The sequence below is a fragment of the Ruditapes philippinarum genome, unplaced genomic scaffold (assembly GCF_026571515.1).
Source record: "Ruditapes philippinarum isolate M1 unplaced genomic scaffold, ASM2657151v2 ctg315_1_1_1_1, whole genome shotgun sequence".
NCBI classification, from domain to species: Eukaryota; Metazoa; Mollusca; class Bivalvia; order Venerida; family Veneridae; genus Ruditapes; species Ruditapes philippinarum.
Window position 1 is genome coordinate 32,268 of NW_026854342.1, and position 121,896 is coordinate 154,163.

The 121,896-nt window shown below is 31.4% G+C and overlaps 7 protein-coding genes across 8 annotated transcripts; 2 read left to right on the plus strand and 5 right to left on the minus strand.

The window, feature by feature from the left end:
- Positions 1–25,021: 25,021 nt before the first annotated feature.
- LOC132739866 (5'-AMP-activated protein kinase catalytic subunit alpha-1-like) lies at positions 25,022–28,420 on the plus strand. Its single transcript, XM_060727676.1, has 2 exons — positions 25,022–25,756; positions 27,659–28,420. Exons 1-2 carry the CDS (start codon positions 25,282–25,284, stop codon positions 28,036–28,038), a joined length of 855 nt encoding a protein of 284 aa, XP_060583659.1. The 5' UTR covers positions 25,022–25,281; the 3' UTR covers positions 28,039–28,420.
- Positions 28,421–50,597: 22,177 nt separating this feature from the next.
- On the minus strand, positions 50,598–63,781 carry LOC132739860 (uncharacterized). Its single transcript, XM_060727670.1, has 5 exons — positions 63,624–63,781; positions 60,774–61,037; positions 58,160–58,247; positions 52,307–52,434; positions 50,598–51,195 (listed from the first exon to the last, which is right to left on the minus strand). The coding sequence occupies exons 1-5, from the start codon at positions 63,685–63,687 to the stop codon at positions 50,951–50,953; spliced, it is 789 nt and encodes a 262-aa protein (XP_060583653.1). The 5' UTR covers positions 63,688–63,781; the 3' UTR covers positions 50,598–50,950.
- A 16,454-nt stretch (positions 63,782–80,235) lies between these two features.
- Positions 80,236–80,808, minus strand: LOC132739864 (lysophosphatidic acid receptor 3-like). The gene has a single exon (XM_060727675.1). It carries the CDS (start codon positions 80,806–80,808, stop codon positions 80,236–80,238), a length of 573 nt encoding a protein of 190 aa, XP_060583658.1.
- An 8,327-nt stretch (positions 80,809–89,135) lies between these two features.
- LOC132739861 (nucleolar protein 58-like) lies at positions 89,136–92,215 on the plus strand. Of its 2 annotated transcripts, XM_060727672.1 has the most exons (3): positions 89,136–89,508; positions 90,990–91,367; positions 92,029–92,215. In XM_060727672.1, the coding sequence occupies exons 1-2, from the start codon at positions 89,230–89,232 to the stop codon at positions 91,332–91,334; spliced, it is 624 nt and encodes a 207-aa protein (XP_060583655.1). In that variant the 5' UTR covers positions 89,136–89,229; the 3' UTR covers positions 91,335–91,367; positions 92,029–92,215. The 2 variants fall into 2 exon arrangements, with proteins under 2 accessions (XP_060583655.1, XP_060583654.1); XM_060727671.1 differs by lacking the exon at positions 92,029–92,215 and having other exon boundaries at positions 89,137–89,508; positions 90,990–91,484.
- Positions 92,216–95,303: 3,088 nt separating this feature from the next.
- On the minus strand, positions 95,304–96,478 carry LOC132739862 (complement C1q-like protein 3). Its single transcript, XM_060727673.1, has 2 exons — positions 96,285–96,478; positions 95,304–95,818 (listed from the first exon to the last, which is right to left on the minus strand). The coding sequence occupies exons 1-2, from the start codon at positions 96,430–96,432 to the stop codon at positions 95,364–95,366; spliced, it is 603 nt and encodes a 200-aa protein (XP_060583656.1). The 5' UTR covers positions 96,433–96,478; the 3' UTR covers positions 95,304–95,363.
- Positions 96,479–99,543: 3,065 nt separating this feature from the next.
- On the minus strand, positions 99,544–116,151 carry LOC132739867 (mitogen-activated protein kinase kinase kinase 7-interacting protein 3 homolog). Its single transcript, XM_060727677.1, has 9 exons — positions 116,034–116,151; positions 108,276–108,627; positions 107,638–107,709; positions 106,274–106,846; positions 105,515–106,045; positions 104,839–104,925; positions 103,999–104,128; positions 103,401–103,506; positions 99,544–102,147 (listed from the first exon to the last, which is right to left on the minus strand). Exons 1-9 carry the CDS (start codon positions 116,087–116,089, stop codon positions 102,012–102,014), a joined length of 2,043 nt encoding a protein of 680 aa, XP_060583660.1. The 5' UTR covers positions 116,090–116,151; the 3' UTR covers positions 99,544–102,011.
- Positions 116,152–119,026: 2,875 nt separating this feature from the next.
- On the minus strand, positions 119,027–120,066 carry LOC132739863 (multiple epidermal growth factor-like domains protein 11). The gene is made up of 2 exons (XM_060727674.1): positions 119,941–120,066; positions 119,027–119,726 (listed from the first exon to the last, which is right to left on the minus strand). The coding sequence occupies exons 1-2, from the start codon at positions 119,978–119,980 to the stop codon at positions 119,113–119,115; spliced, it is 654 nt and encodes a 217-aa protein (XP_060583657.1). The 5' UTR covers positions 119,981–120,066; the 3' UTR covers positions 119,027–119,112.
- Positions 120,067–121,896: the final 1,830 nt, after the last annotated feature.

Genomic DNA, 121,896 nt, shown 5'->3' on the forward strand with positions numbered 1-121,896 from the left:
AAACTTCAAACTAGTTAAAACAGGACTCCAAGATAATAAGTAGTCATACACATCACATTGACATAATCTTTAAATATGTATCATATAAAATTGTTGTTTATTTCCATTGTTTAAGAATCATGATGATGATAAATTTTTTTCCGATGTAATATTTTTAAGATTTGTTTCATTTTATTGGAATACATTTATGACAAGTGTTTATTTTCATGGTAAGTAAACCGCCTCCGTGGTCGATGGGTTAGAGTCGATGACTTCTAATCCAGTTACCTCTCTGGCGTGGGTTCGATCCCCGGGAGATGCTTTGGTAGTTTAGCGCGGGGAAAGGTAGTCTTGTACTGGTGTAACTCTCCAGGAACGATGGTTAGGAAACTACCCGCCTATATGACTGAATTACTGTTGGGAAAAGGCGTAAAATGAAATAAACAAACAAACAATCATGGTAAGTCAATTATATTTCTTACTTATTTTCATTATAATTATAATATAACTACGAATTTTTATAACAATAGGTACCTAGCTTAAGGTATGTCGATCTTGTTAAATACATCTGATAAATGATACAAGTTGCATTTAAAAAGAAAGGAAACGATTTTAGCAGATTGAAGAATGTTGCAGATGCACTATGCAGTCATTGTTCCATTTAATACGATTGAGTTCGAGCAAATTACACAGAAGTTGCACCGGGCTGAAAAAGTAATTATCGGTATTATATTAGATATTGCGGAAATACATTTTACCTCTACAAGTGTTAACAAACGCAAACATTCTAGTTGAAGCATAATGCTATATTTAGCTGTCACTTTAGTATGTGTATTAAGTTAATGCAGCAACTAGTTTAGTGTACACTATTTGTACGTAAAAATACTGTTATTTTTTATTTCGAAATATTCATTGTGTCCGTAGAGACCGTCACCTGCAAGCGTTGTCTCTTTCTGTTCGAATGGATTGGTGCTAGATTGGGGTCTTGCAACCACATGGAAATATGAGTTATTGGTGTTAAACATAAAACCCACCAGAGCACTTGTTGCGTTGGTTTTTGCGATTGGTTTTATAACACTTCGAAAAAAGATATAAACCTTTATGACTTTGCACCATATTCCCCAAATAACATACAATTAGTTGAAATAAATATGTTCACTGGTTTGTAAAAAGGAGCAGAATATAGTAATTCTATTAAGAGGATAATAGAAAAGTTATTCATTTTTTCTTATTTTTTCTATTATTTCATTGGACTTGATTGGCCCATCTATGTTGGTTTTATCAAGCTCACGTAAATGATTGTTTATGTAGAAATAACAAAAAATGGAGAAAAATGCGAATCACAGGAAAAACTAGTAAATTATAGTGTTTAAGCACATATACCTTGCATATTTCTGCATTTCCGAAAAGTGTATCGCTTGCAAAATCAAACGCATTCGATTGCAGACAATTGCACAATGACAGATTGTATGGTACTACTGTCATATTTTCTAGGATCTATTTACCGCAACTGTCAGAACTGTTTTTTTTCTCTATTTATCAAGATATAATATGTACGAGGGCAGAATTATCCGAAATATTTTATAAGCCTGATAATTCTTTTTTGTTGTAATCATCATATTTAAGTCCAAAGTAAAATTCAATGCTTTATCTATTTAATCGTAAAATATTATTTATTATTATTCGTCCAGTATTGTTTTAGTTCGCCTTTATTAACCATAGTTACGCGACACTGTGCAACTTATAAAACGTACCGTACCATTTATTTGTACTAAAGTATGCCTGATAAAACATTGATCTTGTGAAAAATTTGAGGGAACCGAAACAATGTCAAACATTTGTCAACAATTCAGAAAATCTACTAATATTTAAACTTTTAAAATGATAAAAGAAACAACACACAAAAATCTAGTTATTTAAAAATAAAGTTTCCAAGTAGTACGGACTTTTTTCAGAAAGTTGGACTACTTTCAATATGATCTCGGTAGTTTATGGGATAGAAAATGCCAATAGGTTATATTTTACCGATGTTGAGGTGCTTGAAACAAGACCTTCCGTGTAAAGACTAGCCGAAATGTTCATAAGGTTTTGTTTCACAAATTCTAATTGTATATTATGCATGAATATTGTTTGTTATATAAACTTTAGATAAATATTATTGATTCTAATCTGGAAACATAGTAATTCAAGGCTTAGTTCCGGGTAAATCTGAATTAATCCTCGCATATGAAAAATTGTGACAAAAATGTATCATTGTATACCGCCCCCGCTCCTTTTACATTATTTTCGCATGTTCTTCTGCACCCATCATGAGACTCAACTGTGATAAATTCAAGATTTTTCTACGTTTAGGTTTTCGTAAATTCCATATTGTAAATAAGGTTTTCAACGTTTATTAAGAGAACCATCTGATAAGTTCAAGCCTGTCGCTTAAGATTAGACCACAATGTCAGTACAGCTGCTAGAAATCGGATCTTAGCGGAGGTATTAATGATCCAGAGCATATGTTTATAGAACAAGTTATTCCATATCCTAGTTATCAATGTTCTTTATTTTGACAAAAGCAAAATGTAGATTAGTTAGAGTATGTTTTGCATCATCTGAATAAAGATCATTATTCACTGGTTTTTATCGTAAAAGAAATGTTAGTAGAAGATAGTTTAAAATAGCATTTGCCAAATGAAACATCTAAATCATTTTATACTTGGTTGTGTTTTTCTTTCTTTTCCATTTAAGACATTTTTGCAAAAATATGTCAGTCAGACCTTGTTAAAAAGTCATTTGTAAGATATATATTTTTTCCAAATGATATGTTTATTGTGTATTTTCATTGCCATTTAATTTGTTTAGACAGTTTCATTCATCATACTTATTACCATGCTCTTGCTATATCTGATTCTTATTACGTTCGGCAGTTTCGTCAGATTTGATTTTACCAACTCAACCGTAAGAAGTTAAATGTTATGCATTTCAAAACCTAAACATATATTTCACAGTAGTTTAGTATTATTATCAAAATGAGTTTATAACTTTATATTGATTCTTGTTTATAATTTTCATTTCTTCTGCAGTAAACAAACTACTCTCATGTCAAATTTTGTAAATACACTTTGACCCACTAATTTAGATATGTAAACACTCTTTCATATCTTTTATCATTTTTTCCTATTCATTCTTAAATGAATAAATGCGTAAATAACGAAACTCATTTGCAATTAACACTTGATAAATGGCTTGATACAATGTAATTAAGCGTGCAATATTGTAAACTTATCCAGAAATCAATATATTTCTTCACATTCCCCAATAGTACGTAACGTTTACTTATTACGTTAACTTAGTCAGGGTACTGTGCCCAGTCTCTACTATAAAGAAATTAAGGGTGCATGGATAGAAAATCTGATTTTTAACAAAACATCGGTATACATCATTGTTCTTAACAGCCACTTACTTATACGGTAATATTCCATCTCTCTAATTAGGGAGAAAGAAACCATATTATGTTAAATGGCAGAATTCTGAGATAATGTAGCATTTTTTACATCGGCTGTACGTGAAATAAATGTTACGTCTGATTAAAACTATCGATTGATATAGATGATATAAACTGACAGATAAGAGGTCGTTCACTTTCAGATATACACCGTTTCCGTACAAAATGTGCTACATTTCGGATGTATTTTTACCTGACTAAATGACACAAATAGATGATGCAGACGATGCCTGTCACTTGTACATCAAAACTGATGCGATCCATAGCTAGACTGATTATCTACAGACAGGAGGAATTATTCAGTTTGCAATACTGTTACACTACATATCTTTTGTTTATTTCCGTTTTAAATTGCTACGTTTGATATGTGTATCTTAATTAAAACAGTAAAAGAAAATTGTACAAAATATGAAAAACAAGGTCAACGAGGAAGGCCGGAATTCAATGAACGCATCCGTCCAAGACAACACAAAAGAGACCAGCAGGACACCAAGCAGGACAAGGCACACAGGAAAAAACAACGGACGGGATGCCATCACAAACCGCCCAAAACAGGAAACCAGAGAAACTTACAAGGTAAAGAAATGACTTACAAAAGAACAAAGGTGTAGGGGGAGGGGGCAGACACATGGTGTAGGGCTAAAAATGAAAATAATCTAGAAGGACTTGCACTATTTACCTCATACATTTCTACATATATAATAGAGATATATATCCGAGAAAAAATTTTTGTTAAGAATAATTTCATATCATATTTGAATAAAAATATATAGATACATTTTATTTTGCAATGTCATATTTTACGTCGCTATTATACAGTACATATTATATTTACAAATAATTTATCTCTGTCTACAGTAAGTAAAATAGTTTGATAACATGAATTGTAAAAAATAACAAATCAAAGTCTTTTTATATTTTCTTCTCTTTTTTAAGTGTGTGCTCAAATTTTCTTATGGTTATTATCTTTATTAATATATATATAGCACACATCATTGCAGTAGTAATATTATCTTTCACATTATGAACACACAATTCACCGCAAAATTCACCGCATATGATACAAAAAATTGTTAATAGCTATTCATTGTAAAATCATGATACAGCATGGTACATTTGTTTCACATATGTTCTGTATCTCTGCCACAGACAATTCAGAGATAAGAGCTTTTCTGCAAAATTTTGTTTATATCACTTTATTGAATTAGTTGATCAATATTGCATTGTTTCAAAGATAATTCTTAGTCATTAGAATATGAAGTCATTTCACATCATGTTTTATAAAGTAATTCGAAAACGTGGGGATTTTTTTTTGCTACATCAGATCTGTTGATTAACGTTTGTAACACCCGAGTAAAACCAAAAACATCTTTCCTGTTTCGGCGCCATATGACCTAAACTTTTAGGTAAAACAAAACACAACAAACTAAAACAAATACATTAAATGAGCGTCTCAAGTATTAATCTTACTGGTGTTTTTTTTCTTTTCAAAATGACATAATTAAACACCAGAAAAGAAAGGGTCTCCTTAGCCAATCAACAAAACTAAAATTATTTCATCGTGCAAAAACAGAATTGTTTTGACATCAGGAATGGTTTTGTAGCATAAAGTTTGATGATTCTATCAGTGCATTTATGTCGTGCATTCATAAAATATTTTTGTCTGTATGTACAGCAGCTGTCGATGTTAAAAAAAACCAATAACTCTTGATTATTTTCATTACTTTGAAATTGTTTTGATTTTATCATACAATCTTTCTCTTTATTTACCACTTTCCAGTTTTATTACCCCCCAAACAGGACATTTTTTTTATTTCCACAAAGGCCGAAGCCAAAAACAAAAAAAACACTACAAGTACTTTGTTTACATTATTATGTATGTACGTAAATGGATACACAACTTAATGCACATCCACAACAAAATATTCGATTAATGGGCTGTTATGCAGAATAGAATTTCTGAATTAAGAGAGTCCATCGAATGAATCATTGAAAATCTTGAAAATTGGATTCGTAATCTCGACACATAAAACATTGCCTTCCTTTGGTTTACAACAGAAAATTATAGAGAAATAAAGAATCCCGAAAGAATATCCAAAAACTGCAAAACTGCAAATGTTTCAGGTTTGGTAGATTGAGTCTGTTCATGGGTGATACTGCAAGCTACTGTCCACGCACATAATATCGGCTTAAGTAGAATTTAAGAATTAACAAATTCAATAAAGTTTTCGACTAGTTATCTTTCTTCTTATAATTATACAATACATAAGATAAATCATACATACACAAATATATTGGTTAAACTTGGCCTCTTATAACAGTTTCCCCCTTTACTAATCTGATTTCCATTTTGTTATTTTTAGAAAACATTAACCTGTTGAATTTTAATAGATTTGGCCACGATATTTTTGGCAGATACTAGATTTTTAACTTAAAATTATTTTACACAAAATTAAGACCTTAGAGGAAGAGATAATACTAAAAGCCATCTTCTTTTGCTGAATCATTTCCCTTTGTTAACTTTTTCTCAAAATAGATTAATCTCTAAAAAAGTCCAAAGCGGTAAAATTGAAAATGTCGCAGGCTCAGTTTGATTGAGCCTGTTCGTTCATGAACAGTACTGCCAAATGCACCTCAAACTGTCGTCCACTAAAGGTATTCAATTTAAGCTTAAAATATTTGTTGACTATCAAGAGCAGATATGCCTGCAGAATAATGTCCCCCTTCCTGTCGTTTTAAACTTACCAGCACTGAGGAAAATGGAGCTCGCTGGCCGCGGACAAGTCCTGTTTTATTTTACACATAATTGAAAAGAAATCTATCTTAATTTGCATATTAAATGAACGAGTATAATGATTTAATTTTAATATAAAATATTGATATAATTATACTATCATATAATGGCATTTCCCAATGTCAAGGTGAAAATCTTTATAAGTGCATCTATTAACACAAACAAGACGTAAATACAAAACGGCACATTGCATAATAGCTAAATATAATTTAACTATCACAATCTGTAAAATGCGATACGTTCGAATCTGTTAACGTCATACGCCAATCATGATGTCTTATTTATGTGTTTCTTTTGATAGCATCTAGGCGGGTTCGACTAAAATTGACAATTTAATTACCTAGAACGTGGCGAATTGTTCCGTTTTACTATTACTGACATATAAACCTTATTTCTTCTACCGATAGATATGCCAAGGTGTTGAAATATTGCTATACCTATTTTCTAATTTTGGACTACGCTTATTTCTATATTATCATATAAAACTATGTTTTACATATAATAACCTGTAATATTATAATGTATATTTTAATAATATTTTATAGGTTTTGTATACAATTGGTGAACGTTGTTTTATACATAAAAAGTTGTAGTAATATTTTATAAAAACATAATTTTATATTTACTGTGGATGATCCCGAGAAAAGTGATGTTATAGATTACACAAACAAGTACATGTTTAAACACTATTCATATAAGCAATTACAAGAATTAAGACGGATACAAAAATAAAACATCAAAATCTACACAGACTTTTTAAAACAAGAAAAAGAACATTTGCTATTGATTTTATCATTATTATTATTATTATTATTATTATTATTATCATTATTATTATTATTATTATTATTATTATTATTATAAGAAACATAGTGTACGAGTAATTAAGGTTGTTCAAACTACTTGGTCTTTACCGCTGCGGGTCCATATCCCGCCAGTTACTCTGAATTTTATATGTAAGGACGCTATAAAGCTAGCTTGCAGAACGTCTGTGGTTCTACTCAGTTGTTTGAATGCATGGATGTTCACCTAAGGCCTTCCTCCATCAGTAAAGCCGAAAAGTCGGCATATGGTATCTTCTGTATTGGTGCGACGCTAACTAACCAGATAAAAGACAAACAATTTTATCAAGTGTGTTTCTTGTTCGATATTAATCTCTTTTCTTTTTAAAGATTGCATCACTATTTTAAAAGGAAACTTATCGATCGTCTTTCAAACTCCAATTCTATTTAGTGGAATAGATTAGTAACAAATTTTCAACGCTTTGAATGACTGATAAAAACTTATAGATGACTGGTTCAAGATTTTTTTCAGAATCTAGATGAAATTAGTTGTAATACTTATGAATATGAATTTTAAAAGCTGGTCTTCCTAAATACATGTTGATTTTACAAATGTATATGCAAAACACATTTTACGGATGACATGATATATTTCTCCTGAAGTTCAATTCATTTAAGATGTATACTTGTCATTCGCATCTTAATACAGATCGGCTAAAATGAAATTAGACTTGAAATTTTAAGAGCCTAATTAATATCTTATTCACTTTTCTTCGTATAAGCTGTCATCTTTATGACGTATTAAGATAGAGCAGACTAACCAAATGTAGGAACCTTATGTTTAATAATATATTTCATATGTCTATATTTCACCATGATATCTATTTGCAAAGCTTTTAATGGTATTCAATCAAAATTGAAATTCTTTACTTCATTTTTTTTATTTAATACGTTTTATATACTCATTAGTTTATTCGTTGAGATAATTTGGTGGCTGTTTTCACCAGTTCCTTTGAATCCAGTCAGCTCATTATGTTAAGAACAGGACATAATTCATAGATATGTAAAGGAAATAGGGAAACAAATGTTGTTAGATAAGATATACCACCAGACGCTAAGAAAGTAAAATATAGCCATATGTTTTACTGCAAGAAAAGTTGGCCTGGTTTAAAACCAACACGTATTTTCCATTTTTCTATACCAGTTTCGATTTACATAATCAGTGTTATTGGCGTAGGACTGTATATCCTTCTTCTAATTGGAAATCAGAAAAATAATTCTTTGAGTCTTGTAATAATATTTTCTTAAAATTTCTAAAACTTAGTATTAATACTAACTGTTTTATTATCGATGCATGAGTAAACAATTATAAAAAAAATCTCAAAATATACTTTCTTTTAAGTAGCCTGCACGTGCTTCACTAATTTAAGTAAAGCAACACAAAAACCAAGTAATAGTACCTCTGTTTTACACATTAATATTGATGTCTTCATTATGGCATTTATTGTATAATAACTTCAAAAATGCACTACGTTTTTCAATTATTTATTTGCTTTTGAATCGCTATCGTTCGAGTATCTTACTGCTGTCATTGAAAAGCAATGAAAAAAAACGCTTTCACAATTTCCCCATGACACATTAATATATAGAGGATATTTGTTTGTTTGTGTGTAAGATGAAATTTTATTTCATCGAGTGAGCTTTAAAAACAGTATTCTCACGAGTGGCGTAGCCACGAGTGAGAATACTGTTTTTAAAGTTCACGAGATGAAATAAAATTACATCTTACACAACAAACAGACAAATTTTCTTTTTATTTTATGCTTAAAAACAAGTTAAAACGAAATTTCCATAATTTTAACGTTATTATTAAAATCTGTTTCCCCCATTGAGAGCCCCATTTAGACGGAATTTCTCATTTAAAACAAGAAGTCTTGAGCTGAAAAATAAGTCCGCCAATCAAGGTTAAATGACGGTGATATTTATTCATTTTATTAAAAAAATATGAATGATCGCTTGTTTTAATCATAAAAACAAACAATTCTTGCAGGAGAAAATTCCAACCATCCATCCATATTTCTGTTACTTACTGCGAATTTATATTAGACCTGCCTTTCTAAAATGTAAACGGCAGCCTTTTTTTAAAGTTGTGTATTTCATGGGAGGAAAATAATTGTGTAAGATTCAGAAGGATATAATTTGGATTTGTTAGTCATACACCTTTTTAAAAGAAAGAAAACTTATTTGAGGATTGTAACAGACAAAAAATAAGTGTTGACAGAAGTGAAAACATTCAGAAAAGGAGCTAGGAAAAAGGAAAAATTGGAAGCTTGCTGAAGGAACGCTGGGTTGTTTTAACTTATTTTACGAGTGATGGCTGTCAATGCTTTTCAATTTTTCATAAAGCATACGGCAGTTATTGCTCGTAGGATACTTTAATATGCCCAAATGTCATCAAGAGCCCGTTTTGCATGGGGAAGGAATGTATTTTTCAGACTGTAAAAACGAAACAAAAAAAATTTAGAGACAAAATTTGGTGATTGGAATTTGAAGGAATAGAAGTAAGTTTTCTCTCTGTGTTACTTTTGACATTTAAGTTATTTATCAATTTCAGCTTTGCTATTTCTTTTAACAGCCTGACATTGTCAGAATTGTCGGTAAAAATAAAATTGAGGTACCACATGGAGAAAATCTTAAAAAAGTAGTTTCGTCATTAAAAAAGTGAAATTATATTTTGATAATTTTCACTGTGAAATTATCAAATATAATTTTCACGGATAAATCAGTAATCCACTGAAAAGCATAAAATAACATATTCCATTTTCTTCTTTCTTTCTGATTTTATACCTACGTTTTAAGTCATGGAAGTAGTTATCAATACTTTATCGATGTCTTAGTTTGACTTGCAAATTAGTTTTTTTTTCGGAAACAAGCACTGACATTTACGGTTTGGCAGCATTCTGTTTTATTTTGTATATTAATTATGTGATAATGTTTTAATATAGATGATTATCGGAAATGAAAGAGTATCTTTGTTAGCAAAATGTAAAGTGCTTATAACTTTTCAGTGTATTTATAACAAAACAAGAGTTATCATTTTTATTGTAATAAGCATTTTCTATATTTCTTCAAAAAAATTGTTCAAACTGGCGACCTAGTAGTTAAGACTTATGATTAGTTTCTTGCTGACATCCATGCAAGTTCTGAAATTTTTAGGAGTTCATTCCGTTAATGACTTAACGTTTGCCGATCTAAGGTTAAACTAAAATACATATAACTTGATTTACCACTGCAAATAAATTATTTTATAGGGTTAACGCACGTTTTTCCGTGTTATAACGTCTGCAGAGTCCCGAGGAACGGTTGGTGCCCGAGCCCGGTAGGGCGAGGGCTCCAACAGTTCCGAGGGACTCTGCAGACTTTATAACACGAAATAAACGTGCGTTGACGCTATTATAGCATAAAATTTTCAAACAAATTCGTGATGTATAGTTTATACAAAACACAATTACATTAAATTCTTGTGCTTGGACGGTATTTATCCAATTCTATGTTTTACGTATCCGTTTCATTTTTCCGGGGCCAACAACTTGGAAAATTCTCGGAACCAAACGAAATTTTGAATTTTAATTGATTTAACAAAGCTTGGCCTTTGGAGATTTATTATCTCAAGAAAAAAATAAAACGTTACGTTACTCTACCCTCTACCCAAGACAAAACATGACCCTCAGAAATTCTTAGAATGATTTCAGATTGACGGTAGAAAAAAGATCAGTGACATCAGAATCGGGTTTTTTTTCAAGCAAACAAGTTTATAAAAAAATCAGGCACTAAGCATTATTCTCTTAAAGAAATATAATGAGCATTTATCAACATTAACATAAATAAAAAACAGTTTCTCATATTAATTTTGTGTTATCTAGTTTTGTAAGTTAATCGGAGTGTTAAACTGAATGACAGGTAGATTCTACTGTATTTGTTTACATTGACAACTGTCCGTTTCTTAGAAAGGGCGACAACCAAGATTAGCACCTATGTCTATACGCCGTTTTTCCGGCATAGTTACTTGAATATGCGACTGAGGCCCTCGAATCAATAAATTTCAATATAACAAGAGCGCATGACTCTTTGGCAAACAGGCCAAATCGTCATTTTTGTTTGTTTGTTTACTGGGCCCTGTATGTATTGCGCATAGATGAAACCGGGCTATAACAAGAGCGCGTGACTATGTTAACACATGGTTTTGGTCCCGTTATAACATGGGCAAAAGAGGGGAAAATAGCCGATTTTATGCTATAATAAAGTATAAGTAAATATTGTCCAAATTGTAATTAAGTGCATACCATGGCAATTATATATAAATTATAAAAGGAGTTTTTGCAGAAGTATACATCTTGTTTAAATATCTGTGTGGAGACATCATTGACAGCTTATAATTTCTAACACGTTATTTGAACACATTTTGATTTTATGCTGTCAAAGTAAAAAAACACACAAGTAATTACCGTTCTCATCAGTTTGCAATGATCTGCAATATCAACACTTTTAAATTGTATTACAGTACATGTTAATGCATTACAAGTGATTCAATATTTTCTAGATTGTCTTTCTTAATGATTTTTGATGAAGTTACTTATTTCCAAATACAATTTCATTTAATCAGAATGTTCAAAGAAAATTGTTAAAGAAAGATATTCTCATAAATTTTATATTGTTATGTCTATTCCGACTTTCTCTGTATTTGATGTTATCGTATGTTGTTTACTCAATTCTTTACTTGCTTAGTAAAAATAGATATTCAGCTGATTTTTTTTCGATAACCTTCCAAGTTTAACGTAACCTGCTTCATCAGATTTCGGTTATTGAGTAAGATACCGATAATAATCTGATATCATTCCTGAAACAGCCTCAAAGCGAGTCTGAATTGTAGCAACCGGGTTACAGCGTTTAATAATCCCTGTATTTTGACACCTGTATTACGAAAATAACATGATAAGCTAATAGATGGTCATCAAGAAATGAGGAAACATTTCTGAGGAAAAATAAATCATTCGATCGTTAGATTCGAGTGATATTGTCTCTCATGTACTCTTAGTCTATAAAATTACAATAACATACAGGCCCATTAAGTGTCAGTTCGTGTTTGTTAATTGTTGTTGTTGTTGTTGTTGTTGTTATTTTGCTGATTTTCTGTAAATACAGTTCCCATAACGTTACTTATTTGCCATGTATCTGAGGAGCCAACTTTGCATCTTTTGCATTTTAGCAATACGTTTAGCCGTAATGATCTGGTAATTTGCATGAAAGACAATAAGCCTTTTAGTTTACATATTGCTTCCTTCATCACAAATAATTTCACATTCAGGTGATTAGAATATTATATGTTTTAAATCCGTTATAATAACATTATGGAACACAAGTTTTCCTCTCTTCAGAAGGAAAAAACATCATCATATCTGAAGCTTCGTGTGTGTGCCTTAAAATGCCTAAAATATAATCTAATTTGAGACAAGACTGTCGTACAAAATCCTCCCAAGAAGCAACACAACTTTTTTGTTATTTATTTTTTAAGAAGATTGTAATCATTGTTTTTAATCACACTTATTAAGAATACGGTAAAGCAACACCTTTCATTAACTAACTAATCGAGTTCAAGAAAACATTTACACCCTTTAAACGTGAACATGATCAAAGATATATCATCAGGTGAATACAAATTCAATTATGCACTACAGTGAGTTCTACTCTTTGCACCATAAATTGTTCAATTAATATGATAAACAGCCAAGAACGAACAAAAGTAAATCATAGCATTTCTAAAGGCTATACATTATTTTTGTGTTCATTTTATAATTATTCAATAAATTGAATAAATAGTTTTCATACGTTAAGACATTTCTTTTTCACACTGAATTTAGAAATAGTTGCATGCACTGTTATTTAATCGTAAAACAAAGTTCCTCATTATGTAAAGTATTTAAAAGACAAAAAGGTTTATTATTTCTGGTGCATTCATGATTTATAAGACAATAAAGGGGTTCCTGTATTTTCATATATTCTTCATAAATACATTTTTTGGGCTATGAGAAGAATTAAATGTTTGTCTGTTTGGTAAATCTTAGTTCTTACAAGTTGACTTTTTTCATTCAAAATGTCTGTTAAGCCATATTTTACAAGTTATTTTTCTTTATAAAGGTAAAGATACACTATAAATGCTTAACAAAAAATATGTATACGGTGATTATTTTGGAAAATAAATAAGAAGTTAAAACTGGCATGCTATAAAATCTATTATTTAATCGAAAATATGAAAACATACATCACAAATACATAACGTACAAGTTGTAATCTGGTAATGATACCGTGTCCTTATACATGTTCCATGTCTGCCTTCAATTATAAAATTGGTTATCACTGGTAACTGCAATGAAACATTAAACGAAATAGGTCCAACACAAATCAATGGACATTACGAACGACAGAAGGTTTGGTTAATTTCAAACGCAGCATGATAGGAAAAACTGCTATTACCAATGTAAAATTGTCTCAATATGACTTGACTCATAAACTATTTCGGCAAATACAGTTCTTTTTGATATTACAAAAACAACAGACTAAAAACTTAACAAATAATTTGAGCTCTCGTTATTAAAGATATTATTCTTAAATTAAGAATTTAGCTATATTTTACTTGCTATAGAAAAATTAACGTGATTCAACCAAGCATCGCAACTGACAGCTGCTTAATTATATAACAGTGTGGGACTTTTTAAACATATAATACTATTTTGTAACTTATTTGTATAGGTAGTTTAACTCACTAGTAATTAGTGCAATGTTCGTAGGAACTTCTTCTCTGTAGTTTGATAACTCGTCTAGAGTGTCCGCGTCAGTGAGTCAGTGGGTCCCGTGTCTGGTTTTATAATTTTCACAGCACATTGTTGCCTGGCAAGGTATTTAATTGATCTGATTGACATCTACACTGTATGGAATAGTAATAAACAGGTAAAAAAATATTTCATGTTAAAGTGATAAAAAGTTACGACGCAATTAATCAATAATGACGCCACCATTGTGAGAATATTTAACTATACTACCTATTTATATTACAAACGGTAGACTAATTGTCAAAATTATTATGTTCATGGTGCTAAAAAATATTTTTCACAATATAAAAAAAGAAACAAAGAAGGCAACGTTGTTGCAATATGTTATGGTATCACGTTAAAGACATTTGCTTGATTACTAATATATAGAGAACAGTCAATTTGCTTTAGAATAAACAGGATCAAAGAAGTTTCGTCAGATGCATACAAATTCAATTATGCGCTAGTTTTCAGTTACATAATTTTGCAAAGAGAAACAATTAATGTGATAAAGAGCCTATGGTGAGATTATATCTACACCTGAAAACCCGACGGATTCAGAAATAACAACATTAACTTTAGTTATCAGTATTTATAAATCATGTATACAGCAAATTACCTAAGATATAGCAAATTACTTAAGTCAAATGTTAGTTTAATAGCATTTAATAAATATCTTTGATTTATGACCGAAATAGGTTTTTATGTTTGGATGTATAATAAAGTGAAAAAACGGATGCAAAGAGCGCAGCCGAAATTTACCAGTGAAAATTTTCATAGGAATAACTTTAAAAATACTAGAAAAACACACCGACATTTTAAACATAATGTAATGAATAGATATTTATGACAAAGTTCTTTAAATATATGTCACTTTAAAAACGTACTAGGCTTGTTCGACGAAACTTTACAATTTAATTACCTAGAACGTGGCAAACTATTAATATATTTTCACATTAAAGACATATTAACCCTTTATATGCCAATGTGTTAAAATATTGCTATGCCTATTATATAATTTTGAACGACGCTTATTGAAGGTTGGATTTATATTATAACATAAAACAATGATGTTTATATATAATAACATGTAATATTATAATGTCTACACGTACCACGTTAGTATAATAATGTTTTATAGGTTTTTGTTGAACACCATGCAATTGCTGCAAAACACAATGCGCTCTCCTTAATGATGTTATCAAATCAAGTCGTCAAAATGGTCATGTTAAGTTTTTCAAATTTATTACAATTAAACAATTAGATATGTCAATATTTAATGTATATTCACAGTAAATATGTACATAAAAGAATGAAATTATATATTTCTCCTTAAATTTCCATTCATTTATTATATTCTTGTCGTTCGCATCTTAATACAGATCGGCTAAAATGAAATTATGCTTTCATAACTTTAAGATTCTACTTAACTCTTCATATAATCTATCATATCTGTGTCATATTATAATTGAGCAGACTAATCGAAAGTAGGAATCTGTTTTCATTATGTTTTTATTATGTCTATATTTTACCATCATATCTATTCTCAAATCTTTTAATGGTATTCAATCAAAAATGAAATTCTTTATTTTATCTTTGTTATTTTATTCAATATATTCGTTAAATAATGCGTGGAGATAAATTGGAGGCAGTTTCACTAGTTTCTTTGAATACAGTCAGCTTATTATGATAAGAACATAATTCATAGATATGTACAGGAAATAGTTAAACAAATGTTGTAAGATAAGATATACCACCAGGCGCAAATAATGTATGTTTTACAGCCAGACAAGTTGGCCTAGTTTAACAAATATTTTCCATTTTCTATATTAGTTTGGTCAACTTTTGATTTATATAATCAGTGTTTTGGCGTAGGACTGTACATACGTCTTCTAAATGGAGTCTTTTAAAAACTATTTTCAACTCGTTGATTCCTGAGAGAAATTTCTGAAATATGTATAAATTCTAACTGTTTTATTATCGATGCTTGAGTTTAACAATTATAAAAGAATATTAAAAAAATATATAAAGTAGCCCGCACGTGCTAGACCTATTTACGTAAAACAACACAAAAACCAAATATATTTTCAAAATTATTCCTCTGTTTTGCACATTACTATTGATGTCTTGATTGTGGCATTTATTGTATAATAACATCAAAAATATGTTTTTCAATTACTTATTTGCTCTTGAATCGGTATCGCTCGAGTATCTTCTGGTCTCATTGAAAAGCAATAAAAAAGAAAAAAAGAACGCTATCTCAATTTCCCGTGACACATTAATATCATATTCCTTTTTTTTCTTATATTTTTATATACCTTCTTTTTTATAAAAGTTATTAACTCTAATTATCAATGCTTGATCGATGTATAAGTTTCATTTGCAAATTAGATTTTTTTTCCAAAGCAAGCACCGACGACAGTTATGGATTGTGTACCTTCTGTTCCTATATATTAATTTGTATATCAATTATGTGATTATGATTTAAGATAGATTATTGTCGGAAGTGAAAGAGTATCTTTGGAGCAAAATTTAATGTGCTAATAACTTTTCAGTGTATATATAACGAATCAAGAGTTATCTTTTGTTATTATGAGTAGCATTTTCTTTAATTCTTCCGAAAATTAGTTCAAACTCAGGCATTCTGGCGACCTAGTAGTTAAGACTTATGAAAGTTTCTTGCTGACTTCTATGCAAGTTCTGAAATTTTTAGGAGTTCACTCCGTTAATGACTTAACGTTTGCCGAAAAGGTTAACTAAAATACATTTAACTTGATTTACCACTGCAATAAACGATTTCAAAGTATAAGTAAATATTGTCCAAATTGTGATTCAGTGCATACCATGGCAATTATATATAAATTATAAAAAGGAGCTTTTGCAGAAGTATACATCTTGTTTCAATAAATATCTGTGTGGAGACATCATTGACAGCTTATGATTTCTTACACGTTATTCGAACTCATTTGATGTTATGCTGTCTAAGTAAAATGAATCAAATAATTACCGTTCTAGTCAGTTTGCAATCATCTGCAATATCAACACTTTTAATTGTATTTACATGTTAATACATTGCAAGTGATTCGATATTTTCTAGATCGTCTTTCTTATTGATTTTTGATGGAGTTTCTTAATCAAAAATACAGTTATTTCACTTTATCAGAATGTACAAAGAAAAATTGTGAAAGAAAGATATTCTCATGAGTTTTATTTATAGTGTCATTTCTATTCTGATTTTTTTTGTATTTGATGCTATTTTGTGCTGTTTATGCAATTCTCTACTTTCTTGGTAAAAATAGATATTCAACTGATTTTTCTTTTGATAACCTTTCAAGTTTGACGTTACCTGCTTCATCAGATTTCGATTATTGAGTAAGATACCGATAATAATCTGATTTCATTCCTGAAGCAGCCTCAAAGCTAGTCTTAATTGTAACAACCGGGTTTCAGCGTTAAGTAATCTGATCTCTTTATTTTGACACCTGTATTACGAAGCAAACATGATAACTAAGCTAATAGATGGGCATCCAAAAATAAAAACGTAAACAATCCTGAACAAAAATATATCTAGTGATCGAAAGATATAAGTGATATTATTCCATATTTACTCTATAAAATTACAATAACATACAAATAATGATATGAAAACACCACTTGTTACTTATAGGCCCATTAAGTTTCTGCTTTTTTGTATTGGTTTTTAATTTTTTGGTCGTGGTTGTGGTGGTTGTGGTGGTTTTACTTAGCTGATGTACAGTAAATGCAGTTTCCAAACGTTACTTATTTGCAGTGTAGTTGAGCCATCTTTTGCATTCTGGCAATAAGTTAAGTCGTAATGATTTAGTTATTTACATTGAAGTCAATATACTACATTTACTTTGTTTTCATTTTGCTTCCTTCATCTTCATCAAATGATTTCATGTTCAGCGCTATTTTTCCTACATGTTCTAAATCCATTATCATAACAATATAAAACACACTTTTGCCCGATCGGAAAAACACCATTATATTTTTAAAACCTCGTGTATCTGCCTAAAATTCATAAGATATATCATATAGTATTGAAGAATATATTTAGATATAAAACGATTTGTAATTTATCTATTTCTCATTGGCATGTCCTCGAACTTTGCTTATCATATGATTTTAATCTAAATAATATGCACCTCGCAGATATATAAAAGAAACATTTGTCTTTACGTTAATAGTTATATTGGCATTAATAAATGATGATAACGGGCTAAGCAGTCTACCCATTTCAAAAATATAACAGTCAACGTGTCACTTTGCTCATTTTTTGTTGACTTCATAATATCAATCTTTATATTGCTTTTCTCGTCTTTGCAGATTTGTGTTACTTAAAAATTGAATATAAATCATAAATGATAAACATTACAAAATAAAAAAGGTTTATTTACTTATCATCATAAAGTTTATCTAATTTGGGACATGACTGACGTACAAAATCCTCCCATGAAGCAAGTCACACATTATTTTGAGTTCAAGAAACATATTTTGTATTTTTCGCTTTTTTTTCATAATCTTAGTGCATCAAAATATATAAACATTACATTCAATAACAAACATTTTTGGTATTTTTTCAAGAATATTGTAATCCTTGTTTTAATCACACTTATTAAGTATACGGTAAAACAACATCTTTCGTTAACAAACTAATAGAGTTCAAGAAAACATTTAAGCTCATTAAACGTGAACATGATCAAAGATATATCATCAGGTGCATACAAATTCAATTATGCACTACAGTGAGTTCTATCCATTTTACCATAAATTGTTCAATTAATATAATAAACAGCCAAGAACGAACAAAAATAAATCATAGTATTTCTAAAGGCTATGCATTTTTTTTTTGTTCATTTTATAATTATTCATTAAATTGACTAAATAGGACATTTTCTTCAACTTTCTTTTTCATACTGAATTTAGAAATAGTTGCATGCACAGTAATTTAATCGTAAAACATAGTTCCTTATTAAGTAAAGAAAATGTTTGAATGTATTTACAAGACAAAATGTTTATTATTTCTGATGTAATAATGATTTATAAGACAATAAAGGGGTTCCTGTATTTTCATATATTCTTCATAAAAAAACATTATTATCTCGACACAGGAGTTCATCTCAATTTCTTGTGCTCATAGAAGAATTAAATGTTTGTCTGTTTGGTAAATCTTATTTCTAACAAGTCAACTTTTTTCATTCAAAATGTCTGCTAAGCGGTAAGTTAACGCTTTTTATAAAGGTAAATATGTATACGCTATATATATATATATGTATATGTTTTTTTGTGTGTGTTTTTTTGTTGTTGTTTTTTTTTTAAATAAATTATAAGTTAAAATTGACTTGCTATAAAATCTATTATTTGATCTAAAATTTGAAACAGACATGTTCATCACGAATGCATAACGTAGAAGTTGTAATCTGATATTAACTTATTATTAGTTCTGTTGCTGCCAACATTATGACATAATCTCGAATCGCTGATATGCTGATACCGTGTTCTTATACTTCTAATGTTCCATGTCTGCACTCAGTAAAAATTTTTTGTATCAATGTTAACTGCAATAATACATTGAACGAAATAGATCCAAAATAATGCCAATGGACCTTACGGACGACAGAAGGTTGGGTCAATTTTAAACGCAGCAAGAATGACAACACCCTCTATGTGACAAACTGCTATTACCAATGTAAAAATGTTTCGATATGACTTGGCGCATAAAGTATATTACAAATTTTACTTGCTATAGAATAATTAAACAAAGCGTCACAATTGACAGCATGTACAACATCATTGGTTGTTTAAACAATTAATGCTGTTTTGTAGCTATTTTATATAAGTTGTTTAACTGACATAATATGGCTCAATAGTAATTAGTGCAATGTTCGTAGTTGAACTTCTTTTCTGTAGTTTGATAACTCGTCTAGAGTGTCTGCGTCAGTGAGCCAGTGGGTCCCGTGTCTGGTTTTATAATTTTCACAGCACATTGTTGTCTGGCAAGGTATTTAATTGATCTGATTGACATCTACACTGTATGGAGTAGTAATAAACCGGTAAAGAGAAAAAGTTCATGTTACAATAATATAAATATTAAGAAATACACAGTTAAGATATAAATCCGGGCTTAGGTATGGTCAATGTTTTTAAAACTATAGCAGAGGTTTTGACTAGATTTAATAGAAGATTGCTGTTCCTTATCTATTGTATCTTATTGGCATGTTTTTATACTTGACAGCGGATAGCAAACTTGTTGGCCTTTCTTTTCTAATTGTCCATATCAAATACTAAAATAACCTACTGTATACTGAATGCTCAATTCCATTTTGTATTGATGCTTTCTTTCCTCTATCACACTACAGAGTAAAAAATGTTAACCTCACATCTAATAAGAATCCGATTGTAACCACACTCGAAAATGTACTGGTCAAATTGTCTGTTTTTATTTTGCATATCAATAATATGTTCATCACTCCAATTATTTTTTCTAAAAGGATTATCTTTTTATGATTCATTCACAATAAGCATAGTTTGTTGACATAAAGTAAAAGTTCTTAATTCAAATGTTCAACGAATTTCTATGTTTGAATACTTAATGGTTCGTGTGCAGGCCTAGGTTCGTATAAGTTTACTTAATAAAACTACTTTTATGAACTTTTATGTCTTTATGATTTACAGTGACTAGTTTTGATTCCCGAAATAAAAAAAACATTTCGTTAAGATAAATTATATATTTTAATGTGTCGTTTAACTTGATATTATTTTAATACTTTTTTATTCGTATGACCTTATCACAAACATATTTTGCATTTGTCTTGTGTGGCATTGTCATTATTTTGTAAAAGAACTACAAATTATTTCACATACAATTATTCCATATATTGTAAAATAACAATGTGTTACATCAAGGAATAAGCATTGAAAAACAAACAGTGAGAGCAAACCATTTACAATCTATATAGATTAGACATGTAAAGTGTTCTAAATCCGTGATTTAATTGTGATGTTACAAAAAAAATTACAAAAGTTAAAGCATTGTTAAAGATTAAAGAGTAAAGTGTGTAAAATTGATCCTAAAAAACGATTCTGTACATTCACGAATTGAACATTGGCATACCAATAAACGTTTTAATCTTATTCAATGTATAAAGTATACACACCATCTGCTATCCTCTATACAGTCTTTTAACATGATAGACAGGTACATAACTGATTAAGCGTTGATTACCTAGCTTGAAGCCATATACCTGATTAGAATGTTATAATTGAGAGAGAAAAAGATGATGAAAATTGTTATTCTGAGCTTTTAGAGTCTTATAAAAACTTTTCAAAATCAACAAAATCAACAAATTTCATTAATTATTGGTTATTTCATCTCTTTATTCTGTTTTGACAGGTGTATTTCAAAAATACCACAAACCTAAATTAAGCTATAAAACGTGATACTTTGTGTTTTAGAAAAATAGGGAAAAAGTAATTAAAGTGCATTTATAAAATATCATCAACTTTTAAGATCATTAACGGCAAATTATTTTCACTGAAAAAAAAAGAAAAAATGTTTCTTTCCTGACGATCATATTTAATTAATATATTACACTTCCTTTAATGTTTCAGAAAATATTAATGCAATAAAAAATGTCTTTCACCGAAATGTACTCAATAATGAGGCCACCATTGTGAGAACATGAAATTGTAATACCTATTTATATCACAAACGGTAGACTTATTGTCCAAATTATTATGTTCATGATGCTGAAAAATGCTTTTTTGTAATTGTAATATTAAAAAGAAAAAAGAAGACACCGTTGTTGCATTATGTTATGGTATCAAGTCTAAAGACATTAGCTTGATTACTAATATATAGAGAACATTCAATTTGCTTTAGAATAAACAGGATCAAAGAAGTTTCGTCAGGTGCATACAAATTCAATTATGCGCTAGTTTTCAATAACACAATTTTGCAAAGAGAAACAATTAATGTGATAAAGAGCCTGTGGTGAGATTATATCTACACCTGAACACCCGACGGATTCAGAAATAACAACCTTAACTTTAGTTATCAGTAGTTATAAATCATGTCTATAGCAAATGACTTGAGAAATATGGTAATAGAATAATAGCATTTTATAAATATATTTGATTTGTGCCCGAAAAAGGTTTAAATGTTTTGGTGTATAATAAGAATCATATTCACTTAATCCGTCCATCATAAAGAATATGACATAACTAATAATAAATGAGCCGCGCCTTGACAAAACCGTTTGCGACCAGCATGGATCTAGACCAGCCTGCGCATCCGCGCACTCTGATCAGGATCCATGCTGTTCGCTTACAAACCCTATTTTAAGTAGAGAAACTGAAAGCTAAAAGCATGGATCCTGATCAGACTGAGCGGATGCGCAGGCTTGCCTGGATCCATGCTGGTCGCAAACGCACTATGTTGGTTTTGTCATGGCGCTGCTCATGTCATATTACTGGGAATTAAACTTTAACTAAAATAATGCTGCACGAAGAATATGAGATATCATTTTGAACGGGTATAATAAATACAAAGTGCGTAAACGAAGGCAAAGTGCGAAAATGAAAATTACAAGTGACAATTCTTCTATGAATAACGTCCATTGTAATTCTACTAGAAAAAGAAACAACAAACAAACGACATTTAAAACATGATGTTATGAATTGATTTATGATATATTTCTTTAAATATATGTCACATTAAATAGGTAGGACTTAATGTGAAAGTGACGTTATTTTTGGTACTGTGATTGGTTTTATTTGCCCTTATAGTAAGTTACTCGTTTATATGCGTAATTTCCGTAAATTCAAATTTGCGTATAAAATCGTTTTTACTTTGCCCTAATATTGAAAAAAACCCCCCCTTTTCTATAAAAAATGAAAAAGCTCAAAAAAAAAAAACAATTTAACTTTTAATAATTTCACAATGGGGTAAATGAAATTAATTTTTTATTACAAAAAGGGAAAGTTTATATTTTAAAGTTTTGGTAATAGGGCCCTTTAAATTTAAGGGAAATTTTATGATTAATTTTTTGCCCCCCATAAGTGACGTTATTTCCTGGTGACTTGTCGTTCATTGGTTTTGATTTGCCAAAATTATGACGTAATATATACTCGTTGATATGCTGATAATCTTTTCCAGTACATACAAACTTTAGCTGTATAGTCTGTTTGTGCTATTGTACCGCCATAGACTTCATTGAAAACGCAACACTTTAACATATAAGAAATAGAATAAGCATGGCAAAAGAAAGGCAATGTAAGCTTAACTACGTTATCTACAATAGGGTGGTATAATAAAAATGAATGATACTATCTAGGCAAAAATGTAAGCATTTATATTTGACTATTTGTTATGGTATATAAGGCGCCGTTAAATTTAAGAAATTATATTGATATAATTTTATGCACAAAACTTTGCTTTACATCTTTCTTATGGACAAAACGTGTGTCTAAGCTTTTAACATCTTTAACATTTGGAAACATCTGAATTTACACACTACTGTACATTGCATTTGACATTAACACCATCTATAACATCCTTATAGCTTTCTTTCATAAATGTTTAGGATATTAGTAGCTTAAGTAGCGTTATTCCTGGTAATCATGTTCAGTGACGTCAGTTTAACATTAAATTAATATAGTTCAAAATCTATTGGCATTTAGCAAAAACATTAACCTTTAGCCATTTACAAATATACCATTGTGGTAAAGACAATACATAATAATATATCAATATTTTACTTTATTTATATAATATTATATCGTAAATTCGCAACTGACAGAAAACGGTTCTCCTGTATTGAGTTCAATGTCCGTTATTGAACTTCCACGTAATTTGATGAGTCGTTAAGAATGTTTGCGTCAGTGAACCAGTGGGTCCCCTTGTCTGGTTTTATAATTTTCACAGCATATTGTTGTCTGGTAAGGTATTTAATGATCTGATTGACATCTACACTGTATGAAATAGTTATAAACAGGTAAAGATTATTTAACGTTTCACAAGTATATTATGATGTTAAGATATAAAGAGTCTATTTAACATTGTCGTTGAATGTTCATACATTCTATGAAAATGATTATAATATGTTTGACGTTGTTGTTTATTATCCGCAGCTGATTGTATACCTTAGATAGAGTTACCTGTATAATTTACCAATACGGCCTCGAGTACCTTTACATTCACTGATTTCTTTGATTGTTATTATATGAAAGGTATCGAACGGCCAAATACTGCACTATATGCACTTAAATAGTTGAGAATATATAAATGGTAAAATGTGTTAGTGCATTTTTGGAATTAATCATAGCTAGTGAATTTCTATTGCAAATGCTTACAAATTAATTTAAGCAAAACTTAATTTTAATCGTGATTTTTGTAGTTAATTATTGTAAAATATGAATATATATGTTGTTTAATAAGTCTATTAACATTGTTATAACAATTTGAAGTAACATTGATAAGTCAACATTAAAGATACGTTAATAAAATAAAACTGTAATAATAATAATGTTGCGTTAGAAAATTTAATGAGGAAAACGTTTATTTGGACCATTATTTTATCAAGTACGCACACGTTATACTCTTATATGCTTCCTTTTGTTGGAAATGATCACAAAATGATATAATGCTCTACAGCGTAAGTGTGTAAATGTCGTCATTTGTAACCATGTTAACGAATAAAAAAAAATTATATTCTAAATTGTTTATTATATTAAAAGTAAAAAGATAACATATCTAGTTGCTTTCAAATTGATTGATGATCATTTTTAGAACAAATATAATTTATTTCAAAATGAGCGATGATAAGCGCAAGTTATGGTTTCGCTTATAAGTTTTCTCTTGGTATTGTGAAAGGGAAACAGACATGATTAGATAAAACATTGTCTGCAGCAGACGATAACAAATAATATTGCACTACTATAATAATCACATAATAATTTGCCAACCGCGTTGTTAAAGCCAGCGTCTGTGAGAGAGAAAGACGCTTTATGATCTATTTTCACGCATAAAATCAAATTGAACGTAAATCTAAGTTCTACCATCTCGTTAGACATTGTACTGCCAGAACCAATGTCTGATACCTGTGATTGGAGAGTAGATATTTTGGCAAACCACGTGATAACTTGGAGAGCACGTGCCATGAGACTGCTGAGAATATTTTGGCAATATTTTCATTTAATGCATAACTATGGAACAAATCGCAGGGCAATATACCAACATTTTTAAATGTGTAACTTGGTGATTGTTTTAACAACTGTTTGAATCGGATAAGAACTGTAATTAAAAATATCTGAATTCTAAAGACGAATTTTTACAAAACATTTAAAATGGAAATCGAAAAAAGTTGTGATGATTATGAAGTTATTGATATGATTGACTACGGAAGTTTTGGAGATATTTTAAAAGTTAAAAGTGAAACAGACAAAAACATATACGCGATGAAACAAATACGATTCCGGGGAAATTTTCAGGATGATCCCTACATTATTAGTGAAATTTATTGTCTAACAAGACTGAAACATAAAAACATAATACGTTTGCATGAGATTATTGTTGACGTTGGTGAGATAGAGATCATCATGGAGTATGCAGAGAAGGAAAACATTGAGAGATACATGTGTACAAACAAAAACCTCGAATTCCATCACAGATATAAAATATATTCACAAATACTTGAAGGTGTAAAGTTTTGCCATGCTATGGATGTCGCGCACCGAGATTTGACTCCGGCTAATATATTGTTGACAGAAGATCTTGTTGTTAAGATAACAGACTTCGGGTTAGCAGTCAAATGTTTTGATGGTAAGAAACGAGCAAGAATATCAAGAATATCTTTAAAATTTAATTGTTAAACTGAATTTATTCTTACTGTACAAGGCATCCACAAGAATTATATGTATGAAGACTCTCGAAAAAGTTGAAACATAGAATGTTCCCGTTTTTTTATAAACATAAATATTATATCAAAACAGAATATCTAATATTCCGGCTATTATTTTAAGTAGGATTTGAACCATTTAACAATGATTTCGTGCATGTGTCATTTCCTCTTTAGTGAAAATTTTAAATTGTTTCTTTCTTACAGGTAATTTTGAATTATTCTTTGCCAAAAAGAAAACAAAACAGTTGAAACTCCAGACTGCAAATGTATAGCTTTATACACTTTAAACATGATATGTCCATTTTTATTGATTTTACCTGTGTTAATTTCTTAGTTGTTACCTTTAACCAACTACATCATTAAGCAAAAAAAAATCATTTTGTATACATTTTGAAATAATTTTTATACATTTTAAAAATTTCTATAAAAATTGGTGAATTATCTCGTATTACTTGAAATAGAATTAGGATATTTAAGTGTTGTGATTAAATATATCAAACTGAGAAGTGAAGAAATTGCAAATTATATTCAGGAGCGCCGTGCAAGAGTGAAAATGATGACAATTTCTTATTTTGACAATTTACGAAAACTTATAAATTTCTTTTTCTAATGCCTTAAATTAAAAAAAAATATTTCTTTACTTTTCTTCATTTTTTCATTGAATTGTTGGAAATAGACACAAATGACGTCAGATGTTAAACGACTGCGCGAACGTTATGCACGCAAACAAAAAATATGGATTTTAATTTAACTTATAAAACTCAGTATTTAACTGGTTAGCATAAATTTAGTGACGCATTTAAACTATTTCATGAAAAAGATTTTTTTGTTGGTACAAAATATAATAAATAAATATTCAGTGGATGTAAAAATTTAGATCTATCGTACGTTTTATAAGTTGCACTCAGAATTAACTAATACAAGGTGTGTTTTTTTAAATTGTCAAACGACATAAGTCGCAAAATGTCTTCATTACTTTCTTCCTTCTATATGTATCTAAACCCTCTCAAATACTATAGTATTTTCTAGACTTAACCGCAAGAAATAAAAACTTGTAAAACTATCAGGATTCGGCAATAAATTACTCAGTTTTTATCATTTCATCAGAACCATCATATAAAATAAAGTGTTACTAGATAAATTATTTCCCAGGTTTTGTCGATCTTCCACAGAGATAGCGTTTTCTATCTACCAATAGGTTTATAATTGGATCGTTTAAGCAGTATCAAAGTTTGATTGTAGTATTTGTAACTATTTAGAGATTCCAATAACTTTAATTTCATTCGACTATATTGCTTATGTTTGCATTTACCAATCCACTGTTCTTTCTAGAAAAAAATATGTTGTTTTTTTTCTAATTAATTTCCGAATCATTACAGTTTCATGATTGCATCATTTTTACGCACTTAGATCTAGACGTAAAATGATAAACGTAAAGTAATAAAGTAAAGTACTTATGCAAATTGTAATAAACAAATGTATGTTCATAACGTTAACTGTTTTTTAATCATATAACAATATAAACACTTTTATTTAAACAACAACTGTAACAAAACAACAATTGACCCACCTGTTGTTCCTTGTGGTTTGCTTCTAAAGTTTCATTAATTGTACAAATGTAAGCGATAAAACTCTCATATAGTTAGGCGTATATTTATTATTAATATGGTTTAAGAATAACACATAATCTAATTTGATAACATCTTTAATACTTGATCTAAATTATAATCAAGATTCTAAATATGTACATAGAACATTAGTAATATAGTAATACGTGTATATGTTTATAGGAAATCTGCCAATGGTCTATGCATGTTTTTCAGAGGAAGACAAACCACTACTGTGCACAGATTTTCTTGGACGACCGTCCTATCTTCCTCCAGAAGTATTGTCACAAAAGCCATTCCTTCCGAAACCAGCGGACATCTGGAGTCTTGGTGTCACATTATTGTTTATTCTCTTTCAAACTATTCCATTCAGCGGGTTCCATCAAGATGTCCTACAGGAACAGACGAACAACTCTTGGGAAATATTTGTACATAAACAAGCTGAAATGTTAAACGCAACAATCAATTCAGAAATCCTTGATATGTTGAAAGCTCATTTGCAGATAGAATCGAAATCAAGAAAAGATATATGTGAACTTATTCGTATTTGGCACGACGTCGGTCCAGAAAATATGTTTGAAAGTGATGTAAAATGAGGGATAATTTACAAAAGAACGTTATTTTTTTCTAAAGTAACAAGAATGAGACAGTAACAGTTGAAGAACAGTTTGCATTATGTATGTTGTGCCAACAAATCGTCAAGAAAAGAGTTTGCAATAAGCAAGCTGAGGTGTGAAGAATAAAAAGAAGTAGGGTTTTATATTTGATGTTATTGTAAATGATAGAATTGTTAATATGATAACGATGTCATCTTCATGATACTGCACGTTTGTAACGTCGCTTTTCATTGGATAGTCGTGACGGTTATATAAACTTTATGCACGGCTGCTGTCAGTTTATGAAATTATTTCATGTTTCTTTTCAAATATAGGAAGGTTGATGTATAAAAAATTCGTTATATAGATTTTTGACAGATAATATGGCCATGAAAAACGGTTGCTTGCAATATAACCCTCGTCAGACGACCCGATAACAAATATTTATATAGGCTTATATAACCTGTCATATAACTAATGATATATCGTTATCTCCAACCAATACTACATGGAGTGATTTTACAACATGCATTTAATTGAATTATATTTAACGATCACTTATTTCAAATGACAATGATTTTACTCCAGTGTATAGATAAACTATTAAGTGGTTTTATTTTATTTATTTTTTCATTTTATTTTATACATTTTGTTTGAAATATACTACAATAATTCCACAGGCCTTTCATTTCATTATCACTACTATATGGAGTCCTGTAAAAGTATTTTGCAAATAATTGTTCATAAACAATTGTTTTCTCTAAAAACCTTTTTGCATACTTTTCTCTTCTTCAAAATCTGTTTGCAAATAGTTTTTTACATATTTGTTACATAGGTTTATTTTTAGTATGTATAAAAAAGATAAATACAAAGGATATGGTCATATTTTTTCTTAAATATGAAAACATACGTTATAATACGTAACCTCTGTTCAGATTAAATAATTTTTATTTGTATTTTTTAGTGTTTTCATATTAAACAATTTAATTCATATATTTCTTCAGTATCCAGCATGAATTTGCCAATATTCCGGACACGGGATTTTATTGTCACCAAGAAATTGTTATGAACTGCGCGTTAAATTGTTTTTTGTTGTTTTTTTTAAATCATAAAGACAGAGTTTTTAACAAAGATTCTCTTCTCTTATCGCTTTAAATGAAAACTCAAGTTTATTATGAAAGCTCAATGTTTTTTGTAACTATTTATTACTTTGTGGTCTTGAAAGAAAACTATATTTAAACTGATAAGCATGAATTTTAATATATATTACAATTAAGTCACCTGTTAAATTGCACTGTTATTTATTTAAATATATTTCAGACTCTGATAGGGCAGCATATTTTACTGATGATTTATTTTTGAAAATAAATTATTAATTTCAACAATTGTTTATTTATTTTCCGAAATGTTATGTCAAAACATAGCCAAAAGTTGTAAATACCTGACAGCATGGTTTAAATTTTGAATCCTTAGACAACATGACGTAGTCAGCCAAACTGGAAAATCAACCAGCAATTACCAATCGTTTTGCAAGTGACCGACAACTTACCTAATTTGAACAGTTGTTAGAGACAACTTACCATAAAGAGCATCGAACCAGCATCGAACCAGCGACTTCTGGATCACAAGTCTGGTGTTCTCCTTACTGCACTAAGCGAACTGACTTTATAAGTATGTCAACAATATATGCTTGTTAAACATATTACTCAAGTCTTTAAAATGACATATAAAAGCATAAATTGTTGACTGCACCATTATCGAACTTAACAAATATTCCATAAAAAGATAATGTTGAAAATAATATGTATAATGACCGATAGGATTGGGTCCAATGGCGTACATCACATGGCACAAACGGTATAATTCATTCGTTATATCTTATAAGATGTAAGAAAAAACAGTATATACTTTCACTTATTGTCAATGACAGAATAACTTGAAACGTCTATATAATATTTACAATTTACAATATCACCTTTATGGTCTTAAACACATTTGAAAAACTACGCACAGCTTTTTTAAATAAAATAAAAACTGAAACAAAGTGGTTCCTGGGCATTACTGTACTCACTATGGTAATGCATGCTTTCAGGTTAAAACTGTATTATGGTTTAGTAAGCAGATATATTGATAAAGTAGATATGATTTTATTATTGCTGAAAGCATTAGTAGAAATTGATCTTTGCATAAAAACAAAACATGTTTTGACTCTTGTATGAACCTTACATTGTAGAAACCGTAGGTCAGATATGTCGAAATCAGTTTCATTAAAAGTGTATTACATGCTTTATCAATTGTAGCTAATTCCTCGTACTTGTGTATATCTGGATGTGTACCTAAATTATTACAGGCACAAGCAAAAGAAAATGGCTTGACATATTTATTTTAAGATATACATACAAAAGAGCTGCTTCTTCTAAATTCCTTATTTATACATTTACTTTTAGCCTGCTGGCAGCAACTTGGTTTACCCATGCGACCAGTGAAGACCAAGATCAGCCCAAACACACATGCCGTCTGATAAGGGTCTACACTGGTCACTATTGAGTGACTTCAGCACTAATTCTGTAATTATCCCTAAACTTGGTGAATGTTTTATTTGTCTAGATTAAAAAATGGACAATTTCTTTTATTTAAAACAATTTCGTAAATGTTATTGTGATAATTGTATACTTTGGTTTACATTTTTAGCTAATCCTAGGTGATGTGATGTTTCTTTTTATTGTGAGTGTTGAGATATCGATGATTAAACAGATCTGGCTATTTGACCAAAATGAAATCATTATTTTAACATTAGTAATGAGTTAAGAAATTCATGGTTACAACACGTAGCCAAAAATTTACTTATCTCATCTGATTAGTTAAATATAAATTTTACAACAAAGCAAGACATATGCTTACATAATTATTTTGTTGAAAAAATAAAAAAATATGGCTTATAAAAGTTGATAAAATCAAAACAAAATACCAAATTCTTATTGTAAAAATATGGATAACTACAGGTTATTGCAAAAGCAAGTGATAAAACAGGAAAGAATCATCTGTTAATCTTCTTAATTGAATTTATGAGGCGAAAGCACTCAGATTGTTCACAGGATGTCGTTACATAATATATATTTTATTTCTTTGTAATTATGATAATAAGCTGTTTTCCTGATTTATCTAATTGAATTTGAGTTTATTGGGTATAATTAGGGTTAATACGTCGTGAAAATTAGAGAAACTCTAAAATTCGGTTATGCTTTTTACATAAAACAGTATTTCGATTAGCAAGGAGAAAAGTACAGTTATATTTAATAATAATATTTTAACATTCTTTGTTTGTAAAATCACTTTTCAAAGAAAAAAGGTCGAAGTATTATCATGACCCACTCGTCGGTGTTGGCGTTGGTTAACCTTCCTGCTAAGTTTTTGTTTATGGTTATTACCTTGATTACAAACAATTGCTATACACTTGAATTGCAATATGTAAATACAACTTGATGATTTCTACTTGACGGTTAAAGGTCAAAGGTCTAGGTCACTGTTACCTGTAATAGGTTAATGTCTATTTATCCAGAAACTTCTAACGCTGTCCACTTCATACTTGTATAAAAAGTGATGCCAAGGACAGATAGCCCTTTAGCTAGATCTTTCAAAGTTATTCTTCTTTTTGAGATAGCTTTTTTACCCTGGTTAACAACCTTTTGTGATAAGGTAAATGTCTCAAAGATAGTCACTTAATTATAAAATCATTCTTAACAGGTCATCCTGAAAGACCTTTTTGCTTAATAAACTCCCTTTTTATATCTTTGTTAATTTCTAAAAACTATTTCTAAAAGATAATCGCTTCAAATAAGTAATAATTGTTGACGATCAAAGGCAAATAATTCTGCAGTTTTTCAAAATAATGTCCCCTTTTTTACTTTGCTTTTATCGAACTAAAGTTGAACGCGCTGCTCCTCGGACTGCTCTTCTTTACGTTTTGGGTTTAGTTCATTAACTTTTAATTTCAAAATGATTGCGACGCATAATTGAACTAACAGATGTGCTGATGTTAGTCCATGCATCTAAATGAAGCTCGAACCTACAATCCTTGGTTCACAAACTTAATTCTTTTATATCAACTCCAATCATTGGTTATTGTTTCATAGGTGCGATAAAAATTCTTTACAGCTTTGCATGTCCGTTTTACACTCAAAAGTACAAATATCATCTACAAAACAATTTATAATCTTCACAGTGATATCACGTTTAGTGATATATCATAATTAGGTTTGATTGGTACAGATAATTGGCAAACGCTTCCTGTAGAACGAGTTCTCAATCGTTTGAATCCGTTGTTGTTATCAATCCCGAGGTAAACAAAACATAGCATTTGAACTGTATTTGAACTTTCTAAGATTCGAATTATCTTCCATAACATTGCTATGACTTGTTGAACATATATCATAAAATTCACTAGTAAGTTATTTACCGAGTTGTACTAATTGTTAATTAATACAAACATTTAGAGGTTTTATACCTATTAGCATGTTTGAGGTTAAACGATAAGTATTTCAAGACAATAATATTAATTGGCACTTAATATAATGTATTCAAACGATCTTAAGATAACAATATTCAATGGTTTCAAACAAGAATTATTTATTGAACTTTAGCAACGAATATTCACTTTTGTTAAAAATAAAAATTGCTAAAAATTAAAAAGTGTACGAGTACATGTACTTTTAAAATACCACGAAAAAAACATTTTTCCATATATTTAAGCAATGTATCTTGTATAATCGTGCTAACTATTAATATTAATAAATGTTATGAATGATTGGTGATGACCCCAAACCCCTCATTCCTATTAAGGTGTTGTTAACTTGGGTAACCAAGGTATGACTTGATAAAATAGTAACAACTTAATATACTGAAAAAAATGAGTTTTAAAGTGCTAAATTATAAAACTTAAATTAGTTTGCTACGGTTTTCTATTAGGATTTATTCAAAATTTGTTTAAATAATCATCGTATCATATTAAGAAATTACGTAAGTAATTTTTTTTTATTTTTATGCGATTTGCATTTCAAACAACTAACAAAAGCTCCTATCTCCTATTTAACAATAAATAAATATGCGATATCAGACACTGATTTATTGTCCACAATATTATTTTAGTGACCCTGGAATAGATCACTAAAAACTAGCAAGTTAAATGCTTATTTCAAATATAAAGACACATATTAATTATGATAATCTGTTGAATAATCAAGTTTTTGGGGGAACATATGAAAAACAGACTAACATATATCGTTTCAGGGTTGGCTTGACACATAAGTGACAAGTAAGATTTTATTTTGGGTTCGATCTGATAAATTTTATTTTTTATAGTCACATTCCTGTGCAGCTTTTGTGACTCATAGAAAGAATAAAGGCGTAAGCTAGGGTTACATTTAGTCATATAGCAGAATGGAAACTGTATGGTAGATATGACATTGCTTTTTTAATTCTCTGTATTCAATCTGAATGAAGGAAACACAACTATTTAATGAATTTCTATGAAATATTGCACTATAACCATGGATAAAATTAAAAACATAAACCAATAGTAAAGGCAATGTTTGAAAGACTTGTTTATAAGCTATTTGATCTTAGAATAACATGAAAGAACACAGAAATCAAATTCAAGGAAAGATAAAGCGAAACTGAGACCGGTGACCTCCATTTTCGCTTAAATTGTTTCTGTTATCATGTTCAAAAGACCATGCCAAGTTTAAATAAATTCTATTTCACAGTTTTCATTCAAATATATGACTATGTATAACCCCCTCATAATATGCCTTGTAAAATGAAAAAGTAATGGTTAAAGTTAATCTAGTAGCATTTTGATCCCTTTGATTGCAGTATGTTGTGCTACTGAAGGTGCTGTTACATCTATATCATGTTTATACGCAGCTTGTCACTTATAAAAAATATTCTAATTGCCTGGTTTCTTTGATTTATGTTTATGTCAAACAAAGTAACACATAATTAATGTTTTGTAAACATATTTTGAACAAAACGATGACTTGTTTGACATAAGTCAGACTTATGACTAGGTATATGAATTTACATCTGTTTTGATAATTACTATGTTCTATGATAAGTCATGAAATCTCTTCAAATTTGTCCCCGAAAATAATAAATACTTATCCTTGTTGTTTTTTTGTTGTTTTTTTAAATGTTGAAAAATTATTTATTTCAACAAAATTGATTTGATTTTTTTTCTGGGAATTTAGGTTGAAGAACATTCATTGCATTAATGTAAAATCTCAAGAAAAATCCCATAACTGAAATGTTGTTAGCAATTACAGAAGTAAAGAGAATGGTTTCATTTTCATATTTCAAAGTGTTGTTGACTTGGAGTTACTTATATGAACTGTATATTTTTTTTTGTTAAACACAAAATCTTTATTTTGATACAAAACAAAAAAACTATGTGCACTAAAGGCCTAATAGGAAATGCATGGAAATATTTCTAGGCATTTAAGTGAAAGAAACATTGCTATATATAACATTCAAAAGGTAATCTTATACATTTATTATAATAACTAAATTATGATAATAAGGTAGATTAGGTCAGATAGAAATGAGTTTTTATTATTTGTTTTTGTACAGAATAAATATATTTATAATCCATCAAATGTTGTGGAGTAAAAACATTTGGATGCAAGAGCAATAATATCACATTTATCGGCCATGTTTAAGTTTGATGTAAAGAATATAGAAAAATTTTAGGGTTTTTTTTTCAAAATTTTCCCCTATTAAATGATTTTCTAAATAAATTAATTAAAAAAGCACACGAATTTTTTTTATGAAAAAAAAGGGTTTGTGGGAATTTTTGTCATCAAGGATTTTTAATTTCCCTACCTTTACTCCCATTTTAGAAAGGGTACAAAAAAGATGAATTTTTGAAGTAAAAAAATCTGAAAAATTAAAACTTTCCCTCGAGTAAATTTTTATTTCTCAGCAATAGAATTTTTATTTTTTAAAATTAAAATTTTCTAGTTTAATTAATTTTCATGTTTTAAAATTTCAACATTTCAATTTGAAAAAATTTTGATCGTCGGATTTCAGTTAAATATTGCATTACCCTAATTTTTGCCCGATTCAAAGGGGTTCTTTTACATTAAATTTATTAATGGTCTATGGTTTACATTTGTGCACTTTAACAGAAGCTTAAGAGAAAGCATACAGTATATATCCGGTGCAAACATAATCGAAGAATTAATTCGGATATTCTTTTATTGTAAAATGTCTTTCTAAACTATTAAATGATTTTTACAAAGTTCTCATAGTGCGGTTGTAAATCAAAAATATATATTATTGCACTCGTACAGAAATAATTCGGATGTATTTTAAGGATATAAAAACACCATCAGACCATAGGAAATAATATTAATAGTTACCATGAAACAAAATGAATTAAATAAGGCTTACCTGTTGGATTCTAGAGTATTAATGCTTTGTGAAGATCACGTTGTAAAAGAGAGAAGAAATTCAACGAAAACATATTTAATTACATTTGTTTAGAACAAAATTGTATATAATGGGGCTCAAGTGATTGCTCATGATGTTCCATCAAGAAATTTCGGAAGACGGACCAATTTATTTAATGCATACACTCATGTTATATGACAATCATTCGTACCGTCTTATCAATTTACATTTTGCATTCAGGTAAATCGAAAAGATTAATTCTGTACCTGATAAGGCACGCACAAGTTTCGTTTGTAAACACATTCTAAATCTATATCAATCCAATCAACTGTGTCGAGTTTTTGGCGAGGTATCAGTCAAGGAAATGAACTTTGCTTTTAACGAATATTAATAATTGTGTTATTCTCCGGCGTTAAATGTTCATGCGCCGTCTAGGAGATATGCATTTGTCCGTATAGCAATGGGGAAAATATTAGACTTGATTTTGTGCATCTTTTTTTGTTTTAACAAAATCAAATTATTTTCAAATTTTCTAATATAAATAGCTTTTCTGATGTACAACATGTCACAGAGCTTTAAAGGATTAAAATAAACGTTTAACTGAAGTGATAGTGTAATGTTTGCACAGCATATATTCTTTTTATAATTATCTTATTTTATCTACCTAATAAATAACGTGCCAATGAGCCAGCCTATAGTCGATCGTTCTAAAACCCGTTGAGACCGTCTATAATCTAATGACGGGCAGGGAACAAGAGGTATCACTAAAATATGCAACGGAGATTATTTTTGCGCTACGGACACAGCGGAAATAATTTTTGCAAAACAGGCAAAAAACCACATGTTTGCGGCATGTTATTCATTTAAATAATTAACATTTACGTTACAAAACAGATTAACTGAGTGATAAAGTACGCTTATTTTAAAGCGTATAACAAATATTTGCAATAGGTTATTATGAAGGATTCTGTGACCGACGATTGTTCTTTTTTGCCTAGATTGTTTATAACATTTTGTGGTCCATTACCTAGATTCTAGGCGAATATGCAATCTTTTGTTTATTTAAGTAGTTTAATCTTTTTAAATAAGTAAACAATACGTAACAAAGAATTGATTATATATATATTATATATATTTATTTGTAAAATAACAGACAATTCGTCCTCAAAAGTATTCGAACATTATGTAATTCGCACCAATATTTAAATGGACATATTCTCGGCACATATTGTCTTGAATTTATTTTTAATTTACCAATAATTTCAATTTAACTTGTTATCCAATTTATTTTGCTTCGACCAGATGTTTCCATCTTTGTCGCAACAGACAAACATTTCAGAATCTCAGACACATACCAAGAGTATGGAGAAAAATTGATAAGTGCTTCGGATATTCAACTGTAATAGAGAACGATTTTCAATACTGATTTTGTACATTACCTGTGACTGTTCACATAATTTTGCGGCGTCTTTGATGTGCAGCATCAACATTTTACTTGTTCTTTATATAATATCTAGTTAGACTGTTAAGTTCACTACATCTAACAATTTGTTTTCAATAATTGTAATTTGTGAAGATATCAAAAACAAGTAGATGCATAAAACTCATAGTTATTTTGTAATGTTTGTTATTTGTTATTAACGATTTAAGTAAACTAATATTATAAGAGTTTGAATCAGTCCCTTAAAATAAATACATCTGAAAATAGTCTCTTTTTAATTTAGAAAATGTTCTTATTCGATAAGATAAGATGTATGTCATAATGAGAGAAAATAGTTTTATACAGCGTTTAAAAGTTTAAAAGTTATTGGCGAAAAAGTATGTATAGCTGAAAATGATGACAGAAAATGATGATGATAATGATTATGATGATGATGATGATTGGGAAAAGAGAAGTGTGTTATGTCTGATAATGTTTTTTCCCAATAAAACATTAAAAACGGGTGAACTTCACATAGCATTGATATAAATTATTATTTATTTGTTTCAGCGATACATACATGAAATTGTCCACGACATTACTGTAGCACCGTTATATGTTTATACATTTTTTATTAATTTGAGTGATCTTTTAGTGACTTTACAAAGTCTCATAGATCAATGCATGTGTTAATTAAAAATGCCATAATGCTCGATACTATAAGCACTTTTTAAAATTACCAATAAAACAAAATATAACGTGAAACAATATGTATTGGTGTAGACTTACATGATGCTATTTTTAGTATCAATGTGTTATGAAGATCTTATTGGTAATGAGGGTAAAAAATAAATGCAATTACATTTTAATCTCACTCACCTGTAGTAAACCCGTATAATAGAGATTTTATATATTGAATGAGTGCAGGTTTCTTCAATTCATTATATTTCTAATGATAAAAAGGAAACACGTTGGGTACAAAGTCTGGTGAAACGATTCCTATAAGATTTAATCTAAAGATATTTCAAATATCATGAATAGCAAGTGAATTTATTTCATTTTTAAATTTATCAATAAGTCAAAAAGCGAACGTAAATATGAGTATTCTCGCACACCTTACAGCATATAAGTGTTGATCTTTGTTCCTTTATTGATTTAGTTTACATTATAAAATGTAACATAAAATATTCACTTTAACCTTTCCCTTATATAAGCGTGTTTCGACGGCTTTTTGCCCCCCTTTTTTTGAGGCCTTAAACAGTGAAAAAATGCCCTATTTAGGCCCCGAATACTGTTTTTCGTTTGAGAAATGTTGTTAAAAAAAGTGACCGTCCCCCATCCAAATATTACATCAGGGGGTTGCCAGAAGGGGGATGTGCCCCCTTCTGTTTAGGGGGTTTGAAGGGGGCCGAATTCCCCCTCATCTCCAAGAAAATTTTGGACATGTGACAGGCTAAAAATGGCCTCAGTTCGATCTTAGGGTAACTAGTAACCGACGCTGAAAAGCCTTTTACTCTATCTCAATTCATTGAGAAGTTGCAGCACTTTGAAATCAGTTTTAATGGAAAAAAAAACAATGCAAAATAGTGATTTTTGGCAATTTTGAGACGTCCCCCCGTTGCCATGGTAACAGGAAATTAACCATTGAGCATGCTGTTATGGTAACAGGAAATTTACCATTGAGCATGCTGTTACAGAGGCTATGGTGTAGTCAACATTTGTGCCAAGTTTCATTAGTATTGAAGCATTTTTCACAGTTTCATAGCAGTTTGAACTTGTAACAGGAGGCTTTTCAATGAAAACGGCCATTTTTCGCAATATGCTCATGGGGTAAAAGGTTAAAGCCTTAGTTTTTATCGATTGTAATAAATTATTCTGTTTGTTTTTTCTTCTTAGTTTATTGCAATATGATAACAGTAAAATAAATATCATAATTCATCTAACTGAAACCCCAAATTGCTGTTGTTCTTAATGATTTTACTAGCTCCAAAGACAAATGTAAATATAGCTAAATGAATTGTTGTTGTTGTTGTTGGTATATTTTTCGTCAAAAGTTTGTATACAAAAATCTAAGGTGCATCTTCATAGAGAAAACAACTTATTCAGTGCATCACAACATATTTACAGATGTGTTATTGCAGACTAATTATTTCACCCAGCATACAGCAGATACTTCAATGTTTATCTGACAATTTATCTTACAATTACAAGGTACCAGCTGATACATGCTAATTACTTTCACATCATTAAACATGCACTTTAATGAATAATTACATCAAGTGTAAAATGTGAATTTGCTTGTAGTTGATGTAATAATAAACAACGTTCGTATAATCGGTAAAGAACACTCAGTACTTGTTCAAAAACGTCGATTATACAAAAAAATCTTCAATTTATCCTGTTATAAACATTATTTGAAAAGCTGTTATAATTTATACATGTGTATCGGGAAAGTTGATTTCATTGTTAAACACGCCTTGTCCAAAACTCAGAGATTCATGTGAGAGAAAATAACCATACATTTTCTTTTTGTAAAAGGAAGCAGTATGCCACAATATTTTTTATAATATCTTTGTTGTTTCTGTATGTGTTTATAATGTCTTTTTTGTTTTCCCTCATATAATAATTAATAATATTAATCACAGCAGATTATGACGCTCTTGTTAAAAATTAAATGACAATGTTTGCTTTATCTGAAAATGTTACTATTAGAATATTCTATGATGGGATAACATTAACATCCTTCGGTTGAGTATGTACATAGTATAATTTGCTGATATGTTTGGTATGTGTGTAAATGATTTCTTAGTGATTGTATTAAACTCGCTTTAGCATAAGTGCTTTATCATTCTAGAATCATTGTTAAAATCATTCATGATTGAATTTCAATAAAACTTGTGTTTTAAGTCTTACATAAAGTTGGCCGGTGTTATATTATTCCCCATTGTTGGCGTCAAGAGCACCATGCTTTATGACTAAAGTCTTGTAAAAGACTAATGATGTTTCGTTATTCGGGTATAGACAAATTGGAAGAACAAACTTAGGTGATTTATTACAAATTAAAATATTTAAGGAAAAAATACTTAAAAGCCACAAAACAAGTGGTATAACAAGTAAACGTAAGAACTGTTTCTGTTTATTTTCAAAAGTGAACCTTTGAGGTGAAAACACAAAGAAAGATCGCACGGATTTGTAGTGTTTTTTCATTGTCTTGAAATTAGGATAATTTGTTATTTTACTGATTTATTGAATGTTATTTAAAGGTTATTGGTTATTTATCATCGAGATTTATTACGTCTTGAAAAAAAAACAATATAATATTATTTTAAGTTGCACGTTATTTATATCATGTAAAAACGATATAAATTAATGGTTCGTTTAGTAACTGTTATGTATAGTTAAAGCTATCTCTTACTTAAAAGTGTTTATGAAGACCTTAAGCTTTGTATTCTTTGATGAATACTCTTAGCTGAAGCATTGCTTTTTTATTATTTACTCGGTTTTTTTTTTTAAATTATTTTACGTATAAATTCAAAAGGGTTACAATATTTTATTGATATCTGATTAATTAATATCACAAGAAAGGTAAGAAAAAATATAAGTGTAAATAAAGATTATAAATATTTACAAGCCTTTCATCACGTTTTCTTACAGCAAATAAATAAAAGTATCAAATTCTGTCCTGACCCATTTACGGTATTTAACGTGGAATTGGTAATATTTTTTACTTAACAATGTCATTAGCGGCATACTACTTGAAAGTATTCGTATATCATGATTAGGTTGGATTGGTACATATAGATGGCAAACGCTCAACGTAACTGGTTCTCAAATGCTTTTATCATAATTCTTATCAATACTAACAGCGAAACATATTCCCTGAACTTTATTTGAACTTTCACAAGACGTGCATTAACCCGCCTTACATTTTCTAACATCACATCCACTTATACATTTCTATTTTAGTTTCTCTTTAAAGCATCAAAAGATCATTACATTAATTTCAAAAAAGGAACCTTGAGTTCATATTGTTAGCTGTTAGAGTGCCATGTTTATATATTATGTACGGTAAATAAAAAACAAACATAATTTCTTCTATGGCATTTGAAAATGATTCATTTGATTAGAGCCATAATTACAATAACGAAAAAGCAATATGTGCAACTTTTTTAACTCTGATATGTTATAAGAAGTATCTTCCACAGTGGTTTTCCAAAACCCAATTCTATTAACAACTTTACCTGGTGCTAATATAGATGTTTATTTACATTTCCACTGTCAATTGCATTCACCTTGTCCTGTGCCGCTCTCATGAAAAATTGTTAGAAAAATATACCCCTAAACTACAGTATACTAATGGGAATATAAAAAAACAAATCACAATTTTTATTTTTGTTGTCGTCATGTATAATTATTGGTAGTACTTTTCCTTGCTGTATGTGCATGTCGATATTTGTTGTTAAAGTTTTCTTTTGTAATCTTATGAATAACGTTTTGTGTCAGTTTGTCTAAGTTTGTCGAATGTATGTCATGTCATATTTTAGTTTAAGATAATACTTATGAAAGCTAACATTAGCTTAACAAATACCGGTGGTGTTATTGGCGTCCGCGCCGAAGCGCGACGCCACTTATGGAATGAGAAAGGACAGCAGCAACTTCTCGGGCCATTTCGTCGGTCATAATAGCCGATCATTCCGATTGGTATGAGGGTATTTGATTATCAAAAATGAAATGTCGCGAACAATGAAAAGCGAACTGGAGAATTTTGCAATGCGAAATTATCTTATCCGTCAATTAATCGCGCTCTTCGGTTTTTTTTATTTTAATCATTTTGTAGTATACACAGTGGGTTATTGTGTATTGCTTTACCTATAAATAGAATGATGACCTTAACATTGTGAAAGTCCGAAAATATATTTATAGAAGTAGTTTTAGTTTAAGGAAACGGTCATTCGTGTCGAGCTATGGTTATAAATAACGAACTGGAGAATTTTGCAGGAAATGAAATATGAAAAATGAAACATATTCTAACAACTAATTGCACTTTGGATATTATAGACCTGTATATTTTGGATATTATCGTTAATATTGATAGAATTTCAAGTGCCTGTAGAAAAAATAATATTCTAATCTCTAGCATGCCTACCAAATTTCATGATGAACAATTTCTGTCGTCCGCCCATTCATAAATATTATACAATTCTGGTAAAAAAACAATTAACCATTGAAAAGTTTATAAGAATATCTGGTCATCAGATGTCTACTGGTTCATCTTCACTTGCTGTTTTTCTTGCATGGACGCCCTTTGATGCTTTGCATCAATGCTTTTCTTGTATATAGTGATATAAAGTGTGTGATACACATTTAACTAAGATTATTTTATAAGAAACATCAGTTATATTACACGAAAATATATATGAAGACTTGATTGTGTTTGTAACCCTTATCCTTCTGAACTAATGTAATGGATTTAGTATAAAGCCTGCTCAGACACCTGCAGTATGGTGCCTTATCGTTGACAAAGACTTTTCGGTTCCAATTGGTGGAAGGTTAAATAAAAAGACAATGTGTCTACATATCAACTACCTCATCCTAATAAATTCCATCTTGACGATTTATTAATTTTACATACTAGGTAACTTAAAACGTTAAATACTTTTAGACATATACAATGTACTTCTTCATCAATATAGTTATCGCACCAGGGGAGTTAAATATGTATAATAGCATATTGTAAGCATTTACAGCTTTAAATATGTTTTCTGGAAGATTATTGTTTTTTTTTTTAAAAATACAATAATTGTTATTTGACGACATTATGGAATATGTTTAACATGTGTAACAAACAATATACGCATGTCTTGAAAATATCATCTCATATCAAAATACGCTATTGTTATAACATTATATATGATAATAGATGTTAAAAATATTTCAGATAAAGATGCATTTTCAAAATAAATTTAACGTTTTAAATATTGTATGGATATGTAGGATTTTTTTCAAGGAATTTAAAAGAACGATAGGATATTTATGGCATTTTCAAACTAAATTTGTATCTCTCTAACATATGCCAGAAAGAGAATCTTTACATTAAATCGTGATGATCTTGAAGGAATAAGCAGGTAATTGTTTATCCATGGCAAAAATCAAATATCAAAGCCATTGCCCGTCCGTATAGATTTATGGTTTATGTCAAACATTGTTCATGTAATAAATTGTTTGTAAACAAATATCACAGAAATGATGACATGTTTTGGTTGATTAAGAGAAAAAGCTGTAATCTCTGTAGAAAATAGTTCTCGCTTCATGGGTTGCTTTGATTGACGTCTTATATCAAAAACTTTCGGTGGATAAATGTTTTGTAAACATGTTTTGATTTGACAAAAGTCAAATAAATGTATATTACAAGAATAAGGAAACAGCTGCTCTAAAGATTCTTCTATATAGCGATTACCTTACCTGATGAAATTGAATTTATATCTATTTCGGTATGATTGCAATATTGAATAAATAAACAGATACCAATTTATTATTTATCCAATTTGATATTAATACAATTAAATCACACAGTTAATAACTAACAGACAACAATTATAAAAGTGTAATGAATGTTTCTTTAAGTAATTGAATAATCTAAGAAAAAATAACTTCTGATTACCTATATGTCATCAATTATGAATATCATCTTAAGCATTCTCTAGGATATTATGTTTTGTTAAAAAGGAAAAAATAAACTAAACAGACATATTGTATGTACATGGCATATTTTTAGTAATTTCAAAATGATAAAAAAACTTGAAGTCGGAAGGAGAAGTGTATCACCAAATATACCCTTTACAGTACTATACAATTTCATTATTCAAATACATTTATTAATAACCGTAATCAGTTCTCACAGAAAAATATTTTTCTAACTCTTTCAGACAGTGTCTGCATCTAATAAATATGACAAATAAATACAATCGCGTATTTGATCAACAATTTTGAAAAAAAACAACATCGTAAGGTCATATTTATTCTTCCGTCGGTTCCAACGACTGAGCTTCTAACTGTAGACAATAATATAAGGACTGTTGAAAGAAATTGCTTTTGTTTATTTTTCAAAATCCACCGTTTCTAGAGAATAACATATCGTTTCTTCTAAATTTACATTTTTATTGAAATTTTATTATGTATACAAAATAGTAGTTCTTGTTACAGTTTTAAAAAGTTTATTGTGTAAACATATTTCTATGGACTCGTTAGGTAGGTATTTAATACAATATCGTACTTTGTTGTACAAAAAAACTTCCAGTTTTCCTTATTAAAAAACATCTTCATTTTCAATCATGCATTGGCAAAATAAAAGAAGTTTTACACCCATGAAAGTACGATTAGCGTCCATTAACAAAGTACGCCAGTATAACGACCAGTATTGAAAATGATCTTTATGTGCCCATGTATTTGCACTATATTGTCAGTGGACATCATGGTAAAAGCTGTTTGTTTACTTCGCACATTTTTATCATTTTTGTGCCAGAAACAATCCTTCATAGATTTATGTGGATAGAATTATTTTACGTAACGTCTGTTTCAATATAAAACAAGAAAATATTTTTTTACATAAAAGATGGCGAGTTAATTGGACAGTTAACTATATAATTAGTTTGAGAGGCGCTAAATACAACAAGAAATATTAGATATTCAAGTAGGCTCAAAGGTAATTTAGAGCTTTTTTGTGTATAGAACACACAGTATTTAGCGAAAGTACAGATTATACTACAAAAGACATTTTGAATAAAATTCTTCATTGGTTACTGAAATCTCTTCAAGGATTTTCATATTGTAGATGTTATATTACTCAAACTATAATTTACTAAACGTCTTAGATTTACGATGCATTTTTACCTTTTAGAAGGCGCTAAATCAAATACAAGAAACATTAGGCATCCAAGTAGGCTAAACGGTAATTTAAAGAATTAATTTTATTTATTTTTATGTGTTAACGAAGGTGAGATTATTATACAAAAGACATATTGATTACATTTAAATCTGTTTTACCTACAGAAACATATCACTAATGCTGGAGTCCTAAATATGTTATATATTTAACGTTAGATAGGAAATCAGGTAACACCCAGTGGAATACTAAATTGAGAAAATAGTTTCTACAGCTGCTGTAGTAATAATTTTATAAAATGTTTTTATTTTATCACAGTGCATTCACTTATCAGAGTAATATCGATAATATAACAATATATACCTGATTAAACAATTTGAGATAAACGCGAACGTAACAGGATATAAATAGGCGAGTACTGCCATTAAAGATGATAACAATTAGAAAGCACCAAAATGTACATGCATGCTAATTACTTTATTGTCACTGACAAAGATTAAATGAATGAAGTACGTTTGCTCTGTCTTAACCACTAAATGTGTTTATCCGAAGTAAAATGTAATTGAACCTCACAAAGAGTGATCGACATGAAGTCTAATATTCATTTAACGTCCTTATCTCGAGTAGTTAGTACATTTTTATAACCATTTATTTGTTTATCTTGTCAAAATACCAATTACTCTGTGGTTAGCTTCAATAATATAATTATTAATAATATGACGTTTTTTGCCAATGATTTTCGTGACGCGCATCACAAACGCCTTTTGGGATTCAAATTAATAGGTTTTTTTTTTCAGAATCATATTCATTTTTAGTAATTATAATTCACGTGTTTAGTATCGATATTAAATATTTTTAAATTATCGTTTACAAAATTAGCAGTACTTTGATCTTATAAAAGAGTAAAAAGTCATATATTTGCTGTTTGTTATTTGTAAAATTATTTATTATTTTGTGATTAAAATGATTATAATATACGTAGAATAAAAGCAATTTCTCCGTATTGCAAGACTGTGTGGCATATTGAGATAGTGAACACGTGAAATCACCACCAAACCTAAATAAAATAGCTGCGAAACATATTGTTCCGAAGCATATATGTAATATTATACATTTATAATATTCATATTTTTAATTACAGAGACTACTTATGTTACTAATCCTTCAAGTAAGGAAAAAAGAGATGAGAAAACAACATTATCTTACTGTTTTTATTTTTTATGAAATATTTCATAACAATATGGCTTTATACCCTTTAATGTTAAGATATTAATCATTTTCAGTTAAGTAATATCGGTATCTTATAAAATAACATATTATGTTCAGAAGCATCCAATTATTACAAACCATCTCAAATTATGGAAACCCAATCAGGGACAAGTCGTTGTGTCCTTAAGAAAGACATTTTACACTCACTGCATGGTACTGGAACTGATTCGAAAATATGTCTATATTACTTTTAACTTCCTGCAATCGAACTAAAATACAATAACATAAACTAAATTATGACTATACGATGGTGTTTATTGTTGTTGTTGTTGTTGCCGATGTTGTTTGTTTGGTTTTTTTGGGGTTTTTTTTTAAGACTACCAAATGCAATTTCTTTAAAAGAGAAGGTCAAAATCATGTCCAAAAAGATTATCAAAGCCCTTGATTACCATGGTAACTGTAGGGGAAGGGCAACTTTTGCTTCTCTATCTGATAATGTCCTGTTGTGAGTTACTAAAAATAAATGAAAAATAACATATAAAACCTTGGTCTGTTTATTAGGCAAAACGATGGCATTGAATGACCTTAGGGACAATTACTATACAATATGACATATATAGATAAAAGACTTATTTTGAATACAAAGCCATATATACATTACATCCACTTATACATTTCTATTTTAGTTTCTCTTTAGAGCATCAAAACATCATTACATTACTTTCAAAAAACTGTGTTCCATGTTTATAAATAAAAATATGCTGTGATTGCAATATTGAATAATTAAACAGATACCGATTTAATATTAATTCAATTTAATCAAACAGCTAATAACTAACAGACAATAATTATGAAAGTGTAATGAATGTTTCTTTAAGTAATTGAATAATCTTCTGATCAATTATGACTTACAATTAAAGCATTCTCTATGATATTATGTTTTGTTAAAAAAGGAAAAAAAGGAAAAAAATAAACTAAACAGACATATTGTATGTACATGGCATATTTTTAGTAATTTCAAAATGATAAAAAAAACTTGAAGTCGGCAGTAGAAGTGTATCACCAAATATATCCTTTACAGTACTATTATTTAAATACATTTATAACCGTAATCAGTTCTCACAGAAAAATATTTTCCTAACTCTTTCAGACAGTGTCTGCATCTTATAAATATGACAAATAAATACAATCGCGTATTTAATCAACAATTTTGAAAAAATACAAAGTAAGGTCTGAAAATAGAGATTGCGTTCATAATTATATTTAATCTACCTTTTCTAATGAATAAACCTCTAAATATAGACACTAATATAAGGACTGTTGAAAGAAATTACTTTTGTATTTTGTTTATTTTCAAACACCGTTTCACGGTTTCTAGAGAATAATATATCGTTTCTCTAATATTCACATTTTTATTGAAATTTTATAATGTATACAAAATATTAGTTCTAGTTACAGTTTTAAAAAGTTATTGAGTAAACAACTTCTTTCACCGCTATGGACCCGTTGGGTAGGTATTTAATACAATATCGTACTTTGTTGTACAAAAAAACTTCCAGCTTTCCTTATATCAAAACATCTTCATTTGCAAAAATGCATTGGCAACAAAAGGATGTTTTACACCCATGAAGGTACGATTAGTGTCCATTAACACAGTACGCAAGTATGACGACCAGTATTGAAAATGATCTTTATGTGCCCATGTATTTGCATTATGTTGTCAGTGGACATCATGGTAAAAGCTGTTTGTTTACTTCGCGCATTTTTATAATTTTTGTGTCAGAAACAATCCTTCATACAGTGTGGATACAATTATTTTACCTAACGTCTGTTTTAATATAAAACAAGAAAATATTTTTTACATAAAAGATGGCGAGTTAATTGGACAGTTAACTATATAAGTAGTTTGAGTGGCGCTAAATACAACAAGAAAAATTAGATATTCAAGTAGGTTCAAAGGTAATTTAAAAGTTTTTTGTTGTGTAAAGAACACACAGTATTTAGCGAAAGTACAGCTACACTGCAAAAGACATTTTGAATAAAAGTCTTCATTGGTAACCGAAATCTCTCTAAGTACATGTATTTTCATTTTGTAGATGTTATATTACTCAAACTTTAATTTACTAAACGTCTTAGATTTACGATGCATATTAAGCTTTTGGAAGGCGCTAAATCAAATACAAAAAACTAGACATCCAAGTGGGCTAAACAGTAATTTAAAGAATTAATTTTATTTATTTCTATGTGAACATTTCGCCGTCTTAACGAAAGTTGAGATTATAGTACAAAATACATATTGATTACATTTAAATCTATTCTACCTACAGAAACCTATTACTACTGCTGGAGTCTTAAATGTGTTCTATATTTAACATTAGATAGGAAATCCGGTAACACCCAGTAGAATACTTAATTGAGAAAATAGTTTCTATATTTTTTATAATATGTTTTAATATTATCACAGTGCCTTCACTTATCAGAGTTATATCGATAATATAACAATATATACCTGATTAAACAATTTGAGATAAACACGAACGTAAAAAGTAACTAAAACACTTTCAGCGGTTTTATATACTTGCTATCATTTGTTCGGGATAATTTGTTTGAATTAAAATCGTTATTTACTTAAAAATCATATGTTTGAACAATTTACTCTTAACAAGTACAGTCATAAAAAACAACTATATTGAAATCAAATACAACTAGTTTCCAATTGTCTTTGACATACAAAACCTCCCAGGTCTCTTTCATATCGCTAACAAATAAAAATTATCACGTGACTGATACGTTATGTTTACGTACTGTATACGCAAGATAGCTGGCAAATTTGACATGGCATTTATTTTCAAAGATCAAGTACTGGCTTTTGCAATATAGGCCAGACAAACGCACAAATCCATACCAATCTGCGACGCTTTTGGTGCTCTTCGCCTACTTTTGATATTTCAAATTATTTGTCAGTTATTTTCTGTCGGAAGCTACACTTAGCTATCTCTGTAACCTAAATCAACAAAGGTGTATCAACAATTTCTATTCAAATTTATATCTGATGTAAAGATGCAATGTTCTTTACAATTTGAACTTAATCGGTTCATTGTTACGTATACACAGACGTCATCGTGTGAAAGAATTGTTTTGATTATTATTGAATAATTTTTCTACGATAAAGGATGTAAATAGGCGAGTACTGCCATTAAAGATGATAACAATTAGAAAGCACCAAAATGTGCATGCATGCTAATTACTTTATTGTCACTGACAAAGATTAAATGAATGAAGTAGTTTGCTCTGTCTTAACCACTAAATGTGTTTATCCGAAGTAAAATGTAATTGAACCTCACAAAGAGTGATTAACATGAAGTCTTATATTCAGTTTACGTCCTGATCTCGAGTAGTTAGTACATTTTTATAACCATTTATTTGTTTATCTTGTCAAAATACCAATTACCCTGTGGTTAGCTTCAATAATATAATTATTAATGAAATGATCTCTTTTTCCCAATGATTTTCGTGACGCGCATCTCAAACGTCTTTAAGGATTCAAATTACCAGATTCTTTTATTCAGAATTATATAAAAAAAATTGTAAATATATTTCACGTGTTAAGTATCGATATTATTTTTTAGAATTATTATTACATGTTGCATTTTAGTATCTGTAAGTTATGAAGATCCTGTTGTTAATGAGGGTAAAGATTATTTAATAGCACTGGTCTATGGTAAATCTGTATAATAGGGCAAAAATATATCGAGTGGGTGCAGGTTTCTTCAATTTATTCTATTTCTAGTGATAAATAGGAAACACGTTACCGCCCTTTGGGATACACATTCAGATCGTAATAATGCGAGTGAATTATCTTTATTATTTTAATTTGTTTGATACGGTTAAAAAACGATCATATCATATTAGTATTCCACTCCATACTACTTGAAGCAGATAGGTGGGAATCCTATAGCTAGTTACTTCATTGATTTTTTTCACCGTTATTAATTACGATAAAAGAGTTGATTTATTTACTATAAAGCTCTAATTTGTATAGTTTCTAATCAATGAGTTGTCTTTTTTTACTTAATTTATTGTATGTAAAAAAATAATGACAGTAAAATAAATGGAGCAATTCATTTATATGAAAGGCTAAATTTTCTGTTTCTATATTACACAAATTCATATTTATTCGTTTTGTGAAGTTGTCTCAACATCTGATGCTTAACGCATCTTTAAAATAGAGAAAAAGCCTTATTAAAGCATGTTCTATTGGAAACACTTGAGGCAAACAAATTAATTCCCAAAATACATAAAGTCCAACATTACAGTAACTCAAAATCTTATACTCAAATAATTAATTGCCGTTAATAATACAATCAATGTTAATAGACATACAATGTACAAGCAGAAAACTGTTATTTTTTACTATGAAAACATCATTTGAAATAAAGTCAAATCACATTTAAATATATTTAAATTGATTTTTGCTTAACAGGTTTTTTCCAAGTAAAAAATCAATTCCATACTAGAAATGCAATGTATCTGAGCAAAGTGTAAAGAACAAATTAAGGCCAAGGTCAAAGTCAATTAAAATATTCTTTAATTTCTTGTCCCAATGATTTTTGTGCACAAATAACGTCAATGGGAACGACATCCTAACATTTGCAATACTTCGAAAAAGTCGAGCTATAAATTATAATTTACAAAGATTTGAAAGTGTTTTACATCTAAAAAAAGAAATATTTTATTACTTAAACTTATTTACACAGCAGTGGCCTTATCAATAAGTAGGCATACTTTCCAAGAAATAAAGATGAAATGTTAATGAAACTATTTTGGACGTTGTTCACATTCTTTCTCCGTTATTTCAAGTAAATTATCCTTTAATAATATTAGTGTTTAAAGTCATTCATGGTCCAGGATTAATAGTTTTTCATTAATAGATTCAGATTCAACAATAACATTACTCAAATTTTCTCACAAATATAGTAATATGTGTATGAACACGGCAGCTTTGACCAGAGATAATCATCTGCTGCCCAAAGGGCGACGCAATGGTTTGTTTCTGGATTTAATAGTGACCCCGGTGACCAATATTGCCCAGCTGATGAAAGGGGCACGCCAGTAGATGTCACCCACTCTTCGGTGTTGTTGAAGTTAGTAGCGTTAGCATTGCTCCCGTCTATCCAGTAATCGCCACTATAGACAAAACCTAGAAAAATATCAATAATGATAACGATTATAATAATGAAGACATTTAAGAGATATATTTTTCTATTATACGAATACTTCCAGGATTTAAACAAAACAAGAGCATCGCAAAGACGGGGCAATATACCCCCGAATATAAATTTCTTTTAGTAATAAAATAAACTTTCAATAAGGGAACTTATGTAGGGATTTTAATAACGCTCGTAGCAATACAATAGAAGGCTTAAAAATTACCCAATCATGAAATTTGTCTGAAAAATGTTTTACCTTTATAACCTTATGAAACTATATGACTTCACTTTCAAGGCATGTGTGTGTGTGTGTATGGGGGCATTTTTACCCTAGGTGCATGATTCATTCAACTTTTTCTAGAGGTATACTGGGCAATTCTATATGCCAAATTTAGAGCCATAGTAATTATCCACAGAAAGATGTGTTTTCCTATACCTTACATAAAGCAAATGACGCCCGGGCCAACAAGTCTATGCTACATGTCAAAGCTACAAGCTCTAGACAAAAAAAGACTTAAATGTGCTGTCCTATACAAAACACTATTAACTATGTGACCCCCTAGGCGGGTTAAGGCATGATTAATACCAGGAATTATATTGAGATCCACAATGTGGTATTACACATCAAATGTCTAAGCTGTGGGCATTGCAGTTTCACACAATAAACTCAGATGTGTTATTCCTTAATAAGTTTATATCTATATAAATCAAGTGACCCCCCTTGGGCGGGCCCAATATTGAACCAAGGGACATCAGTTTGGTAAAGGTCAATAAGGCAAGGCTACATGCTAAATATCTAAGCTCTAGACATTGTATAAGCTAGCAACAATACGAAATGGCGATAACAATAGAGGTTGTGTTATCGCTATCAACAACGCAACGCGCAATGTATCAAATCAGCCACCATACACATACGACCGCATCGGTTAGACAAATGTGCCCCGAGACAAATGTGCTCATGTACAGCTTCCTTCTCTGTTTACGTTCCTAAGCACTTACAATATTTCAACCCGAAGCAGTGAAAGGCTTTTTAAAATTAGTGGCCGCTATCACTCGTACAAAGAGGCCCGTAAATATGAATGAATGCAATACAACATTTACCAACACATGAGGTGAATATATGGATCAATAATTTCATTTTTGTTGACGTCAGGACCCGAACCAGCACGGCATTCTCGGCAGCACATGCCGCAGCAGCAGTGGGCTTATCAGCAAGTTGCCATACTATCCTGGAATTAAAGATGAAATGTTTATTAGAATACTTCGAACGCTGGTAACCTTCTCGATTATTTAATATACGATTCGCTTATTGTTGATCCGCTGTTAATGAAAGAGCCTATTTCTACAGTCGCGTTTAAGAGTGCCTTACTGTACTCGGATATATTTGAACTTCGGTGAACCCCTGCACCCGACAATTCTTAACATATGTACACACGTGGCAAAAGACAAATAAATACCATACACATGAAAGAACAGTTCATATGGAGTCTCCGTGTGAAAAAAACATTAGCCTTGTATATGCTAATATTTTATTAAAACTGTTTTCTTTCATTATAATCGATATTGTAACTCTTTTGAATAACAAAATATCAAATATAGCTCTGAAAAGTATGTCTATAGAACGCAACAGTCAAAATAATTTGTCTTCAATACAAATAGATAAAAACCTGACATGGTTCTAACTAAAACAAATAGTTGACCTTATACCTTGTTAATTTCCACAGAATAATAAAACCTGACACCGTTAGGCTCCCACGTTTACACATTTTTTTAACGTTTACACAATTGTAAAAAAACGAAATGATTAGTGCTAGCAATATCACGTGACATTGACGTCATTTTCGGCATCATTTCCAAGACAAATATTGCTCGATTCGAAAAAGAAAATAGCCGTTAGTATTTTATTGCTTTTCCAATTTCTTTTGGACATGCACCAGTCAAGGGGGGGATATATAAGCTTGTCACAGAATATTGGATCTTCTTCAGAAAATAAGCCGTTTTATCAAACGCTTTGTATATCCTTGGAAGTTGTTTGTATAGGAGCGGACTTCAGTTGCAAGCTATTTCGTTTTCTTGCATTATCTGATCTTCACCTTAATTAAAAAAGTCAAGTTTACATCAACCGGGAGTACGGACGGCAAAATCCTACCTTAAAATGTTTAAATTGTTTTTTCAATTCCGTAAATCTTATCCTTTTCTTCGATTGTCAATTCTGGCACTAGTTCCAAGTCGAAAAATTCGGACTACAGTTTAAAACAGATTTATGAATTGATTGCAAATGCGAAGCAACATACGTGCTCTCTATAATTATGTTAAACATGAAAAAAACATTTTTATTTACTATACGATGCACATATCTATTCAAAAACGCATGCACAAATGAGTTTGGCACCTGCACTCTAAGTGATTTTTAAATTGCTGTATGTATTTGTAAAGAATTGTTTTTGCTCTTTTATTATTTTCTTTCACAGTAATGATTGTGAAACAATCTGTTGTGTCATGAAGCAAAATAACAATCGTGGACTTCAAAATAGAGAGAAAAACAGAATCCCTAAATAACTCCCAAAACGGCAAAATTGAAAATGTTGCAGGGTCTGTTTAACTGAGCCTATTCATGGACGGTACTGAAAAATGCAAGCTACCATCAGTGCCATATGGACCACAATCCTAGTTCGTGCCGGTGTTGATATTACCGATGTTAATCGTTTTAAAAACTCATCGATAATCATTTTGCTTTCCGCCTTTTTTGTATGTTTTGTTGTGATTGATGGCTATGGTTTTGTAAAATCATTATAAGACGCCGCGTGCACGTGGCGTGTAGTAGATATGCATTTGTCTATACAGCAATTGGGAAATTTTTTTGACTTGATTTTGTGGGTTTTTCTTTGTTTTGTTTTTTTAACAAAATCACACTGTTTTCAAATTTTCTAATAAAAATAGCTTTTCTGATGTACAACATGTCACAGAGCTTTAACCCTTTCGCTGCCAGAGGGTTATTGTTTTATTGTTCACCTATTTGCCAGAGGATTTTCTAAGAAATTACGATATTATTAATTAATATAATTATTATTATTTGTTATAAGTATTATAATAATTATGTATGTTTCCAAATCTGTTAGTATAATAATAATTATTGTCGATGGTATAATTTTCTTTATATTTATTATTATCTTTATTATTATTATTATTAATATATTATTATTACTATTATTATTATAGAAACGGCTAAAGCCGTCTATATGGCAAATACGCCGAAAATAACAGGGACGGCTTAAGCCGTCCCTATGGCAGTGAAAGGGTTAAGGGATTAGAATAAACGTTTAACTGAAGTGATAGTGCCATGTTTGAATATCATATTCTTTTTATCATTATCTAATTTTATCTACATAATAAATAAAGTGCCAATGAGCCAGTCTATAGTCGATCGTTCTAAAACTTAACCTTTGAGAGAGGTAACGACTGAGGCAGTGTCACTCACTTCATTTTCTCCGCCTCTGTGAAAGTTCGCCAAAGTTTAATATGATGCTCCGTATGCTAGCATTTTGTCTTCGTTGACGGGGCGGAAGGGAACCAGGACAACTTTGATCAATATCACTTGTCGAATCATTAAATAACAAGATACAAAGCCTAAACCCCGCCCACTTTCAGAGAGGCGGTTATTCCTCAACCGTTAAGAAAGTACGCCCAACTCTGCGCACCGGTTAAATAGACATATTCTCGGAACATATTGTCTTGAATTTATTTTAAAGTGACATTATGCTCATATTTTCATAGTCAAGTTGAGCTGAATTGACTTTTAATTTCAAAAGATTGCCTGTTAAAATGGTGTTTGACCAACAGTTTATTTTGGAAAATGTTTAAGGTAAAATGTAAAATCTGCCTAAAATATAAAAAGACTGCCCCACTCTCTTTATAAACTAAACGTTTCAGGTTAGTTCTAATTGATATTTACAGAAATTCCGTTTCTTTTAGGGAGTTATATATTGTTTATATGAAGTAAATAATTAAATTAAAAGGAATTATGGCTATATAAAACTTATTTTGACTGTCACCTGTTCACTCACTGTATACCCTTGAATGAGCATAATGTCACTTTAAGTATACCAATCATTTCAATTTTACTTGTTATCCAATTAATTTTGCTTCGAACAGACGTTTCAATCTCTGTCGCAACAGTTCAGAATTTCAGACATGGCTTTACTTTGTGAATTTATGTATTAGGTTCTACTTTTTCACAAAATTATGCACTTTAATTATTAAGCAACGAGCACATACCAAGAACATGGAGAAAAAAATGATTTTTGCTTCGGATATTAAACTGTAATAGAGAACGATTTTCAATGCTGAGTGACTGTTCACATCATTTGGCGGCAGCATCAACATTTAACTTGTTCTCTACCTTTTAAAAAGTCTCACTTTGAAAAAAGAGGAACCTATTTGTCATGATTACTGGAGTGTACGTAGCTTTACTTGGATATAGAAAAGCAACTTAAAGCAATTTTCATCAACCAGTGTCAGTGTTTGTCAGTAACTCTTTGCATACAAGAGACTAAAAGTATTACTTTTAGCTTTACAACTGTCGCCTATCCGCAGCCTCTTAGCAATTTCTGTCACTAAGAGAACATATTTCTTTTATCATTTTCAGCCATTTTGAAATAGAATAAAACACATTTTACTAAATAGGGTAAAAAGACACTTAAAACAGCTTCAAAACGTTACCAAAAATATTAATTTTTACACAGGACTAAATGTACGTGATTTGACTGCACAATTGCGATACTGGTTAACTAGGTGTGAAAGATCAATTATGAAAAGCGTAATAATAGAAAGAGAACGGAAGGCATGTTGCTCCGCATTTGCCACCAATTTATAAATCTGCTTTAAACTGTTGTCCGAATTTTTCGACTTGGAACTGGTGCCAAAACTGACAATTGAAGGAAAAGGTGATATTTACGCAATCAATAATAATTAAAACATATTTAGGTTAAATTTTGTCTTCCGTACTCCATGTTGATGTAAACTTGACTTTTTAATCACGTAGACGTAGATCAGATAATAAAAGATTTTGAAATTGCTTGCAACTGAAGCCCCCCGCTCTTATACAATCAACTTCCAAGGTTATACAAAGTGTTTGATAAAATGGCTCATATACTGAAGGAGATCCAATATTCTGTGGCAAGCTTATACACCCCCTCTTTACGGAAAGAGTTTTTAAAAAAGCTTTCAAGCTTACTACTCAATCCGTACTATTTATTATTTGTCAAATATCATGTAAATGTAATACTTATAAATAAAATATTGTTTAAACTAACCCCCCCCCCCCCCGACTGGTGCATATGGTTTAGAAATAAAATAAGGCTATTTTCTTTTTGTTTTGGAAATGATGCCGAAGGTCACGTGATATTGCTACACTGTAAAAGGCGGTACTGCTACCTGCTACACTATGTATATGTAAGTGTTCATCCGTTCTGTTCTACAGAAATTAGAAACTTCGAAGTGAGCGATAGCGACAGGAGAATGCTTCTAATTTCTGTAGAACAGCTACGGAAGAATACTTACATACTAAGTGTCAAAAATCTGGAAACAAAGTGATCCCTCGGAAGCATTAATCACAACAAAATTAATCAAAATTGCAGACTCGGTTTGATTGAGTCTGTACATGAGGGATAATGAACAAGTGCAACATTCCTCACGTCTCCTAGCACCGGCTTGAGCGGTACTCAATTCTCAACACTTAATAGTGCTGGCATCAATGATCCCGAAGGACCAGAAAAATATAACAACACTGAAGTGAAGTACACGGCAACTTTTTATAGCTGCCACACGTAACTTGGCACCTGACACTTGACATCAAGCTTTATTTGGCACATTGTTATTCACTTTATTACGTCACTACGCGGTTCTATGAAGTACTGTGAAAAATAGAAGGCGACTATGAACGGAATTCGATATAGGATCGACTTTTGTTCTATGAAAATTAACACACACAATTTTTAAGAAATACAGCGTTTTACGGAAGCGTCCTGATGCCAATTTAACATGTTCTATAAAAATTGAATTATAAGTCCTACGTAAGACTTTGTAACTCCTACGTAGAAGATAAAAAGCCTAATTAGGAGTTTGTAAATCCTACGTAGGACTTTGTTATTCCTGCGTAAGAGATAAAAAAAGCCTAATTAGGAGTTTATAACTCCTACGTAGGACTTTTAAACTCCTACGTAGGACTTTGTAAGTCCTATGTAGTACTTTGTAAGTCCTACGTAGGAGATAAAAAAGCCTAATAAGGAGTTTATAACTCCTACGTAGGACTTTTAAACTCCTACGGATGACTTTAAAACTCCTAATTAGGTTTTTCTATCTCCTACGTAGGAGTTATAGTTATAAACTCCAAATTAGGCTTTTCTAACTCCTCCGTATGAGTTATAAAGTCCTACGTAGGAGTTTGTAAGTCCTACGTAGGACTTTAAAACTCCTAATTAGGCTTTTTTATCTCCTACGTAGGAGTTACAAAGTCCTACGTATGAGTTACAAAGTCTTACGGAGGAGTTATCTTTCTTTATAGAACATGTTAAATTGGCACCAGGACGCTTCCGTAGAAACGTGAAAGCGTTTAAGCGAGCCGGTAAAATTTTTGTTTCGTTTAAGAATTACACATACTTTTCACCGCAAGGGGCCGTATATACAAGTTATTATTGCAATGGTTTTCTGGCCTTTAGAATGATGTTTTATCCAATCTAATGAACATTTACGACACAAACGTTACTACGTTAATCGTAAAGATAAAAATGAAAAACATATATCTACATGTATTTTGTTATCATTTCGGTTAGAATAATTGTAAACGTAACATTATGGATTATAATCGAAACTAATACGTTTAAATATATAAACATGGGGCCTTAGGTCACCGTCACTGTTAAATTGGTCTGACCCCAAAAGAGTTTTAAAAGTCACCTGTATGTAAATATCGTTTCATCTGACAGCATCACTGTGTGGTATTCTGCACCAGGGGGTGCTAATGTACACGTGAAATTTGACGGATCTGAAAAAACAAGGTAAATATCATGTTGAATTTTATAATCAGGCTTTGGGTCACTTGATCGCAGGTCAAGGTCACATTTTAAGTCATTATGCGAATCACTGATTCGTATATAAGAAATTACGTCATGTTTAAGTTATTCTAAATTATCGGTAAGTACGTTTTTGCAAATATTGAACAGAATGTTTTGCTTGCTCGCCAGCATTCGTACTATGATGATTTCACATTATTTCCAAATGTTTTGCCAGGACAACATTCGGCGTTTTCTATACATTATTTTTCTACCTTTTGCTGAATAACATCATAATGATTACTGAATGAACTACGGAATGCCGTTAGGGCCATCGCCTATGAATGTGTTGATCTAAAACGCGATAGTCGATAGTACGATGGTGAAAACGCGAAATCACGAAACTACGATGGTGAAAACGCGAAAGCACGATAATGAAAACGCGATAGTACGATGATGAAAACGCGACAGTACGATACTACGATGATGAAAACGCGATAAACTATCGTGTTTTCACCATCGTACTGTCGCGTTTTCACCATCGTAGTTTCGTGATTTCGCGTTTTCATCATCGTACTGTCGAGTATCGCGTTTCAGATCAAACTATTCATAGGCGATGGCCCTAACGGCATTCCGGAATGCCTTTAGGGCCATCGCCTATGAATGTGTTAATCTGAAACCCGTTAGTCGATAGTACGATGGTGAAAACACGAAATCACGAAACTACGATGGTGAAATAGCGATAGTACGATGATGAAAACGCGATAGTACGATGATGAAAACGCGATAGTGCGATGATGAAAACACGACAGTACGATGGTGAAAACGCGATAGTACGATGATGAAAACACGACAGTACGATGATGAAAACGCGATAGTACGATGGTGAAAACGCGATAGTACGATGATGAAAACACGACGGTACGATGATGAAAACGCGAAATCACGAAACTACGATGGTGAAAACGCGACAGTACGATGGTGAAAACACGATAGTTTATCGCGTTTTCATCATCGTAGTGTCGTACTGTCGCGTTTTCATCATCGTACTTTCGCGTTTTCATCATCGTGCTTTCGCGTTTTCACCATCGTAGTTTCGTGATTTCGCGTTTTCACCATCGTACTATCGACTATCGCGTTTCAGATCAACACATTTATAGGCAATGGCCCTAACGGCATTCCGTAATGAACTATCACGTAGTTGCAACTTCATGTGTTATTTGCTGGACCATCTAACTGGCATATTTTAATATGCTGTATGTTTAATTGCATCTTTCTTTAAGGACAGTGTATTATGTTCGGTGTTTTGAAAAACATTCTTTACTTCTTGTTGACAAAACATTCTGATTTATAAACTTTCTGTTAAAATTTTAAGTTGTTAAATTTCAATTGCTTAAGTAGTTTTCTTAAAATCTAAATTGACTATATTTAATAATAAAATTGCTAAATATAACTAAACCGTCATTCGTTATCTAAAAACGATGTACACGAGAGTAAAAAAATGAATTGGAGCAAAAAGTTTGAATACGAATAAATTTATATACTACTCAACTTTTGCTAAGCACCATATGTTAATTTTTATATTATCACGAGCAAAAAACAGATTTCTTTCAAATTTTTGAAAATTCTGATTCAGACTTTTATTTTTAAATAATCCCCTGACATGAATCCGTGTTGACTAATCCATTACAATACGTCTTTGTAGCATGGAAAGACAATATTTTCATGTTTTTGATTGGGTGTACAAATGTTAACATTATCAAACATATAAATAATTGTTAACAATTGTTTATCACTATCAAAAGTAACACATTACGTTATATAAAAAATATAACAAAAAATCAGATGACCATTAATATAAGAATGTACACGCATCCATGAAAATACTGTTATGACTCGTGTAAACTTTGGTTGAAGAGTTATTGACTCGAGTCATTAAGAACCTTCTAAAGCTAAATTCTTGGTTACTGTTTGTTTTTGGTCTAGGTCGTAAAGGGGAGATATTGCCCATATATGAAACAGCACAATACATCAACACTGTAGTACAGTTTGTTACACTAACCCCACCGAGAGTCCTGCATAACTATTTGCTATCACAACTATGAATTTACCGCATCCGTGGTCGAGAGGTTAGAGTCGATGACTTCTAATCCAGTTACCTCTCTGGCATGGGTTCGATCCCCGGGAGATGCTTTGGTAGTTTAGCACGGAGGAAGGTAGTCTAGTACTGGTGTAACTCTCCAGGAACGATGGTTAGGAAACTACCCCCCTATATGACTGAAATACTGTTGGAAAAAGGCGTAAAATGAAACAAACAACTATGAATTTGCACAAGTAATATCTGTCATCATTAAATAAATAAACAGGCACTGCTTACATTTCTTCAAGAAATGATTTTTGCAAGCAAAAGCAGATTTACCTCGGTCAAGTATTTTCTAAACGACAATACTGTGATACTGAAATAAAGCATAGAAACTTGGAAACTACATGTACACTCAATGATACTTAATATACATTACCTATGTACATCTTGTAATAATAAGTTTTGTAGACATAGATCAATGACGGTTCGTAGTTCTCATACACAATGTCGTGAAGTTGACATATTTTATCATTTTTGTTGTAAAAGAACGACAAACATCCTTGTGTCTTGTTGCATATACTGGTACACTCGGTAACACCACGTGCGTACAACTCACTAATCGCACCGGAAGTACTCCTATAATAGTTCAACGACGTTACTTTAACAGCAAAATCGTGTAAAATTTCCGCTGTCGACTTTTCTAAAATATATAAAAAGGAATATACCAAACAAACATAAGTTATTGTTCATCATTTCAGTTCACTCTAGTTTTACTCTAGGATTTTAACAAAATCTGTATTTAAGCCTTACCCTTCTCGAACCGAAAGTGGTCAATCTGTCAAATTCTCAATCGTAATTGGTCGAAGAATTTCACAGGAACAACAAGCTAAATGTTGATGCTGCACATCAAAGACGCCGTCAAATGATGTGAACAGTCACAAGTAATTTACCGTAATAAAGATTGACAAAACAGTGGAGTGTGGGGGCACCCGTGTCCTATGGACACACTTTAATAGAGGACAATCTAGAGCTGTAAAACAACACGCTCGAATATTCTCAGTATAATTTGGAATTAACAAAAATATTTTATCAAGAACAATATAGGCATAGACAAAGGTATCAGTCTTAGTTCGCAAATGGCCATATTTCATTACACATTCATGCCAAGTGTTATGGAGCTTCAATTATGATCCCAAAGCAATGTATTAAGTTTCATGAGGATACCTTCAGTTGTTTTGAATATTGACGTTTCATGCAAAATCTTAACCAATATTTTTCTGAATTCACAAGACTATCATTCAGTCAAAATCCATGCAAGAGTTGTTTGCTTTTGAGAGTGACCTCCAATTATGATCCCGTAGACGTGTTTTAAGATTCAAGTGAATGCCTTCAATAATTTTAAAGATTATTGACGAAAGCAAATATTCAACTAAGAATTTTTTAATTCACAAACGGTCATAATTCAGTCAAAATCTATATCATGGTCATTGGCCTTGGAAAGTGCCCTTCAGTTGAGGTCACAAAGAAATGTCTTAAGACTAAAGTCAATGCCTATTTATTGTTGCATGCAAAAAGTTAACCAAGAATTTTAGTACGGGTTGGCCCCTCTATTCGAATAGTCGAGTCATTTCGATTACACTGCCACTCAGTCATGCGATTCTTACAAAACCTAGCGGTCACGTCGCTTCTGTTGTATAGGCTTACTTGCTCGAGATTGAATATCTACTTCAAATAAATGAAACGCCAGCTTTGTTTCTTTTCAGAAAAATAAAATCTTAAGCTAATTTGGTGAATAAGTCTTGGCGTTATGGAGTTCGCACTTGGATGGGCGGCATCACTAAATACGAGTTTATATACCGTGTTATGTCTTTCTTTTGAGAAATAAGAATTTGAATCAAGAAATATTCTGCAGTTCAGATCATTTGGGAAAGGTAGGGGTTGTAGAGGGGTAACATCATGGCGTCGAACACAGGACAGAGGTCAAATATTCTCTCATTGAAAGTTCTTCATATGCAGAAGAAGCATTTCATGAGGTAAAAGCTTAAAGAAAGAACCAATTTAGCCTATGAATACAATATTATAGATAGATAAATACAATATGACTATATCAATGGTAGTCTTACACATGCGTTGTAACACGCGATCTGATTCGACGAGCGGATTCAATGTTTGGTGCCTGGCGTCTATCGTTCAATCAGATCGCGTGTTACAACGCATGTGTCAGACTCCAAGATGGCTGCGACAAATAAAAAATACCGTGAAACAGGAACTAATCGATTGATTACTGAGATATTCGTGGTTAACTGTGGAATTCTAGTTCTTTTTACTGATGTAAATGAATTATGCAGCGATATGCCGCCGGAATCGGAATGCGACTGCGTCGCCGAAAAGACGATATCCTGTGTTCTACATTGTTTGTCAAATGAACATAAAGAAGCCTTTTCACCTTTCTATCACTATAGTTTTGAAAGTGGATTTTTTAATCGGCGGTTCAAACACTGATACTGCCACCTGTGTTTAAAGCTACTTTTAACGCTGTTGACTGAATTAGTCACAGGTTTTCTTATTATAAATATCTTACGGTATACACATTTTTAATATCTTAATAATGCTAATACCGCCCATGAATGGATGTATATGAAAGAAAGAAATTCATGAGCAGGAAATTTTACACAGATATGTCACATGAAAAATCGGTACGCCGCAGCCAGAACTCGAACCATGGGTCTCTAGATTGCCGCGGGGCTGGGCTCATTTGACAAATGTTGAAAGATGTCCACTAGACAATGTTTCCTACGAAATATCTAAGCCTTAGCCAGTGTAGATTTGAAGATTTTCTAATTTTTTACTTATACTCGTAAAAGATAAGGGAAAACACACGACCCTCTAGACCTTATTGTTCAAGAAAGCAGAATATGTTTTAAATATCTTCCTATTATTACTTTTGGTTGCCAGGACTACTAGATTTCTGAATGGAATCAATTTCTGTGAACAACTTTGAATGCCCATCATCCAATGTACAATCCTGGCAAGTTTGGTTGAAATCGGACATTTGATTTTTGATAAAGTTTTTAAAAAAAATCACAATATAACATGCGCACACAAACGTAAGCGCTTCTGATACATGTCTAGGTACGTTTGAAAGATAGACAGAAAGAAAGAAAGAAAGAAAGAAAGAAAGAAAGAAAGAAAGAAAGAAAGAAAGAAAGAGAAAGAAAGAAAGAAAGAAAGATGAACTAAATAAATAAATTGAAAAAAACTGATATAAATATATAGATTTTCATACCTTTCATCAGAACAAGCGATGTAATAAATACAACAAAATTAATCATTCGAAATAAATTTGCCATTGTGGTACCCTCTATATATTTGTCTAGTTATCCACTATTTTACTTTCATGCGTTTAACACTTTGTAAAACTCTACAAGCCTCTAACAGAAGTCGGTGAATTTTTTCTATATATACCCAAGTCGATATGTAACAATGTACGGCATGTTTGAAGTAATCGTTTAAAATAGGCCAAGTCTCCTCAAATATATTGAAATACTTCTGTCGCATGTTACTTTGTTCCTGTACCTATTTCAATAGTATTTCTATAGATATGAATATTTTTATTAACAAAAAGCTAAAGCAAATCAAGAAATAAAAACAATATGAAATTATGACAAAAATATTTCTCAAATAAAACGATTCGATTATTTTAAATATTATTGTAACTATGATATTCTTTTGAAAATATTTGATTAATCAAAAAGAAATTGACTACGACAACAATAACAAACACCAATATCTGACTGGCTAGCTGGCTGACATTTTACCTTGAACAAATGGATGTAATTTGTACCCATATAATATAAGTTCTACTATACCTACAAATGACAATTTATGCCAATAAAGTATAATTTGTGGTCATACATTAAGGAACATTTCTTAATGTGTTTTCTACCCCCAAAGCGTTTTTCTACACCAAAGTGTATTTTCTACTCACAGTGTGATTTCTACACTCACAAAGCGCGTTTTCTTTTTAAGACATAAATGCACTTAATACATTTGCACAATGATATTAAACGCTATTTTGAATGAAAGATATTACATAAAGTAAAACACTTTGTTCAATTTGAATGGCCACAATACGAATGTAACAGTATGACTTTTCCTCAATATAAAATCATTAAAATAAAAAAAACTTTCACACAGAGGCAAACAACTACAACTACAATTTATATAATTAATTCAAATAACCATATTGTCAAAGTAAATACGCAGTGAAAGAATAGGCATGCAGTTTTTTGGCATGTAAAGAATTGTCAAAAAATATATTGTCAAAAAATATAACAGCACACTATTATATTATTTACTATTTACTTACAAAGAGAATATTGGTCTTTGACTTATTCACTTCTAAATGACAACGTGACATTTGTAAAATTCTAAGCGAGAACTAGGTTAATGTTTCTTTAAACGATCAATCATTCATTTACCGCTTTTTGGGTCGTTTTGTTTATAATTCCATTCCCGCCCCTTGTTAAAGTGAAAATTTCAAGGGGTTATTTCAGTATATTTCATAAAATTAGCCGCGTCACGACAAAACCAACATAATGGGTTTGCGACCAGCATGGATCCAGACCAGCCTGCGCATCCGCGCAGACTGATCAGGATCCATGCTGTTCGCTATCAGTTTCTGTATTTGTTATAGAGTTTGTAATGCGCCCTCAAACCCTCAGCGACAAAAGAGAAGGACTATGGCTTATATCACATAAGTTAATCATGTCTTCAGAAGATTGCAACATTGAAGAAATTCAGCGGTACATGATGTAAATAATGTGCATTTTACCACCGGACTTGCCTTTGCGTTTTGCATATTCGTGGGGCAGGACTTGAAGTGGTTGCACACTTGGTTAAGCGAGCTAAACGGTAGTAAACTTGACAAAATGCTACCGATTCATGAAAATTATACCACCCGCGTGTATTTCATTCAGGCAAGTGGGTTTGTATGTCATTTTTAATATGCTCATTCTTTAAGGCAATGACACACTCGGTTTTAGGTTTCAGTAGCATAGGTGATCGGCGCGTTGATTGGTCACTACCCCCCCCCCCCTCACCCACTCTTCAACCCTCCTACCTCTCAAAACCATGTAAACTGAAGTATTTTTCATTTGAAACATGTTTAAATATTTAGTAAGTCGACATAGATTTTTTGTATTGCGTATATAAATATGATACAAGAAAAGCATCAAAGGGCGTCCAAGCAAGAAATGCAGCAAATGCAGATGAACTAGTAGACATCTGATGACCAGATATTTTTATAAACTTTTCAATGATTAATTGGTTTTTACCAGAATTGTATATCATTTATGAATTGGTAGACAAAAGACATTGTTCATCATGAACTTTGGTAGGCATGCTAGAGATTAAAATATTGAATGTTTTTTCCACAGGAACTTTAAATTCTATCAATATTCACGATAATATTAAAATATACAGGTCTATTATATCTAAAATATACCCTCCTATATGGTATAAATTTATTTATATTATAAAGAGGGTATTTTTGGATATTATCATTTATATTGGTTATTTGTTAGAATTCCAAGTTCATGTGGTATTTTCTTTGGAACATAAAAAATAGTAGTCAAAATGAACAAAGTCTGTTTATTGATTTATTGGGAGGTTAATCTACTATTTTAATGAATTACTTCAAAAACCTCGTCTGACCAACCTGAGTGTTTACATTCCTTTAACCCACTTCATATACACGCCTTTTAACGCCTTTTTCACCCCCCCCCCCTTTCTGTTGTCTCAAATGATGAAAAAATGCCTTATTTAGGCCGCAAACACTTGTTTTTGTGTGAGAAATGTTGTTTAAAAAAGTGACCTCTTTTTCGGCGCGGCCCCCCAACCAAAAGATACACCAGGAGGTTGCCAGAAGGGGGATTTGCCCCCTTCTGTTTGGGGGGTTTGAAGGGGGGCGGAGTCCCCCTCATCGCCAAGAAAATTTTGGACTTGTGAGAGGCTGTAAATGACCCCAGATTGATCATAAGGTAACATGTAACCAACGCTGAAAAGCATTTGACTCTATCTCAATCCATTGAGAAGTTGCAGCACTTTGAAATCAATTTTGATGGAAAAAATCAACGCAAAATAGTGATTTTTGGCAATTTTGAGATGTCCCCTCGTTGCCATGGTAACATAAAATTTAAGCCTGAGCATGTTGTTGCAAGGGCAATGGTCCAGTCAACATTTGTGCCAAGTTTGATAAGTGTTGAAGCAGTTTTTATAGTAATATAGCAATTTGAACTTGTAACGGGAGACTTTTCAATGAAAACAGCCATTTTTCACAAAATGCTCATGAAGTAATGGGTTAATGAAAAAAATAAAAAAATCTACAAAACAACAATTTTTCATCAAATTTATACAACAGGCAATGTTTAAACATGAAAAAACGCGATTTAGGGTAATTTCAAGTATTTTCATCATTTTCTGTTAATTAACCCATTACTTCATATACACGCCTTTTAACGCCTTTTTCACCCCCCCCCCCCTTCTGTTGTCTCAAATGATGAAAAAATGCCTTATTTAGGCCGCAAACACTTGTTTTTGTTTGAGAAATGTTGTTAAAAAAAGTGACCTCTTTTTCGGCGCGACCCCCCAACCAAAAGATACACCAGGGGGTTGCCAGAAGGGGGATGTTCGCCAAGAAAATTTTGGACTTGTGAGAGGCTGTAAATGACCCCAGATTGATCATAAGGTAACATGTAACCAACGCTGAAAACCATTTGACTCTATCTCAATCCATTGAGAAGTTGCAGCACTTTGAAATCAATTTTGATGGAAAAAATCAACGCAAAATAGTGATTTTTGGCAATTTTGAGATGTCCCCTCGTTGCCATGGTAACATAAAATTTAAGCCTGAGCATGTTGTTGCAAGGGCAATGGTCCAGTCAACATTTGTGCCAAGTTTGATTAGTGTTGAAGCAGTTTTTATAGTATTATAGCAATTTGAACTTGTAACGGGAGACTTTTCAATGAAAACAGCCATTTTTCACAAAATGCTCATGAAGTAATGGGTTAACAACCCATAACAACTCATGTTAAAATTGCAGACGAAAGTTTCTGATGTTAAAATGTCACAATATTCGGCAAATGAATATTCCACTCATACTATTGTTTGATTTTATTAACCTGTCAATTCCATACTGATTATACGGTCAATGCACAGAATATATTAATATTCGATAAATGTTCGGTAAATTCCGTGAGATGTGCGCAGTAAGATGTGATTAAATTCATCTTGTTTATTTTGAATTAGTTACACTGACCGTTATAGTGTGCAATAGGGTAAACCACTGGTATATTTTATCTGAATGTTCAACGTGTTGTAGGATCGAGACAGAAGTATGTCCAGTATTTTTTTTCATAACTATTTTCTACATGTTTTTTAAGATATGGTTGTTCCATTTTTAATATGTTTTTGCACCATTTTGTAAAACACTATACATTTGTATATAACAAGAATTAATACTGAAAATTCATTCCGATTAAAATCATTAAATGTAATTATACATATTAAAATGTGACAATTCAGTGTTTTCTTAGTTGGTTCATATCCGTGTAGACAAATTGCCAAGCGCTTGACCATTTTCATTAAAATATACTTAAAAATAAAAGAAAGAATAAGTCTAAAAAAACAATTATCAAAAAAAAAGGGATCGAAACCCTCGGACCCCCTCATGCATTAGGTAATCACTTAACCGACTGTGCTATTGCGGATGTTACAAGAACCTACATTAATCTAGTGAGAGTTTTCCAAACGTAAGTGATACACTCCATATTAATTCTCGTAAAATAAACGGAAAAAACCGAAGTGGGATCGAATATGTAAATGAGTGCTATAATGTATTCATAATTGACAGGTCAATAAAATCAGACTATACCTTTCACAGTTACCTAGAGACTTTAACAGCGAATAGGTTTTATAGTATACTACTGCTAGACCTGTTAACCAAACTAAAAGCGAGAACTAGGTCTATTTAAATATTCACGGTGCAATCACACCCTTGATGAACAAGTTTGTAACGTGATGTACAAATGCAAACGCCGAATTATTATTTTGGCACACACGGATCCGATTTCAGGTAATCATTTGCAGATATCTTTTATTCAACTGCGAGCACAAAAATAAGACATAGACCGTATGACGCGGCGTAAATTAAGCTTTTATTTTATGTGAGTAGTCATTCCCTGCGGGCCGGAGCCCGCAGGGTATTGGTACGCGTTTAATTTTTGATGCATGGAGGAGCACGTGACCTGTTTTCGGTACATGGAGGAGCATGTGATCTATTAACCGTACATGATTGGTTAATTGACCTTTTCGAAAACCTAGCTAAATACCGTTAGCCGGTACGTTTACGGATTTACCTCGAGTTACATCTGATTAAAACATAGAACCATTACGTGATATTTTCCAATTTTCTATAATTATTTGACCGTTTAAGGTGGAAAAATCTTGCATGATGTGTTTTGAAAAAAAAAATATTATCAATGGTCAATGTTTCTTTAATATCTATCTCAAATTTTACAAACAATAAATTGTTTATAGTGAAATCTACAAAACATTCGTAGTGGCATCTTCCCCATAATAAATAGACATATTTCTGCGTAAAAATTTGTGTAAATTTTTGCAGCGGAATTATTCATGCAATGGTATTTAATCATTTTCTTAAAAAAGAAATACCGTAATTGTTTTATATTCGACATTCTCTCCGGCCTCTTGGTCTTCAACGGTCACCAGTCTCCATAGACCTCCTTCTATTGATCGATTATTTTCAACTATATTCCTGATACAAACGTTTATTTATTTTTTCCCCAAACAATGTTGAAAATAGTTAAATGAAATATCTTTATATCATTAAAAATGTCTCCCGCAGGAAACCATTTTACTTGTTACTAGACTTTAGTAGTTTTTTTTAGAACACTTCGACACAAATGTTCTTTTCGCAAAGCAAACGCCGATAGGTTTTACTTTTTCCAATCATTTTTTCACCTGGAAATACATGTTGAGTTAAAATAATAAAGGCTATGACTTTTTAAATGCCATTTCCGTCCCTAACTCATTTATAATTCCATTAGCAAAGTTTTAATTGACATTAACCCATGTTATTCCCCGTATTGTCTAATTTGCAAACGTCGTTTTCTTTTTTAGAACATGACCTTTAGTTGCGAGACTTGTGGCAAAGATCTGAAAAGCAAATGGTGACATGCACTCTATGAAAGACGACATGCAGGCCTCGGTCGTTAATACTGCTGCGGGAAACCATTTCTAAATAAAGGTGCTATAACCAGCCTTTTCTTTACATTTAATTTTATATATTTACTTAGCTTTGAGTGTTTTGAAGACCCTTTTTATGTGGGTACATAATTATGTTTACAGTTAATCACTTTGGTTGATCGATTAGATATTTAATAAGATATTGGCTACTATATTTATGTCAATATGTACCTACATAACTATTGTTTATTTATCGCAGTGGCGCCATTATTTCTGATACCACTGAGCAATTATCCATACACTATGAGAAACTTAATCGCAATACATAAAAACAACATTTTAACGGAACGGTTATTTCTCAATAACATTGACCCCTGATGTCATAAACTTTAAATCCTTTAAATATATTATTGTTCCATTCATATTTTTGCACCGCCTCCGTGGTCGAGTGGTTAGAGTCGATGACTTCTAATCCAGTTACCTCTCTGGCGTGGGTTCGATCCCCGGGAGATGCTTTGGTAGTTTAGCGCGGAGGAAGGTAGTCAAGTACTGGTGTAACTCTCCAGGAACGATGGTTAGGAAACTACCCGCCTATATGACTGAAATACTGTTGGAAAAAGGCGTAAAATGACACAAACAAACAAACAAACATTCATATTTGTATAATTGTATTGTAGATGTACCGTGCACGGCGACCGAAGAATGTTTAAGTGCGATAAATGTAACACGAGGTTTCAAACGAAAAACGACGACCTTCGCAAACACCAGAAGTGTGAAATGACCGAAAAGAGATTCAAATGTGACATTTGCGGTGTGAAAATGTGTAACTTGATAAGATTTATGTTTGCGTTTTGATTTTCTTCTTCTTCGCCTTCTGAAATAAGAAACAAACTAAATTTAGTTAAGCATGCAAAATATAGTCTAGCGTTCAAAAAGACATCAACGGGCGCTTGCATATATTTCAAATGACCAACCGACGTTTGCACATTTTACATGATCAAACGACGTTAGCATAATCGACAATAAGTGGAAAAACATGGGTTTATATCAAATATAACCTTGCTAATGGAATATAAAATAAGTAAGGGACGATAATTACTTGTTAAAAGACATATCTTCTATTATTTTTGCCTTGCAAACAGAAAATTTGTGTCGAAGTGTTCTAAAAAAACACTTAAGTCTCGCAATTACAACCTACATAAAATAAAAAGCTCAATTAACGCTGGGTCCTAAGGTCTAGGTCTTAATTTTGTGGATGCAGTAGAAAAAAAGATATCTTGAAATAATTACCTGAAATCGAATCCGTGTTTGCTGAAATGTTAAATCGGCGTTTGCATTTGTGGTCACGTGAAAAACTTGTTCATCCAGGGTGAATCAGGGTCGTGAAAAAGACAAGAAGCGCTGCAATGCGACGAAAACCAGGTTTTCAACGACCAAATTTTGATGTGACAGCAATCAATAGGTTAAAGTTCACTGAAGTTATTGAGCTGAAGCTGAAAATTCTATTGTAAGCAAATGACCTTGCCCATGCTCCCAGCTATCTAAGTGGCAAGCCAAAGCTGCCACACAGCAAGTTTGGTGTCAAAAGGTCAAAGCAAACTCAAGTTATTTCGTGAAAACTGAATACCTTAACCTTGATCACAGACACCTGGGAAGCAATCCAAAGCTGTCTGTCTTGATATAAGCTACCCATTCACAAGTTTGGTGTCAATAGGCCAAAGCAAACTCAAGTTATTGAGCAGAAATAATATTGTAGTCAATTAACATGCTAAATTGGTTTTGCCAAATATACGTAAGACCGCATCTATCAAGTATAATTTTAATTTGATAAGTCTAATTACATTTATGTTATGTGTTATTTCCTTCAACATCGACTTTAAGCATGTTATAGGTTTTGAAAAGAAAAGATTCTTTTTTACATGTCAATAATTTTATCCGATATTTTACCATTATTAATTGTCTATGAACGCTCATCGGGATTCTACCTAATTCGCCGTAAAGAGCGTCTAAATTTGTAGAGCGTTTGACAGATAATACTTTTCTACAGAATTTGGAGAGAATGAGTTCAACATCAGGTCTGACATGATGACCCTAGATTTCAGCCGCGTAATTTAACGTAGAAGCTACCAATGAATCGAATAAGTCACATTGTTTGGACACGGGTAAATCAAGTCGGTTTAAAACAATAAACAAAATGTGTAATGAGTACGAACTGTGCTGGGCTATTCGCTTTTGTGTTCGGTTCCAATTGTCATTTTTATATAAAAGAACGCCCAAATATTTAAAAGAATATACTAATTCTATATGATTGTTTTAAAGATAAAAATCAAATTTGGTATGGCGGCCTTTTCTCAAAAAGCATGGCTTTTGTTTTAATGGCATTAAGACGTAAGCCCCATGTATTGCTATATTCTTCTATGTCGTTCAACATGGACTGTAGGGAGTTTGGATCCGGAGCAAATAAAACTGCGTCATCGGCAAAAAGTAATTAAAATAATTGAATGTCGCCAATGTTCATTATTCCATTAATATCTGTATTTACATCATTAACAATATCGTTTAGAAAGAAAAGACACAAATTGCTGCTGGCGGGGTCACCTTGCTTCACTCCAATGTTTGAATTTATAAGTTAGTCGAATTATTTTTTTACAAACGATTTAACCGTTGAGTACATTGACTTTATTGCCAATACAAATTTTGTAATAACATTTGCATTCATTAGTTTTTGCCACAAGTAAAGTCTATCAATTCTGACCACATGTTTCCCGGTCGAGAAAGGCTACATATATTTTTTTTAAGCAAGAGTTTTTTTAATGAGAGCGTGTAAAATATAAATACAGTCAATCGTTGATTTATTCTTTTGAAAACCAAATTGATTGTCAATTTACTTTTCGTTCTTATCGGCCCAATTTGTAAGTCGAGTTATAATAAGTTTTGAATATATGTTTGAAATGATGTTATTTAATGTAATTCCTCTAAAATTCTTAGCTTCCGGATTGCCTCCCTTAAATATGGCAACGATTATGCCTTGTGTCTAACTTTCTGGAAACATTCCATGTGTAAAAAGTTCATTATAAAGCTTAACAAGAAATAGAGAAATTATGTCAAATGAGTGTTTATCAGTCCCCGGACTTTTTGAATTATTTTGAGCAAAACCTTCATTTTTAACTTCTAATTAAGAAAAAAAATAATTCAATATCTAATTCATTATCATATACACAATTACTATTAAAATGCGAGCTTGTGTCAGTGGTCGCTTCATTACCGTAAAAATTATTGAAATGTGTAAATAAGGATTCATTTGATATATTTATTTGTTCTTTTGAATCCGTTTTATACTGCGATTTTATATTTTTCTAAAATTGCTTTGGTTGCGATTTTGATAATTTAGTGATACGTTCTCCTTTATTTCGCTGAAATATGCGTTTGCATTTTTTCTTTATTTTCAACAGACTTATTTCACAGCAAAATATTTCTTTCATTATTTAGCAGCTTACGCGAGTCATAACATTCTTTATTAAACCATTTCTTCTTCCCTACAATATTTGTAGTAGATTTTTTAAACCTGTGTTTTCCGAATACACTAAACGAGTTGTTTTTGCATAAAATTAGTAAATTTGCTAACCGATTCATCAATAGAATTTATATTTCGATCCGAAATCAATTGATCAGGTATTGATAGCTCATTCACATATCAATACGCGTGTCATCCCATGCGAGAAATAGTTCTTGATCCGGGTCATTGTCACGTGATTCATTCGGCATGCTTCTAAGTTCTATATAAAAATTTAACGCGCAGTAATCCGAATATATAATGGAATATCTTATAGCAAAATTGAGATAAATTATTATTCTGTAAAGTAACTGTTAAAACACATATTTCTAATTGCCCGTTCGAAAAGATTTATGGTTTATGTCAACATTTTTTTTACGTAATAAATTGTTTGTAAACCGATGTTGCAGAAACCATAACGTGTTTTGGTTGATTAAGATGAAAAGCTGTTGGAGTAATCACTTTATTAGTCTTTAACATTTAATGAAATCTTTGACTGTTTACGGAAAAATGATACTGAATATTTTTCTCACTGACAAATTGTTACGTTGTGATTAATATAACTGGAGAAACCGATGAATATTACATTGAAAATGTTACAAAGCATGTATACAAACAGTTCTTCAGAACAACTGAAACAAAACACAAGGATGTTCCATTATCATGTCTCGTTTTTTTTTATAGAATATATGATCTGTAATGCATATATCAAAACACTGTCTCAAAGAAAGGGGAGGCATTTGCAAATACTTCTCGTTGCATGTGTTGCTTTAATTTACGTATTATATAAAACATTTCCGGATGATAAATGTTTTGTATTAGAAAACAGCTGCTATAAGCACACAATTTCCTTATCTGATAAAATGAATCATATTTTATATATCTAATTAAGTACAGAAAAATGTGCCGTGATATTGACTAAATAAGCAGATACCTGAATTGAACCAATATTGAAATAAACAATTATTATCTAACAGACAATTATTATGAAAATGTAATGAATGCTTCTTTAAATAATTGAATAATCTAAAAAGAAAAAACTTCTGATTACCTACAAAAAATATGCCATCAATTTTGAATAACAACTAAAGCATTCTTTAGCTTAATATGTTAAGTTTAAATTTAAAATAGAAAAACAAGCTTAATGTACACAGCATAATTCTATGTGTAATTTTTTTAATAAAAAAAACTTACTTTAAATATATTAATTTAGTATTCAATTATCCGATTCTGATATTTAAAGCAAAATATAGCATTTACATTAGGAGTTCTATTCTGTTTACAGAATCATTTTGTTTAACCTTACAATTATTTATATTGACAATCAGATGCAATTAACAATCTAGTGCAAATTATTTCATTTTAAGGTTTTATTGTCTGTATTGGTTGTATTCCTATTTATTTTTTATTTCATTTTATTGAAATGTTATAATGCATACAACATATTATTTCCTTTTACAACTTAAGATCAAGATATATTGTTAACACATTTTCTCTCATAATCATGAACTCATTTGGTAATTATTAAATGCGTGTATAATATGATAGCTTGATTTACAAATTTTTTAAAGATACTTTTCAGTTTTCCTAACATAAATTCATGTACAAAAAGATTGCATTTGCAACCATACATTGGCAACCAAAAGGTTTTATACAGCCATGAAGGTCCAATAATATAATACGCCAGTATGACGAACGCTATTGTGCATGTATTTGCATTATTTTGTCATACGAACAACATGTTAAAACTTGTTTGTTTACTCAACGCATTTTGTCAATTTTGTGCCAAAAACTATTTTTTATATAGAATGAACACAGTTATTTTCATGTACCGTCTGTTTAAATATAAAGCAAACAAATAATACATTTTTCCTTACTGTTTTTTGTCATGGTGTACAGTAAATTAATAAAGTATAGTATATTTAAAAAAAGCAAATAATATTATAATTGTAGTGTAGCGAGTTAATCGGGTAGTAAATATGCCATTTGGCCTACATACCTAGCTGTATAACTTCAGTCTTTGATTTCAAAGACACTCCATTTTTATAATCGACAATACCATTTGGAATTTGACAATACCCATTGCATATTAATTCTCAAAGACAGTTTCGTTATTTATGATTATTTTTGAAATCTAGATTTTCTAAATAACAACAAGATAAATTTTATATTTTATATTGAAATTGATATGAGCAAAGTGTAAATTTTATGAGTTTAAGAACCAAAATGCAACATAAATCAACTAAGCTATAGTGTTGGCATTTTATAAATATTAAAAAGCGTAAGTTATTGTTGACAAAGTTGCCATTGCAACCGCAATTATAATTATAAGACTTTGATTTCGCTACTTATTCAAGATAATAAATTCTTATACTGTATACTTTTTTATATTTGTTTAAAAGTTTCCGTCGGGGACTAAAATCTCTTGGATGATTTTCATATTGCATGTGGTATAAAAATCAAACAATAATTTACTAAACGGTTTTAAATTGATATATAATTACGATGCAATTTTAGCGTTTGGGTGCGCTAAATCAACGGCATCCAAGTAGGCTAAACGGTAATTTAAAGTATTACTTTTATTTATTTTTATGTGAACATTTCGCAGTGTTAGCGAATGTCTAGATTATTATACAAAATATATTTTGATTACATTTAAATTTGTTTTACCTACAGAACACGTATTACTACTGCGGGAATCCTAAATATGTTCTATATTTAACGTTAGATAAGAAATCCGGTAACACCCAGAGGAATACATAATTTGGGATAATTATTTCTACAGTAATATTTTTATATATCTTTTTATCTCATCACATTGTAACACCTATCAGAGTTATTTTAGGTCTATGAAATCGATAATATAACAATATTTACCTGATTAAAAGAAATAAGGTTAACATACACATAAAAACTTGTTATATGTTCGGAACAGAATGAGATGTTCTTTATCTGTAATGTAATGATATGTTTGAACAACTCACTCTTAGCCAGTACAGTCATTAAAACCGCTACTATATTGTAAAATAAAACATATATAAACATTAGTAATATGACCTGACAATGTTAAGATATTTTCAATATTAATGCAAGTATTTCTAACAATTAAGAATCGACATCTGTAGATGCTTTATTACCATTTGCTTAGTTATAGCATTTTTAAAAAAAAGATAATTATAATGCTGTCATTTTAGAATTGTTACAGATTTGTAATTGTAGAGTACGTCTTAAATTTTGTGTTTTTATTTCTTTTTTAGATGACAAGATAGCAAGATATCAAATAAAACTAGTTTTCAATTGTCTTTGTGATATAAAAAACCTCCCAGGTCTTTTATCATCTTGTTTTACAAATAAATGTTATCAAGTAGCTGATACGTTACGTGTGTAAACGTACTGTAAAAAGTTGCTGGTAAATTTGATAAAAATATATGTTCCAGAACCAAGTACTGGCTATTGAATTATATGCCAGACAGACGTACACGTCTATATCAATTTGCGACTTCTTAAATGCTCCTAATAAACATTTAATATGTATTAGATTTGTTTATCATTTATTTGACAAATGTGTTCTGTTGATAGGTACAATTTGCTAATCTATGTAACATCTATCAACTAAAGGTTTATTAATAATTTTTATCTAGTTATATATCTCATGTATAGGTGCAATGCTAACTTAATCGGTACATTGTTACGTATAAACAGACGTCATCGTGTAGAAGAATTGTTTTGATTATTATTAAACAGTTTTTTTTATTACAAAGGATTGAATAAGCGGGAAATGGCATTAAAGATAATAAAACTTACAAAGCGCCAGAATGTGCATGCAAAAATTGCTTTATCGTCACTGACACCCTCGAGCTCCACACTCTCCAAAGATAAACATTAAATGAATGAAGTATGTATGCCTTGTGCTAATCTCTAAATGTGTTTATACGAAATTAAATGTTATTGAACCTTATAGAAAACAATTAACATTAAGTGTAACCTATTCATATAACGTCTTTATCTCGAGTTGTTAGTGCTTGTTTACAACCATATCTTTGTTTATCTTGTCAAAACATCAATGAGTCAACGATGTGATGCAATAATATACTAGAATTTGTTATTTGTATTACATCCTGACTTTATCATTCTGTAAGTAAAGAAGACGTTCATTTCAAATACGAACTACTTTTTTCCAAATCTAAAACGAATTCTTATATTTTGGATTGCATGAATAATGTTTAATTTTCAAAAAAGTCTATTTTAATATAATTTTGTAAATATTTTTCGTTAATTGTCGTTAACATTAATGAAACATAAATTCAAATAAGTAAATTTCAATGAGGCAGTATCACTATTAAATATAGCAGACCAGAAGAAGTTAATTATAACACACCATCATAAATTATGGTTGGTTATGATTGGTATTTTAAGTGACAGACTATTTACGGAACGTCGCTAGTTCTACTTGGGTGCCCGCTCGTGCCTGAAATAGTGCTACCAGTAAAGCTTAAAAATGCAATATGACAATTACAATGCCGGCGTGACTTAAAAAAATACATCAAATAACAACAACAACACTAATTGTTTTTTCTTCAAACTAATAAAACATCATGAATATCTTTAAAAACTTTCATAACTGTATAACCCTACTACCATAAACTCAAATTAAGAACTTGTAGACTCAGTGGACATGTTCTCGATCAATTTTATTGTAATATTACACCCAACAAATTAAACTTGTCTCGTATGAGTAATATTTTCCGTTGAAAAATATCACCAGACACTCTTCTTGTAAAACGTCATATTTTAAGCTAGGGAGCAACCATTAAACATAAAAATAACAACATAGGTCATAGACCACCAAATTTTTAATTTTCTTAGGATAATGGACACGTCGTCGATCAGCTAATTTTGACATGATAATGTAAAAAAATATTTAAACTAGTACTTGTATGACAAAATTTGGAGTTTATATTTAAAAGAAATGTGAATAAAATAGAAATGAATTATTTGAGATCCTTTACAATTTGTCATCCGCAGGCTTTAAAATACACTCTTCCCAAAATTTTGTAATATAACCCTTGTATTTCCCATTGATATGGTTCTGTACAGTGGTGTAAGGAAGGCCTAATTCAATAGCTGCTTTACGTATGGAATAGCCCTGGGTCACAAGACGTTTTGCCTCACTATATATTTGATCTGGGTTGGTCCTCTGAGACCTAGGCATTGCTGAAAATATATAATTGAGTGTCACCAAAGGGGAAAAATATAGTGGTGTTACACCAAGGGCAAAAAAACCCAGTAAAATATAGTGGTTTGTAACCTATGTGTTTATCTATCCTTTAACTACTTTTTTACTTTTGATATTATGGACAAAATGTAAAAATATCTAATTATTCTTAGGAAAGTGGAAAATATGTATTTTGGGCAAAATATGCATATACTTAGCATCTTTTCTTAATGGCTGATCCCTGACCTAGATTACTGTAGGAAATCGACCCACCCCCTTCCTGGGTAAAGAGCTAAAAGCTAACTTAATTTTATAATGTAGAAAAAAAAAATTGTATAATTATCAAAAGTAGTTATTTTTTGTCATTTTTATATATTTTGTATAAATATTAGAGCTAAGAAGAAAAGATGCACTTACTTTTTTATTGGGTAATTTCTACTTTCACTTCGCCATTGTTTTTAGAATCGTCTGCTGCGTGAACTTTGACCTCACATAAATACTCTTCAGTGGGAGTTTAGTAAAGTACTTACATGTGTTGGAAAAACAAAGTAAAGAAAGTTCGTGTTTTATCAAGTTTATTTGAAAAAGATACAAAAAACAAAATTTTGATCGAGGACCTGGCTGATCGAGGACGTGTCCAATCACTCTATTTGCCTAACTGCAAATAAGAAATGAGTCATACTTGATTCAATGGCGTATAATTCTGTATAGAAATATCATTTAAATATATTGATATAGAAATATTATTTAAAAGTCACTTTGGAAACTAGAATATGCTATTAAACACATTAAAAGCGTGCTTTGTTAATATGAAATCTTTCGATGTTAGTTTTGTAAACATTGATTCTGTTTAGCTTATTTTATTTATTTTCCCATGTATAGCTTTTTAAAGTGGAACATTTAAATTTTTTTAGAACAAAAATGTACAGAAAAATACCGGACACATTATACTTTGCTGTAAAAAAATACACAAACAATTGATGGAAAAATATTTTAGAACCTTTTACCGATTGTTCCTGGTAATGTGTATGCAAAAATATCGCAGTAGTACATGTACCACTTATACATATAAACATCTGATAATTTGTGTGTGTGTGTGTAAGGTAATTATCTAGAAAAATATCATTTGTAGCTGTTGAAAATAAACCAGCAAATGTAACCGACTCGTAGTGAAAGAAAAAGTATAACGACTTTTGTCAAGGAAAAAAAAGAAATATCTGGCCGTCATAGACAAAAAAAGGTTTTATGGTCCCATCAAAAATATGCATATAATAAATGATACTACAAAGGTATTTAAGAACGATTTTTCTATTACATATAAGATTACGATATCTAAGTTAAGGGGAATTAACTGCTAATGATAGCTAAAAATAATAGTTACTTGTTATTCAACTTATTTATAATATCTTTTTAAAGTATAAGTAAATAAAGACTAAAGAAATGAACTTTTTCCGCTGTCACAATTATCGTAAAATATGCTTTATGTCGATTAATCAGGTGACTTTAGTGTGACTTTAAAACTTTAAATCTTTTTTTTCTTCATTATAAACACGGTAAAAAACAAAAAACATAAACACATCCTAAGTTACCAGTTAACATTTATTTGTATTACCATGTTGTTTAACAGACTATATTTATAAAAAATATCTATTGCCTGCTGGTTTATGATATACGGCTAGATTATATTTTTCTTAAAATTATAAATAAGTTTATCTTATTTTATTTCAACATTATTCATCATGAAGTTATCATTGTAGTTAAAATACCTAATAAAACAATTCCAAACTTGCGTTTTAGTATAGTGATTTTAACATACATTATGAGGTAGTTTGAAAATTTCCAGCATGTCAATTAAAATGTGGTCACTGTTGCTTGGCAAATGTATCGAGATTAATTGAACTTGAACTTTGCTCATGTTTTCTACGGAAACAACAGTTCAATACACTTTTGAATGCTTTCCGGAACTCTTTATTTCTGTATCCATAAATCATCCAGTTAAAAGCAGAATTCAGCAGACCAGGTGTAAATGTAAACCGTTTAACATACTGCAATGTAGGTGTATCCCAAAAAGTTACAGCAACGCTAAGTGACATGTAGGGAAGCCAACAAACCATAAATGTTCCGAGGACAATCACCATTGTGATAACATTATGAATATCAGAATGATTCCTTCTATGAATACTTAATGTGCTGTCACCAATAACACTGCGTGTTGATCTTGACTTTGCCATTGCGAGACGAACGACTATTAAGTAAAACACAAAGTTGGCTATCACTGAAATAATAAGCAGCCAATCGACATACGTTTGGTATTCTGTAGGCCATACATTGGTATTTATACATTTGGATGATTTTTCAAAAGTGTCTGCCCCAAAGAAAGGTATTAATGTATTTATAGATACAACAATCCAGCCGACAGAAATCATTGCCGTCATTCTAAATTTTGTCAGCATTATTCTTGAACGAAGAGGAAAATTTACAACTATAAACCTTTCAATTGATATTAAAAGTAAATTGTAGCAAGAGGTTCCAAAGCTTAGAATATACAGTCCCAGGACTATCAAACAAATGTATTTGTTATTCTTCCATTCCAAAATGTCCGTGAGTATATCACACGGAATAAGTACAGCTCCAACGATGAAATCCGACATTGCTAAATTTGCAATCAGTATATGTATATTGTTGCGTAGCCGTGAGAATTTTGCAACACTGTATAATATAAGTCCATTTCCAAAAATTGTCGGTATCATAATAACAATGCTAGCTATATGCCACGTCGTATCAAATGTTTTCGTGGACATATTTATATCATCTGGATGATGTTTGGTGCTATGAATTTCGTGAACCAATTTCCAAATCAAAAACCAAAGTATTTCATGACATTTTTGAACTAATGTAATCTCAATGAATTATGTTTGTTAAACCATTCAGTACTCCTACCACATGCTGTGGTTCAAACGCTAATAGAATTGACGAGCAAATGTTACCATTTGGTAAAAATGGTCAAAGCTAATAAAAAAAAATGTGATTGTTAAAAGATACACAACGTGGTAAAACTTCACATGTTGTATGCGTAATTTTGGTAACTCACAGACAGTTGTAAACCAAATCGATACAATACTTTTCGATATCTCGAAAAAAGAAATATCACAGGGCAGAGTGGTGTTCATCAAACACATCCCCAGAAAAATCCACCGAACACAACCAGAAGATAAGATAAAGGACTGGGCATAGAGGAGTTTAGTAATAGTAATTAACAACTTAAATAGGAGACCCATAAAATGCTTAATCTTTTAATTATTTGATGTAATCAAAGGGATTTACGGGATCTAGGATTGAAAATTATTGTTGAGGGCAAATTGGAAAATACGGGAGGGGGAGAGGAATACTACAGAAAATAAACAATAACAACTGTCAATTCAAACAATGATAAAGGTCCATATGATTTTCGATGATTTGGCAATTCCTTAATTACAGATCACATTATCAATATTTATTTTGACTATTCAAATTTAAAAAATCAACTCCTTTTCATTTGTTTTCACCTTGTTTATTATCTTCTAATGTGTACAGAAAAGTAGAATCAACGGTGTAACGTCTTGTTAAGGCTGATTTTAGACATGATTTTTGTTGGCTTTTAAAAAGTTAAGCTGTCCGTTTCTTTAATCATTAACAGGCTAACGCTTGATTTAGTTTCAAAATAAAAATATGCCGTTAAGAGAGAATATTGTGATAAAATATTTAAAATATTACATTTCGACAGCGAAATATTTGTTCTTGATATGTGCATTCCCAGTTCTTCAGATGAAGTCTATGTTCTAACTGAACCATTATTCTGACAAAATTTCACTCGGTAACAAATTCTAAATGATTTCTTAAATGCTTTTCTATATTCCTTGTTCCTGTAACCATATATAATCCAATTTATACCTGAATTGAAGAGACCCGGTATCAAAGTGCATCGTTTCATGAATTGATTTTGTGCTGTATCCGAAAATGTAACTATCACCCCAAAACTCGCATAAGGTAACCAGCATAGTAGAAATAATCCAAGAACAATTACCATGGTAACCAGTTGGTGAATGTCTCTTTGTGCTTTAACGTGGACGTAGTACAACCCATCAGCAATGGTCTTCGATTGTTTCTTTTTCAATGCTATACGCATGACAATGACATATAGTAGAGCGTTTAGCATAAGCGCAAGTATTAGTATCCAATCGAGGTAGGTTTGGTATGCCTTTGGCCATGCATTTGTGTTAACACATTCAGAGGAATTTATGTTGTTGTCAAAAGCATACAATGGAATGGAAACGTTTATCAGACACACAGACCAACCAAAAAATATCATAAAAGCAAATTTTGGTTTCGACAAAATAAATCTTGCTGAAAATGGGTACTTGATTGCCACAAAGCGTTCGATGGAAATAATAAGAAGACCGTAACAAGACGATCCAAGACTAAGGACAAATAGTAATAATGATGCCAAACATGCATACTTGTTACTTTTCCAGTGGTATATATCCGCCAAGAGGTCCAATGGAATTAACACTGCGCCTACAATCAAATCTGAGACTGCTAAATTAGCTATAAGTATATGCATGTTACCACGAAGACTCTGATATTTTATGACACTATATAGTATAAATCCATTGCCCAAAACTGTCGGGATAACAATGGCGATATAAAGTATATGCCATGTCGTAAAATACGCTTCTAGTTCCATATTATACTTTCAGTTAACGTCACTATTGACTTATATTTATATCTAAAACTTTTTTAAATGTCTCGACTTTCACAGGTGGCAGAATTGCAGTAATTTGATTTGAAATAAAATAACTCTCAGAATATAAGATGCTTTTGTGAGAATTGTCTGATAAAAGTTTTGAAACAATGCATCGAGCCCACATTAATTATTCACAGTGTAAATGGAACACAGCATGATTATCAACAAAGGTTAGCCACTTCCAGGCAACCTCTGAATTCATATGATATTTGTTATGCCCTTTGTTTACACAACTACAATCATTGTAAACAACCAGAAAAGGTTAGTATAAGCAGCATTAAGTTCGCATACTGTTTTAAGTATTAATATTAAGCAATGCAAATATATTTTAAGTCATCAAATATCACTATGTGCTTCTTTAACACATGACACATTACTATAAACCACTTTAACTCGTAAGATTTCACATTGCACCTCTTTAACTCATCATATATAACCTTGTTTTCTCTTTAAGTTATCACATATCACTCCTTTTTAACTTATCACATATCACTCCTTATTAACTTAGTCAAATATCACTATGTACCTCTTGACATATCACTATTTACCTTTTTACTAATCAGATATCACTATACCTTTGGCTTATCATATATCATTATGTACATTTTGGCTTATCACATATCACTATGCATATCTTTTAGACGTATAAAGAAAGCAAAGTTTAAGTTTAAATCTTTTAATAGTAATGTATGTTACACTTTGTAAAAAACAAAGTACATTTTGTAAACGATTTTATTTCATTAAGTAATTAATGGTAATACATGCTACAGATACCACATTCATTAAATAGATTATATAATCTAATAAAAACATACATTATCAAGGTTATGCATTGAAAGCTGTTATATTTTGAAGGAAAAGAAATTTCATGAAGGTCAAAGTTAGTGCCTTCTATGTAGGGGTTCATGCACTTTATTTGAAATCATTTTGATGAACTAAAAGAGTATTCACAAAAGCCTTTTCGTTTTGTTTTTGCCTTTAGCACTTTTGACTTCTTTATCTTTTCGCATTGTTCCATTGTCGCAATTTTGCATTATTGCATTTGCATTTTTCAATCATATTCAGGGCGTCCATGTGTTTGGTTAATTAAATTGAGGATATTAAATTGAGTGTAAGTTCAATACTGCATTTTTTGAACGAGTTGAATAAAATTATATTATCTGGACAGCATATTTTTTATTCAAGGAGTGCAATAAATTTAGTAATAAACTTACACGAATTTAATATTCTATTTATCACATACCAAAAATAACGACCGTCAAATATTTTTCATTGACGCTAACATTTAACGCGTTTTAATACACTTGTTACTATATATAGTAACAAAATTGCCTATGATTTCAACTGATTATGAGTGTCACGTGACCTATTATGAGTTTGCGGCCCGGGGCCGAGAACTAGTTATCAGCCCGCAGAACATGTGCACGTGCACAAACTGAAACAATGACGTCATATTTTACGTCATCAAACAGTTAACTGTAAAAGTGAAAGTAGGTTGTCAGCACGAATCGCTTTATTTTTATTATGAGAGCTTAAGCGTATTCAGTACAAACACATTTTTGTTACTACTGAAATTTGAAGAAATAATACGACAAAGTCATTCCAAAAAAAAATGAAAATAAAACGTGCTTCTAGATTCTACTGCTTTGAACACACAAACAGTAAACATCTCTGTACAGAACAGTAGAAGAGTAGACAAGAATTTTGAAACGAAAGAACTTTGTTGTTGGTTTTTTTTTTTGTTTTTTTTTTAAATGCTACTGTTAGATCTACCAAGTGTATTAAAGACATTAATACACGTCAGAGTAGGGCCGGAAGGTGATAATCGGCCCTGAATGAATAATGGCCCTCGGGCTAAAGCCCTCGGGTCCATTATTCATTTTGCGGGCCGATTATCACCTTCTGGCCCTCTCCTGCCGTGTATTAACCTCTTAATAATGCTATGTTTATATAACGCAAATGACGTCACTCGAAACATATGCACAGCCGTGCAATACCCTTTTTACGGAGCCCCAAAATCGGCACGGGTATGTATTGTCTCAGTCTTGCTAAGATATTTTAGATGCTAATCAAAAATACACTTATGTCTACTTTTTCAGTTAAAAATGATTAAAGCAAAGTAACAATATCTCATTATCTTGTTCATGTTGTTTCTTGTAGTTGTCTTTATCTTAACTCATGTCTCTTGTTTCATAACTGAGCTTGTATAATTTGCGGTTCTACGTTTATGTTATAGTATTGATATTAATATGTATATTGAATTATTCACATGTAAATATAATTTCATTAAGATCATAGGAAAGCTGATAATGTATAGTAATATATAAAGATTCGCATACGTAGTAAGGTACAAGATAACTATAGATGGTGGTTGAAAGTCATCTTTAAATTATGCACACGAATTCAAAATAATGCCTGTTGTTTGGATAAGTCATACCACGGAAAACTCGAAGTAATTTCATCAAAGCTGGACTAACTGATATTGACTTGCATTTCTAACACTTATTTTTGATAGGATTTGTTAAAAGATAGCTTGATGGATGTATGGATGGATGGACTTGGTTTGGTGGACACGCTATATTGCATTTACTACTACCTTTAATGGACAGGCTCAATCAAACCTAACCTGCAACAAGACTTGCCTTTTTAGGAGTCCGTTAGAAATTCTGTTTTTTTTTATATTAGGTAGTGTGTTTTTGGAATTGATTCTAACACCAAGATATTGTAAAACATTTTTTCAACTTTTAATTGCCATTTCGAAACATATATAATACATGTACATAATAACGCAAAATAAAGTTGCATTGCTTAATCCTTTACTCTGAGGGAAATTGAATTGTTATGTCCATCGGACATAAAATAAATTATTACATTCTCTTTGTACTTCTACTTTTTAAGATCTGTTATAAAGCTTAATTATTGTAGAATTCTATAAAGCCATTAACCTGACTTAGTCCTGCAAAACCACGCACAAATATCAGCAAAATGACACTTGTTCGTGCAGCAAATGGTGTAATAACAGTAGCAAAAGCACAAAAAAGCATACTCCATCCGAGCAACTGTTTCCCGCCATATTTTCCTGCCAACATGCCACCTGGCAATTGTGTTAGAATGTAACCGATATAAAATGATCCAAGTATCAGTACTTTAGTTCTTTCATTCCAATCAAACTTTTTGTCGTTCTTATATAAAAAGAAACGATTCAATGCAGCTAAATTTACAATGAAAATTTAAAATAAAAAGACTGATGGAGTCTTTCAATGAAGTCCAAATTTATGCAGGTTAAAATATATAAAGTTATGCATACAATCATAAAATACAGGATAAAAAATCCTTTCAAATTATTAATTGTATTGACAATTTTCTTTTCTTTTTCGCCAATGGACATTTAGTACACCCATTATAAAACACTAAGATTATTGCCCAGGATCAAAGAGATAAACATATTTGATTCATAATATTATTCTAAAAGTAAAAAGTAACCAAACCTCATCAATTTCGCCTTCTTTTAGGTTTTCTTGAGAAACATTTGCAGAATCAATATCACTTGAGTTACTGGTCATCACGTTCTGATCCTCGGTCATACAAACTATGGCAACACTCATGTTTACCCTCAAGGAGTACATATTCATGCATCCAAAAAATCCCATTATAATCAGAGAAAAACGACACGAGCACAAAAAACATCCTAAAATAGTTTGTTTTTGGTATAATCAGACTGATTTATTATTAGTCATGAACATGCAAGTAATTTTCATGTTACTCTGATTTGGTTCAATCTAATTTTCGAAATAAACATGACAAATTGTGTGAAAAATCAACTATCTATAATGCTTATGTCAATGTTCTTTCAATTTTGCAAGAAAACCATTGTCAAACTTCGATTCAATGACAGTATACTTTGAATAATAATGTAATATACGTAATCATTATTTAAATTTATATATATTAATATATTATTTATATTTAAATACATTATATGCGTATTTAGAGAAATACATTATTTCTTTAATTTTGTTTGGAAATATCCATTTAACAAATGTGATCTCGCTCATTTATTTATTTATGATAAAATTATTAATATTCAGTGGTTAGTGCAGTGCAAGACAGGGCCGGTCCACTAAATGATAACGAAGGAGTTATATACATCATACACGTATGAACCCGAATGTATCGGTAAATATCATCCTATATCGTGTTATATCATACTCGAACCCAGATCCACTCTCACGTTCTATCAACAGTTTCTTTTTTTTTTTCTTTCTTTTTTTTCTTTTGGAAGAAACCAATATGGCGGCTCTCATTTATGTTCATCATCTTAAAATCAGTTAAAAACGAAATAAAGCCGATAAATAGATAAAGAACAATCCAAATACCATGTTTAGTTCTTGCTTTGACAGTTTTCTGTTGCATTATTGTAGTTATTTTATTACTAATATTTTAGCTGATTGCTATAATTATTCCAACAGTTTTAAATCTGTATTGCCAAACCTAGAAAAAATTAAGCATGAGAAAGATCTCTTCTATGTTAAACTTGTCATTTGCAGGTCGGTCTTTATCTAAGCACCAAAAAAAACTTGGCAGATAAATAAAATGGAAACGGGAGAATTTTAAATTCTCTCTAATTTACAGCTGTCGAACATACTTAGACATGCAGAGAGCTATCGGCAATGATATTGCTTTTTTTTTAATCAACTATTTAGGCTATGTGGCGGTTACCTTGTATGATAAATAGATAGTTATCAAAAAGAATTTTATTACTTACACTAAAACGGTAATGCTTACATGTTGAACATATTTTAATCTTGACAAAACTGCTCATCGTTTATAAGGAAAATTTCAGTACATGTTCTGAGTGGAGATCAACTCACCATAAGCTCAGTTTATTTTATTTCAGACAAACAAAGCCACTGTTCAAAAAATGAAAGGATCAAATTAACGTAAATAGTTAACTATCATACTATATTGTATGATATATTTTTATCGTCTGTTTAGTATTCCCGTTACAAGTTTTAGATTCTTTCAAAGTATCGTTACTGGTATTGTATATACGGTCCTTGACTATAGATAGCAATGAAGTATTATTCAATCAAACTATTCTTGAAAGTATAAAAAAGCAGTATTCAACCATTAAACATGTAATGGTTTTTTTAATTTTTGAATTTATGTAATTTATGTAATTTTTGAATTTAGAAACATCCACAGATGTGTTCATACGGTGATTATCATGGAATCTTTAAAATGACCCTTTAGTGCCATTCCATGAAAGCGGCGTATGGCACCCAAGTAAAAAAATGACTGTACCCTGAACGAGAAAACAATGGAACTCGTCAAAATTCAACCACCATCCAAGTTCTTTTAATACAAGAATAGCATACCCTTTGACAAAAGTACATCTATCATTAATTTCGACACGGAAAAGTGAAAGTCATTGTTTGTAACATTTGATGTTTAAATTTACATAATAGGTCATAAAAATGGTCAAACTTATATTTCCTATAGTTTTAAGTTTGAAAAAAAGAGACATTTGGATTATTTTACAGAGTTGTGTCCTTTTAAAAAGTATTTACGTGTAGATATTGTAATAACAATACAGAACGGTGTAGGGTACCTTTACGTTAAATATTTTAAGCTGCAGTCAGCTATTTCAGTCACTTTTTTAGAAATTAAAAGCCAACATTATTGTTGTTTTAAGTCATGTATATATAATATATAGATTCTAAATGAATTTTCTTGTCTACAGTGAAATATAACGCTGGTTCAAGATTTTTTTTTGTATTCGCATGGGCAACTTTACATAGTCACTGTAGCAAGGGACGTCAAGTGGTGTAATATATTTGGAATATAAATACTAGTAGGTTTCGAATGAATCCTAAAAATCATTCAGGGAAATTTTACTAAAACATTGCAAGTACTAGAACATGAGATGTACTTGAGATGTGTACAGCGTCAATGACGTTTTTTCAATGACGTCATAGAAGACTGAACGTCAAGACGTCACTTGACGACGGCATTAACAAATTGATGCTGGTCACAAACAAAAGACAGCGAAAATATTCTTCACAGCCAAAAAATGGCTGAAAAGGTAGAGAAAAATTCATTATCGTCTGTTTTGGATGCCAAAAACATTCACCTAGTAAAAGTTGAAACGGTCGTCAAATTCAGAGACGAAAGCAATACGAAGAACGAAAGTGAAAAGGAAAGATTAGAAAGAATCTCGGAAATATACTTAGCAAAACTTGGAAACCGTGAAGATAGAAGAGAAAAGAACGAAGAGTTAAGGAAAAAAGATAAGATGTTGTCAAAAAGACAGCAAAAGAAAACAGCAAAGAAGAGCAGAAAAAGGAAAAAGGTCAGAATTTATTTTTAAATTGTAATATATCAGAAGGAATGTATTATGATCATTTGATAACTGATTTATAAAAAAAGTTTTGGAATGATTAGCAAACGAGTTAACAGGAATAATCTCTTGTATATAATATGAAAGAGAAGTTATAAGTAATTACTTTACTATTACACTTAAAGGCTACACCGCAATGATGAGTATAAACTTGAATTATTTTTGTATGCGCAGCATTCTCATAGTCGTTGCACGCCTAACAGGTCTGTCTTTTTCCCCGCTCTTCAGCGAGGCAAAATTTGTAAATGTGCATTAGGTTGTACTTTTTGTGATTTTTTTTTATTCTTAGCCTATTCATATAATAAAACAACTATTGACTTGTGAGCCATTGAATATTAAGAGGATATTTTTTCGTTTGAGTGAATATGGAATATATTTTCACGAAACATGAGAAAATGCCACATATTTTCACGAGCCGGGATGGCGAGTGAAAATATGAGGCATTTTATCATGTTGAGTGAAAATATATACCATATTTCACGAAAAAACGAAAAAATAACCTTTTTATTTAATTTCATTATCAAAGAAAAATGGTTATGAACCCCCTTGCCTGCTACGCAACTGCAATTATACAGCGCGCAGTAATATAAGTATCGTCTTGTTTTGCACGCGATATTTAGCGCTAGATTGTGACGTCACGTAAACAACTTTTTAAACGTCTGTACAGCGTTAATGACTGAATTAAAGATATTGGTGTTCGGATTTATTTTCTTAGTTAGACCATTTTCTATCATTCTAGATAGTTTTCAAAACAAAATTCAACAAAAAAGTTGTTTGTATTTATCAGATTTTCTAAACAAAATGGCGAAAGAAGTCCCTTAAAATAAATATGAGTTTTGACTCCGCCCACTTTCATATTTATATTTCATATTTATTTTTTAAAAAATATGAAATATATTTGACTGATATAGCACCATATTTCATAGGTAAAATTAAATAAGATGTGATATTCACCGGCAGAAAGTCATATTGACTGAGGCCATAGCCGATGTCATCTGCCGGTGAATATCACATCATATTCAATGGCTCACTAGTCAATAGTTCTATAATATTCGTTATAAACCAGTGTTTATCCAGTGACCTTTACGAAAATTAATGAAGTGCCAGGTCAATATTGTTGGACAATAATGTACTTATTTGTTTACATTTTGCTACTTTTATGACAAAATAATCCACATTCAGCGCTACTTTCTTCGTGTAACTACTTTGTAACATGCTTTGAAACAAATTTTTAGACATTATAAAAATTACGTTTGCCCTCTGTATAGAGAAGGAACAAAATATTTGTTTCTGACGCATAATGTGCCTCTTATTAATCATTTAGTGGTATTGCTCACATATATGAAAAACAACCCATTTTGCAGATGTTGCAAAATTACGGCAGTTGCATTTCATTTTGTCTTCATATCAACATCTGATGATATCTATTTCAGGCTGAGAAAAAGCAGAGAGCCAATAAAGAAGTCTCTCAGAATGATGATCACGATGTCCATAAGCCATATGAAGCTTTCCTTGAAATCGAAGTTGCAGACGACAAAAAAGAACGCGGAAAGTTCCCAAGCTGCTTTGGATTTATCATGGCATGGTTTGAGAAAAGGAAAGAGAAAAGGCTTTTGAAGAAAATCGATGAAGATCCACACAAGTTGTGTGTAAGTTCTAGTGACATTTTGATTGAGATACCAAATGCGCCACGTGCTAATGTTGCAGACATCTTGACCGGAAATGGACTAAAAGAAGACGTCTTGGAAATTGATGACGTCGAAATAATTTCTTATTAGATTTTGTGCTGATGGACAAAAACCACACGACAAGTAGGCTTATTTTTTAAATTTTTGTTGGTCACGTGAAAGAATTATATAGAATTTGACATTTTTAGAACACAGTTTGACCATTTTTTAAAGATTTATCTAATATTTAAATGTATATTTTTTTTTTTGTAAAAAATCAAATTACACAATTTTTATAGACAATGATACTTATAAACAGAATTAAACTTCCATTATTTTTTCTCAATCTGCGTAATTCACTCTTAAAAACATGACAATGATACTAGCTACCACCTGGTAATAATTATCTTCACTATTTCAGTGAATGAATATTCTTATATCTCATTCTTGTATCGATATGATGCAATGAAAATTGTTAATTAATACAAACGAATGAATTTAACATGCTAAATAAATAAAGGAAAATATAATTCAACATTTTCAACAACGACATTCTATTCTGAGTAAATAATATATAAATAAGAATTGATTTAATTTACAAGGTAACCGTTACATTTGTTTTGTAACACCAGTTTTAAAAACGTTCCATTGTTTTAACTAATGGAACACATTTTTAGATATTTTTGCCGTACAATTTTCTATGATAAGCGGTATGACATTTTTTTTATTATACGATTTTCGATGTTAGCAACTATTTTAGCAAGTCATTTTTTTTTATTTTTCATTTTTCTTTGTCATTTTTTAGAAACCTTTAAAAGACATTGATCACGTGACCAGCCGTTTACTTGATTGTGTGGTGGAATTTTGTCAGTACCTTTTGCAATAAGAATGAAATTATCATCTAAAAAGATAGAAATATATAAAGTTTGAAAGTTTACATTAAAGAGAAGAAAGTATACATTAAAGAGAAAAAACTTCTGTATTTTATTTGTTGTTTTTCACATGAATTATAACTCCATCTATAGATATATTTCACGAATAAAGCTGGAAAAAATCAACCTTTTACCTTAATATGTATGGAACATTTTGCATTATATTATATAATGGTTACACGTCGCAGACGACATATAAAGAAACTATATTAAATGTGTTGGCCTTTTATAAGGTTATAATATAGTCCTACCATTATCAACGTCTGAAAGGCTGAAAGCTTATCCGAACATAATGTTTACAATCGTAAAACACCTACGCACGCACGCACGTTCTCACGGCGCGCGCGTGCACACACACACACATACACACACAAGAAAAAAATCAATGTTAACAATAGAAGGCAAGAAGAAATTACATACATATAATAATTAATACTCAGCCTTGGTAATCCTGATTTCCTGATTTAACCCTTATTTAGTATTTCCTTAGAGCAAAGTTACATGCAATAGTAATTACGCGTTTTGCCTTCACGTGAAGGACAGTCTTTTTATGTATGAAACGTAAAGTAGGGAAAATTCGATTTCATAAAAATCAAAGATAAAATAAGATAAGTGGAAAGATAATTAATCCAGCCACATAGATATTTTATCATACGCTGTTCCACCAAACGTAGCGGAGAGGGTGATTAGTGACTTCCATATGTTTATTTAACATCAACACATTTCAATTTGATATTTTTAATCTAAAGGCAATTTAGACAAGTCGTATGGAAACATTTCCCATTGGAAATCAAAGGGCTGCAAGCTCTGTTGTATTTTCTGATCTTTGCAATCTAAATCATACTGACTATCTGTATGTATTTTCCTGTATAAGTTTATTTTTATATACTATAATTCATCTTACGCAGCGACTGCGTTTAGATTTTTTTCTATAACAGGTTGAGATTGATACATATGGAATTTTGCATGACTAGAACTGCATCAAAAAATCATTTTTCATTTTTTATGACAGCCACACTTTATCCTTGCATATCGTGGCTACTCCCTTAAAAAGACACTTCAAAAAAAAAGTTGCCTCGACTAGGATATGAACCTTAGGCCTCTCACACCCAATACGAGCGCGCTACCTTTGCACCACGGTGAAGTCATACCTATGTAGCTTGAATAAAAACAAATACATTGTAATTCTAAATTTCCATTTCGTGTTTGTTATTCTTATTAATTTCAAGGTATTTTGTTCACGATAAACCTGTTGTTTAACACTGATGAAAATAATTCAGCGAAAATCTTCTCGCCAAAACAGTCCGACATGTATATATTCCACTACTCGACAGTCAGATTTATTTGTGTACTACGCTCTGGAGTATTCGATTATCGACATAGCTAAAAATAGCATTTTCATTGATTAAGCTTTACGGAAACAGCCGAACATTTTTCATTGGGTAAAAAAGATATTTATCCGCGAAATTTGCGATTGTAACCTCATATTTCTATTGACTAATCTAAACTTTTAATGCACTGTAATTCGTTAAATGCCTGCATTAAAAATTATTCTTTCTTTTAAATTGCTGGTTTTTAAGCAGTTTTGAGTGAGAACTACTTTGCGTTGTTAGGTCTGTTTTGTGTTAGACCGTGGATGTTAGCTTTGTATTTACTGATCTTGCGATCAGCAAATACAAAAACGCATTAACAAGGAAAAGAACATAATCATTCATAAAAATGACGGACAATTTATCACATTGGTAAATCAAAATTAATATCCATCTGTTAAATGCATGACAATACTTATAATTGATATTTGATAATATTTAATGCACCTTTTCTTAGTGAAGAAAATCAGTGTTAGTAGTGATAATAAATGATAGTTCCGGGATAAAAACACAGTATTTTAAGCTATTTATTATTTTGTTATAATCTTCAGGTAATAAATTGAAATTTCATCAACAGAGATAAAAGTAATTGAAGACTCCACATCATCGTCATGCAATGCGCTGGTTCCTTTTCCTTATATTTTTTTCTCAGGATTTTATCACATACTTACCCCGTGTATGGAAAATACTGTTAAGGACAGAATAATTGGTCTCAATACTTTAAGTACAAGAACTTTGTAAACTTTGCTGGGATTAACCTGAAGACAGTACTGCAGTAGTAAAATTTCCCTATGGCAGTCTTGATCCAGGTGAGCGGAAACAAATATAAGCCAACATTAATATTCTAGAATATTTAGGGATTTGGCGGCCATCTTTGACGCCATCTTGGATTTCTAGGCTTTGCATCGGACTTGAGTCAAATGAATATCGATTCCGGAAACTACAGACCTAGACGAACACAACAATTTGGTATATAAAACTTGCTGTTGGCTGACATATACCACTTCGATGTCATTTTACCCTATGGATTTGCAGCACTATAAAGCGTTCTTTGTAATGACGTAAGGATTTATAAATTTAAGAAATTGTGGATGATCTTCTTGGCGTTTGGGCCCCCTCCCGGGGCTCTGTACTGCCCCTTTAAAGGGGCCTTGGCGGCCCCAAGTATTCCTAATTTTAATCCAACTATTTTTTTGGCTACGTCTAAACCTTTAGAATCTTCCTAAGGGTTTTAAATGAAACCTTTTCACCCCTTCAAATTTAAAATTTGCATTTTAGATCTACCACTGTCTTCCTTCTTTCTAAATATTTCACCATTCCTGGTGAGCTCGGCCTTTTGAATTAATTTTCAAGGAGGTTATGTTGGTCTACTAAATAGATTTAATAAACAAACGGTATTCGACGTTTAATTTCAATAAAACAAACCGTTAATAAAGACCTCTCTTGATTAAAATTTAAAGACTGATCTGATTACAACGACTCTTTGATCAAAATTAAATTTAAATTTCCCAAAATTTTCTACACAAAACGAGCATTTGAAGTAAAAACCACCGAAACGTTCCGTGAGCTAGCGGGAAGCTTTAAAGAAAGAATCCAAAAATACTTTTGTCGGGATTCAAACCCCGCGGTGTGAAAAAAAAATTTTGAATAAAGGGCCCTTTTATTTAAAAAAAAGGTTTTGGGGGCACCCAGTCCTTCCTCCATCAGTAAGCTTCGAAAACGCAAAATAACCATGATTTAATTATCGGTGTGAATTAAAATCCAACAAAGCAAAAACAAAAAGAAACTATAATTTTATTTTGGACATAAATGAAATATTAAGCCAAAAATACACATAACTACAACTGCCAAAGTAAATAACCGGAGAATGTGGAATAGTGCTCACCACCAATAGTAACATGTGCCGAATCTTTTACTTGTATCCACACCTGCGAGCCTTTCTTCAAGTTAACTAGTATAGTATTTGCACCTTGGTCCCGATGAGTTCCCGATTCGGAATAAGCAAACACGTTAGCCATTTTCATTCCGTCGACAATTATAGATGCGTGAAGCATTGGATTGGAGTTCATGTCATGGTCGGCCAGCAAGGAGCAACTGATCATGTAGACACCCGGCTGAGGTGCTGTGTATATGCCTGTAGAGTTATCATACCCAGAACCTAGATCTGTGACTCTTGTTGGAAATACTATTGCCTTATCTCGCACGACATCTGTTGCCTTAGGTATTAGCTTGTAAGTAAATGCTACAGGTCCTTCGTAAGATTGTCTTCGCGAAGGAGACTTGCAATCCCTCACTGATGAAAAAAAAACATATGTAAGAAAGATTCTACAAGTTTCTATTTAATTTTTATGAATGAAATAAATGTTTAATAAATTAAATGTATCAAAATATTTTTATGTGACGTCATTTATAAATAAGCGACAGGAAAGATAAAATGCCTAAAAGTTGATGAAAACCAAAGGGATCGTTGTTAATGTCAACAATTGTGACAAAATCAGTAAGAGTGGTTGTATACAATTAATCAATTTGTTAAGTGAAACAAAAATTGTAAAAACAAATTACTATGAACCACTTAATACAAAATAAGCTTAATCGAGATTTATTGCAAGAATCAGATATCTGGAAGCATTTAATTCATAAGGTATTTTAGCGAGCGTATTAAAAGTTGTTCAATATCTATTAAAGGAGGAGGAAGGATATATTTTGTTTTATGTTATATTATTCTATATGATGGCCTAAATATTTCTGCTGTAACTTACCCGTTTGTACTAGATCTTCAAGTTTCTTTTCCAAACGTTTGACAGTAGCTGCAAGAAGTTCATTCTGATCAGCAAGTTCTTGTATTGTCACACAGATAGTTCCAGATAGGGAAACTACAACTAACAATATCAGAAGTAACGATTTCATAATTTTATATGAAGACACATATGATATATGTTAGAAATTTGTGTCATTATTTTCCTTATCTTATCAGCAAAAGTAGAACACGATAGTGAACATCTGAAAGAGTGCAATAAACACTTAGAAGCATACAAACTGCTCCCGGAAGTATAGATTGATATGCATGCAGTAATCGTTATTAAAATTGACACTTCAGTATATTCTTGGATTATATAACGATAATTACATCATCCGCAGAAATATTGAATTAATCGAAACAATTTGGTCATTTCAAATTTGTAATAGTTTGTCAATCGCAGTAAATAGACCAAAATGTATGCATTGTTCTGGGTCATATAGACATTTATGACATTATGACAGCCTATCATTACGCGGAGTAACTTGATAATGTCGCCTTTTTCAGCATTGTTCAATGGGAATACTAAAGTATTTCAAAATGAAAGAAAAGTATTCATTATTACAGCAACACACCTATTGTCTTAATGCACAGTTGGAACAAAACAACAAAAGGTCAGTAAACGGTTCGACTCACAGTGGTTGAAATCTTATTTATTAATTAATCTACGACATAATTGTTGTGTTTAAAACAATTTTCGTTTCTTCAATTATATACATGTATGATATTTTGATTAAGTGGTTTTATAATTTCTACACAATAATGTAAAATCATCCTTAGGATGTGTTGCCTACTTTTTAAATGTATTTTATGTCTGCCTGTGATATGCAGGCTTCATGACCTCTGATCGAATTTCAAGCCTTCATTTTACATTGTTCTGCATGTCGTTTTTTCGTTTAGGGCAAACACATTATTTTATTCCAGACGCCATTTTTCATTGAATGACACGAACATGTAACATTAACCAATGAATGTATGACTGTTATACAACTGATAAATTATTCAGTTTTGTAATTATTTCCATATCGAAAGCGATTTCTGCGAATTTATCAAGACCTTTGTATGTACCGACGAGCTGGGGATCAAGGTCTCCATGTGTTCAATGTAACTTGCTAAATATACATGTATATTGCTTCTATCTACCCAACCCTACACCACCCCGATAAAAACACTTTTTCTTAGTAAGTGATCAAAATAGAAAATCATGATCCGGGGAGCGTATGTGTTTTACAAACACTAGTAACTCCTTTCAAGCCTGCTCGACTGTTTTAAGATAATAATTAACATGTTAACATTTCAAAAATACTTGTGTATGAATTTTCTATGCGTTATCTGTACATATAATGTAAGGTACAAGGTTAGAACCAGATATTTGTTTGTGCCAACGCTCTATTAAGCGAGGGACAAATTTTGAAGACATTGGCCCTAGCGCATAGAACATAATAAGTTTTGACACAATTTATAAATGTAAGAAAATGAATATTTACTTTAATGACGTCTGAACCATTTTGTGTGATTATCAGCCAAATTTGAGAGCAAAGCATTACAGGGCTTTTATTCTTGGGGTGATTTTGCGTACATTAAAATCATTATTTTGGAAAAACGAGATAAGGAAATGACCTAAAAAATCTGCACACGACATTGTTCTAGACCTACATTAAATGGTAAACAAATCTCGGGTAAATATTTCCAGTCTTGTCATGTACAGTGGAATCCCTTGAAGGTCATAGGACAATGTTTTAGCTTTGTCTCTGGAAGGTTTTAGTTTTATATTAAAGGGACACCACTGAGGTTTAAAAGCCTAAAAACATAACATTAGAATTTCTTACATAAATGAACTGGGGCGCTTTAAACAGAAATATATGCAAAGATAGTTTATCGAAAATCGTAGTTTTATGCTTTTCTTAGCCTAATTTGAGTGAAAAGCGTTTAAACGCTTTTCATTTTGGGTCATTTCTTTACAATTTGAATAATTATTATGGAACTAGAACTCCGCGAGTCGGATGTGTCGCCTTGTGAACAATATAGTTTAGGAGAAATGGCCAGGACAAAAATGAAATACGAAAACTAACAAAGGGCAATAACTAAAAAAATAATAAGTGCAGAGCAGCAGTTTCTATGCACTGCACCACTTCTTATCAATAAGATCTATCATTCTATGAAGTTTCAAGTCCATATCTTTTATAATTTATGAGAAATGGCCTGGTCAAAAATAAAGTATGAAAATATATAAAGGGTGAAAACTCAAAAAACAGAAATGCAGAGTACCGGTCCTTGTACACTGCAATTATTTTTAATGAGATCTATCATCCTATGAAGTTTCATGTGTATAGCTTTCATACTTGAGGAGAAATGACCTGGACAAAAATAAAGTATGAAAATTAACAAAGGGCCATAACTCAAAAAATAAGAAATGCAGAGTTCTTGCTCTTGTGCACTGCACTTCTTCTTAATGAGATCTATCATCCTATGAAGTTTCAAGTCCATAGCTTTTATACATTAGTAGAAATGGCCCGGACAAAAATAAAGTATGAAAATTAACAAAGGGAAATAACTCAAAAATTAGGAAGTGCAGAGTACCAATTCTTGTGCACTGCACTTCTTCTTAATGAGATCTAACATTGTATGAAGTTTGAAGTCCATAGCTTTTATAGTTGAAGAGAAATGGCCCGGACAAAATTAAAGTATGAAAATTTACAAAGGGCAATAACTCAAAAATTAAGAAGTGCAGAGTATCGGTCCTTGTGCACTGCACTTCGTGTTATTGAAAGAAGCATGCATACCAAGTTTGAAGTCAATCCAACTTAAAGTGACTGAGTTATGCTCCGGACAAGCTTTAGGGGACGCCGACACCGCCGACAAAAGTAATCCCTATATGTCACCTTTTCAAGGCGACACAAAAACGAAGTGCGCGAATGATCTGAAAGTTTGCACAAGGATTCGTGGTCTACACCTACATCAAATGGTACATTTATCTGGAAAAAAATATTTTCAGTCCCATCATGTCAAAAAACCTCAGTAGAGTCCCTTTAAGTCACCAGTAGACACTTTGTCTGAACCAGAGACTTCCAACGAGCTAGTGGACTATTCTCTAAAGCATTATAGTCAGCATTGTTCAATAACGTCAATAATCATTGACTGATAATTGACTATCGTGTAATATTTGGGTTAAACATTTACACACTCATAATCCGACATTACAACAATAAAAGAAACAAAAATTTGTCTTCAATGAACATTTAATGTTTTATATATAAACTTACATCCAGCGTGAATGATACAAGTGAGAAGATGATTGCCAAAATGCTCTCCTACATACTAATGTATACCTTATGAAAACAAGTGTATGTCTGGAAAATTTCAGTGATCTATCTACTGAATGGTATGACTAGACCAAAAACTGATTAATGATGATGATGATAATGATGATGTATTCTTTAGAAATATAGCACAAAATGTCTTTCAAGCTTGGTCTATACATTGTGAGTGCCAACTTCATTTTGAAATCACTTTTTTTTTTTAAAGAAATATTCTTCAAATTTATTCTTTTGAGTTTACATGCAAGTTACACATTACCAGATCTTTTTACTTTTTTTGAAAGAGAAAAAAAAAAAAAATTTAAATTTTCTAACAACAATGACTATAAATCTACAAAAAAAATATCTTCCAGACAATAAAACACAAATAAATTATCCAAATAAATTATCCAAAGAATAAAACCTTTGTTAAAGAATTTAAATACCAAATTACATAATGATGCAAGTTATCATTAAAGGGGCCTTCAGCTTTTCTAAAGGTTAAATATGTAAAGATAAATTGTTTCATATTATTGTCAAGTTAAAAGAATTAAGGTATAAAATGAAATTTGCCATTGATAAATACATAAACAATAAGGAAACCCCTTGATACCTCTGATCTATCGGTCCCTCTTTATATGTAAATTAGTAAAATGAACAATTCATTTCCCAAACATCTATTTTTAGAAACAACGTCACTGTGCGCTGTAAATATTGCCCGGGGAACTGTTTTGAAAAAGGCTTAACAGTGATATGATGCACTTTTCCTCGGTAATATTACTGAAATACTTAGTTTTAAACAGTACAAAATTCTTTTTCCAACATAAAATAAAAGCTGACGGCTACTTTAAAATAACATCGCAAAAAGAACATAGAAAGAGAATGTGCGTATTTACAAAAATATATTATATAATGTAAACCATATTTTGCCTCATGTTATACATTATGAGGAAACAATGTTTGAACATGATTAACAACTGATGCTTTGCCGAAAAAAAAAAAAACTACAACCAATTCAACTAGATAACACATAAACTATTCTCATCACATACACATCCCATTTTTGTGACTCCGCAAAAATGGTATCGCACAACCGTGTATATATTTTGACGCAATGTCTTTTGCGTAAATATAAACATAGCGATAAGACGCGCTAAATATTGGCATTTAACTATAGGTGCCCCTTTTTTTCACTTCAAACGGTCCATGTTTTGTGTATGTGATAAACAGAATTTTAACTTTATGTCAGTTCATTACTGAATTTATTGAACTCCTTGAATAAAATATAATGCCCCCCAGAGGTTCTCATAATATATTTTTATTCTTTTTGGATTGGGTTTTACGTCACATCGACACAGTATAGGTCATATGATGACGTTCCAGCTTTACTGGTGAGGAAGACCTCAGGTGCCCTTCCGTGCTTTATTTCAAGCACGAACGGGCACCTGAGTTGAACCACCGACGTTCCGTAAACTAGCTGGATAGCTTCCTCACATGAAATAATCCAAAGTCCCTGTCGGGATTGGAACCCACAGCGTTGAGAGACAAGTGGTTTGAAGTCAAACAAACTTAACCACTCGGCCACGGACACCCCATATATTTTTATTCAACTTGTTCAATAAATACAGTATTTAACTTACACTCACTCAATATCCTTTTTTTATAACATAAAATATTCATTTGTGTTAAAAAAAACCACCATTATCCATTAACCAAGAGATTCTCATACTTATAAATGTGTTTTTAAACAACACTTTATTCTTTTCCTATTAAACCCCTTGGGGTGCTAAACTGCTAGGCTAGTAGTCATCAAAATTGAAATTACATAAACCATACTTTTATGATCCTAACATTTACTGTGCAATATCATTGAACTTTCGTCCCCTTACTCGATAAACATCTGATTTCTGAAGAAAATATTGCTATGAATTAAAAAGTACTGCAAATCAACACCTTAAGTTGTACATGTGTATCACAAACGAACAACTGTAATATTTTAACTATTTAACTTAAATAAATCATTTAAACAAAAAACCCTTTCTAAATTATATAGTTATTCAGTATATGAAATGTCACAGCCAACACATGACAGTCAATCAGTATGTGGAATGTCACATCCAGCACATGACATTTTTATATCAGTATGTTGAATGTCATTACAGTCTACAGTATATGATATGTCATATTTAGCACATGACATTCTATCACAATGAGAAATGTCATTTTCATCACATAACAGTCTACAGTATGTGAAATGTCATATTTATCACATAACAGTCTACAGTATGTAAAATGTCATATTTAGCACATAACAGTCTACAGTATGTGAAAAGATATATTCAACACATGGCATTATATCAGTATGTGGAATGTCACATTCAACACATGACAGTTTATATATTGACAGTAAATGTGACGGGTTTAGAAGGGCCAGAAGATCCTGTTTTAAATAAGGCTTTATGTAGTGTAGTCACATCCACTTCTTTCTTATCTGGCACTTTTCCCTTGCTAACTCCAGGTTTACTGAACCTGCAATGTAAAAAAAAACAGTTAAATATTTTCTTCATAAAGAAACTAAAACAAATATTGTTTAAACTAAACTTACAAGGTTGGTAAACATTCTATATCGGGAATATAAACATTTTGCAGCAGTAAACTCCTATCAGTACAGAAGCCTAGCATTACATAGTAACTGTGAGGCCAGGATGTAAAATTTAGAAGCTTTATACAGACATATTTCCCCCCTAAAAATGGTTGCTTAAATGACTAATTTATGACTAATTTTTCATAATTTGTAAATGGCCATTCATCAGTCATTACACATACTTTTATTTTACTTTGATATTTGAATCTTTAAACTTTGAATGAACAGTTTCTGATTCAAAACATGGCAAATGCATTTCATAAATTCACCAGGGAAATGGTTCAGACATTTACTGCTTCACTATGAAAAAGTCTTCACAAGAGGGCCATGACGGCCCTAAATCGCTCACCTGAGTCAGAATACTTGTTAATTTGGGTTTTTTTGGGTTTTTTTAAATTTTGTCTTTACTATATGCATAAAAAGAAAATCAAAGACCCCTGGGCAGGGCCAAATTTGACCCCAGGGCTATTATTTGAACAAACTTAGTAGACACCCACTAGAAGGTATTTCATGCTTAATATCTAACCCCTGGCTATTTGAGTTTTTTAAAAGAAGATTTTTTAGTTTTTACTATATACATATAAGGAAAATCAATAACCCCCTGGGGGTGGGGCCAATTTGACTATTTGAACAAACTTGGTAGACACTCACTAGAAGATGTTTCATGCTTAATATCTAAGCTTTTTGGGGTTTTTAAAAGAAGCCTTTTATAAACATACAAGGAAAATCAATGACCCCTATGACTGGGCCAATTTTGACCCCAGGGCTTTTATTTACTCACTTTTTATCACAGGAAGATGTTTCATGCCAAATATCTAAGCTCTAGCTCTTTGCGTTTCTTCAAAGAAGATATTTTAAGTTTTTTCTTTCAGTTGCCATGGCAACCAGAGTTTTGCATGGAATTAAATTCTTTGAACAATTTTTAATTTTTAAAGGTCACCTTTAAAACTACCAAATGAATATTCCTGTGAAGTTTGGATGAAATTGGCTTTACGGCTAATGAGGAGATGTCATTTGTTAAAGTTTACGGATGAACGACAGACGAAAAACTATCACAAAAGCTCACCATGTCACTTTGTGTTAGGTGAGCTAAAAAGTACGAGGATCGTTTGGAAAATACACAATCAAGAAAACTCACCTTAGAGGTGATGAAGCAGCTGGTTTCACAGATGCTGGCAGTTTTTCTGGCGCTTCCTTTATTCTTGCAGACACTGGGGTAACCAACTTCACTACCATCGGAAGACCTAAATACAAATTTGTTTGTCTCTTTTTACATAGACTTTAACACATATTTTATCATATCTTGACAGTCAGTCCACGTAACCAGCATTCCTGAATAAGTAACCAATTTCTTCTATGCAAGTGAACATCATATTTAGTACAACAAAGTACTTTTCATTTCTTTAGTTTAATGTTTGAAAGAATCATCTATAGTTTATACAGAACTTATTTTAGTCTGTGTAGAAAGCTAAAAACTTAAGACTAATTGCAAAGCTGTTCCTAGAACCAAACAGTACTGAGCATAAGTTTAAAGTTTCTTGCTCGGCTTGCCAATTATGGGATATGAACCCATGAGCCTAGCGACCCTTACATTACTGGTCTGACACATTTAACCAATCGACTATGCTGTCACTTATAGATATCAATCTTGGACATCATATTTTCAATTCATGATGCTTTATTAGATTAATAAAGGAATAAAATTATAATACAAAAGAAGCACTTATCAATATTACCATCTAATTCTCTGTCATGATAACTTTTAGCAGCCTGTACAGCGCCATCTTTCTTCACGTAAACAACTTCAGCTGTTCCCAACTTCAACATCTTCACACTCTTTACTGCTCCTATTGCACCAAACAATTCCTGAAAAATAACAAACACTACAATATCTAAGTCAAACACATAATCAAAATTAAATTCCTCCGATACTTAAATAATGTTTGCAATAAAATCGTTTCAAGTTCATTCTTTTTGAACTCCCTATCCACAGGGCTTTTTTTTCTTTCTATAGCAGTGGCCATTTAAAGGTGGCTTCCCCAAAGAAAAATTAAAATCATGCAGTAAATTAAATTAACATCCAGTTTTTTCTTCCCCTTAACAAAATACAAATATTTTTTCTGCAAAATAAGAAGGGCTGCTTCCTTAGCTTGTGAAAAAAGCCCTGATCCAAGTTTCATTTTTCTAATCAACTGGGGAAAATAGCAATTAACTGATATTCATAGTAAACAGTGCAGAACAGATGGCACCGATTTACAAGCTGACACAGTTGTCACAAGTTAGAGGTCGATAAGTGGTACTATAATTAATGACTGTACTGAACAAGTTTAATGGACATGCTTGTGAAATAAATTTGAGACAATTCAGTGAGCCACTGGTTATAAACATATAACGAGCCATTGGTAATATATATATAAACTTGCAATATGCTAGCCATTGGTTATAAATACATGTAATTTTTTATATAAACTTGCAATATTTGAGTCATTGGTTATAAACATATAACTTGCAATATGTGAGCCACTGGTAATAAACAAATAATGAAACTTGTAAAGTACGCCATTAGTTATACTTACAATGATATCATCTTGAGTTACAGAGTGTGCAAGATTTGTTATTGCAATTTTAAAGCCTTGTAAAGGACTGATCACATTTTCTTCATCCTGTCAATATAAAATTAATAAATAAAGAAGAATTTTAAATTTTTAGAAATACTTGTACTAGCCACCTTTTTGAACTATCTAGAAATACAAATTCCAATGTACAGGTATATCTTTTAACAATTTAATAACATCTACTAGAAATAAGCAAGAATTTGTTGTCAATATGCATGAAAACATTTTTGTAAAGTCATATGGCTAGCCTTATTCTAAACAAGAACTATCCAAGTACCAGCACACTCTACTTCTCTCAGACTGCACATTTTCACATAATAAGATAATCCATTTACCATGACCCTTTAAACTGAAAACTGGGCTTATTAAGTTTCCTAGGTCAATCCACTTTGATTAAATTGCCAGTATTATGTTTGGTTATTACAGGCTCCAGTGAATTGGGACTTTTCGACTTGAACTATGGACGTGGCAGGTAGAAATCACCAAACTGCATCTTTATTAGAAGTTACTCGGTCAATTCACTTTGTTTTAATGGTTAATTTTAAGTTTAATTCCTCTCCAATACTCATAGCTTACCCTTATCCTTCTGTCCATATAAGCTAAATAAGATAAATTCATTAAACCATTTTCAACTTACTTCTTCTTTCGACTTCTTTGCTGTTGGTTCCCCTGGTGCAGTTATTTTTGAGAATTTTGGCTTTTCAGACCTTGCAGACTCTGAACTTCCAGTTGTATGAATAATAGGAACATAGTTTTTGCTTGACAACCTCAGTGGACCGGATGATGAGGACTGTCCAACTAGCTCTCCTGTTGACCTCCTTTTTAAAGGTAATGTTTGTGACACAGTCTGCTGTGGAGGCTGAACATCATTTACAATTGTTCTTTGGAATACTGTCGAGTTGGCATCATGAGTCAGCCCTGACTGTGGTCGTGGGTAGGTCTCCTGTGGGGTGGGTTCATAAGTAACTGGCTGTTGTGCTGGAGGATACATATACTGTTGTTGGGGAGAGGCATATTGTTGCACTGGCGGAGCATATGGCTGAGGGGGCGGGGCATAATGCTGTTGAGTGGGAGCTGCATACTGAGGATACGGAGGCTCCAGGGGTCTGTATTGGTCGTTCTGTACTTGTATTTTGGGTATCACAGTAGAATGATGGCCCATTGGATACTGAAAAATAAAGTTATATTTTATTCCCATGGTAATTTTTTTGTAAACTAACACTGATAAAATAAAATCTTAAAAAATCTACAAATTTGTGGCTCATAAAGACAAAAAGCCATTTTGTTCAATGTCAAAGAATGATTTCAAAAGAACTGTTGCAAGCTACATATTATTTGAACATATTCAGAAATAATAATAAATATTAACTGTGCAATTGTTCAGATTCAAACCTACCTGATGACCAGCTGGTATTGGATCATTCACCGGATATGGTGGCCCTTGTGCTGGAGGTGCCTGTTGAACAGGGACAGGCTGTGAAGATGAAGGGTACGGGGGCTGACTTTGATGAGAAGGGTACGGATAAGGAGCAGTCTGGGTGGGTGGTGGCATATGTTGGGGTGGAGGAGCACTTTGATATACTGTATTAAACTCATGAGGATTACTAGGAGGTGGCACATAAGATAAAGGTTCCTGTGCACTGCCAGGATGGATTTCATATGATAAAGGAGCAGGTGTAGACTGGGGGAAATTTGTGTGTTGCTGGTGTTGACCATGTTCTATGTTACGAGTGTTAGATATGGTCCTTGTTATATTGGCTATGTTAGTATTTGAGCCAGTAGGTGGTCCCAATCTTCTAGAAGTATCAGCTGCAGAAGAGCCACCAAGTTTTATTCTAGTATTAGTGCCTGATGAAGGACCAAGTCGGTTTTTCACAGTGGATGTTCCTATCGGAGTAACTGCCTTGTTTGTAGCATTTGTAGATGGTCCAATAATATGCTCATAACCAGGTGGCATGACTTTAGTCAACTGTGGAAGAGGAAATGTTTGAAATCAGTTGAATGAGAAGCCATCTTACAGCCTTACAGATATATCAATTATAATTTATGTCTATTGGCACATTTTTAGATTAATCATTTGTTAAAAAGTCCATTATGCCCCAGAAATACTTTTATCTTCATTTCTCAAAAGCTCTTTATTTGTAGTGTCCTGTTTTAGTTTCCAAACAGTTACTCATTTACAAAATACCTGATCCAACTTTTGCTTCGGTTGCCTTTTGGCAACTAGTTTTATATTTTGTGTGGAAGTCAAAATACTACTTTGTTTACATTTTACTACTTTTACAACAAATAATGTCACATTCAGCGCCTAACATGCTCATAAACCATTATTTAAATGTTATAAAACTGATGTTTGCCTTTTCTGATTAAGAGACATTTATTTGTTTCCGAGGCATAATGTGCCTTTAAAAGTCAACAATTTTTTTTTATAATCTACATGTATCACATTTGTAAGAGAAATATGATTGGTAAAATATATATCTATGTGAAAATTTATTAAATTGAAGAAGTAATTATATTTCAGAAAACATTAAAATACATACTTTAATACTTTTAACAGCTGATTAAAAAAATTATATGCTATCCATATACTGACTAGTCACACCACCTAGGTTGCTAAGAATATTTTGGACATGAAAACACTGCTAGTTTTTAACATCTCACTGGGCTGTTAACTCAATACCAGTAAAAGTTTTGTTTTTAATTTTCTGCGATATATAGCAAAATAATACACAAAATAATTGCAAGAACAAAGCTTACTGTTTTGGTAATGTTGATATTTCCCTTAGGTCCAGGCGTTAACTGAATGTTGTTGTTAGTATTATTTGAAACCTGTGTAAAAAGAAAACAGAATAAATTATTAAATAACTAGAATAAGAACTTACTTGCTGATCCAGCACAAAAGATAAAACTTATTTCCCTAAACTACCTTCATGTAGGCAAGAATGATAAATCTATCACCTGATAAATATTCTAAATTTAAGAATTTGACCAACTTCAATTTTGAAAAAGTTTTTTTTATTTATCAATTTTAAAGACATAACAATGAAAATCTGACAGTTAACAAAAAGCATGGTTTGACTACAATACATGGAAGTGCAGGCTGGCCCGGCTCTATAATGGTTGTAAAAGCTGTGCAGTCTGTTTGAGAATACCTGCTACTAATGACATGTAATTACTTATCAGTCTATTCAATGCCTTTTTACCTTACAATTCAGCTAAGCCATAAGCCCATATACATACATGCGTACTGAAATATATATATATAATATCAGTTGCAATCTTAATGAAAAAGGACTATGATAAAAACTAAACCTCTCTTAAAAGACAGTCACATGAACAGCTGACCATAAAGTAAATACATTTAGAAAGTTTAAACTTGTTGACCAGAAACTTACTGTTCTTGTCAGAGTAAATGGGCCACTTTGTGTCTGTGGTTGATTAACTTGTTGCTGTTTCTTTGCCTGTATCTTTGCACGTGCATCTTGAGGCTCCTTCTGGGATCTGATTGTCATCAATTTCTGTCTTGCATCTGTGCCCTGGGCTTTCTGATTAAGCTTTTCACGCGCATCTAAAGGCTTGTTTTTGGAAACGAGTCGTTCACGTGCATCCCTCATTTGATTGGTCTTGTTATTTGGGCCAGTTTTACGCACTGCTGGTACAGTGATGGAAACATCAGTGACCAATTTGTTACCTTGAAATCCTGCTGTGGCTTTCTTCTTTCCCTGAAACCCTGAAGGTTTTGGATTTCTGAAAACAAAACATCATTTTGAAATCATGCATATAATTATGTAAATGCATTATGAAAAATAATGAATTTATAAAATTTGATAGCAACTAACTTTACCTGAAAGCACTAACTGTATTGTTTTGTCTTATTAGACAGTTAAATCCTGGTAAAATGACAAGTTCACCACATTTTAAAAAGTCATTTTTAATGACTTTGTTTGTTTGATTGGGTTTTACGTCACACCGACACAGTATAGGTCATATGGCGACTTTCCGGCTTTACTGGTGGAGGAAGACCTCAGGTGCCCTTCCGTGCATTATTTCAGGCACGAACGGGCACCTGAGTAGTACCACCGACGTTCCATAAGCTAGCTGGATAGCTTCCTCACATGAAAGAATCCAAAGTCTGTCGGGATTCGAACCCACTTTGGTTTGAAGTCAACGACCTTAACCACTCGGCCACAGACGCCCCATAATGATTTAGTAAAGTTAGCAGTGTTTACTTTTCACTTAATCAGAATGAGGCCTTAGCCTTTTGATTTTAGGAAGAATTATCACTAAAATTGCTGTTTTTGTTTAGATTTTTGGGAAAACTGCATGATCTAATTAAAAAATTCCATGCAGAAGAGGCTTTTAACAGGCCTGTGTTACTTTATAAGCTGAATTGGGTATTAGGCATACAATTAGTAAATACTAAATTACAAGATAATTTTACAGTAAAATGAGTTACAACTTTGTTGATGTCAGAGTTGATTCATCAGTCAGATTTTAAAAAGTTTCTAGATATCAGCATGCCTTGTCACACACAATCCTGCATTTTGAACACAGAAAAAACAAGTCTGTGTGTGCTAGTCTACACATTTATTGCAGGTGAGAAATTAGATTATTAACAAAGTCAGCAAATTATAGTGGGCAATAACCTCAACGCTTTAAAATTCTAAATTATAAATAACCTATCCCACAGTATATTAACAATTTCTACTTCAATGCCTTTTTTCCCCTCTATTTTGGGAAAACACCACACTTATGGCAAATTTGGGAAATTTGTGTTGTAAAATATTCCAATTTGGAGAAAAAGTTTATCGTGAAATTTGCCAATTTGGGAAAATATGCTAGCATTCAAGGTGTTACAATTGTTAAAATAAATCTAAATAAATCTTACTTAAACTGTTCAGAATAAGATTTTCTGTCATATCAACAATACAAGGTCAGGCTAAAATGTGTACAAATGTAAAACTGATATCAATTAAAAATCCTGTTTTTATTAACAAAACATGAATATATTCCATAACGCTATTTTGCAACACTAAAATTGAAAATGCGGTACTTTTTCTTTCAAATTGCTGACTTCTAGATTGGGAATATTTTTTCCGGATTGGGAAAGAAACCCGTAATTTGGATGGGGAATGGGGCCCATATTCGGACCCGTGGGATAGGGGAAAAAAGAATTAACTTCCTATCAACAAAAGAAAGGTTCAAGTTAAAATAGGTTCCAAAGTAAGGTACAGTGAGCAGAATGTGTAAAAATCCAATATAGGATCTATATAGCGGTCTCACTAAAAAGCGTCCCGAAGAAATTTAGCGTCCCGAAGCGTCCTGAAGCGTCCCGAAGCATTATTGTTAATTTAAACAGTCAGAAGGGTTATATTTATTGTAAATAATGTATATTATTATGTATTGAGGTATTTATGGTAGAAAAAAAATCTTACTTATCATTTTTTCTATTTATATAAAAAAAATAACATACCTTCGACTCCAGTTCACTTGCTCAAAAACCACCGTATACCGACAAAGCGTCCGGCAGGTTTAATGTTTATCGAAACCAAAATTATTTTCAATTACTTCGTAATTTTAGTTAATGAAATAGTAATGTAAGTAACAATAGCGAGAAAAATGTTTTCCATACATAAAATTATATTATCTTTATTACGCCCGAAACCGTACGTCTATCCACGCATGTTTCAAGTTGCTAACTGACTAACATAGCGTCCCAAACGTCTTCATGGTATTTTTTTTATCTAAGCAAAGATAAATCGTGTTTTTTTCTTTTATGTTATGTGTAAGTGACATAAAGAAGGAAATAAACTTTTCATCCACAAAATATCATTATACAGCACAAAAACTGACGTTTCCCATGTTGCGCTAACAAAGCGTCCCGAACAAATTTAGCGTCCCGAAGCAGTTTCACTTTAAACATCGATATAATTAAAAGAAATCACTATCCATTTAAATATTTTTTTTTTCTAGATGATATTATTCAGGAAGACAGTTCTTCTCTATCAAATATTATTTGATATCCAGAAGATTAAAGTAGACATGGACGTGCGCAGTTGATCACACGCTCTCATATTCCTAAAATTAGGAAGCGTCCGGAAGATGTTATTGTAATCCAAAAAAAGTTGATATTGTAATAAATTGTATATAGCCGAATACAATCATTATCAAGTAACATTTGTTTTTATGGATAATATTAATCGGTTCACGTTAGCCATGTCGCGCTAACAAAACGTCCGGAAAAAAAACCCTGATAGTATTTGAAATAAATGGTAACTTATTGAAATCATTGTTTATTCTAAATTGTACCGATCATGACATTATGTATTATCCATAAGAAGGTTATATATTTCTATAACACTTATGTACATGTATGTAAAAGCAAAATTTTAATGTTTGTATTTATAAATATTTCATGGAATGCACGGACTGGCAGTGTCATTTTTTCGGTTTGTATGTACTGTAGGTAATTATACATTTAGGTGCACGAGCACTGTTCTTATAATCTATAATTATTGATTTGTGATTCATTGTCTCGTTCCTTATGTTGATTAGTGTGTTCATTTTATTGCAATCCTAATATCATTTTGTCAAGTTTGAATTTTTTCGCCAGTCTTTTATTAATGTATTTTATTTGATTTCCGAAGCGCTCTTTTGTCAAACCCGGTGCTTTAGAAAATTCGCCTGTGGTCAAAATTTCACAAATATAAACTTTTTTAACCCCAGAGGCCTTTAAATTATCCACAAGAATTTGGATTCTACTGACAATTTCGTTCGGGAATGATGTAGCTGTTATGTCATTACCGCCTACATTCAGAACTACAACATCTGCGTTTTGGCGCAGCAGACGAGAATATAGGGCATGGTCCATATGGTCGGTTCTTAGACCGCCTTTAAAACACCAATGCACGTGCCCTGGTATTAACAGTGGATCTTCGGCACAGTGATAGTGAAGACGTTTGATATAACTGTCACCAAATAGTACGACTTTAGCCATTGTAAGTCAGACTGTAATCAGTACGCAATAATTAGTAGTTTATAAATATCTGAACTGAGCTGAAAATGTCATATTTTAATGTTTGAATGAAGTAAACTGTTAACACAATGTAACACCTACCTGCATAAATAGTGCCTGAAGTAATTATATATCAATCACGATTTGTATACAGCCGTAAGTGTGAAAAATAGCATACCTACTCCTTAGATAGTCTCTTGTTAATTCGTTCAATTATATACATAAGAATATAATTTTTTTTTCCAATTTCAAATTTTATTGCCTGAAACATTATACAATGTTTATAGCATATAATCAACATAAACATATATACATTTACTTACATATATATGCAAGCATTGCATGACAACAACATCTTCAACTATAAAGAATGTCATTCCTAGAATGATGTGATGCATGCATGCGTATGTATGTATAGTTCGACATTTAAATTTGCACGTGAAAGTCGTGCATAACAGTTATCTACAACTATAAAGAATGTCATTCCTAGAATGATGTGAAATGTATTATTGGAATGTCATTCATAGATTTGAAAATGTATTCAAACAAAAGACACAGTAAATAAAAAGGGAGAAACACATTAACAACAACATCATAATAACAAGCCGTGCGTAGGTTTCGAACCTATTAGTTCAAATCATTTAAAGTAACAGTGACGTTGATTTACCACCTGAGCTATCACGATGTTAGAATTAAACTATATGAGTCGCGTCACGACAAAACCAACGTAATGCGTTTGCGACCAGCATGGATCCAGACCAGCCTGGGCATCCACGCAGTCTGATCAGGATCCATGCTGTTCGCTTACAAACCCTATAACAAGTAGAGAATCTGATAGCGCACAGCATGTGTGTGGATGCGCAGGCTGGTCTGGATCCATGCTGGTCGCAAACCCATTATGTTGGTTTTGTCATGGCGCGGCTCTTATCTAGTTGTTGACACTTTCGTTTTCGGATAATATGCAGAATTTTCCCTTTTAATGGACTTTCCCAACAATATACAACAATATACATAGAACACATATAACATGATTTAAAAAGTACATTGCCACTCATATGTTGAGTTATAAAAGACTTTAGTAACAATTCAACGAATAAAGAGACTTACGTAATTACTGCTATATATACTATATGCATGCTTATATCGTTAAAGCTAAGAAGCAGACGCTAATCGTTAAATAAAAAATCATTAAAATACACGACGATAAAAAACTGAATGTGGAAAAAAGGCACTATTGCGCAATTCAAAAAAAATTCTTCGGGACGCTTTGTTAGCGCAACATGGGAAACGTCAGTTTTCGCGCTGTAAAATAATATTTTGTGGATGAAATGTTTATTTCCTTTTTAATGTCACTTACACATATCATAAAAGAACTTAATTACGTTTTATCTTTGCTTAGATAAAAATAAAAACCATGAATAAGTTTCGGGACGCTATGTTAGTCAGTAAGCGACTTGAACTATGCGTGGATAGATGTACGATTTCGGGCGCTATAAAGATAATTTTATGTATGGAAAACATTTTTCTCGCTATTGTTACTTACATTACTATTTCATTAACTAAAATTACGAAGTATTTCAAAATAATTTTGGTTTAGATAAACATTAAACCTTCCGGACGCTTTGTCGGTATACGGTGGTTTTTGAGCAAGTGAACTGGAGTCGAAGGTATGTTAGGTTTTTTTTATATAAATAGAAAAAATGATAAGTAAGATTATTTTTTTCTACCACAAATACCTCAATACATAATAATATACATTATTTACAATAAATATAACCCTTCTGACTGTTTTAATTAACAATTATGCTTCGGGACGCTTCATGACATTTCGGGACGCTAAATTCTTCGGGACGCTTTGTTAGCGCAACATGGGAAACGTCAGTTTTCGCACTGTAAAATAATATTTTGTGGATGAAATGTTTATTTCCTTTTTAATGTCACTTTCACATATCATAAAAGAACTTAATTACGATTTATCTTTGCTTTGATAAAAATAAATACCATGAATACGTTTCGGGACGCTATGTTAGTCAGTAAGCGACTTGAACTATGCGTGGATAGATGTACGATTTCGGGCGCTATAAAGATAATTTTATGTATGGAAAACATTTTTTCTCGCTATTGTTACTTATATTACTATTTCATTAACTAAAATTACGATGTATTTCAAAATAATTTTGATTTAGATAAACATTAAACCTTCCGGACGCTTTGTCGGTATACGGTGGTTTTTGAGCAAGTGAACTGGAGTCGAAGTTATATTAGGTTTTTTTATATAAATAGAAAAAATGATAAGTAAGATTATTTTTTTCTACCATAAATACCTCAATACATAATAATATACATTATTTACAATAAATATAACCCTTCTGACTGTTTAAATTAACAATAATGCTTCGGGACGCTTCATGACATTTCGGGACGCTAAATTCTTCGGGACGCTTTGTTAGCGCAACATGGGAAACGTCAGTTTTCGCGCTGTAAAATAATATTTTGTGGATGAAATGTTTATTTCCTTTTTAATGTCACTTACACATATCATAAAAGAACTTAATTACGATTTATCTTTGCTTGGATAAAAATAAAAACCATGAATACGTTTCGGGACGCTATTTTAGTCAGTTAGCAACTTGAACTATGCGTGGATAGATGTACGATTTCGGGTGCTATAAAGATAATTTTATGTATGGAAATCATTTTTCCCGCTATTGTTACTTACATTACTATTTCATTAACTAAAATTACAAAGTATTTCAAAATAATTTTGTTTAGATAAACATTAAACCTTCCGGACGCTTTGTCGGTATACGGTGGTTTTTGAGCAAGTGAACTGGAGTCGAAGGTATATTAGTTTTTTTTATATAAATAGAAAAGTATGATAAGTTAGATTATTTTTTTCTACCATAAATACCTCAATACATAATAATATACATTATTTACAATAAATATAACCATTCTGACTGTTTAAATTAACAATAATGCTTCGGGACGCTTCATGACATTTCGGGACGCTAAATTCTTCGGGACGCTTTGTTAGCGCAACATGGGAAACGTCAGTTTTCGCGCTGAAAAATAATATTTTGTGGATGAAATGTTTATTTCCGTTTTAATGTCACTTACACATATCATAAAAGAACTTAATTACGATTTATCTTTGCTTAGATAAAAATAAAAACCATGAATACGTTTCGGGACGCTATGTTAGTCAGTAAGCGACTTGAACTATGCGTGGATAGATGTACGATTTCGGGCACTATAAAGATAATTTTATGTATGGAAAACATTTTTTCTCGCTATTGTTACTTATATTACTATTTCATTAACTAAAATTACGAAGTATTTCAAAATAATTTCGGTTTAGATAAACATTAAACCTTCCGGACGCGTTGTCGGTATACGGTGGTTTTTGAGCAAGTGAACTGGAGTCGAAGGTATGTTAGGTTTTTTTATATAAATAGAAAAAATGATAAGTAAGAATATTTTTTTCTACCATAAATACCTCAGTACATAATAATATAGCTCATTTACAATAAATATAACCCTTCTGTCTGTTTAAATTAACAATAATGCTTCGGGACGCTTCAGGACGCTTCGGGACGCTAAAATCCTTCGGGACGCTTTTTAGTGAGACCCTCTATATAGTCAATCCGAAGTCCGAAGCAGTAAATTTGGTTATAAAATTCAATCTTCTGTGAATCTTTGCACACATTTATTTTCACATCTAGTTAAAAAATCTAGATTTTAAGAGTAATTAGATCTACACATCTTAATCTTACTAGTCTTAGTCTTGATAAATTTTGGGCTTTGTTGACAGCAATTTGACAGCAGGTGTTTTTGCCTTTTTGGGGGTTTTTTTTGTGTGTGTTTTTTTTAAATGTACATGCATTAGAGACCCCTTTATACTTTTCTTTGGTTCTTGAAATCCTAATTGAATAAAGAAAAATTATGGTTTGTAGTAACTTTAAGTCTTAAATTTTCGACAGTGGCAAGCTGAACGACTAAAATCATCAGTTTTCGCGAACCGAATCAGCGTTACTATTAATATACGCGCACACTTCAAGATTTATTGACATATTCATTTTCTAATGAAAAAGTATTACTCTGAGACTATATTCGATTTTAGAAATAAAGCTTTTACCCAATTTTTATCTTGAAATTTGACTTAGAAATGTAGTCATCCAGCGATTCGTCCATTTTTGGAAAATTTGGGAAAGGCTAATACTCTTCCTCTGAGAGAATCGTTGTGGGATGGTCCTAGCCTTAATTTAACGTTGTCATTTAAATGGTAGATCAAAAGATATAATGATTTTTTTGTTGTGTTAAATATTGCAAACCTTAGAACAGCTTATTGTGTTGTTGTTATTCTCCTTCAGATATTCGCTACTCAAATAATCTCCCAGGTTATATCTAATCTAGTCCCGGTTATGGTATATTCTCAGAAAGGCGGGCATCTGGTTGATATTTAAAAATCCTATTTTTTATTTTTTGTACTTTGTTCTTTTGTTATTCTATCTTTTAACAAATGCACCTATACAGTAGATTTGTTATGTTTTTCTAGTCTATAATACTGTTTTTCCCTGACAGCACCCAAGTCATTACCTTCATTGATTCTTTGGGAGTAGGCCCTATCAAGTAGAAGTAGAAGAAGTACCTGTACAAGAATTTTTAATATGCATGTAGACACGGCTTTAATTGCATTATTTTGAACCGTATTTTTTACTGGCATTTTCAAGTCCATGCAATTATTCATTGTTTATTGTATAATTACGTACTTGATTCCTAAATAGGATTACAAAACTGGCAAAAGAGAACTGTCAGAAAACGTGATGATGCTGACACGATGCTTGACCACACTATACTGATTCATATCTAGGATTCATACACTAAAACTTCTATGAACATAAATCACACAAGGCTGAATAGAGATCATGTTTTGACTACTACATAATTATTCTGAATCTGAACCACAGCCGGGGAAATGCAGGAATGTTGCTCTTTATGCGTTTTAGAAAAAAAAAACAACATGACCAAAATTAAAAATAAATAATATAGATATACATGTATAATCCTACTCTGCATATTGGCAATTCGAGTATTAATAATTGGTATTCACATTGATAATTGTCTATCTTGGAAAACAAAAAATGAAAAACTTGTACTAATTAAGCTTGCGCTACAGTAGCGGTTGCTTCGAAAATATCCCTGTTGAAAAAAAATCTTACATCTTAAAGGAAAGAGTTAGTTCTATAATGCTTATACATGCAAAGCACAATTTGTATATTGTATAACTTGGTAACACGGTAGTAAATCAGACCTAAATATGATTACAAAACTGTCAAGAGAGAACTGTTAGAATTATTTTAAGGAAACACGTAAAAGCCATGCATCTCTTGACATACAGTATACAATATACGTTTTTAAAAACCGCCCAAAATGAATTATTTGAAAACAGTTTTATTGTTGTAGTATGGAGATTTTGGACCATATTTCTTTGGAAGCAAGAAAGTCTACAATGCTTGAACTTTTAATTACACTTTAAACAATACAAAATGATTTATAAACTATATACATTGTACTTGCTATTAAAATATAATATTATATCTGTTTCTTTTAATGGATAAGACTTTATGATTTTTTATTATTACTCTTGATATTTCTATTTTTTATTTTTATGATTATTCGTAGATTGTTTCTGCATTATATGTATTATCTTTGACACTGATGTATTGTTGTTTTAATAAGCTATCTTCTTTAAATAAAGAGTTTATTTTTACAACTTTTATTACAATTTTATTGCTACAGCGATGACATTAAAGATCAAAGTACTGAAAGTACAGGAATGCTTAGCGTAACATGCGGTGGCTCATCTACAGGAAAATGAATGTGGACTCTTTCTAGTAATTAGCTAATGATGTCAGTTTATTATACAAGACATCTGCATATTTTTATTACAGATTTTTTTAATCATGCAGTTGTCCATGAAGCTCCATGATAATTTCTAATCAGATCCAAGTGACAAAGCAATTTTGTACATTTCAACGAAAAAAAAGATAAAGAAGTAATTTTCGAGCATCTAACTAGATTTGTCTTGAAGTGATATTTACAGGCCGCTCTTTCCACTTTTCAGAAAAACAAAGTTTTCAAAGGAGCTACATGCTCTCAGCGTTATTTTAAAAGCTGACAAACATAATAAAATAATGACTACGATGACACCATATTTAATGTATATTTGGACCAATATCTGATTACATCTGTCAATTTTAGCACGCCTCTGCGTTCAAGGAGCTTTCTAGCTGTTCAAATCTGTAATGTTTCATTTTCAATATCCACAAGAGAAATTACAACACAAATATCAATTTGTTGGAAAAGCATTCGAAACTTCGAGGATGGCCATTTATAATTAATTTAGTTTGTAAATGTGTTCACGTGCTGTTGATTGTATACATGCTTAAGGTCATGACCTTGCGACAGCTGTAATGTCGTAGGGGTTATTACGTTCTATATGCATTGTACGAGGGTTGCACATAAAAAGTTCATTTTGAAAAATATAAAGCACACTTTGCATTTTGTGTTTGTTTTGATATCACGTGCGTATTTATTATCGAAATAACAAACCACACGGCAAATTTTACGGAAAATTCATTGTGCATCATTACTATTCAACCGGTGCACATCAAAATTTTGACGATTATCATCGACAAAACCTGTTCTTGTCTTCAATATAGCATGATTCTCCGCGAATAGTTGACGGGTGTTTCTAATGTCATTCATTTAAAATTTTGACGTCATACTGCAGTACATTAAGGTGTTCTTAACACGCATGATTTACAAAAAAAATCAGGTAATGACGATGTGAATACAATATATATATATATACATGTATATATATTTACGAGGCGATTTTGAAAAAAAATTGAAGGAGTTTTGCAGGTGATTTCCGAGCTGGAAGATTCCAAATTCATAGCGGCATTGTGCGGCATTGTGGCCTGGGCGTCCATGCTATTATCAAGGACAAAATGAGTTATATAATAACAACACTTTCATGGAATCACGCTGACGTCAAATGACCTCATCGTTTGCGCCGTCTAAACTGTATAGTTTCAAATGCTTGTAATTGTATATAAAAAGAAATACCTTACAACTGTTTTAATTCAAAAGACATGGTTTTGTCAAATGTTTCAACAAGTCAAGTCATTTCATTTATATTTTCACCAAATCTAACTACAACATTTACAGCTGCCCGAATTACAGCATCCTGACATAGGGTACGGGCACGGCAACGGGCAGTCATGAGCCGTCTGGCAGGGAGTGTGACAGCGGCAAATCCCTGCATCACAGAAGCCAATTTGTCCATGAGGGCAAGGGAGGTAACAAGGATCACTTGGTTTGCATCCGAGTAGGCAAACGCATACCCCAGAGTCGCAACTCAACACCAACCACTCCGGGCACGATATATGACACTCGGATACATTATTGCACGTGGGTGCCATGGAAACTAATCTTCGATGATGACCAACGTGACACTCACATCTACTGTCGGTTAGACCATCGCCGTGGTTACAAAAGCCCGTCATCCCAAAAGGACAGGGTAGCGGGCAATCACTGTCTGAAGAACACCGAGTGTTAAAGTGAGTGGCATGGCATGTACAGTTACCATCGTGGCAATGACCTAATGTTGGAAAAGGACATGGTAGCGGACAGTCTTTGTTCGATGTGCAAGGTGGACAACGACAAACTCCGGAATCGCAATGTGCAGTTGCAGCTGGTGAGAGGCAACCTACTCGGGAACACTCGGCGTCAGATTGACAGAGGTCATCCCCTTCTAAAGACCCTGTGATAAAAATAAACAGTCCTTTAATGATATTTATTCATTCTGAATAGGGTTTATATACGTAAAATATCAATGCTCAAACTTTAAAAATAATGTGTCGAAATTCAGCCAAAAATTCGATAGAGAACGACGTTATCAGGTTTTAAATAGACATCATTTCCAAATGTGTGAAAATTTAACCCAGTAAATATGAATTTTAAGAAATATAACTTACCAATATTGCCTATAATTAATATTGAAAGTATGATCAACATTGTGAACGTTTAATTATTCTACTATAACTAGTTGTTCTACTTAATTTGACATTTGTATGTGTGATGACATATGTGAAATAGATAAGACTCATTTGTTAAAAATTGTTTTAAAACGATACATTAAAGGCCCATTATGCCTCAGAAATGCTATTATTTTTATTTCTCAAAAACCTTTTATTTTTGGTAAATTGTTACAGTTTCAAAATAATACTAATTTTAAATATACACAAAATATCTTTTTGCTCTTTTTGCTTTGTTGGCAATGATATAGTAAATTACTATTTTGTATGTAAGTCAAAATACCACTTTGTTTACATTAAATTTTTGCTACCTTTACGACACATTTCTGCACATTGATCAACGCTACTTTCTTCATTTGTTAAACATCTCTAACATGCTCTAAATACATTATTTAAACATTATTAAACACATGTTTGACATTTCTAAAGAATAAATATATATGGATTTCTGAGGCATAATGTGACTTAAATATTATATCGAGATAACATCGACAGTTCACAATACGATAATAAATCTGTTAACACTTAATATAATTTCTGTTTGCACCTGGCAAGACTCAGCAGTTTATTTATGTCAAGATAAGGTAGAACAAATACCAAATTAGATGAAAATGTCCGGGCCAAGAGGGCACTGGACTGGAATTAAAAATAGTGACGTATATATTTTTATTCATTAATTAAAGAATAAAGGTAAATCACTATAAGAAGAAGAAAATTTAGTCAGTTATATTTATGTGTAATATTTCTTATCAGCATCGTCTGTTCCGCTTCTGTAGCACTACAAATGTACTATATTGCATTTTTTACAAACACCGCTCTCATGGCGCCAAAACCAAAATGAGCCGTCAGTATGATTGCAGATGGAATTATGCTCCCCGCTCTTCCCAGATAGTGCATGATATCATTCATAGGCAAGAGAAACTTCTACTTTTTATTAACTCTTCAATCTGATTAGAAAGAGTTTTATATAACGGTACTCCAGCTTGGCCGTGATTTAATTCAGCTTGTAAATGAAGTACTACACTGCGAAATATATGAAAGTAATAATTTCTTATACATTTACCTCTGGTGTTTATCTAATTTTATAGGCTTTTTTTAATCATTTTCACTTCAACATATTTGTATTTTCTGTAGCTAGGAGACGAAAAACATCGGTGCCTTTAGTTCTTTGATTTATAAATTCACACTTAAAGCGGGAAAATATTTTCTGATAGTGCCATGTAAATGTTGCAACATACAAGAGTGCCTACACAATTAAAGCAACGAAATTTTCCTTACAGACCATAAGATCCATATACCTGTAGTTTATGAAGCTCTATAACTGATATGTAGGACATTTTTATTATGGTATAAATAACAAGAGAAACATGTATATTGTATATGAATATTAGTTATTTATTAGAATAATCGATAAAAGTGCAATATAACATGGAAATTTTTACACAGCAACAATAACACACGAATATTATGCAATTATTAAAAATCTACATAATCACGCAACAAGAAGACTTTGCAACTAACTAAGACATTAAACAAAGTGCAAAATATAACATTAAACAAGATCTGTGGACGATTTGTCCGATTTACAAGAACAGTTAACTCAGATATATCTTGTTGGAATCAACAGTGATTAGCCTTTTGCAAGCAGTATGGAGTCAGACAAATCTGGCCAAGCTCCATATTGTTGGTAGTTTAATTACTTGATTTCGATACTGAAATTTCCTTTACATTTTGAATGGATTGTTCCGAATTCAAAGCATGGTAAAACCGTTTCAACAGTTTATAATTATCTAGTTAACAATTTGCCAATGTATGAATATAGGAAAAGTATGTCTTGGTCCCATGACTAACAATTCATTTTACACATACTGTAGCTAGAAACGATGTAGCAGACTG

What these genes read in the sequence shown, in the direction of transcription:
- LOC132739866 (XM_060727676.1), top strand. Translation starts at nt 25,282, where the DNA reads ATGGAAATCGAAAAAAGTTGTGATGATTATGAAGTTATTGATATGATT. An exon ending in AGCAGTCAAATGTTTTGATG is followed by an intron (nt 25,757 to 27,658) that starts GTAAGAAACGAG and finishes CATGTTTTTCAG; the next exon opens with AGGAAGACAAACCACTACTG.
- LOC132739860 (XM_060727670.1), bottom strand. Translation starts at nt 63,687, where the DNA reads ATGGCAAATTTATTTCGAATGATTAATTTTGTTGTATTTATTACATCG. An exon ending in GAAACGATATTTACATACAG is followed by an intron (nt 52,435 to 58,159) that starts GTGACTTTTAAA and finishes CTTTAATTCCAG; the next exon opens with GATAGTATGGCAACTTGCTG. An exon ending in TATATTCACCTCATGTGTTG is followed by an intron (nt 51,196 to 52,306) that starts GTAAATGTTGTA and finishes ATATTTTTCTAG; the next exon opens with GTTTTGTCTATAGTGGCGAT.
- LOC132739864 (XM_060727675.1), bottom strand. Translation starts at nt 80,808, where the DNA reads ATGACGGCAATGATTTCTGTCGGCTGGATTGTTGTATCTATAAATACA.
- LOC132739861 (XM_060727672.1), top strand. Translation starts at nt 89,230, where the DNA reads ATGGCTGAAAAGGTAGAGAAAAATTCATTATCGTCTGTTTTGGATGCC. An exon ending in AGAGCAGAAAAAGGAAAAAG is followed by an intron (nt 89,509 to 90,989) that starts GTCAGAATTTAT and finishes TATCTATTTCAG; the next exon opens with GCTGAGAAAAAGCAGAGAGC.
- LOC132739862 (XM_060727673.1), bottom strand. Translation starts at nt 96,432, where the DNA reads ATGAAATCGTTACTTCTGATATTGTTAGTTGTAGTTTCCCTATCTGGA. An exon ending in TGAAGATCTAGTACAAACGG is followed by an intron (nt 95,819 to 96,284) that starts GTAAGTTACAGC and finishes TTTTTTCATCAG; the next exon opens with TGAGGGATTGCAAGTCTCCT.
- LOC132739867 (XM_060727677.1), bottom strand. Translation starts at nt 116,089, where the DNA reads ATGGACGAATCGCTGGATGACTACATTTCTAAGTCAAATTTCAAGATA. An exon ending in CAAAGAAGTCGAAAGAAGAA is followed by an intron (nt 104,926 to 105,514) that starts GTAAGTTGAAAA and finishes TTATATTGACAG; the next exon opens with GATGAAGAAAATGTGATCAG. An exon ending in TCATGACAGAGAATTAGATG is followed by an intron (nt 103,507 to 103,998) that starts GTAATATTGATA and finishes ATTTGTATTTAG; the next exon opens with GTCTTCCGATGGTAGTGAAG.
- LOC132739863 (XM_060727674.1), bottom strand. Translation starts at nt 119,980, where the DNA reads ATGTTGATCATACTTTCAATATTAATTATAGGCAATATTG. An exon ending in ATTAATTATAGGCAATATTG is followed by an intron (nt 119,727 to 119,940) that starts GTAAGTTATATT and finishes TTTTTATCACAG; the next exon opens with GGTCTTTAGAAGGGGATGAC.